This window comes from Pogoniulus pusillus, chromosome 6 (assembly GCF_015220805.1).
Source record: "Pogoniulus pusillus isolate bPogPus1 chromosome 6, bPogPus1.pri, whole genome shotgun sequence".
Taxonomy (NCBI): domain Eukaryota; kingdom Metazoa; phylum Chordata; class Aves; order Piciformes; family Lybiidae; genus Pogoniulus; species Pogoniulus pusillus.
Window position 1 is genome coordinate 19,494,634 of NC_087269.1, and position 144,179 is coordinate 19,638,812.

General features: G+C 41.3%; 4 protein-coding genes across 7 annotated transcripts; 3 read left to right on the forward strand and 1 right to left on the reverse strand.

Moving 5' to 3' along the window:
• Window positions 1-25,282: 25,282 nt before the first annotated feature.
• Window positions 25,283-75,297, forward strand: ERCC6 (ERCC excision repair 6, chromatin remodeling factor). 2 transcript variants are annotated; one of them, XM_064144757.1, is made up of 21 exons: window positions 25,283-25,530; window positions 26,047-26,480; window positions 29,158-29,278; window positions 31,155-31,263; window positions 33,169-33,892; window positions 42,925-43,050; window positions 46,724-46,882; window positions 51,979-52,114; window positions 58,406-58,576; window positions 59,138-59,314; window positions 60,706-60,822; window positions 62,204-62,299; window positions 64,694-64,912; window positions 65,601-65,711; window positions 66,138-66,257; window positions 67,317-67,411; window positions 70,187-70,332; window positions 70,415-71,137; window positions 71,751-71,952; window positions 72,270-72,348; window positions 72,786-75,297. In XM_064144757.1, exons 2-21 carry the CDS (start codon window positions 26,050-26,052, stop codon window positions 73,212-73,214), a joined length of 4,491 nt encoding a protein of 1,496 aa, XP_064000827.1. In that variant the 5' UTR covers window positions 25,283-25,530; window positions 26,047-26,049; the 3' UTR covers window positions 73,215-75,297. The 2 variants fall into 2 exon arrangements, with proteins under 2 accessions (XP_064000827.1, XP_064000826.1); XM_064144756.1 differs by lacking the exon at window positions 25,283-25,530 and having other exon boundaries at window positions 25,984-26,480.
• Window positions 75,298-82,169: 6,872 nt separating this feature from the next.
• Window positions 82,170-87,977, forward strand: LOC135176108 (bone morphogenetic protein 7-like). 2 transcript variants are annotated; one of them, XM_064144758.1, is made up of 5 exons: window positions 82,170-82,621; window positions 82,834-82,988; window positions 83,685-83,801; window positions 84,880-85,081; window positions 86,648-87,977. In XM_064144758.1, the coding sequence occupies exons 1-5, from the start codon at window positions 82,327-82,329 to the stop codon at window positions 87,073-87,075; spliced, it is 1,197 nt and encodes a 398-aa protein (XP_064000828.1). In that variant the 5' UTR covers window positions 82,170-82,326; the 3' UTR covers window positions 87,076-87,977. The 2 variants fall into 2 exon arrangements, with proteins under 2 accessions (XP_064000828.1, XP_064000829.1); XM_064144759.1 differs by having other exon boundaries at window positions 82,849-82,988.
• Window positions 87,978-103,776: 15,799 nt separating this feature from the next.
• Window positions 103,777-122,013, forward strand: DRGX (dorsal root ganglia homeobox). Of its 2 annotated transcripts, XM_064144760.1 has the most exons (6): window positions 103,777-103,810; window positions 106,649-106,746; window positions 106,952-107,053; window positions 109,639-109,811; window positions 110,093-110,205; window positions 120,904-122,013. In XM_064144760.1, exons 1-6 carry the CDS (start codon window positions 103,777-103,779, stop codon window positions 121,167-121,169), a joined length of 786 nt encoding a protein of 261 aa, XP_064000830.1. In that variant the 3' UTR covers window positions 121,170-122,013. The 2 variants fall into 2 exon arrangements, 1 of the variants encoding a protein (XP_064000830.1); XR_010302560.1 differs by lacking the exons at window positions 103,777-103,810; window positions 106,649-106,746; window positions 106,952-107,053; window positions 109,639-109,811; window positions 110,093-110,205 and adding an exon at window positions 111,409-111,553 and having other exon boundaries at window positions 120,904-120,991.
• A 14,549-nt stretch (window positions 122,014-136,562) lies between these two features.
• Window positions 136,563-142,364, reverse strand: C6H10orf71 (chromosome 6 C10orf71 homolog). The gene has a single exon (XM_064144762.1). It carries the CDS (start codon window positions 142,287-142,289, stop codon window positions 137,652-137,654), a length of 4,638 nt encoding a protein of 1,545 aa, XP_064000832.1. The 5' UTR covers window positions 142,290-142,364; the 3' UTR covers window positions 136,563-137,651.
• Window positions 142,365-144,179: the final 1,815 nt, after the last annotated feature.

The following is a 144,179-nucleotide window of genomic DNA, read 5'->3' on the forward strand; positions in this document are numbered from 1 at the left end:
GTTTTCACTGCATTTCCTTCACTTCCAGTTCAGACACTAGACTTAGTAAACAGTCTCAAATCTTCCCGAATACAATAAGGCTGGGTCACAGCTGACCACCTCTGCATTTAGGAAATGGAAGATTAAACAGCTCTCTGGTTCCCCCAGCAACAAAATTGCAGAGCGTTTCCTTTAGCCCTATGCTTTAGTTTCACAGAGGATGTTTACCCACACGCTGCCTGAGATAATGATGTACTGCAGGTCTGGGGACTTGTCATGAACCAACTGTGGTATAAATTTGAGGAGCAGACTGCAACTGTATGGTGTTTCCTAAGGTAAGGAATGCATCAGTGAAAAGGAGAAAAAGGCATCAATTACTCTTACTGAAAAATTACATAGCTTACTTGTCTCTATAGGACATTTTTGTTGTAGCAGAGAAACTGCACTTTGAAGCATGTGAGACATCATGCTCTATATTTTAAAATGTCTCTACATTATTCTCTCTCACTCTCCATGGGGTTAGATGCAGCTATGCTTTCCATGGGTGCTGAACTGAATGTAAAAAGTCAGGGTTGGTGACCTAGCCAACTATCTCCTGAACAATGACCCATTTCCCTTTCAGAAAAGAAAGTAAAAAGCTGAACTTGAGCTCTAGTGGGTCAAGCAGTAGGGTCAGCAGGGACACTCTGGTACCTATTCAGTACTGAGCTGTTGGAAAATAGAGTTTTCTTGAACTTTAGATTTTCCATTGGAAAAATGTCAGTAGAACTGACCCTGGGAAGAGCTGGGAAGCATGAAATGAGTCAAGAGGAAACGTCTCACTTCAAAAATTCCCGGCATCCACTCAGCTCCTCATATGCCCATATCCTCCAATGGGCACTAACATCCCAGCTGTCTCTTAATATACCTGCTATCAGAAGCAGTGTGGACTGCACCTTCCCTTGTTTTGCACTATTGAAATAACTTCTTTATCACAAAGTAAGGAAGTATGACTATTTCTTTTTACCTCCCAGATGGTTTATGTATATAGCACTAGTCTGAGTTACCATACTGAAGAGGAGGAGCACAACCTCTCCCATCAGTTCAAGGCACTGCATAGTCTGCCTGTGTCACTGATGTCAGTATTGGAAATCTTTCCCTGGACACAGCTCTTGTCCCAGTTCACTTTTGATTGCAGTTCTCTTGTGGTTTTTTCTGCTTTCAACTCTACATTAAACATGAACTTACATACAAAATGTTTTGCAAACAACTGTGAAGCAAAACTGCAGAAAAGGCTACTGAGTGAATGAGCTTGGTTGTTCAGCTGTTCAGAGTGCCCCAGCCAAGCCAAAACACAGGAAAGAAAGAATAACAATTTCATCAAATGAGCCACACAGAATAACCACATCTCTATAAGCAGGGTCATCCTTATCACAACAGACAAGTTCCACTAATAGATTTAATTTCTTGTCCATGAGCAGCTTCTCAACAATATTAGAAAACTTTTGGTTTTCTTCCCAAAAAGTGGGTGGATGAAATAGGGAAAATATAATTTCAGGGAACAAATCTTCAGGACCACAGCAAAATCTGTGATCTTTGAAGCTTTCAGAAAAGAACCACTTCCATTGCATGCATCATTCCCTAGCCATTAGATGCACTCTGCAGAGCAAGTCTCTCCCATCTTGCGAAACACCCACAGATAAAGGCCCTGCCTCCTTCACTTCCCACTCTCTCTGTCTTTGCATTCAAACTTTGCAGTGCAGGAAGCAGGGAGAAGAGCCACTATGTGCATGAAAGAGTTGCACTTCTACTTAGGGCCTTGCCTGGAGCATTTGGGGTTTTTCAGGATCTGAGGAGCAGTCAGTTCCTTCTGCTTGATACGTATTTCTTGAGGCACTTCTTTACCCAAGTGTTCAATAGAAGGTGGCATTACTGTAAAGCTGTTTTTCCATAGCATTTCTAAAGCTCCTCTGCCTAGATTTATGTTTCTTCTGATAAATAAATGTAACAGCCTACACCTCTAATGGTTAACTAAGCCCTGGTTGTTTTGTGTTTCAGTAAAGGCTTAGCTCTTGACAAATGGAGATGGTCAGTTATTATATATCTTACGCGAGCAGGAGAGTAATGCAATGCTAAATGGCTTAATAAGCTGGAAGAAGGCAAGCTCTGCTTAAACACTTTTCTTTCAGTCCTGCTAATACCCATAATTCATCCAAATAATTGGCAGATAGATGATCTATAGCAGCCAAGTAATTCTGGCCATTCCCACCTGGATAGTAAAAAATCTTGATGATTAAACAAAATGCCTGAATCTTTTGGTGGCAACAAATCCTTGTGTGCTGACACAAGATCTGAGCCAGCAGAGTCCATGGAGACCAGGGATTCTCTGTGCTAGCTGGATCACACCAGGGCAAGCTGTGGTTGGGCTAGCAAGGTAAGTATGTACAACATTACCCTGAGTGATGAGGAGGTGGCAGAAAATAAAATCATAGTCTTCAAAGCATTACTGCTATTGCTTAGATACAACTTTCTGGAAGGTAGAGTTCTGTGTCCTCCTTGGCCTGACTGTCAGCCACCTTGTGAAGTTCTGTCATGACTGGGGTTTATAGAAAGACCAATGCACCCCTATGTTTTCTAACTATCTTCCAGTGGAAGAAGCTTTTAGACTCTGTTAAGAGACAGATATACGTCAGAGACAAATAAAACCACTCTGATTTTAGCAAAGCCTCCTTCCTACGGTTGCCACCCACTCAGTTTCAGAAAACTAAACACTGTAAAGTGGGGACACAGCCTCCAGTACCCAGACACCGATTGGGTGCTCTGGGATGTATTAAACTTTCTGACAAAGAACAGAAGCACCAATGAACTTGTAAGGTAACAGCAAAAATATACAGAGATAAGCAGTGGTCATATATAGCTGCTAAGACAACAAGAGCTGGGGTTCCCTTTCTGGCACAGATCCAATACTTTGCAAATCGCTGCTGTTAGATGCAACTCCAAGTTAGCTGTCAACACCATACAGCTTCTGGATCTATACACTGTTGCTAACATCTGTCTCTGAACAGATGATCTGAGCCTCCATAAACTCTGTCAAATCTAGATAATGACCAAACTCGTGTCTCAGGCCAATCCACACTGACAGTTAACAGAACCACTAATGTGCCAGTTGTGCTAAGAGCAGGATTTGTCATTAGCAAGTCTCTGTGCTTTAGATTCTTTCAAGACATGTGACTGATGCTCCCATATATGGAAATAATAGCATAAGCAAGACTTGACAGCATAGCGAATTTCCCCTTTTCATCTCAACAAACTTGTATTCTTGGTCTTTGAATCATTCCAATTGCTTCCAATTTCATGGTGACCTATTAGTTTTGCAGACAGATGAAAACTAAGGTATAAATTTACATGCCTCCACTGAGTTTATCAGTTCACAGTATCACAGTATCACAGTATCATCAGGGTTGGAAGAGACCTCACAGATCATCAAGTCCAACCCTTTACCACACAGCTCAAGGCCAGACCATGGCACCAAGTGCCACGTCCAACCTTGCCTTGAAGTGCCCCAGGGACAGCGACTCCACCACCTCCCCGGGCAGCCCATTCCAGTGTCCAATGACTCTCTCAGTGAAGAACTTTCTCCTCACCTCAAGCCTAAATCTCCCCTGGCACAGCCTGAGGCTGTGTCCTCTTGTTCTGGCGCTGGCCACCTGAGAGAAGACATAGGCCACAAGAACCAGAAATAAAGTCTTCCAAAACCCAAGATAGTCTTGCTAAGAACATATTCACCATTAAGTTAAATAAACAACAAACACACACAAAAAGCAAAACAAACAAACAAACAAATAAAAAAAGAGCAACAGTCTGTGCTCATCTGACAAACTCAAAACAGCCACTTGATAAGCCTATTCCAGAGTTACAAAAGCGCAATCTAACCAGCTCCATTTGCACCCACACATAACGTTGAAAGCAAGACTTTTCTGTTCTCAGCAGCACCTGTGCTGTCACAGTGGAAGAACAAAGCAGTGTGATGTGCACTCTCAATATAATATTTGTTTTGGAGAAAAATGTGCACAAGGAATGACAAGCACTTCTTCAACGGACTGCAATTCTGCTCTTTCTGCATCTGGTTTACACTCCCTTTCATTCTGACTTATTTCAAGTTAGGTCCCCAGTTATTAACCTGAACAAACTGCTCTCATGTTCCCCTCAGCTCAGTAATCAGGGGAAGATTTTGTAGCCATAAAAATGCATTAGATCGTTGTGATAACACTTTGGGGGGAAGGGGAGTTAATAAAAAACTCCTGCCAGTTTGAACACACTGGATACTTTCTCTTGAGTTAAGAAGAATGTGCTCCCCACCTCCAATAAAGTGACTCAGGCTAGTGATCTCCACATAAACCACCAGCAAAGCATAAAGAAATGATCCTGTCATACTTCCCAGCTTTGCATTAAACAGGTTCTTTTGACAGGGAAGAGTAAGGGAAGGAAGCTGCAGCTCACATGCCCTTGATTATGAGTAAGTCAAGAGACAGCTGGAAAGTTAATCTCAGATGTAGCATTTGCAGAGCATTGTCTTTAATGCAACACATCTCTCCCCTGTGATATACTACCTTCCTGTAAGCAGCTGTGAGTCCTTTAAAATATCGCTTTCCTAAAGGCGATATATGCAGACAACAGGTAGCTATTTGAGGCATATATTGGTATGCTTAACCCCACAGAGGCACACAACCTATGCTCGGCCTGATCCATGTAACCTCGTGTAACACTGGAGCTCAGAGACTGCTCCTGCAGCATCCATGTCAGGTGGAATTTTACTACCAACCTCACTGTAAGCAAGATCAGATTCCTGAAGGCTCTGGCTACAGTCCTCTCAGCAGACTAAACCAATATCCAGGCTCACTGTTGCTGAAAGGCTGAAAGGGTCTTGCTGATCCTCTCCACTGGAAATGATCTCAATCAGGTCACAGATGAATCCAACAAGCATCAGCATTAGCATGTGGTGGTTTGGGTGTTACCTGGCCCCCACACACATACACTTTGAAAATCACCCAGACTAGACTCAGCCAGCTCTGGAAATTTGAATGAAGCTTATATTTACAGCTAGCACAATATACAATATATGCACTTATATACAGAAACGTACAAGCTAAAAGGTAATACAGAAACACAACTCCCCTCCCAGAAACCTGAGTCCCCAAGAGGGGCTCCCAACCACCCTTCCACCTTCTCACACACCCCTACCTTACCCCAGACATTGCCTTGTGCCCCAAGGAAGAATGGAGGGTCAGCCAGGGGAGTTAGGAAGCAGGTGGATTAACCAGAGAGATGGAGGGTGAGGTTAGAGAGAAAATTCCTACAGCCCAGACAAACAGTGACTCCCTTATCTATGTTTGGATTCTTGCTCTTATATCTCTCAGCAAGCCTATGAGTGAAGTAGACATCACCACTGTTTCTCTTTCACAGCCTGTAATCTAGTTCTTCTCACCAAAACATTCTAGCTAGCTTCAAACTAGCACATAGAAGAAGAAAGGGGATGAGATGACATAGTCAGGAGCAAGAAGGGAAGACACATATACAACCTCTCAGCAAATGTGAATTGACCAAAATACTGTTAGCAAAGACTTCATAAAATGAGGTAAAACTGTGGAGCAGCTGCATAACAGCAGTGTAAGCCCAGGCTGCTGCTGGTAAACCCAGGAAGCTTCAGTAGCAAAATTCTCCTTTGGCCAGACAACTGAGTGGCTGTGAGACAGACTGGACAAGCTTCTGACCTACCTAGTTTACATTAGCTGATCCACCTCATCCAACAGCCAGAGCACCAGCACTGCTCACACAGGGAGGGCGAAAATGCCCAGTCAATATCAGTCAGGTGCACAACAGCACCCTGCTGAAGCACAGCACAGCTGTCAATTAGCTGAAATTAGCTGCAAAGGTGTCTCGAGTGCCAAAAAAGAACTATTCTGCTCAGCTTTACCTACCACCTAATTGTATTAGTTTGTCACAGTTTGACTATTCAGGGCTTCAGGGAGTTTAAAAGCACACTGTGCTCCAAGTTGAGAGTATATTTAAGAAGATGCTCTGTTCCTCTTTGGTACTAGGTCATCATTGTGTAATTTAAGAGGCACAAGCTTGTCAGGCTGCCAGCAACACACTGTACAGTGAGGGGGGACGATGTTTTTTGTTGTTTAACCATTGTTTAAGTTTAAACAAAATCTTAATTGCAAATGGGGAAATATCTGCCTAGTCAATCAGGTCATGTACGCTCTGAACAAAGTTTCTAATGCCTGTTCTGAGCTTAATAATTGGGTAGTTCAGAAAAAAAATCTGCTGGAGTTAAAAACAGGAAAGGGCTTGCTTCAAACTGTTACCAGACTCCCACTCAAGACAGAAAATCAGCTGCAGAGCACCATCTATCGGTCAGGAAAATTTGCTGTATTGCTTCCCTTCACTTGTCTTAAAGCCAGACGCACCTCCACGTTCTTTTTCTGCCGTTAGACAACCACTGACTCTCTCCAGACCTGTGAAACCAATGTCAAACTGGTACCCGGCCGTTGTGCCTGAGCAAATTCATCAGCCCCCTGGTCTCCTGCTCCCCATGCACACCACAGCAATTCTCAATAGATTGAGAATTGTGCCTCAATATATTGTGTGTGTCTCAGTATATTGTGAAGGTGATGAGGTACTGGAAAGGATTGCCTTGAGAGCTTGTGCATGTCCCTTCCTTGAAGTGCTCAAGGTCAGGCTGGATGGGGCTTTGAGCAGACTAGTCTAGTGGAAGATGTCCCTGCCCACAGCAAGGGGGTTAGAACTAGACAAGCTTTAAGGTGGTCCCTTCCAACCCAAACTATTCCACAGTTCTGGAATATACAGAAGGGGGAGGAAAGGGCTGGCCTATGTCAGTGGCTGTACTTTAGTGAAACTGTCAGTGGTCCTATAGATGGCTGATGACATAAAGCGTATTTTTGACTACAGATATCTGTTTCTGAGGATTTCTACTCCAAGCTGGTCTTATCTTTAGACTCTCTCTATTTAGATGCCTAAATCTAGATTTCAAAGGGTTGGCCTATGAATCCTACTTTTAACTACAATGCACAATTGTCTGGGGAACACTTTTATTAAAGCTAGCTAGCATTTTTGGCCAGAGGAACAGGGAAGAAATATAAGCAGCTTTTCACTAATTTTTGCCTAATTGCCATTTACATTTATCAGAAACACCAGGAAGGCAGAAAGATAAAGTTAATGCCATCCTTGCACCCAGTGAGTCTAAGCCAGGCTGGGTTCAGTGCTCTGCGGCACTGGTGCTCCCCTGGAAGAGCCTTTAGAAGTCAAATAGGTTGAAAGGTCTTGCTCAGTATCCACCTAAAGCAAGGGTAGAGGGACCTGGCTGTGGTACAAATATAAGAGAGAAGTAGAACCCTGCAGCAAAGGCACTGCTGTAGGTAACCCAAATTCAATTTCCCAAAGCAACACCAGCAGTTCAGATCCTGACTGTCTGTGAGGCAGGCTCTGAACTACCTGAGCAGGGCATCACAGACTGACTGGCTGCATCACATGAAAGTCTTCAAAGTATTTCCAGCTCCAGTATGTCTGTTTGTTTGTTTGTTTGTTTCAGAAGCTGTGCAGAGTAGAGCTGGATATATAAAAATCATCAGCAATAACTATAAGCTAAACTTGTGGTGATATCGATGAATTAGACAGCACAGGCTATGTTTTGAGTTGAACTAAAATGGAAGTTTTTTGGGAAACAGAAAAGCTGCTCTGGTCAAACCTGGGTTTGGGGAAAAAATATGTATGGGATATAGTTTTTAACAGAAGGAAATCTGTTAGTGGCTTGTTGCTCTTTTGTTGTTTGGTTTGGGTTTTTTTGTTTGATGCTTGTTTGGGTTTTTTTTGTAGGGGGAGCAGTTAATAGCTAAACACTGAGTGGATGCAAACATCAAACTCCAAAGCAACCATAGCAGGGATGTCAGTCAAAACATCTCAACTCAAAGAAAACACTGTCTGGGAAAGTAAATTTAGCAGTGGCAACAACTGCAGCCTAACATCTCTGTCAAGGTGTGCCCAGCACAGCAAATTTCCTTATCTAAAAATGCAAGATGAAACAACCCAAAACTGTCATGGGAGGGAGGGTGGGGCCTCTTCTGTCAGAGTATTTCTTCAAGATCTCCATTCAAATCAGCCCAGGATAGAGTAGGGGATGCAGCAGCACAGAAACAGTAAGGCAGGCTGTGGTAAACCGCAACAAGTGCTCAAATAAATCAGCACCAATAAGCTATGTTCTATGGCAAATTCCTCCTGTGGAGCAGAGTGGAGACAATTAAATCAGAATCAAAAATTATGGCTGACAAATAGCTTGATACAATTAAGAGAAAGACGGTATCAGCCTGTGAATTATTCCAAAAGAGGCAAGCAAGGGAATCTCCAGCAGACAGCACCCTGTCTGAGCTGCTTAAGTGGAGCTCTCCTGGGAGCAGGCCATCAGCCTCCATTTCAGCCTGGAGCACAAATTGGAAAATAATGAAGCGGGGCTGCTGTGATTGCTACAGAGGTGACAGCGCTGCAAAACAAAGGGATTCTGGAGCCCGAATTAGGGCAGTGGGAGAGATCAGCTTGCACATACGGCAAGGGGTTGGGTTGCATGTAATTGCTCCTGTGAAGAGTGGGTGGTTTGCAAGTGTTATGACAGCTGCAGAGCAGAGGATGTCTCTGATATGAGACAATACAAAGCTGGATCAGAAGACAGAAAGGCCGAAGTCATCAAAGTCTCTAACACAGGGCAAGTGCTTTATCCCAAGACACTTGCACTGTGTGGGGACTCCAGAAGCAGATATGTTTATCAGCACCTACACTCATCTATTCATTCCCTCCCTGCATCCAAGGAACACAGAGCATCTGTATGCAAAGAAATAAACTGCATGGTAGCTAACAGGTCACTGCACAAATCCATGTATTAACCACATGAACTGGGCTTTCTTCTCACAACTTGCAAGGCAGGGCTGAGGCACAGCCATTTTTCAGTCTAAATTATTCATCTTTATTGGGTTTACATCCTTATGACTTGAAGGTAAAACTTGTATGTTCTTAACATGACAATTTGTCTTGCCCATATAATCTGTATTCAGAAGTTCCTAGAACTGCACAGCTAATTACAATGTGATTTTAACCTTGAAATGACTGATATGCAGCCTGACTTTTAGCTCCATCTTTACATCTTTTATCTAGAAATGCATTTGGCAACTAGTCCTGTCTGCACTTTCTGTTTAAGACACTTAGTATGAATGAGCCAGCAGCAGGACAGCTAGCACATTCCTATGCTAACATCTCCCCCACACACAAGAGCTAGCTTAAGTCATGACACTTAAAAAGCTCTGTAGCTGCATGCTGGTTTGGGCACAGTGCTCACAAAACATTCCAATAAACTGGATGCTGGAGCCTTGTAAATGCACACTTGGGGAGCTGAAACGTGAGCAGGCACCCAGGTCCAGCAGGCCAGCTGGCCAGGGCTGCCCAGCCTGCTGGCACTGCCTCTACCACCATCTCATCAGCCAGCCTCACTACACCTTCCCTCTGTGCCCCACTAGAAGCTGATGGTTTCTTCTCTACTGGCATTCAACACTCAAACCCCTTTTGGATGCTTCACAACAGATGAGTTGGTGGTAGAGCAGGGCATGTTTTTAAGAGTTGCTAAATGAATTAAAGATAAAAGAGAGAGTGTATCACCTTTGGAAAAAAGGGGATATTTCCTGGGAAGAGTTCAAGGATGTTGCTAGGTCTTGTAGGAAAAAAAATTAGAGAGGCAAAAGCTCATTTAGAACAGAGGCTGGCCACTGCTGTTAAGGAGAATAAACAATGTTTCTATAAATATATTACTGACAACCTCCAGTCCCTATTAGAGAGGGGAATATAGTGACAAAGGATGAGGAAAGGCAGAGGTGCTTAACACCTCCTTTGCCTTCTTTGCCTCAATCTTGAATAGTGTCTCCAGGACAACTGGACTCCTGAACTGGCAGGTGGAGTCAGGGACCAGTATAGTCCCCCTGTAACCCACAAGGAACAAGTAAGGGACCTGCTGAACCACTTGGATCCCCCTTCTGATTTTATTCTACTGAGTTCTACTGTGTCTGAACAGATCTCCTAAACTGTGTTAGGTTACCACTTGGATTTCCTGTCTGGGGAAACGGGTAAGTGTAAAATAGACTTTTAACAAGAGGGTAAAAGTTGTCCTGAAGAGCAGGCTAGCTGTTAGCTAGCCTTCCCTCTGCCAAAGGGGAGTAACACAGCATTTTTAACAAAGAAAGCAAGATGAAACTCAAGCTTAACAGCTCAGCGTTGAAACTGCAGCAACAAATGTTCTTCCGCAGTGCTTTCCATACCAATTTCTGCCACAGAAATGAAATGTGGACCCCTGTCTGCCACCTTCCTGACCTGATGTCCAGAATTCCCCAATACTTGACACCTGTGTGGCCATTTCCTACATGCCACTGTCTGTCTGGCCTTTGTTCACCTCCTCACCAAGCCCTGCAGTCATTTCCCCAAGGATATAAGCCCATTACAGCGCCCACTTTAGCTTAGTCTGGACAGATCCAAGTGTTTGCAGCACAAAAGGGCTCCCATTTCATTCCTGGGGGAACCTGCCTAGCCAACAACTAGAATAAGAACGTGTCTTCATGTCTTGGGACCATGTGGGCCCATCACTGAGCTACAAAACCTGCAAAGCTCAAAATGTGATTCTCCAGGAGGTGTAGTCCTTCTGTCAACTGACGGTCATCTCTGCTATGCTGAAAGCATTGTTCCTTTCCCTTACTAACAGTGAGGGTGGCTTCTGCCTAACATGTCCACTGAGCTCTGAAAGTAAGATCCAGAAAACTCATGGTAAGGGAAAAGTAAGTAAAGAGCAGCACGCAGATAATGAATCCCTGTATTTGTCACTTTTAACACACTTCTCTTTAAAAAAAAAAAAAAAAAAAAAAAAAAAAACCAAGATGAGGTATATCTGCCCCAGGTACTGAAAGAGTATATTTTGATTCTGCTGATATGCTTTCTCCAGGAGCCTGTCAAGAGCTGTGTGTGATGCAGAGCAAAAGCATATCTAGTGAAACAGAAAATGATGCTGCAGAAGCCCAGTAATTTCTCCTTTCACAACTCCTCATCCCTGCAGAGAGGGCAGACAGACAGAAGAGTGGTTTGCTGCAAAGGGAGACAAAGCAGCACACACCAAGCAGTCTCTCTTCACTTCATAACAGAAGAAGCCCTTCTTGCATCAGGCCACTCCTGCACATGCATGGAATGGAAGGTGAGCAGGGACCTGCAGCTCAAGAAACAAAGCTGTGCATTCTGCCAAACACTTATTTTTCCCTGGTCCTTTCGTTATTCAGTTATTCAGTTGCACTATGGTGGTTCATAAAAGTACAGGAAAAGCCTATTTGACCCTCACTGAGATAAAATTCCCTTGCCTGTTCCTTAACAGATCTAGCATTTTCAGCAGAGAGAATCAAGCTCTTTGGCCAGTTGTTGCTCCCACTTCACTCTCTGAGAGCTTCCCTGAGAAATTCAGCCACTCTACTACAACCCAGTATGTACAAACTATAGGCAGCACACAGTCCCACTAAGAGTCACAGGAGCACTGCCACAAGTTTTGCTTGAGCCATGATTCCATACTTAATTTTCCACTGAGAAAGGAAAGAGAAGGCCCTTTCCTTCCTACCCTGCCCCTGTTCTTACTGCTGCTTGCATGTCCTCCAAATCTACAGCACAACTTGCACAAGAGATTCTTTGATTTTTTTTTCCTTTCCTATGGTAGCACAACTTTAACATGCAACAACCTTGGACTGTGACTCATGAGATAGACACTGGCTTTACTGATTAATCTTACTTATGCACATGTCTTATTTCTCCCCTATGACTTGCCAAGAGCATTTATTTCTTGCTACACTAGGAACAAAATCTCAGCTATGTCTCTGGAGCATTACATATTGCAGACTCTGTCTCTTTGGCCCTCTGCATTAATTTTCTTCAAATGACACCATGGGGCCAATATGTTAAGTTTGCACTATTGGTCTGACAAAATTTTGGCTTCTATTTATAATCATTCGGGTAAAAAACATCAGTTTGGGTTAGCTTAAACCTATTGTAGAGGGAATTGCTCCAGTACAGATCATTCCAAAATTGCTTTCACTTTCAGTACTTGCTGAGGTTTGTGGTTTTTATGCAGTGCAAATTGTATCAGGGATACTGACAACTCTCTGACGTGCAATTGAAGGTGTACGCTGGAAGGCTCTATTAATCCCAGCTCTGTTCTCCTGTCTTTTTAAAGAAGATTTCTTTTTAAAACTAGATATTGATCCTACCTTAGTTATTGGAGTTGATTCACAGTTGCATGGCTCCATGGCTTGCTGGCATAAACAGTCTAAAATCAGATTAATAGTACGACCAGCAACATGTAACATGCAACATGGGCAATTCCAATCACATACTAGAGGAGATTTCTGAGACCCTCTGGAGCTCTCTCCCAGAGTTTTATTTTTCTTGCTATTCTTTTTCTTCATCATCCAGATGCAACAATCCAAGATTTTTTCTTACATGATATTCTCCCAGGTTTGGGACAGGGATCTGCTGGAGAGGGTCCAACTGAGGGCTACAAGGATGATTAGGGGACTGGAGGGCATAGCTTATGGGGTGAGGCTGAGGGACCTGGGGCTTTTTAGTCTGGAGAAAAGAAGACTTAGAGGGGATTTGATCAATGTTTATAAGTATCTGAAGGCTGGCCAGGAGGCGGGGGACAGGCTCTTCTCACTTGTTCCCTGTGATACGACAAGGAGCAATGGGTGTAAATTGCAGCTAAAGAGGTTCTGCCTCAACACAAGGGGGAACTTCTTTACTGTAAGGGTCCCAGAGCACTAGACTAGGCTTCCCAGAGAGGTCGTGGAGTCTCCTTCTCTGGAGACTTTCAAGGAGTCTCCTTCTCTGGAGACTTTAAAGACTGGATGAGGCACTCAGTGCCATGGTCTAGTTGACTAGATAGGGCTAGGTGATAGGTTGGACTCGATGATCTTGGAGGTCTCTTCCAACCTGGTTGATTCTATGATTCTATGATTCTATGATTCTGAGGCCTGTCTGGATGTGTTCCTCTGTGATCTGTGTTAGTATTGTCCTGCTCTGGCAGGGGGGTTGGACTTGATGATCTCCTTGGGTCCCTTCCAACCCCTAATATCCTGTGATGCTGTGATCCTGTGATCTTAGTTGTGTGTGACCCATGCTACAGGGCTTCTGATGTTTCTATAGGGGACTTAGCTATAATAAATTTAGTTGTCACAAAGTTCTTTGACATTTAGTTAGCCAAAAAGATGTGATATTGATATGCAGTTAGACAAAACACTTCCAGGAGAGTCAACCAGGCTACCTGATGGCAGGGTGAAAGCTGCACCATGCCACCACTAGGTTAGACAGAAAGGATGCAAATAGCCCGTCAGATAAACTTCTTGGGCTCACTAAACCAATCCTAGATCTACTTTACATTATTCTTATAACAGAGGTGTGCTGACATCCTGAATAGACTCAGCAAAGACATATTTTAATGCAGAACTTAGTACTTCACAGCTCCCACCATCTGCCCTGAAGGAAAGCATAGCAATACATTTTGTATATACCTAAACAAAGATATTGCTCTGTTTCGCCATACTTAACCACATGGCAATATATAAACCAGAGCTCCTACATCCTGGAAGAATATATCATATAACCTACCATGTGGCAAGCATTAAACTCATGAAGTTAAAAAAGTAGGACTATTAAAAAATTATTCTTGATCTGAATTTTTGGCTTCTGATCACTTCAGAAGTAACTGATTGATCCATTTTTGGGGAGAAAAAAAGTGTGTTGATCTCTACAGCAAGAGAATACAGCTAGCCAGAACTATTCCTTGCAAACACAGACCAGCATGGACAAAGTCCCAAACAATTCATCTCTTCCTCTTTTTAGCTACATTGTAATAATATTTGGCAGCTTCTGGAATTTCGGAGCTAGAAGGGGGTTTATGCATGCTTATGACAAGCTCGACAAATTTTTGAAATGTGAGCTGCATCTTGCTGTAATGAAAAGCCTCTTAGCAGAGGCTCCAGAGACTGGAGCTGTTCCAGGGAAGTCTATGCAAGGTTACTTACGGATTTCAACCTTTTGGGCTCAAATCTAAAAAGATTCCTTCACACAAAGAGTCTCTGTGAAGCCAAATAACTAGGCTTAGCCTAAGCTGCCCTGAGATACTTCATTACAGTTGAAACCAATTCCCTCTGAAGATAAGAAAATGCTTTAGTTGATGGACCCTATTTTACTTTTGGCTAGGTCTGTGTAAATCTGGAGTAATGCCACCAACTTCATAGGAACATCACCCAAGATTTACAGCGATGTCACCAGAAGCAGCATACAAGCCCTGGTTGATTGAAAATGAGTACCAAACTCTTTAATTGAAACGAAGTCATAAAGTAAGTGCTGTGAAGATTATTTTCTCCATTGCACTTGTGATTATTTTTAATTTGTAGTTAATTATTAACGTAGCCATTAAAGTCTAAGAATTCACATAAATCAGCATGATTTATGTGAGGAATTGACCATACCTAATTAGCTCCAGTTGCTGGTTATTAATTTAAGTGGGGTGCAGGAAGAATTATGCTTTTTCTTAGGTAGACTCTTTTGCTTCCAAAATCTTTTCATTTTGGCCAAAATAAGACAAAAACATAAATGGAAAGAGAAAACTTCATTCATAAAACCTCCATATTCTACTAAAGTCTTTTCTCCTGCAAGAAATGCATTTTTGAGATACCTTTTTTCCCCCACATCATTCATACTGCCAAAGCACTAATTCAGTGGCAAATAGGTAAGGGTTATGCCACAGCTTTAAATGTTATTTAAGGTAATATTAAGAAATCATTTGAGTAGTTGGCAATGTTTACTCCTTTATAAATGTTTAAGACTCAGAGGGGCCATAATCATGATCTAGTCTGGTCTTCCACTAAACAGACAGCCAAGCATTGAAAGGGAATATATTTTGTATATCATTAGCAATGAGGCTTCATGTACACCATCTGGACATGGGAGATTCCATGGTGCTACTTGGAAGTTGCATTGTTCTTCTAGTCTTAATCTACCAGGCTCAACTGGTACAAATTCTCAATATAAATTTATTTATTCAGCCATCTTAAAAAAATTGCAGGATATAGAGCAAGGATTATACAACAGCATAGCTATTTACCTCATAGATGATCTTCACCTTTTCACCCCACTCTAATTTGCATTCAGTGCTGCCTAGCATTAGATCATGGCCTCTAGAGGCATTTCTTGGAGGTATGGTACCTTTTAAACATCCCAAAGCATGCAGTTAGGGTTCCTCACTGATTTTCACCTCGTATCATTATGACACAGAAAGTAGGCTGTGGAGCATTACTATTTCATTGCTGATGTCAATAGCCATAACATTTATCCATATCCTATTTCATCCTCTAACAGGCTTTTTGCCTCAGAAGATGCCATAGGGTCAGGAGATCTGGGGGAAAGTCCATAGCTGAGGAGAAGGAGAATGTCACCCATGGTATAGGTTGCAGAAGGGTGTTATCAAACATTATACCACAGACACTAGCAAGCCAGTATAAAGCAGCAAGATGGAAGATGTTTTGCTATTACTCCTAAAAGTGATACTCTGGGTCTAATCCATAAACTCAAAATTTTGCAACAGTCTGACCAAGATGCTGGCCTCATCTTTCTAAATCCCACCTCATGTCCCCTGGATCTGTTTAAAACAGTCTAGCTGAAATTGTTTTCTTGACCTGTTAGCTTGCCATATACCAAACCCAAGCCAAACACAGATACAGTTGAGGCTGTGGTTAAGATTTGGGCTTAAATCAAAAGAATGCTTGTGCTTTGCGTAGACAGGACATTAACAAGTAAGAATAATGTAATAAGCTGAAATAACAGGTCTATTTTGCAAGAATACAGTCACAGATGAGTCAAAAGAAGAAATTAATCCCCTGAGTTATATGGCTTTATGAAAATGGTTAGATCTTCAGAGCTGTGCAAATGGATCCAAAATGCAGTAGGGTCTGATTGGCAGCAAGCTTCCAACTTTGACTCAATCTTAATAAAAATCAGAGTCATATATACTTTTCTACCTTTCCCTTAACTTACAGAAACTGATCTGAATCAATTTAAAGAGGAAAAATTCCCAAACTGCCAAAGTTCAGGGGCCTATATTTTTGCAGCTCAAACATTTTTACTAAGACATCTCCTACTTTGTGACATTTTAATTATTCATAGCACCAGCACTCTGCAAGTGGAACATGCTGTGTATTCTCCATTCACTCATTCATTAGTTTTAATTAAACCCTTTAATTTTATTTATGCTGTCACGGACTGATTAACAATCTGCAGCACAAACCAGGAAGTTTTAAACATCACCTTGAGAAATCTTCCCTGCTCTAAATGGAAATCTACTATAATAACTACAGATCTGCAGGATTATGTTCTGAAAGGCAAAAGGAACCACATCAGCAGCTTTCCCAATACAATTTTCTTGTAGCTGTTTAACAAAACATATCTCAAGGCCTTTTGTGAGAGTCACAGATGATGAGGTGTCCAAGGGATTCAACAGAATGAATCTGTAGACAGTGTGAAAGTTCCTTTATTAGAAGCAGTATATGGCTGAGCTGCAGCAGCATGATGCAGTACAAACAGTGGACCAAGTCCCACTTCGGTGGAGACTCAGGACATTTTAAATGTTGCCAGAAGGACAACAAGCACTGCCTAGATCTAGTTAAAGGACACATTCACAGAACAGCTTAAATGACTCCAAACAGGGTACTGATAGTGCTAGTTAAGCATGGTATTCTCCTTTTAAATTCCTGACATCCATTTGTAATTGTCTGTAACTTGCACCTTCTGGCAACAGACCTTCTATCTCCCAGGAACTTCATCACAATGATCTCAGAGCACAAAGACCCAGCAGTGTGTATGCTGTCTCTCACTTAAATTCAAAGATTTAAGTCCACTCAAAACAGCTATCCATATACTTCTTCACTACTCCAGTCCAATTAATTCTGGTCCCCAGATTTCATGATAGCCCTTCCCTCACTCTTCACATCTATCATTTCCTCTCCTGTCCTCCTCTACACATTTCCTTCTTGCATCTGCTTCCGTCCCCATCCTGCTTCTTGCTACTTCACCACTCTTTCATTATCTGCCCTACCTGACGGCTCGAAAAGACTTCCTCAAAGTACTTTTTTCCTCACTTCCCCTGCTAGGTATCTGTGCTTAGCAGCTCAGGCAAGACAGATACAGGTCTAGGAGAAGAATAAATAAGCAACTCCACTGAACAGAGTTCATTGAAAGATTTGGGCAGGATACCCAGAGTTCCTAGGCCCTTTCTCCTACCCCAGTTCTCTTTTTTGTGAACTACCTGTACTGCTGACAATGAGGAGCAGGGGAAAGAACAGCTAATCATACTCCCTCTCCCCTTTGCTGGAATTAATTTACAGTATTTTCAGCTACTTGGTCCCTACTTTAGAAATATAACTTCCAACTCTCTGCTCAGTATAATATATGCTTTACATAATTCTAGGTTACTGTTAGATGCTGTGGAGTCCTCAAGTAACTATTCACATTTTTCTATGGTCTTTTTGTGCAACTAGAAAAATGCAATTTACAGACATGGAAGCAGTCCATCCGTGAATGAGGGAGCTGTGCATTACTACCCTATACATGGCACAGGATCCACACTGCAACAGAAAGAGCTAATGGAGTAAAGGGGTCAAGGAAAAGCTTCCTCAGGGACCACAGCATCATTAAGTCAATCCCTATTATTTTGCTTATAGGTTGGCAATTAGGGAGAAATAAATACAGTAAGGCACTGACATTTCATTTTCCTGGTCTATCCTTTGAGTACAGAGGCCAGACAAGGAAATCTGTTCAGGAGTGTCAGTCTAAAGTGAACTAAACCAACACAACTCTCTATCCTTTGGCACAGCCTTCAAAACCTGCTGCACACAAGAATTCAGCAATGAGCTATTTATAGAGGCTGAACTACCTCCAGGCCATGCGCATAAGGTTGCCTCAGGAGAGCCCAGCTAAGACAAAGCAGACCAGTGCAAGCTGAATCTGCCTGCCTCATCAGGAAGGCTGAATTTCACTCTGGCCAAGAGAATGTGGGACAACAAATGAGGCTTCCCATAACGTATTCCAATAAAAACAGAGGCTTTAAAAAGAAATCAGTGTTTTATTCCCTTCCAAGACACAGAAATCTTTTTAAATAGTGCTATTTTAGAAGCTTTTGTGATTTCTTTTAGGCGATGCCTCCCTCTAGTGACAAAGCAGGTTAGGTGGCCTCTACCGGGTCTGTCTCTGTCAGGCCAGTTTTGAGTAGATGAAAGATTTTCAGGTACTTGAATACTTGTACGCTTCTTTCTGGCACTGCCTGTCTGTTCAAACGTGATCTTAGCATGTCTCCGCCAGCAAGCTTTAGGAATCATCACACATGCTAGGCACTGCAAGGAGACCTAGCACAGGTTGTCAGCAGGTGAGAAATTAGCAGCCTACTGATCCTGGTTCTGGGCTACCGGAGCCTGGTCAAAAGCTTCCCACGGACAGGCTATGAAGCACACAGAATGTGAAAGGCCAGTCTGCAAAGACTCAGTGAATGTCCAAGTTCAGCTTCTGTCTTTACCTGCATGAGACGGATGCAACTGCTCTGGCAACATCCTATTACATGTTTACTCAGTACTTAAAACTAATATTTGTCTATTTTATATACAGGGCCTTAAAAAGTGCTGTGCACACACAGCCATGAAAGACAGATAGCAAAGACACATGTGAAGCAATGATCTTGCTGCATTCTTGGGAACAATTCTCTACAAGCTGTAGCAGATTCAGCTAGAAAGTCACTTTTTAATTCCTCTGGAGAAACATGCAATGCAAATAAGCACAAACATGGAACCTTCCTAAAAATCTAGTATTGTCAAGAACTTCCATAATAATGAGGTTTGTCCAGCAATATTTGTTGTAAATACAAATGGTGAGCAATCCAACAATAAAGCAGTAGCAGAAATCTTCACTTCTGCAATTTGTTCCCATTTGCAGTCATCATTTTCCCAACCTAATAGTGCATTAGGATTAGATATCTGCATCTCATTTCTTAAATGCACCATGACAGGGAGAGGGGGAGAGAAAAAAAAAAACCCAGTTTTATTTCTTTGCAATATAAAGAGTAAAAGCTATTGCTTGCCAACTACACAATTATTTTTCCAAGAGTTTAGCATCTCCCTTAAGTTGATGTATTAGCTTTATTACACTGCCATGGCTCTGAGAGATACAGGGCACTCAACTCACACTGGTACAAAGAGATACAGATGCTTTATTGCCATGGATGGAATTCCCACTTCTGCCAATGCTGCCAGCGGTTCTGTGCCCTCCTGAGAAGTAATGCAGCTCCTACATCATTTATTATCTATTTTCATCACAACTTCACAGCTTTAGCATTTAGTTTTAAAAGTGTCAGCATGCCTGAGTGTATAGCCCTTTCATCAACAGCACAGAAACCTCCTAGGGTGTTGGCTCAGACCCACAGATGAAACTTCATCAGGAAAGGACTGAAAACTAGAAAAGCTAAACTGAGATGTGCTAAAATCTGCCACTGCTATGTTTGGGTTATTTTTAACAGATCACTGTTGCCAGTGGGCACTAGGAACTCCATATCTGACTAGTACTAGGAACTCCATACCTGACTAGCTGAGTTCTCCAACACAATGTTGAGACTTGCAACTTTGAAACTGCCCTCAGGCAGGACGACTGCACATCCAGCTGACCAGCTCAGTCAGAAAAGAAGCATTTCTAGCAACAGCCATAGCACACAAAAGCATTTGAGGCTTCTTCCAAAATTCCACTAGAGTCTTTCCCTCCTTTAACAGGCCAGACCCTTACTTAAGTACATGGGGTTTAAAAATACCAAAAAAAATAGTGTGTTTCAGGCTACTTAAAACATTTTTTCATAGCAAGGGGAATTAGTCCATAGAATAATCTGCCAAGTCATAGAATGGATTTTCTACTGCTCTATGAATTTAAGTCAAAATGTGATGTCTTGTCAAGCCATCTGTACTACCTCAGCTCCAAGAAACAGGCCTGATGTAATAGTTTCTGAGTGCTATTTTTTGTTGTGTGTCACACAGGAGGTCATTAAAAAATGGCCTAATGGTCCTGTTTGGCCTTAAGCTCGATGAATCTATGAAGAAATGAAAATCTTAAGACTTAAGCACTTTGGGACAAGGAGCATATTTAAATATTTATCAAAGAACTGCATCCACTGGGATTGCTTCATAAATAGTCACGTGCCTCAGGCTCAGTCATATCAGGTCACCATAATGTATTTAAGTAATTGTGTGATGAGAGTTTGAAGAAAATTTGAAGAAATCCTGGGGTCACTTAATTCTGAAAATGTAGTGTTGCAGACTACTTTTTTTCCTTAGCTGGTCAGACCGTGCTTTCCTGTGTGGTTGCTCCACTGCAATTAGTCATAGCTCATGTACAGGATTTCCTCAGAACAAAATCCATAAAGATGTTGTGTCACAAAGTCTTTCCTTAGCTTTCAATTTGGCAAAATGCATACTAAATTCTGTAGAAGAAAGGCCTAATTGAAAAAGCAAGACTGAAGATCTGGCCAGCCCTCAGCAGGGCACACCCTTAACAGCTGACCAGGCTTCTATGAGAGGATCATCTCCTGCTGTGAAATAGAAACATGCACATGGCAGGTTATTGCTGGGTACATTGGGTACATCACTGGGATGTATTTATCGTAGAATTTCCACACCATGACTCTTTGAATAACTTTTCAGAGTAGAAAACTAATACAAATGATGGGCTGAAAATTAAACCACTGCCCCTTCCTTTCCCCACCATCACTGACAACTTACAGAAACTGATTTTTCATTATTGTGCTAGTTTGAAGCAGGGTAGAATGTTTTAGTGAGAAAAACCAGATCATAGGCTGTGAAAGGAAAACAATGGTGATGTCTACTCCCTTCAGAGTCTTGCTGAATAAAGCTAAACATTAGATAACACTCTCGCCATTTTTGCTGCACTCTCTGGCTGGGCTCTGGCTGAGCTGCATCTCTCTAACCTCACCTTCCACTCACCTTTGCTTCTTAACCTCTTGGCTGAACCTCTATTCTTCCTTAGCACTGGGGTAAGGTTGAGAGGGGCAGGGGGAAGGTGGAGGGGTGGTTGAGAGCCCCTCCTGGGGACTCAGGTTTCTGGGAGGGGAGTTGTGTTTCTGTATTACTTTTACCTTGTATATTTCTGTGTATAACTGTATATACTGTAAATATCTGCTTGTATATTGTGCTAGCTGTAAATAAATAGCTTCATTTATATTCCCAGAGCCGGCTGAGTCTAGTCTGGGTGCTTTCTAAAGTCGGGGGTGGGGGGGCAGGGTACACCCAAACCATCACAATTATCCAATTCAGAGTCACAGAAACAAACTGCTTTCTTTCCAAGCTGTTACTCTATTTGAGATCCCTTGGAAGCCTGTTTGTGTTTCCTCACAGCCTTCAGAACCAACAGTTGAGCACTGAGCTGCTGCTTTACATGCTCTGCCAAGATCCTTCCCAGTAATCCTGAAAGGCTGATAGAAAGGGAAGAAATCCATGCAATTTCTCAGCCTCGCTAGTTCAAGTAAAAGAGCATACATACCACATGTTAAAAGTTGCCAGAGCCAGCTCCAGCAAGAATTAGGTGTCATCATTACTGCTTCCTTACAAGGGGAGTGAAAATTGTGCCTACACCAGCAACATTAAAAAAAACTAACCAAATAAGCAGAACTTGTCCTGCTCAGAAAACCACACTGACAATAGTTTATCCAAATAGGTGTACTGCAGCGAGCAGCCATTTCCAAGTAAGGGGGGGAAAAACTGAAGGTAAATGTAATTAAATCCGTCAGTAAAACATAGAGCAACACATATGCATGTATGCTATGTGAAAAGATCAGAAGCCATATATGTGTGTAGCTAACAGCAGAATGGAACTACCCATTTTGGCAACCTCTTAACCTACAGAAGTCTGTTAAGATATGGGAAAATCTCAATTCATTTTCCCCTTAAATTTGTGTGCTAGTTTGAGCCTAGCTAGAATGTTTTGGTGAGAAGAAGTAGATTACAGGCTGTGAAGGGAAAACACAGCTGATGTCTACCTCACTCATAGGCTTGCTGAGATGTATAAAAACAAAATATCAAAACATAGATAACACACTCACCACTTCTGCTGGGGAACTGGCTGAGCTGCATTTCTAACCTCACCCTCTGTTCCTTTGACTAATCCACTTTGCTTCCTAACCCCCTGACCGAACCTCCATTCTTCCTTGGGACTGGAGTAAGATTGAGAGGGATAGGGGGAAGGTGAAGGGGTGGTTGAGAGCCCCTCCTGGGGACTCAGGTTTCTGGGAGGGGAGTTGTGTTTCTGTATTACCTTTTACCTTGTATATTTCTGTATATAACTGTATATACTGCAAATATCTGCTTGTATATTATGCTAAACTGTAAATAATAACCTTCATTCAATTTCCAGAGACAGCTGAGTCTAGTCTGTGTGACTTCCAAAGTGTGTGGGGGGTGGGTAACACCCAAATCATCACAACTTGGGAAAGAAGCAGCCTTTGATTTGAAAACCTTTCTCCCAGCACATAACACAAAGCTCTTTTTTCCTTCTTCCAGAACAACTTATGTTTTCCCACCTATTAATCAGCTTCTGGAAAACTAGGCCTATCCTTCCATAGAGCAGTTCAGTTTTGACAACAGCTTGATGTTGTTCTGTCCTTAAATGTCCCTTTGTTGCTGCCTATCTCATTCTGCTGATAGGCTTTGCACTCCACATTTTCAATTGTTTCAGCAATTACAAAACATCATTCCTTGTACACAAAATGTGGCAACAAAGGTTAAAAATAAGCCTCCTCACTCTAGTCATTAAATATTATGTAAAAGGTATTTGTAATAATAGTATATTTCAGAGCAAAGGGAACAAAGAACACTATACTAACTAAGTACCATTCTATTTGCTCACTGTCCTTTCAAATGTTGGTCTTACAGAACTTAGAGTAACCATTCTTTATTTTCTTGAGACTCCTAGACATTGGGGGAAGAAAGGAATATGGGAATGGAAGAAAAAGCACAACTTCTGGCAAGGACCTGAAATTGTAATGAGTTATTCATTAATATTCACAACAGTAGGTACTAAAAGAAGTGGTACGCTCTGTCATTGACAGCTGGCAACATGGAGAGCTTGGTCAGATACAGCATTTTATGAAAACTATCAGTGGGAGTGCCCTATGACAAAAAGTAACAGAACTCCTAATGGAGCAAACATGCAGGGACTCTGTGAGTGTGTGAGAAAAAAGATGGCAAAAGAAAAATTTAATGGTGCTTGAAGTCCTTGAATCACTGAATACTTTCATTTATCAACCGTGCTTTACTACAGGAATGTGGGCCCCATCAATGCACCGTAGGAATACAGTTGAGAAAATGTCAGACAATTGATGTCTAAAGAGACTTTTCTAATACAAGAGAGATATGGGGCACCAGAGAGAGTCTGGCAAAGGGTCACTAAGGTGAGTCACGGCTGGGCCACCTCCCATTTAAGGAAAGGCTGAAAAGAGCTGGGACTGTATAAAGAAAGAGAAGATCACATCCATGTCTACACATTTTTAAAGGCAGGGAGTAAAGACAAAGACCCAAATCTGTTAGAAGTTATCTTCTCTCCCTACACACCCTCACTCATATCCTTAAACTTGCATGATTAAACACTACATCTACCTCCCTCTGCTATTCCTCTGTTAAACAACTGTGATATTTCCACATAGCTACAATCAGAGTCTTCTACACCCAGGGTGCCTTATCAGTAGTATCTCAGATTTCTTCAAATCAAAGGTGCACTATAAATGCACTGCTGGTCAGTTGCATTTTGCTAAAATTAAAGAGTGAGAAGCTTAAGGCATCATGTCCTTGTTGCTTACCTAAATATGCCTTGACTTCACCCCTACATAATTTACAAAATAGTTATTTTGGGTTTGTTGGTTTTTCTTTTTTTAATCTTCTTTCAAAACATTCACTAAGAGAAGATGGCATTAAAAATATAAAGAGTAGGACAACTGAAAGGCAGTCGAAGAGTTCTGTGGTCAAACTGAATTACCTCAAGCAGAGATTTAAACCCTATTTGCCTCATCATTTAATTAGCAAAACATTTCCAAACGTATTCTGCTATGTACTTAACCTCTTGCAGTTGGCTCAAGTCTGTCAGCCATTAAGTTCAGTTCTGCTACTCAGGTGTGTTCCGTGACTCTTCTGCCACTAGGATAGCAGGGGAAAAGATCGAGAAAGCAAAAGTACCCCTAGTGAAAATCTAGTTTTCTGCTTTTGTCACTACCACAGAATTCGGGACAAAGAAAGGATTGCAGAAAACAGTGCTGCCACAGATGCCAGCAGGCAGGAGACCTGTATTTTTGATCAGTTTGCTTGTCCCAGTTACTGCCTATAGTGCAGCCCTGCTGCTAAACCCCAAGCTCCAGAGCACCCTTCTTTTTTTCCTCTTAATAAACCTTCGCGCAAATTATGTGCTCAATAACCACTGCGTTCTTGACTCTTGGGCTAATTCTGCAAGCAGTACATCACGTTCTCCTCCCCCAGCCTTTCAAAGGACAGTCACTCGGCGTTGGAGCCTGGCAGGGCAGAAACCCCAACTTCTGAAGTGGTCCCCGTAAGCAGTTCCTCTGGTCTCTGGGCGTTTGTTCCACAAGCGTCAAGGCCTTGCAGCAGCGTGGCCGGACCGAGGTGACCAGCATGCTGTGGTAACCACCCACAGGTGACCCGCGCCCCGTGGCAACCAGCCTCCGCAGGTCCAAACGCCGGGTTTACGTCAGGTAAAAAGGCATTCACGGGCCAGCCTGACACGCTGACAGCAAACGCAGCGGCTGCCGGCGGCCTCAGAACATGCGGGCGCAGCTCCACCCGCACAGGGGCGGGAGAAGCGCCACGCAGGGCGCGCTGGACGCCACGGCACGGCCGCGCCTGCGCAGCCCGGACTGCCGCCGGCCCGGAGGAAGTGACGCTTGCGCGCTCGGCGTAGGGGGGCGGTGAGGCGCGTCGCGGCCTTCCGGGAGCCGAGCGGCCCGGTGTGTTTGGCGTCGGCGTCGGAGACGACTCGGTGGCCTCTCCCGCCCCCGACTGTAACCTGGGGCTGCCAGACAGAGGCTGTGGGTAGACGGTCCCTCGAGGGGAACTGTCCGGTGCGGGGTTGTCATAGTAATTGTTGCCTGGATACAGGGCCAAACCCGTTGCGTGCGGTTGGAGCCGATGGAGGAAACGCCTGAGCTAAAGCTGAGAACTGCGGGGTGCCATACTCGATGAGGTTGCTGATGAAGCCCACCTGCCTTCTTAAATTCCTCCTGCAATTTAATAACCCTTGTTTCTCCCTGAAACAGATTTTTAAAAAAAAGCCCTTTCAAAAGACGGTGCCAGTCTGAGAGCTCCAAGCAATACCAACTCTAGGCTTGCCTTGGTAAGTCACTCCAGTGTTCATTTACTGGCTGAGACGCTTTGTGTACTGCTTCAAAGCTGAGCTAACAAACCAAAGCCTCCAGCCCACTATTCTCATCAGTGCATTCCCTGATAATGCAGTACCCTGTTTCAAACACTTCTATTTTCGATGTTTGCATGTGTTACTTGTATATGTTTTTGTTACATGTAGTCTTCTATAGCTTGACTGCACACAGGACCAAGTTTATGCTTTGGCAAAAAGAGGAGTATTTACAGATTGTTTTGTTTGCCTTGACACCAGTATTCTCCAGGAGAATTGCATTTAGTTGCCTTTTGGAAGTTTTGGGCACTTTATCCTTTTGGTTGTGGAAATTAGTGTGGAGAAGCCTTTTGCGGGAGGACTCAAGGTCAGAAACAAGACCTTGTAAAGAAACATATTTACTGGTTTGGTTACTTTTATTTGGGCACATTCTTCATGAGGAGCTTTGTATATGTGAATGTTCTTAGGATGATGCGGTTCTTTGTTGCCTTTGAGCAGAAGATGTCATCAGACAACAGCCACCTGCCAGACAATATCCAAGAACAAGATCCTCCTACTACTCCAAGCAATAATTGTCTGCATGATGCTGAGGAATTGGAAAATGAACAGGAAAATTACATTTGTAACAGTGACCTGGATAACAGTAATGGAGTTCCCTGCTCTACCAGCCAGTCGTGCACTTCCATGGCTATCCCCTCAGAGATGCCCAGAAAAGGACAACCCCTTTTGCAGATCAACAGACAGCAGATTCAGTCCATCTCACATAGTGCACAGGCTGCTGAGCTGAAGGGTTTAGGAGTTGATGTCTATGATCAGGATGTATTAGAGCAAGGAGTTCTTCAGCAAGTAGATAACGCAATTAATGAAGCTCAAAAAGCAACAAGAACAGCAGAAGCAGAGAAAGAGTATCAGTCACTGCTGGATGACTTAAGGTAAATTGTGTCCTTTCTTACTGTGCCTTTCTGTTACTGACTATCTTATGAAGCTCAACATCTCATATTTTTGGAAGCTGGACGATGAAAAGATGTTTTGAAAGCACTGAATGATGTGTACTCTTCCAAGTCAGACACCTTTTTAAAACGGAAAAAATATTTTTCACGTTAGAGCGATGCTTCATTGCTCTTATTTGGTTAATTCAGTCATGCATCAAGGTAGTAGAGGACAGTGCCTCTCTTTTTTCTGCGTAGTCTCCTACTCTGCCAAGATGCGTGTCTGTTTAATGGGCAGTGGAAAACGGCATCATACTCTGTTATTCAAAGTTATAGTCAGAAGAAGTGCCCCTTCAATTCTCTTCCTTTCTGTTTCTGGTCTGATTGTAGTGTTACTGCGTGAACTACTGCAGATAAATGTTCTCACCTATGCCTCTTTCACTGTATTGCATTCATGCTGGTTTTTACTGCTCAAGTGCTGTGGGCTTCCATTACCAACTCCTGCATAGCTTTCTTGCTATGCATATGCTGAAATTTATGCATTTTATTAGTTTTTCAGTTTGAATGCGGAGAAGTGAAATTGAGTTTGCAAAACTAGAAGCTAATTTCAGCTGTTTTGCAGCAGAAGGATATAATGAGTAAGATGGTCATTGTAAAGAGGAATGGAGAAGTGTAACCGCTGCAATTAAATTATGTGGTTACCAAAGAGTGGTGCACAGCACTGGCAATTAATTGATATTTTCCTGGTTGTCTTTAAGAAGCATCATATAATTTTTCATACCCCTGTGTTTTCACCTTCCACTTAAAGCTGTAAAATTATATTTGTCCGAGGGGATCCAAATGGCTTATGTGGACCAATAGAACCTCATCCATATAAGCTATAATGTGCAAATTTGAAAGTTGGAGTCTGAAAAAATTAGCAGAGATATAGCTGGGTTGTTAAGAAGGACTAGTGAAGTAGAAATACAAGTAGAGTTGATAGCAGAGTAACTTAAAGTTTTGTGAGTACATGACTAGAGGAAAAATTAGGCAAGAAGTGGTGGGTTTTTAACAGAATCCATAGTAGAAGCTGCATGGTTCTGTAATAGACATGCAGATTTGAACAGAAGGAGAATAAAAAATGGTTCAAGTTTTAAGTTACACTGTTGTTAAACAAAGCATTGTAGAAAGAGGCAGTAGCAATTTGTGTCAGAAACTTCCAGAGCCGAGGAAACGAACCAAAAAGTAGGTAACATGTGAGAAGATATGTTTCAAAGTGACAAAACTGAAGACTAAGAAAGTTGGAACAGGTGGTTCAAAAGCATTGACACAGAATGAATTAAGGTGTCAGTGGTAACTGGAGAGCTGGTAGAATAAGTCTTGTAGAAGAACAGTGGTAGAATCCATATCAGAGCTGGAGGGAAACATGGCACAACTGAGGAGACTTACATAGTGCATTTCTTTGCAGAGAAGGGGAATAATGGCTGCTTTGCAGGTGTTATGAAGAGTTTCTTTGACATTTTTTGTAGTGTTTTGGGATACTTATTTGCATACCCTGTGAAATATTCTGCTATCAGAATTAACAAACATAGATTTGTTTTTTTCTGATGGTGGGGCAGAACCTTCATCCTTGCAAACAAATCCAACAGCAGAAACATTGTATTAGGTTGCAGTATGTGTTTCAAACTGAATTCCGTATTGTATGTGAAAACAAGAAAAATGGTAGTGCATTACTAAGGAGAGTTTAGTGTTACAGTATCACAGTATCAACAGGGTTGGAAGAGACCTCATAGATCATCAAGTCCAACCCTTTACTACAATTCTCAAGGCTAGACCATGGCACCAAGGGCCACGTCCAATCTTGCCTTGAACTGCCCCAGGGGCAGTGACTCCACCACCTCCCTGTGCAGCCCATTCCAGTGTCCAATGACTCTCTCAGTGAAGAACTTTCTCCTCACCTCAAGCCAAAATTTCCCCTGACGTAGCTTGAGGCTGTGTCCTCTCATTCTGGTGCTGGCCACCTGAGAGAAGAGAGCAACCTCCCCCTGGCCACAACCATCCCTCAGGTAGTTGTAGACAACAATAAGGTCTCCCCTGAGCCTCCTCTTCTCCAGGATAAACAATCCCAGCTCCCTCAGCCTCTCCTCTTAGGGCCTGTGCTCGAGGCCTCTCACCAGCCTCGTCGCCCTTCTCTGGACACGCTCAAGCAATGTGTTGATGCTCCATTGTCTAGTCTGTCTTCCTGGAATTATATTCAGGTCCTGTAGTCTGTTATTTTTGTAAAAGGTATTGTAAATGTAAAAGGAATAGGCATCCTTATATAATGGCATCAAGCAGCTTTAGAAAATGAAAACAGATTTTTTCATTTCTGTGTGTTTTGTCTACCTTGAGCAATAAAAGCAGCCACTACCACTTGCTCATTATAACTATCAGACTTATAGCTTAAGTACTGAATATTGCAGTGTTTGTTCAGTTTCCTTGTCTTTGGAATTTTAGCATTGGCAAAATTTGTTTACAAATATCTTACGATGTAAAGCTTTTTTAAGTGTTTAGTATTTCAGTGCTGTTTAAATGTAAGTTGCTTATTTAAAAACTTACTTTAGACCTTTTTTATCTTAATTAAATCCCTTGGAATCTCAAAATTGTCAAGAATGTCTTATTTTGCTTCACAGAATTGACTAGTGTCTTTTTGTTTTTTCAGATCATGTACAACTTCTCTGAAACAAATAAACAAAATCATTGAGCAACTTTCACCTCAAGCTGCCAACAACAAAGACATAAACAGAAAACTAGATTCTGTAAAACGGCAGAAATATAACAAGGTGAATATGTTAATATTCTGCTGACAATGGGTGGCTTGTACTTTGGCTTAAGGTTTGGATTATGTAATTCTTGTTTAATTATATAGTTCAGAGTTAGTCTACAGTTGTTATTCCTTCCATTTTAAATGCTTTCATTTTCTGACAAAAATTCTAAATGACTTAAAGATGTGAAAGTGAGTGATTATTTTTTTAATTATTATTTAAATGTCATAAGCTGTTAACCAGAAGTTCCAGAACCTGCTCAGAAGACTGATTTGCATTAATTTAATTTGATCCCTCCCAGTAGTATTGGGAGAATTAGCAAGCATTGTTAGTGTAGGATTCAATAGCTGACCTAAATCTCAGCTCTCATGATCTTCATTCCTTACCTTCCTTTCCTTACTCTTACGTTGTCTGTATCTTTCTTGTACCAGTATATGCCATTAATTTCTGTGAGCCATTTTAACTCATTGATGTGTCAGAATTGAGTTAAAAAGGCACAGAATCTGCTCTGGCTTTTTTTTTTTCTCTGCCTTAGTAGTAATCTGGAGGAATAGAGCGATCTAGCAGGCATCAGGCAATGCAATCAACAGACCTATACAGCTGTGAATGGAACAGAAAAGGCTGGAGAAAATGAAAACTTCTGCTGGTCAGGATTGTAGTGCTTTGATCAGCTCTGTGTCTGGTGGAAGTTCACCTGAACATTTTCTCTAATGGCTAACCTGAGTGAAAATTTACTGCCCTTTGCCCTCAGACACTTCTTCCCAATCTCAGGCCATTTGACACTGACTCATTCAATTGTTTTTTAACCTTGAAATGTAAGAATAAAATCCCTATATGAAAACTGCAGTCTGTAAAAGTGGTCCTACTAACCTCAAGTGTTTTGGAGGCTGTTTGGAGAAAGACAGTCCTGGACTTGAGCCACTTTCTGTCTTGAGGTGTACCTTTAGATATTCTTTGTTTTGTAGTGTTTAAAAAGAAAAGTGGTCAAAGATGACAGAATTCTTCCAGTATTGAGACAATTGGGCAGCTGATGACTGGTACAAGACAGGTATTTCCTTCGAGGTGCAATACAAGGAGTGTTTTATGATGTAAAATTCTCTGAGAGCAAGGATAATACTGCATAAATGGGAAATAATATATTGCACCACACATGAATACGGTTACCTTTTGTGGTTTGAAAAGTGCTACATGAAGACATTGGCAGGCAAATGAAACCTTCTTCACCAAAAGGGGGAAAATATTATATTGCACATTCTGGCATGAACTAATTTTTTACCAAAGTGCTTACATCTCTAAGTAAGGAAGTTCTTTCAATTATAAATATGGAACATTACATTGCCTGTGCCTTTGCTTTACTGTTTGGAATTTTTCATTTCATAAATGAAAGTTAGCAATACCAAAGAATCACATCACAGCTGACTATATAACAATCCGATAAAAGATGTAACGGATGAGCCAGCTATGAATTATTTTTGTATCAATAATTAACTATACTTGTTAGACCATCTGTAAAGTTGATAAGTTGATTTTTTAAAAAACTTTTTTTTTACTTTAAGTCATTTCACTTTATATTTTTTGTGGTTAAACTGTCTGTGATCACTCTTGAATTAAGTGTATTAGAAAGATGGACTGATTTGCAATTTCAGTTTCTTTCTAACAAAAACATTCCAAAACTTGTATTGTGGTGACCTTTTTTGCACTTTCTAAGAATAGTTGTGGTTGGAAAAGGCCTTTATCAAGTCCCACCATTTCTGGTTTCAAGTGTCATGCTGTAAGCGTTTGAATATGTGATACCTGGTAAAAGATACTGCACACATCCTATAGTAATTAAGCCTTTTAAAAGAATAGCAAGTGTACAAACCAAATTCAATTATGTGTCTACTTGTCATTCAAGGAACAACAGCTAAAGAAGATCAAAGCAAAGCAAAAGCGTCTCCAGTCATTTCTTGGTGGAACAGAGATTCTTGACAAAGTAAATGAGATTGAATTTGAGGAAGATGAAGGTATGGGAGAAGGCTGAAACTTCTGTTGTGCTTTGATGTAATGCCTTTTCTCGTTCAAAGCTAGTTTGCAAAATCTTTGCCAATAAGGAAATTAATTTCAGTGGTTTGTTTTCAAAAAGAGAGTGAAAAACATTTATTCTCTGCACCTGCAGAATGTCAGCTCTTGGCATATTCACGTGGGAAGTTTTAGAAAATGGATATTAATCCATGTTCAGCTCAATGGGGATAGCTGAGGCACATTAGAGTGTTGGGCTTAATAAATTGGAAATCCTAGCATTTTTTTTCACAGCTAATTTGATAAAGATTGCTAACATCTGATTGAATTACATTTTATATGCTGGATGCTATCAATCAGCATTAACAAAATTGGTTTTCTTGCTATTGGGAAGTATCACTAGACATGAAAGAGGGAACTACTTCTCTTTTTTCAGGCTGCAATGCAATTTAAAAAAAACAAGCCTTCCTCCAAAACAGGATATTTATTCCTTCAGTGTTTCCCTAGGTGTTCTTTCTCACTGCTGCCTGCAAACTGAGCTTGGATTTTGTAACTCTAGCTCAGCTGTCTTTGCCAGGGTCACTAATCTGTGGTATTCTGCAGAGCACAAATTTGGACCTTATTGACAATCTGCATGTCACTTTTGGGTTGTATTGTTTGCAGAGGTTTAAACTCCTTGTGCTATTTAGTCATTGCAGATGTGGCTGGAGTAGATTCCAGATCTCACAGAGCTCATGCTTCTGTCCTGATCCAACAAAAATAATAGGAGTCAAAATCTCAGTAAACTCGTAGTAGAAGAGTGCCTTTCATGTTATTTTCTTTTGAATGGGTTCATGCAGAAACACTCAGGTACCTAGTGTGATGAAATCTAACTGTGAGGTGAGTGGAGCCCAAGACAGAAGAAACAGTGTTGAGTACTTTCAGTAGTTTGAGAAACTGAGAGTGTTAAGAGGGAGGAGTTTTGTGCTTGATACATGATCAATACTCATTACAATATGTTTTGTTGATAAAAACATTTCTTTAAATAGGACCATACACAGTTATGTGCCATGCTGGCAATTCTGGTACCACTATTGTGAAATTTTGGACCTTAATAGATTTCAGGTTGAAAGTCACCTTTGGCTTCCTGAATTCAAGAGCTTTTGTCTCCCTCTTTGGTGTTAAACACCAATTGTAATTTGTATTAATAAGCATAGTAACGTTGTGCACAGTTTACCCAAAGTGCATTTTTACAGCAAGGTGATGTGCAGCTAATCTGGTTCTTAAAGTCATAATCCTATTTGGTGTTTTAGAGTATGAAGATGGATTTTGTTTGTTTTGTTGGATTGGGTTTGTTTGGGTTTTTCTATGTGGAAAAACAATCTTTTATGTGTTCTGTAATCTTTGTGTCTGTCCTGGTAGTGGAAATGTCAAATTTCATATTTATAAGTAGGATGAAAAAATCAATAGTAACATAGAAATAGACATTGTTGCTGCACATGGGAATGCAGTGGTTTCTTGCACCAAATGTGGTGGCACAGCTTGAACTGGCAACATAGGGAGCACATTAGAGTTCTTAAGCCGTGAGGCTCTGTGTGTGTGTAATTTTATAGTTGCTATTGCTACTTTGTGTTTTTTCAGAAGTTTTTTCATTTTAATAGTATTTGTAATGTTTCATATATGAAGTTGGAGGAGTAGTTAGAAGACCAAAAAAGTCAGGCTGCAACTTTCACTTCAGTTTTGCAGAATTTTGCCTTTTTTGAACTTCAGGTGTTGTGTGTAATGATAATTTGGGCTTTTAAGTTGTATGTGCAAACTGAACTGAATGCATATAAATCTTAGAAGAGGGACTGCAAAACATTCTTGTTCCTCTGTTTTGAGTTATTCTGGAGGTTTTAAAGGCATGCTGGATGCTTTGTTTTTTCTTGTAGAACCTGGTCCATCATGTCTTGGCAGCATGCTTATGCCTGTTCAGGAAACAGAGTGGGAAGAGCTTATTCGCACTGGCCAGATGACACCATTTGGAACTAAAATACCTCAGAAGCCAGAGAGGAAGGTACGACAATTGATGCTAAATGAAGCATCTGATTTTGAGAAGTACTTAGCAGACCAAGCTAAGCTGTCATCTGAAAGAAAAAAGTTATCCCTTCGTAAAGGAGCAAAGAAGAAAGCACAAGCTAAAAATGTTAAGTGTGCAGCTCCTGCGTCTACGAAAAAGGAAAAAGAGGGTAAAGCCTTGTCAAAAACAGATAAGCGCCTAAGAAAACACATGAGAAAGCTTCAGAAGCATGCCCTGCAGATTAAAGCAAAGGCTGAGATTCCAAAAGAAAAGAAATTGTTTGAGGTCAAGAAGTTCAGGAGTCAACAGGAAGATGATAATGAAGAATCTGAGTATGTACCTGATGAAGAGCTCTTTGATCCAGAAGCAGCAGAAGAAGAGGAACAAGCATCTTCTCATGCTGAGAGTGATTCTGATTATGAACTCGTGAATTTGTCAAGAAAAACAAAGCACTCAGTGAAGAGAGATTTTAAAGAAGCCGAAGATGATGGTGACTTCTGTCCAAGCTCTGAGGAAGAAGAGCATACACTGGGGAAGCGCAAAGTAAAGAGATGGCGAGATGATGGAGACGAAGGCTATTATAAACAGAGACTAAGGTTAGTCCTAGACATTATTATCAACATTAACAAATGATGTTGAACATGCAAAGGGCAGTGTTCTGTAATCTTTCTGTCTGTCCTGGTAGTGGAAATGTCAAATTTCGTATTTATAAGTAGGATGAAAAAATCAATAGTAACATAGAAACAGACCTTGTTGCTGCACATGGGAATGTGGTGGTTTCTTGCACCAAATGTGGTGGCATGGCTTGAACTGGCAGCATAGGGAGCACGTTAGAGTTCTTATGCCATGGGGCTGGGGGGGTGTGTGTGTAATTTTATAGTCAGTATAAGCTGTGTGTTGGGAGGTATTTTTTTTTCCTACTGGTAGTATAGCTGTTGAGCTCCTAGCAATAAGACTGAGCAATGTTTCCATTTTCACACCTGCCTGGAAAACATTTTGAAGGGGCAAAAGTGACATAGAATCATAGAATCAACCAGGTTGGAAGAGACCTCAAATATCATCCAGTCCAACCTATCCCCCAGCCCTATCCAGTCAACTAAACAATGGCACCGAGTGCCTCATCCAGTCTTCTCTAGAAGACCTCCAGGGACTCCACCACCTCCCTGGGCAGCCCATTCCAATGGCAAATCACTCTCTGTGGGAAGAACTTCCTCCTAACATCCAGCCTATACTTTCCCTGGCACAACTTGAGACTGTGTGGTTGCCTGGGAGAAGAGGCCACCCCCCACCTGGCTACAATGTCCCTTCAGGTAGTTGTAGACAGCAATGAGGTCAACCCTGAGCCTCCTCTTCTCTAGGCTAAACAACTCCAGCTCCCTCAGCCTCTCATAGGGTTTGTGTTCCAGGCCTTTCACCAGCTTTGTTGCCCTTCTCTGGACACATTCCAGCACCTCAACATCTCTCTTGAATTGAGAAGCCCAGAACTGAACACAGTACTGAAGGTGTGGCCTGACCAGTGTTGAGTACAGGGGAAGAATAACCTCCCTTATCCTACTGGCCACATTGTTCCCGATGCAGGCCAGGATGCCATTGGCTCTCTTGGCCACCTGGGCACACTGCTGCCTCATCTTCAGCCTACTATCAGTACCCCCAGGTCCCTTTCCTCCTGGCTGCTTTCCAGCCACTCTGTCCCCAGCCTGTAGTGCTGCTTGGGGTTGTTGTGGCCAAAGTGCAGAACCCTGCACTTGGCCTTGTTAAATCTCATCTCGTTGGCCTCTGCCCACCTATCCAGCCTGTCTAGGTCCCTCTGCAGGGCTCTCCTACCTTCCAACAGATCAACACCTGCTCCTAGCTTGGTGTCATCTGCAAACTTACTGATGCTGGACTCAATCCCCTCGTCCAGATCATCAATAAAGACATTGAACAGGACTGGGCCCAGCACTGATCCTTGGGGAACACCACTAGTGACTGGCTGCCAACTGGATGTGGCACCATTCACCACCACTCTCTGGGCTCTGCCATCCAGCCAGTTCTTGATCCAGCACAGAGTGAATCTGTCCAAGCCATGAGCTGCCAGCTTGGCTAGGAGCTTCTTGTGGCAGACAGTGTCAAAGGCTTTGCTGAAGTCCAGGTAGACTACATCCACAGCCTGCCCCATATTCACCAGGTGGGTAACCTGATCATAGGAGATCAGGTTGGTGAGGCAGGACCTGCCCTTCCTAAACCCATGCTGGCTGGGCCTGATCCCTTGGCCATCCTGTAGGTGCTTTGTGATGGCATTCAAGATGACCTGTTCCATGACCTTGCCTGGCACTGAGGTCAGGCTGACAGGTCTGTAGTTTTCTGGCTCCTCCTTACAACCCTTCTTGTGGATGGGTATCACATTGGCCAGCTTCCAGTCTTTGGGGACCTCTCCAGTGAGCCAGGACTGCTGATAAATGATGGAGAGTGGCTTGGCCAGCTCACCTGCCAGCTCTCTCAGAACCCTAGGATGGATACCATCCGGTCCCATGGACTTGTGAGGATCCAAATGTTTCAGGAGGTCCCTTACTTCTTACTTACATGTAACTTGTCAAACTGTTAAAATGCTAACTAGACATACCAGTAAAGAAACACTTCTGCACATGCTGGGAATCAAAAGATCAAGATCACTAAAATGGTTGTTTTGTTTTAATCATTCTCTAACCCTGGCATATTGTCTTTCATCTAGTATAAGGACTGAGCTCTCTTTAGCTTGCTAATACTATGCTTGCTTTTTAATTAGTTACCTTTAGTGAATGTCCTTCAAGTAGTTCTATAGTCCTGTAGAAAATCATGGATTCCACCTTGAAAATAGCTGCCCTAGAATGGAAGGAAGAATATATATTAGGGCAGTCAGTGGAATATGGCTTATGTAGTTATAAGGCCTAGCACAGGAACTTGATTAATACTTGGGAGAGTCAAATCTTACACTTATCTGAAAATATATAACCTTACAGATTTAAATGAAATTATCGGAGAAAGGGTCAGGTAAAGGTATAAACACTGTTTCTATCTGTGGTGAGAGCCTGAGTTGCTGTGGATGAAGAGCTATCTCCTGATAGGAGGTGCTCACAGTTGTAGAATTACTGGTGGTAATAACAAAAACTTAGGTAGGAAGAGTCCAGCTTCACTTTCACATTCCAGATTACAAAGGCAGATCGGTAGCCAATGTAAGCAATAGGTTTGCAGTTTTCATAGTGAAAATGTGCTTGAATAGAAGATCTCAGCAAGAGGCTAATCAGAGCAATGTCCAAAGGGTCAAAAAGAAGTATGTTTTTTATTGGGTGCATTAACAAAAATAATTGTACTTAATGGGTAAAATATTTACTTTTATATTGAATAAAACTATGCTTTTCACATTTAAATTAGACCAATATTAAATCATTTTTAATTCAGTGTTTTCATCAAGAGTAATTTATTTTGATTGAAAGTTTTAATATGACTCACAGTTTAAATTCATTCAAACACGTTTTTTAATAATGTTAAGATTGTGACAATTTATCCTTAGCAAAGTCATATCAGAGACTACATTTCTTTTTGGTTACTAAAGTTACAATAAAAGCCTAAATGAATTTCAGAAGTATCAGTAACTGTAATTGCTACCAAAACACTACATCTCTTAAAAATTTCATAGCTACAGTTATTGTGACTGTTAAGCTGCAGCTGTCCACATTGACGTTTTTATGCTGGTACCCCCAGGTAATCTTCATTATGGGAAATACCATAAGAAAATAAAATGTAGTGAATTAAGAAACATATTAAGAATGCTATAGAAATGCTGTAATTTGCTTACATTGATGTCTTATTTCATGTCAGTTTTACTTGTGAATGCAAACAAATGGGTGAGATTATGGTATATTTTACCTCAGAGAGAAGCAGAGGAAAATCCTTTAGGATTACTTTAGTCTTCTGAACATCTAGTCTTGTGCTTGGCACCAAATACAGTCCTATATTCTTAAAGACTGAAAATTAGTTTCCCTAACATTAAAACTTTTCAGAGATGGGACTTGGAGAGATTGGTCTGTGTCAAGGGGAAACTACAATGGTGGTGTTAAAGCATGATAATTTTAGCTAACTGCAGGGCTGCAAAGCATCTCTGGAACAAGAAACTGTTTTCAGAACAGGAGCTGGTGTTATCTGCAGTAAACAGGGCAGGCAGAAGAGTACCTGACTGTCTTTCTAAAGATGACTTTCAGCGATCAGCCTGGTCACTCCAAGCAAGATGTGATCAGGAGAACATGAAAAAGCACCAGTTAGATACACATAATTCACCTCATGCTCATAGTAGCTTCACTTCTTTTTCCCTTGCATGGGTCTTTCCTTTCTCATCTCAGGGCTGAGCTAGTTTCTTTGAGATCTGTGGAATGAGTCAAAATGCACCTGTTTTCAGGGGGTTTTTATGTAAAAATAAACATGTATGCAAATTAAATGCATAGGAAATTAACCTTTTTCTTTGTTCTCAACAAGAAAACTGCTGCATAGTTTTCTTGTATTATTCTCAAGACTTTGCAGATGTGGAAGCTGCAGTTTATCAGGGCTAATTTTGTTTAGCGTGTTCATGAAAGTTTTCATTTGCATGTGTTAAAATGCAACACATAAGTATATCCAAGTCATTTTTACTGCTTATAATGTACGTACTTAATGTGTGACATGATTTTCATCACAAAAAAAGTTAACACTCTTACGGTCACTATTCCTATAGCAGCTGTCAGTTTGCATCTGCCTGCTGCTTCAAGGAAGGAATTACGTGTCACGCTGTAGGAGAGAAGTGCCATATCGGTGTTCTCTTGTGTGTTCTGCATAGTTTGTGGAGTACGGTTGTTTGAGTTCTTCAATTGTTGTCAAGTGCTCAGAGGGGAGGCTAGGAAAGCTGCTTCTATTCATGTCTCCCAAGTGACACCCAAGCAGCTGAGTAGCTGGAAATCATGGCTATCAGTGCATAAAGCAGCAGATAGAAAGACTCAAGGAAAAAAAAAGAAATTTCACTTACAAGTAAGTTGTTTTTCTCAGATCAGATTTCATGGGCTAGCTCTGTTTGAAGTATCTGTCACTGAATCTCTTGATGTTTCAGAGTTACAAATTAAAAAAGGATTAAATATTACCTTTTCCTGAAAGATACTTTCTTAGAGCATCCTAACTGCTCTTTAAAATGACAAAGCCAAGACACAAATGAAGATATATTTTGGCTCACTCGCTGAGTACACCTTTCATTCTAAACTCAAGTGTGTAATTATCTACATCAGTCTTAATTTACTTATGGAGACTTGTGGTACTAACTGCATGTATTTCATCTGTTAGGATGTACCAATTAAATTCACCCATATAGACCATAAAAAGTTAAATCAGAAAAGTAATGCTGAATGCTTCAATTTAGCAAATTAGAATAATCTGTAAGGGATTCTTAGCTATATCAAATAGAAAACATAGTGTGCTTCTCAAATGCAAACTATATTAAGTACTCAGCTTGCTTCATGACTGGTTTGTTGGTTGAATTTTTGTTGTTTGCTGTTTTTTAAATCAAATTGTGCTCATTACAGTTTTGGATGCAGAATTTCTTTCTAGGGTATTGCAACGAGTGGGAAATGGGCTTAGCATCTGAATGCATCCTTATATTAAGGAAGATTTAATTGTATGATATATGGCTTTCATATTGTGCTTTCAGGATAAAATTGTATTCATGTCAGTGACCATGAACAGCATTAAATAGAATTCTCAAAGGTCAGGCTTTTATTTTCAAGGTGCTTTGCTGGTATAGTAAAACTTGTATTTTCTGATTGTTTGGGCACATGAGTGGTGGTCACCTGAAGTGGAAAAGGAATATATTGACCAAATGGTCAATATGCTACATGTGTAGTTGAGTCAACTTTTAACTACTGTTTCTCCTTCCAAAGTTTAACTTCTGGGGAAAGGTACAAGACCAAACTAATAATTGGTAGATCTGATGTAGCAAATAGTGATTGTCTTCCCATTGCTTTAGCTATGTACATCTTTACACTTTATAAAAGAAAACAATGAAGTTTTAATGCAGAATATCTTAATGCAATGTCTTACATTGAATTCACAGTCTTTCAGAAACTGAATACTGTCTTCAGACTTTAAAAGTGGGTAGTGGTAACCACAAAGTGCTACTTTTTATTTAAATTTGTAATTGAGGGGAAAAGACCCTCCAGATCTTTCAAAGAGATGTAGTTCTAGAGTCTTGTGTAATTAGACTTCAGTGAAGGAACAGATGCAGTGTTTATTTTATAAACTTTTCTTTAAGTGTGAGATTTATTAGTTAAAATTCTAGATACACATGTACGGATCTAATAATTTTCTTACGGAAAATACAGTAGTTATATTAGGGTGAGGAGCCTAAACTCCTAGGTAGCTACAAGTTAACGTGAGAAATGTTTCTTGGTTGGTTTTGGATCACTTTTTCTCATGTACACTAGAGGGCAATCTATTTCTTCCCAGGGGAGCCTGAAGCTCCAGTGTTGGCTACTGTCAATTGATGTTGGAATGTCAAATTAGAAGCAGACTCCTACACAAATTATTGTCCTGCTCGAATTTAATACGAACTCTTTACCAAGCTGCCAGTTCTGATGCTTTGTTATGTACAACTATTTTTATTTTAGTGTGACAAGTAGGAGTTTTCTTCCTTGGTTTGAGTCTTCTCATAATCTAATCAGATAAAATAATCAAGTTCTGACCTGTTACAGTTCCAGTAATGGTAGAATCTGAAGCACTGACTGTCAGCATTTGTCAATTTGAATTGTTGATCTTTTTCTGGAACTCAGAAGAATAATTTCCTATCTGTGGCAGATAGCACAACAATGTAGTACTGAACAAAAATAAATGCATTTCCATGCTTTGCCTCTAGAATGTATCATCTGCCTCACAAACTTCAGAACAGGAATATTATTTCCCTAAATGCTTGATTTAACAAGACTATAGGCTATGACAGAAATTTCTGTGTCTGTACTAGGAGAGGTATATAAAAATATCTGTGGAGAAAACTTTGGCACTTAATATATTTGTAATAATTTCTTTTTACTGCTTGATGCATAATTTTGTATAATGGAGTGAGAACAGTCTAATAATGAACATTGGCAACATGACAGTTTTAATCAGAAAACTTTACTATCTTTGTCCTCCGTGTTTTTTTTCTCTGCATATGCTGCTTTTTCTCTTCATCATCATTTTTCCTTCCAAAGACTACCTGACTTAACAGATCAGAATTTCTCAGTGAATATCTTCTGAACCTATCTATTACTGTATTCTCTTAGTCAGTGCCATAATTTTTTGGAAGCTATTATAACTTGGGTGTATTAGAGATGGTGGTGTTCATTTTCACTTAATAAAACAGTACCAAATTGCAAGTTTGTGACTGGTTCCATAAAGGCAGACTGTATTTTCTCAAAAAAATACTAGTGAAAAGCTGATCTGGAAACCTGAAGTAATTATCTTTCTCTTATGAGAAAGGTGATGTGGTTGGATGAACAGGTATGAACTAAATAAAGTGTAGAACTTTTTCCCTGTAATTCCTAAGCAAACTTTTATTAAACAAACTTTCCAGAGACCAAGAAACCTTTTAAGTCTAAGTTCCTACAAGTTTTACTGAAATCAGTAGTCAGAAAGACCAGAGAAACTCTTACTGATGTTGCCACTAGAGAAAATAAAGCTTCAGCTTGAGTCATGTTACGAGTTTGCAGATCCCATGGAAGATGATTTTGAATGACCTAACAGCAAGATGAGTCTCTTTCAAGTGTTCTCACTTTATATTGTACCAGAGAATACAAAGTAGCATCTTTAGGGAGGTAGGCATCATTGGTTTAATTTCCTCCCAGAACTGCTTATGTAATTAAAACATACAAGAGGAATGCAGGAACTTCATTGTCTGTTTGTGGTGTTTTTGGGGTTTTTTTCTGTTTTTTTTTTTTTCATTCACTAATATGTGCAAGATAGAAATTTTGAATTAAATTTTATTTTTAGATGGTGTCCGCCAAAAGGATTTTTCTCTGGTGGAGAAGGCTGGGAGGACTTATACTGTGTCTGTCATGTCTGTCTGCCCTTGACGTGATGTTATTCCCCTAGGTGGCATCGTGGCTGGAGTCTTTAAAGACTTGAAGAGCACTTGAGACGTGTTTTAGTGTCCTCTGGTTTGTTTGCCAGGTGGGAAGTGCAGAATGTCAAGGATGGTAGCTGTCTTATGGGCAGTTGTTTGAGGGAAAAAAAAAAGAATAACAGTTTTTTTAACTCGCTCTGTTGGACCAATGTAAATCAAGGTAATGAAACCTGTGTTTCCATAGCTGACACTGTCAACTTTAAGCCAGATTTAAACAACATTTATTATGATTATGCTTCTTTTTCCTGACCTGGACAGAATTGGGCTAGTAGTTTTGAAAACATAAAGCGCTCAGCCCATAAACCTACAGCACACTGGACTGTGAATAGCAAAGCTGGGAATAAAATATAAAAACATGTTTCCTTCCTTTTTAAATAGTTCAGAAATCCTTTTTTTGGTTTGTTTTTGTTTTTAGAATACAGACTGTTAAGCCATTATCTGGCCCTTTGGTTTTGTGTGGAGGGGTGTTTGGGTTTGTTTGTTGGTTTCTATTTGTGGTGCTTTGTGTACTGCTAAAAAGGCAACCTTAGACAAGGATGGATAAATGACTATTCACTCACCTGTAATCTTTTTCATTCAGAAAATGAAGGAGTACTGGAAAGCTGTTGTGTCCTGCTCATTTTTTCCCCCATCCATGACTGTTCTAGAGCTTCTTCCATGTAGAGTTAAAAGATTGGACAGATGAGTTTCCTAGCATCTTGCTTAAGAGGCCATTTGTCAATTAATACAGTAGACTGCAGTGATAGGCAGTATAACTTTTTTTCCTTTGGTCTGAATTTCCCAATTGCTTCTTTTCATTTTACTGCATATATTTATATATGGCATACCTAAACATTATTGATAGCTTTATGATTTTTAATGGAGATTTAGAAATTTAATGAATCCTTTTCTTTTTTGTGATGTTAATTGTTAATTCCATTATATTTTGTCTACAGAAAGCTGTAGCTATCTGTAACTCTGAAAGCTCATAACCAGATAATCAGGAGTACCTGTACCTTCTAGTATGTCAGGTATTTTGACCATTTGTCTGCATAACTTTCTTCTCCAAAGGCTTATTGTTTAAATGAGGTTTTCACCGGATCATGAGGCTCAGGGGTGACCTCATTGCTGTCTACAACTACCTGAAGGGACATTGTAGCCAGGTGGGAGGTGGCCTCTTCTCCCAGGCAACCAGCAATAGAACAAGGGGACACAGTCTCAAGTTGTGCTGGGGAAAGTATAGACTGGATGTTAGGAGGAAGTTCTTCACAGAGAGAGTGATTTCCCGTTGGAATGGGCTGCCCAGGGAGGGGGTGGAGACACCGTCCCTGGAGGTCTTCAAGAAAAGACTGGATGAGGCACTTAGTGCCATGGTCTAGTTGGCTGGATAGGGCTGGGTGCTAGGTTGGACTGGATGATCTTGGAGGTCTCTTCCAACCTGGTTGATTCTATGATTCTATGACAGAAGGGTGTATAGTGTCTTTCTTATGCAGTAATTGAATGCTGACTTTGTCACTCTAGGAGGTGGCAAAAAGAACGTCTGAAGGACAAAGAGCATCAATCCCCTGAGGAACATTCTGAAGAAAGTGACACTGAATTTGAAGAGGGTTTCAAAGTACCAGGGTTTCTCTTCAAAAAGCTTTTTAAGTATGTATTCTGTACTTAATATTACATTGTTGTATGCTGGTAATAACATTAGTAGTAATAGCAATAGTTTTCTGGATGCCCTTTGTGGTAACTCTTAGTTCAGTGAGTGATGCTTCAGCTTGTCCTTCAGTTGTTTCTACAGGATTGTTTCTTCAAAAAAGGCTCCAGGATCAAACTTTAAAGAAAATTAATTTATTACAAATACAAAAGGCAGTTACATGAAAACACAGGTGATAACTGGTCGATGTGTATATTGCAAATGTGTATTTAGCTAAACTACAAATTAAAAAGGTCTGCTTATCTGTTTTTATAAGTGCTTTCATTTATTAATAAGGGCTTGCTTTTAATTCATATGTGGAGTAGTTGAATGACAGTAGTTTGAAGAAGTTTTACTGGCAAGTTGTGATAAATGGGAACAGGAAATGTAGGTGTTTCTGTGATAGGGTAAAGTAAAAAAAACTTCTACCAGTAAAACAAATTAGGCAACTTTTTTATTGAAATAGCTACTCAAAGTCTGCTCAAAGTAACTATTTATAATACATATTATAAACCAGTATTGAACATTTTGCTTGGTAGAGTTTTGAAATATACAGAGCGAATTAATTCTTCATTCCTTTAGTAGAACTCATGATTTAGTTATTTAGTGCTGGATTGCAGATTTGGACATGACTGCTTTCTATTTCTTTTTTTTTGGTGGGGGGGACTATGGCTCCCAGTCACATATTCAAAAAGCCATTTCCAAAAAAACAGACAAAACAAGCTAGCAGCTAAGTTACCTTCCTCCCTAATCTCTCCCTTAAGGTCCTTGCGTAACAGGGCTGAGTTTTTGTCAGCAACATTTCAAGCAACAGGAAAAATATCTTCTTAAATGCTTTAACTCTATAAAATTGTATGATTAGCGAGTAGGAAGCCCTGGTTGGTAATGGATGTGCATGGTATCCTTTCCAACTAAACCACTTAGTCTTAACCTCAAAAGAAACTGTTACTGTTGGTCTGCAGTTCCTCAGAAGGAAAACACTAGCTCTAAAATGGACATTTAATGACTTGGTTGCCAGGACAATACGCAGCCAATATGTGGTCTCCAGTTGTTTATGCAAAGGTACTGCAGCAGTAATCATCCAGAGGATGGATATGTGGTCTGAGCAACTCAAAGGGAATTGAAATAAAGCAGATGACTAAAAATTAATCTTAAGAGATACGAGCCTCACTAATGAAGGGTATCCCTGCAAGCATGAGTCAGTTGACAAAACTTAAGTGGTTAGAAAGATCAATTGACTTGAATGATTCATCTTGTAACTTTAAATGCTGAAATCTCCAATGCAGGAAAGCCCACAGTCAATAGGCATTAAACTTTGAGGTCTGAGCAAGTTCAGTGCAAAACATGGAAGTGTATTGACCCAAAATGCATAGCAGTATGCTGTAAGTGATCTTTTGCATGGTCGAATTGGATTCCAAGGAAGTTAGCTCACACTAGAAAATAGTAGACTTTTACATTTGTCCTTCATTAAGCCTGTTTAAGTGAACCACCTGTTTCTTCCCTGTAATACTTGTCTGCTTCAAGGAACATCCAGCAAGAACAGCAGTGATGCTTCCATGGAACAAAACCAAACAGTGGGAAAGACTGAATTTCAAACATTAATTACACTGTATGCACTTAGCCTGTAAGAACACTGCCTGTATAAACAAGAAACCAGGTTCCTTCATGATTTGTTTTCAGTCTGTGACTTCTCTGATACATGGGAATGTCCTGTTTTCTCAGCCACAATGCAGCTAAACTCTGAATTTTGAGGGATGGATCAAAGTATCATTGCTCATGTGAAATACAACCCAAATATAACTATTCTGGAAGACCAGGCAACATTTTAATTTTACTTCTACAGTATTTTTTGGGGAAAAATATCAGTGCAATGAAAGGATAAGATTAAAGAGAATTTATCTCTTCATATAACCATAAAAAATTATTGCTACAGTATTTTTTTTGCTATTTCATAGTTGCAATAATTTCTTGTTTGTATTATACAAAGAAACCACCTGCATCTTTCATTTTTAGATAACCTTTGAGCAAAATATTTCACATTTAATTCTGTCTTATGAAGCTTGCTCAGGAGAAAGGGGGAGAGGGAGAAAGATGCTTATAAATGCATCTAGCTTTTAAGCACAGGATGTAATCCCAAGAAATAATATAAAATAATACCTTGAAGTTATTGAATGGTTGTCTTCTGAGAGACATGCGTGGACTTAAGTGTGGGGTAGCCACTTCTGATACTGGAGTATCTCCAATTCTTTAATATTTCCATCAGAATATGTTTCATCTTCATAAAATGTAGTAATGGTAGCATCTTAAGCCAATTATAACTAATCCTGCAAGCTATGTTATAGTTGGTTTTATATTGCTACATTTTTAAAGTGAATTAATTTCTAATAAAAGGAGGATTTTAAGGGTTTCTTGGTATAATGCATTTGAGACACCAGCAGATAATGTCTGAACATTAGATGTGTTCTTTAATCATCATTTTCTGAGTACTGAAATGATTTGTTTGTCTCTGTTTAGCATTTTTAATAGTTTCTTGTAGTACTGGTGCTGGCTGTCAGTAGTCCTAAATGTTATTTATTCAAAGAATGGTTTTGGAGTATACACAAGCTAATGCCCTAAAATGGCCAACCCCTGTTCACCAAAAAATAGTACTTATGTTTTGCTCCTGTCTATGCTCTGCACTCCAGGAATTCACATCAACCATAAAATTACATATGCTAAGTTAAAAGTGCTCAAATCTGTATTCTGTTGATTTTTTAAAAAATATAGTAGTTCAAATACTCTGTTTCTTCATTTATTTCTGTACTGTTTGCAATTCAAGCCACTCACATGGTGTGTTACTCTCAGTGATCTCACTGTTTCATATTATTATAAAAAACGCATGCTATAGCTGTTGGAAAGTTCAGCATCTTATCTCCACATTTTTTAGCTTGCCATTATAAATCTTGCTCTCTAGTCCACTTTCCTTAACTGGAACATATTTTGCATTGTTGCTTAAAATTTCCACTGAATGACCGGGAGTAGAAACTGCCCTGATCCAATCATGTAATAATGCTCTGCTGCACCCCTTTCACTGGGATAGTTTCCATTGTTTTGCCTTCCAAAACATTTTGCCTTGCTGGCTTCTTTTTTTTTCATTGAAAAAGGCTGAATGTTATTAAATGAATTTATGTGAAGAGAAAGCATGCTTTGGTAGATGTGATCAGTTTTCATAGTGGAGTGTAAAGGCTGTACCCCTTACAAGTCTAGCTTTTCCTTCAGTTCAAGGTATGTATTCTAAACAATGCAACTTACTGCAGGTAGTCTACTCTGAAAAGATAATGCTTCATTAAGTAGCCTTCCAAGTTGCTTGTAACACTTAAAATATACATGAAATAAAATACTCTCTAATTACTATGACTATCAGTTTAATTAGAAATGTCTTAGTGTTGCATAAAGAGTGTAAGTCACATGTAATGTGTGAGCGCATCAAAAATGTATGATGTATAAAATACAGCACTCATGTAAAACACACATCCAGCATGTTACTGTAACCAGTATAATGTCCTGGTTTGTCCTTGCCAAATGATTAATTCATGAGTACTTTCTGTTATGATCTGTATTATCAAACATTTGCCATCTTCTTTTTCCTTGTTTTAGGTACCAGCAGACAGGTGTTAGGTGGCTCTGGGAATTGCATTGCCAGCAGGCAGGAGGAATTCTGGGAGATGAGATGGGATTGGGCAAGACCATCCAGATAATTGCCTTCTTGGCAGGTCTGAGCTACAGCAAGATCAGGACTCGTGGTTCAAATTACAGGCAAGTGCTCCTCTGCAGACTGTCAGTCTGTGGAGCTCAATTAATATTTCATCAGATGTATTGCTGGTGGAGGAGGGTCCTGTGAATTATTAATGACATTTCAATTACAATATTCCTTTAATTCTTTTAGTGGAGGACATCAAAGGAAAAATTTTACGAGACAATGGAGCTGTAGGGCAGGAAAAATTAAACATGTAACACTTTTAATGAATTCCAGGCATTGATGCCTCATTTTGCAGATGAGCCACACTAGATATTTTGGGTCAATACGGTGTCTAAGGTTAGCTTCCACAAATGGATTGTTTACAAACTCAATTACATTAATATCAATAGTTTACACAATATGGAATTTTAAATCGGATACAATACCTTCAGTTCCATTTATTAAATTTTACATTAAAATACTTGTTCTGGCAAGCCACCAGGTAAATGCTTTACAGAAAGTAGCGAGCTGATTTGCAATGAAAGTTAGAGTTTCTGATTAGCAGAGAATTACACAGGGCAAAAAATAGCAGTAATAGTAAAACCAGTAATTTACAGAAAGTATTTCCATCTGCTTTTTTTGTTGTGCTGTTGTTGCTTGTCAAAACTGTCAGAGTTATGACCTTTCTTACAAGATCTTCTGTCCTTTATTGTTACTGAACAGTGCTTTAGAATTCTTTCTTCACAGGTGAAGTACCTGGAAAAGGTATTTTTGGTGTCCTTGGATTTACAAATGCACACATGAATAATGTTTGATTTTTCTAATTTTGTTGGTCTGTTTACCTGATGTCAGTTACTACATTCAGTTAAGCAAATATCAAATATAATTAACTTTCATATAAATATATGTTTAAGATACCTAAAAATACAAATTGGATGTGAGGAGGAGGTTCTTCACCATGGGAGTGGTGAGACCCTGGAATGGGTTGCCCAGGGAGGTGGTTGAGGCTCCATCCCTGGAGGTGTTTAAACCAGGCTGGATGAGGCTCTGGCCGTCCTCATCTAGGGTAGGATGTCCCTGCCCATGGCAGGGGATTTGGAATTAGATGATCTTTGTGGTCCCTTCCAACCCTGATTGATTCTATGACTCTAAATTATGTTCAGCGTGTAATTTTCACAGTATCAACAAGGGTGGAAAAGATCATCAAGTCCAACCCTTTACCACAGAGCTCAAGGCTAGACTATGGCACCAAGTGCCATGTCCAATCTTGCCTTGAACAGCCCCAGGGACGGCGACTCCACCACCTCCCTGTGCAGCCCATTCCAGTGTCCAATGACTCTCTCAGTGAAGAACTTTCTCCTCACCTCAAGCCTAAATTTCCCCTGACGTAGCTTGAGGCTGTGTCCTGTCGTTCTGGTGCTGGCCACCTGAGAGAAGAGAGCAACCTCCCCCTGGCCACAACCACCCCTCAGGTAGTTGTAGACAGCAATAAGGTCACCCCTGAGCCTCCTCTTCTCCAGGATAAACAATCCCAGCTCCCTCAGCCTCTCTTTGTAGGGCTTGTGCTCAAGGCCTCTCACCAGCCTCGTCGCCCTTCTCTGGACACGCTCAAGCATCTCGATGTCCTTCCTAAACTGGGGGGCCCAGAACTGAACACAGTACTCAAGGTGAGGTCTAACCAGTGCAGAGTACAGGAGCAGAATGACCTCCCTGCTCCTGCTGACCACACCATTCCTGATACAGGCTGGGGTCGAAGTGGCTGGAGAGCAGCCAGACAGAGAGGGATCTGGGGGTGCTGATTGATACCCACCTGAACATGAGCCAGCAGTGTGCCCAGGTGGCCAAGAGAGCCAGTGGCATCCTGGCCTGCATCAGGAATGTACATGGGTTGTAAAAGTAATGTTTCAAAGAGAAAAGACTAAAGTGTTTTCTTCAGTTGCTTCTTACTATAGCATTTTTGTAAAAGAAAAAAAAAATCCAGGTCCTCCATCACTGAGAGCAGTTGATTGACTTTTGATGTGGCTCCCTGATTTAAGTGCGCTACTTTAAATCTGTATTTTGTGTAGGTCTATTCCCTGCCTCAGTTGGAAGACCACTGAGTTGATGGAAATCCTTCATGAGCATCTCTTGACATTATTGCACAATTACAGCTTAAGAGCTAAGATACTGTAGTGAAACTACAATAAACCTTTGAAAAGTTCGAAGTCTAATCGCATGCCTAAGTTGCAGAGTCCTTTCTGTATATAAAATAACATGCCCAGTTTCTTTTTTTTGACTGCTGCATGTCATTAAGGCCATCATTATCATAATTCCATGGGAGGAAACAATTTCTACTTGCCTTACTTTAAAGAATACTTTTGCAGAAAAATTCAGTGATAGAAAATAAAGCTAAATATTTTGAGTATTAACAAAATAGAAAATTCATCTTGTAAGCTGCTTGAGATTCCAGTGTTCTGCTGTGTTTAAAAGAGCCTGAAGACTAGCTAAAGAACTATTTGTTACATGTAGCTATTAAAAAGATTAAACTGTCTTATTTCTAATGGTTACTGAGTCATACAGCTGGGGAAAACCAACTGTCATGCTGAGGAATCAGAAATGTTGCAACTATAGCGATGTGACAATCTAAGGAACGCGAGATTGCAGAGAAGTCTTGTTTCAGACAAGCTGAGGTAGTTGGAACAAGCAACAGCTTTCAGACTAGTGGTTCCTTCACAATTAAAAAGCACATCAAGAGCAAACTTCAAGTAACCCATCTCTAATCTAGACTGAATCTAGGTTGAAATCTGTTGACCTTCTCCTTTGAGAGCTGACAAGTTTTTTCTTGCTTCCAAATACACGATTTTGTTTAACAAAGCTGTTACCTTTTACTACAGACTTTGTACATCTGAAAGATTGGATGAGAAACTGCGCTGTAAAGTTTATACGCTGGTTATTTACTCATTCATGTTCTTCAAGATGTTGAGATATAATCATATACATTAAACATCAAGGCTCAGTCACTACTATGACTGGCAGAGAGATTAATTTCCACAGTGCTTACATAAATAACAGTCCATTGCCCCAGAAAATTTGTATTGCTCTTGCTGCCATGTTCTTTTATTTTCACTAGGATTTAGTTTCATTTCGAAGGCATAATTTCCCTGGTCTTGGAAATAGAGTTGATTTTAATCCAACATGTTTTACTCTCCTAATTTTTGTAGTACTTGAAGATTATAAATGCAGTATGACTGCAGCTTCCTTGGTAGTAAGTTGCAGGAATAGATCTTATTTGCAATTCTAATCACATCCAATTAAATAGGAACTAATAAAGGATGCCTGCTGTGAGTTTGGGTTTTATAAACCAGGAGCACAGAAGAAAGAGATTTGGGCATATTGATCATGTATGATATTAACCATAAGCTATTAGTATAATGTGAAAAAGGGACAGAACACATTATGACAATTACTTAGTGTAGAAGTAGGACAGTACTAGTATCCTGGTACAAGACACCAGTAGATCTTTGGTTTGGAAAGTTATTTGTGTCACTTTTTTTTCCAAGGAAAACAGATACAGATTGGATGAGCAGCAGAGCAAATCTGTTGCAGTGATTAGGAGAATGAAGGATGTCTCCTAAGAGCAGCAACCAGAAGCGTGTGATTTGTCTGGTTTTGTAAAACACCACAGACTGGAAGAAGTTAGATTACTCTTTTATATAAATAAATAAAAACTCTCAAGAGAAGAATAAAATGTTGGCTAGCAGAAAGTGGATAGACACAGAAGAGGCTTCACACAACTGAGTGGTGGGGGAGTTGAATTTTCTGGAAACCGATCAAAGGAAATGTGAACTCTTTCTGCAAGCTCAGGGGGGAAAAGCAAACAGGATAAACCTAATATGTGAGCTTGTTTGATACAGACCAGGGGAAAAAACAGGTAATTTATCACTGCCCATGAAGAATGAGAAACAGGTTATGTTCTGGGAAAGTTGGCATTCTTGCTATAAGTATTTTTAAGAGCAGTAGCAATAGTTATTTTGATTTCTAGCAGAGTTGAACTTATTTCTTGCATCTCCAACTTCCTCTTGGATTGCTGGGAGCTTTTTAATTGATCTGTGTAAGATTGTTTTATAATACTTCCTTCTAATGAAGGAGATAAGCACCATCCAGGTTGTTGTTTTGCGCATGTATAAGCTTTTAATGAAGAATATTATTTCTTAATGTTAGAAAGAAAGGCAGTGCTGGTGTCTGGGAAATCATTTATTGCTATATGCATATGTCTACTATGGCTTTTTGAATTGTTTATTACCACTTGAATAGTGCATAGTTAACCAGACACAGACCACTATGTGAAAACTGTAGTTACTGCTTTTCTTTGCAAAGTCATTTTCCTTTGTTTTTTAGAGAGGAGACATATTACAAAAATACCTACTAGTAACCACTATGTAGTAAGTTTCCCATATGATTGTGTGTGTTTGTGATGGTAATATTTCTTGTTTAACTGCTGTATCAGAGATAGGGTTTTTTTGTCTCTTTTTAACCTTAAGAGTAGCTCTGAACTCAAGATAGAGAAGACTTTGTTTCAAACATCCTCAGTAAGTCTGGGAAACAATCATATGATTAAGAAACTTATGAGACGGTTTAAGCCCAGCTCAGACCTTAGCTTGCATGGATGATATATTCTGCTGCTTTAGAGCCCTTGTTTTATCTGTAAATTATGGTGGTAATTGTGCAGTATATTACCAATAAGAAGCAGAACACCTGTGTGAAAATCCATTTGTGAGACTCTAGCTACACATTCTTTTTAATAGAAGTAATAAAGTAGTTGTTGGTTAATGATTTCTGTTCTCTCATAGAAGTAGCAGTCACCCAAACCTGATTTGTATTACCACAGGAGGAAGTTCCCTTTTGCCTTATTGTTTGCAGCTTTTCTATTTTTGTGTTTGTCTTGATAGATGCATCCATTAAGTGTTCAGTGGATAGGTTCTCATAGCAATACCTTTTTCGTCTTTCTTTATAAAACAGACTTCCAGAAAAACAAAGTTCCAATTAATTTCCATAGTTCTCATATTCCACTTGAACTATAAAGTATGTCATTTAAGTATGTGTGTAATTTAACAAGCTACTTTATTATATAGAGAGTTATTTTGTGTTAAAAGTTTGGGGTTTGTTTTTTTTTTTCTGAAATTCTTCATTTTAGGTACCAGGGATTGGGTCCAACAGTGATAGTTTGTCCAGCTACTGTGATGCATCAGTGGGTAAAAGAATTCCACACTTGGTGGCCTCCATTTAGAGTCGCCATTCTCCATGAAACTGGTTCTTATACCAACAAAAAGGTAATGGTTGACATCTGTTTAGTAATTCCAGAAGCATCTCTTTCTGTTGGGTTTTTTTTTGGTGGTGGTAGTGGGTTTTTTTGGGTTTTTTTATTGATTGGTTGGTTTTGGGGGGGTTAGGTTGGTTGTTTTTTTTCCTTTTATTTTTTCATTTCTTTTTCAGTGTGCTAACCAAAAATAATAATCTTCTGTTACTGAATGTTTCTGTGGAAGATTATGCTCTTTTTCTGGTTGTTTTAAAAGAGCAAAAAGTTCAGTGTCTTCTATGGATTTGTTAGGGAACTGGACAAGAAAGGGATGATATGGATTACCTTTGCCTTATGATATAAGCTGAAATTGCTGGAACACATTAAACATAACATGCTTCTTGCTTGAGCTTTGCTTGTACTGTAGTCCATGCTAGAAGTTAATTGCTAGATTGCTTGTACACCTGATAATATGGTTCTAGCATAGTGCATTCTTCCCTTATGCTTCTGTGCATCAGTGTCGTTGATCTGATATTTAGTATCTCCTCAGTTGATCAGCATGTCAGTGGATACCACCTAGTCCCAACTTCTTCCATTGACAGTGTTACTTTGTTAATGTTCTTCTTTTTTTTTCCAGTCAATGCCTTTCTTGTCTTAATGTTCTCAGCCAGTATCTTAACATTTGTGTTCTTATTCCATTTCGTAAGTTGACAAGTCTGACTTGTGAAGATTCAATCCTTAGTACCTTGCAGGAAGAAAGCAAGGAAAACTTAGGTTTATGTTTTCCCTTGACCTCATATTTCAGGTGCTTAAATGGATTTTCAGGATTCAGCAGAGAATTTTTAATTTTCTCTTTAAATATTTATTGAATTTCTTGTAATAACATTACAATAATATAGTGCTTAATTGCACTTGATTAAACGTATTCAGAGGTAATTGATGCAGTCACAGTACATGGCGAAAAACACATAGCAGGCTCTAATGTGCTAATAGCTTCCTGTTGTTCAATTAACTTGGTATGTTTTCAACCCCTATAAGTCTGTTGCCCTCAATAACATGTGATTTAATTTAGGAAGACGTAAGAACATGTGCTTATTTTGGGGTATTTCTTAATGCACTTGCCAGACTGGCTGAAATTTTTTCATCTGCAGGAACAGTCAGGTTTTCAGGACTTCACCTTTCTATTGTCCTCCCACAAATGCCTACTCAACAACTTAAAAATAAGCAATTTGGATACCATATGATTACTTTGGTAGGTTTGACTGTCTACCTCTGTCCTAATGCATCATCCTTTTGAGAGCTACAGCACGATGCTTTAAACATGTCACTGCTAAGGTAGTCTTCACCTCATGCACGTTTTTTTTCCTGAATTAGAAAACAGCATGCTTATGATTAAAGTAAAAGCAAAAGCAAACACAGAACTTTCCCATTCTTCTTGTCCTTATGCCCGCAAGAAAAGTTTACTACTAATTTATTAGCTTAAATAACATTCGTACACTGAATAGATCATATGAAGTATAGGCCAGATGATTTATTCCTGCTGAGAATTAATTTTCATTATACATTCTTTCTACAAATATGTTAGTGCTGATCTAATGACAATTCTATGTTCTGAAAACCTGTGGCATTACAGGAGACTGCTTTTGCTTTATATTAGTCATTGAGGGACCATACTACCCATATGCTCCAGCACAAGGCATAAACTTCAAGAAATAAGAAAATTGGCATTAGATTGCGTAAGAGCATACATTTGTTCTTTGAGAATAATGTTATATGGCAAAAAGCCAAGTTGCTGTGCACCTGTGATCTCAGTATTGCACAGACCTGTTTGGAATTGAACTGAGAATTACAGGGTTCGCCTGTCGTTCTGTTAGTATATCACAGTTTAGCATAAAGTAAATGAGAATCATTTGGGCGATATGTAAAACACAGGGGAGGTTGTTGTTGTTGTTGTTATTATTTGCTTATTCTGTGGCAATAAATGTGCTTAAATTTGAAGCAGTAGGGAAAAAAAACAGTTTTAAGTGGTAGTCGTCCGCTTAAAAGTCAGCTTTCAGTTTGCACAAGGTACAGCATTTGTGGTTGAATATGTCCTGAGGTGCTGTCTTGTGCTATTAACATAAAATCAAAAGATGTTAGAATCGTTTTGGTTGGAAAAGACCTTTAAGATCATCAAGTCCAACCATTATCTAAATCTACTAAGCATATGATGCTAAACCGTGTCTCTTAGCACCACATCTATGAGTCTTTTAAAGACCTCCTGGGGTGGGTGATTCAGCCACCTCTTTGGGGACCCTGTTTCAGTGTTTGATAACCATACTATGGTTTACACTAATCTGATGTAGCTTAAAGTGATTTGTAAAGATCAAATGCTCCGAGACTTCCAAGCATGAGAGAAAATAAGTAAATCTAATATAGTTTATCAAATACTGATTTGCTTATGATATAGAACAGAAGATAAGGGGCAAAAGAAATCTCTGTAACAGTAAGAAAAAAGCCTTCATTAGAAAGAGTTTGTTCTGTACTTTGAAAAGATGGCACTTGAACATTTTTAAGTCACACAATGTGAAATGCAACATGAACTTTGATTTTCCTGGTTTACAATACTATATATGGAAGGCAGGTCTATATTTTTTGAGATCAAGACAGGACTTTTAATTTCTTGATGTTTAGAGCAGGTGTCTTTATGCTTAACAATCTATTCTGGTGGTAATAATATGTAATTTTTAAAGCTGTAACTACGTTCTCTTTTTCTGGTCAAATGCTGGACACAGTGCAGCCCTCAGAAGTAATACTCAGTTCATGGTACTTGCACCTGTGGAATCATCTATTAGAAGATGGCTTTGTACACTAAAGCTCTTAGACCTTTTATCCTTACAGCAGAATATTCAATCTACGTGTAAAGAAAATAAGATGCAGAGGTTGCAGTTATTGGCATGAGTGTATATGGAACCTGTGTTTTAGCCAAAAGCACTATTTCTGACTTAAGGACCCAACTCAGTATCATGCCACAAGAAGTAGCATTCTTGTTAAATATGTAGTAAGTGCTTTAGCTCTTTTTATTGCAACTTTTACATTATTAAACATTGTAATGTGTTCTTTTGAAGCCTCTTCATGGTGCCATTTATATTGTTTTGTTGGGGGTGGGGAAATAATAAAGAGGTTTTATAGGTTGGATTTATGGATCTCTGGGCTTAATGGAGAAGTGATAAGCTTGCTGAAGAATGCATTTTAGATTCACAAGTGATATGTGTTGTGTGACTAGATATTATTTTTCAAGTTCACACTTGCCTTAAAGGTGTTTAGAGAATTTTGTAGTTCTCACTAGTCTAGTTCTTTAAGTTGGGTCTTAACACACATTTCTGTTTCAGAAAATCGCCATTTTTCATACACATACATTTTCATAATAATCCAGGTCCTCTTAAATACTTTTTTTTCCAGTCTCCTTTATCCTAAAAAAAGAGAAACCTCATTTCTGTAATCATCAGTCAAAAAACCGTCCTATTTTTGTACCTTTAGGAAAAAAAATGTCCTAAAGCAAGGTACTAACAGGAAAGAAACTTTCATTTAGAGGTGTGTCCTTAGAATAAATCATAAATATTCTAGCCTTCAGGTAGACTACTTGCCAAAAATCTTCCAGTCTTTATATAGTGCTGTGTTCCAGTGAAAACAAGGCAACACAAATCAACTTACCGCTCTTAAGTGAAAATACTGTCCTTGAATTATAAAGACCTGAAATACTGTGCTGAACAGAGCTACATGATCAGAGTTACTCAGTCTACTCATATATTCTTCTATTCATTACTGTATTTTAAGGACCTGAGTTTCAAATTTCAAAGCCAGATAACCACTGTGCAATCTTTTGTTATTATTAGGATTTGTCTTTCTTAACCAGCCTGGAGTTGGGTTTGCTTTGCTTTGCCTTTCTTTTCAGTTTAATAGTGCATGCCCTGAAATACTTCATTAAAGTGTATTTCCTGAGGGGAGAAAGAGACCAACAAACATACAAACAAAGAAATCCATGCCTGGGTCTAATCAGAAATAATGACTTAAAGAATATATGATAAAATACCATAAATTCAGGAACACCACAGCCTCAAAAGAGTGTGCATCCAATATTAACACTGCTATCATATTTTAAAATATTTACAGTATTCTAAGAGCTGCAACCAAAGCAAAGGCAACACCGAGAAAGTACCCAATGCAGTAAAATGAGAGTTAATATCTGTTGTGTGAGTTGATAAAATTGTGGTGTTGTATTTCTTCATTGTCAGCACAAATCCTTTTTATTAAAAATTTAGCTTGAAGGAAACTTTAATTAATTACAGGTTCAGTAAATCCTGACTAGGATTCTGCTATGGTGTGTTTACAGTGAATGGCCTTCATGTGCCTGTGTTTCACTTCTGTTCTCTCTGCTACCTGACAACGTGATTTATGGCTGTTGTTTTCTACTAGTCCACTATTTGCCCTCTAGGAGGGATTGGTCTCTTGAGCCTCTATAATAACAGCAGCACTTTCACAAAACATCTTTTAATGACAACAGTGTAACATTCTGTAAGTCAGGCTAATTGCAGACATACCCTATTAATTGCAAAAACTAGGAGAGGTTACATATTTTACAAGCTTTTAATTTGAAATCGCCCGAGATGATTTGTCTTAAGTGTTTGGGTAGTGATGTCTACAATATTCTAGGATAGGCCATTGCTGACACTCTAGGACAGGGCTGTAGACTATGTGCAATGTACCAGGTAAAATTAAGGTTTGGACGTCCACACCTGCCTAGACATACTACTTTGTAATACAAATTGTACATATTAGATTCTTGAGAATCATGACGTCAACATTAAATAATGTGTCATGGTTTTATCAAATGATAGTAATCAGAAAGTATAAATTCTTGAGTGCAGAAGAGCTTTTTGAATCTTGGGCTGTGTGTAAAAAAAAATTATAGTAAGAAATTTTAGACTTTAACAATATATGAGTCTTTGAGATGGATTTTTCCATTTTGTTTTTGCAAGCTTTGTTTTGCTTTGTTGGGGGTTTTATCATTGGGTTTTTGGTTTTTTTTTACCTAAAGGCCCTTTGAGTAACAAGAGTTTTGTCTAACAAATTCTGGGAGGGTCCTCCATTTGTTTCTTTCACATTGGATGTGCTTTTTTTATCCAGAATTGCTTCCCAGCCATCATCTTCTGTTTAAGCCTTCTACATTTATGTGTATGATAAATGCAATCTTACATACTATGATACTGTGGAATGTGTATATAGACTACCTCTGCCCTACATGATATACAGCTACAAAGGCAAGTGAAAACTTGGGAAAGTACATAGCTTGCAAGAGAAGCACAACATTTGAAGATTAATAAGAAATATATTAATCCTGTTAAGGAGAAAGGTTGGCCAGAATTTAAGATAAACCAAGTAGATTTTTGTGGTTTGGTTGTTTTTTTTTTCCCCCTGCCCCCAGTTTCTAATTTGCTTAATTTTTGTCTAATGGTCTAGGTCTTGCCTGTAGTACAGAAAGCTGAGTTTGGTGAATATAGGAAAACTTGAAGACAGTGGATACTGTAATCAAATTCTATATTTCATCATTCTTTTAAAAAATCAACCACATAAACTAAACAAAACAAAAAACAAAACAACAACAACAAACATCAGGGGGGCTGAGAAGACCACCCAAATAAAGACCACAAAAAAACCCTAACAAACCCTACCCTAGCTTTTTCTTAGCCTGGAGAAGAGGAGGCTAAGAGGAGACCTTATTGCTTTCTACAACTACCTAAAAGGGGGTTGTAGCCAAGCAGGAGTTGGTCTCTTCTTCCAGGCACCCAGTGACAGAACAAGAGGACACAGTCTCAAACTGTGCCAGGGCAGGTTCAAGGTGGATGTTAAGAAGAAGTTTTTCACAGAATGACTGATTGGCCATTGGAATGGGCTGCCTGGGGAAGTGGTGGAGTCACCATCCCTGGAGATGTTTAAGAGGAGGCTGGGTGAGGCACTTTAGTGCCACGGTTTAGTTGATTACAAGGATTAGTGATGGGTTGGACTCGATGATCTTAAGAGTTCTTTTCCAGCCTGGTTAATTCTGTGATTCTGTGAATTAGTGTTTCCTTATGATGAGGCTTCTATTGTAACACAGTATTCAAGTGCTTTGCTCTTTTACAGGTGAGCTAAGAATCATCTAATGAACGCTTTGCCTGTACTTACATTTCTTTTGCAAAGTAAAATATATCTGCTTTTTCAAAACATTTTCTATGTACCTTGGGCAGCAAGCCTGTACCTCAGCAGGTCTCCATGCTTACTGACAACATGCATTTCTTCCTTTTAGGCAAAACTAATTCATGAAATTGCTTCATGCCACGGAATTTTAATTACGTCTTATTCATACATTCGACTGATGCAGGATAACATCCACAGCTATGACTGGCATTATGTGATTCTGGATGAGGGTCACAAAATCCGAAATCCAAATGCTGCAGTGACACTTGCATGCAAGCAGGTACTTTAAAAAAACATATAGCCACTCTAGGCAGAGGTTCCAAGATCTAACAGATTTATTTGCCCATTAATGGATGTTTTTAAGGCCAGGCTGGATGCGGCTCTGAGCAACCTGATCTAGTGGAGGGGTGTCCCTGCCCATGGCAGGGGGGTTGGAACTAGATGATCCTTGGCATCCCTTCCAACCCTGACAACTCTGTGATTAACAAAAAATAAAAGCATAAATCACAATGGTCTGTAGCTATTTCATTTATTAAACATTTTTAATGGGTTTACAGCAGTGAATTTACAGAGATAGGGTAGAGCAAAAAATCAGAAATTCTAAATTGTGTAGTAACTAACCATTGTGGATGAGTGTTAGTTTGCTGGTGTTCATTTTCTTTTAGCAGTGTCTGGATGATAGGTTGCAGAAAGCTGTTTATTTCAGGAATATGAGGCCATGTATTTTAAAAGGAGGATTCATTGGTGGCGAAATTGAGTATCCCCTGAGGCAGAAGACAAGTTACACCATGAACCATGAAAATAACTTTCTTTTGGTTTTGTGGTTTATTTTTATGAATAGTTCCGTACACCCCATCGAATCATCTTGTCTGGCTCCCCCATGCAAAATAACCTAAAGGAGCTCTGGTCCCTCTTTGACTTCATATTCCCCGGGAAACTGGGAACACTACCTGTGTTCATGGAGCAATTTTCTGTTCCAATAACCATGGGAGGATATGCCAATGCCTCTCCTGTCCAGGTAAATGCCTCAAAAATATCACTTTGCTTGAATGAATACTGTTATATTGTTTCTAAACTGACTTTCAACATACTTCGTGCTGTATGCTCTAGGCAATAACCCCAAAAACCATTACCTGTGTACTTTACTGCTCTGTGTGTGGAAAAAAAACTTTTTGACTAAATTAGAGTGTTTCATTTATACAGGGGTATAGCTTAAATACAAGGTTTCCTTCTCGTAAGCCCTGACCTTTAAATAATTACAAGTATTGTTTCATATAAAGATAAGGAAATTGAGGTAGGAGGTGACTGATCTTGTATTTTTCTCTTTGATATCAAGCCTCAGCAAATTATTCAGTAGAGGAATCCTTCAAATGAAGCTGAAAACTGTTGTCCTTTTACAAAGCTAACAGCAAATTATTCAGTAGAGGAATCCTTAAAATGAAGCTGAAAACTGTTGTCCTTTTATAAAGCTAAAGTAGATATTGGAAGTCTGAAAGTAAATAATTTAATTTTGAAAGCAACAATTATTTGAATATGACTTCAAATTTCCGTTAGTCTTTACAGTTGTGGTTTTCAGTATTTTTAAATATCTTTTAAATTACCTGATAGATAAATGATCTGCATAATCTGCAGATGAGGTTTTACATAAGTGCTACTAAGTTTATGTCTTTATAAATATTCTTTGTAATGTTTTATCCACATATACGTCTAAAGTTTATTTTTTCTTTTAGAATATTAAGTTCTTCCATTGTCCAAAGCTTAGTAAGTTACTAAATTGGACAGGCAATTTGTTTTTTACATATCAATAATTTATTATATGCCTTGCTTTAAGAGAAATTAAGGTATTTTTAGCCATTATCTGCAGTTAATACCCATCTCACACATCCATTACCCATTATAGAACCATATGCTCCACTTAAGGCCAGAGTGACCTTTAGTTTCTGTGATCATGAGGATTTTCTTGTACTGACTTTTTTCTTTTTAATAGTCTCAAGTGGGCGCTAATCTTCACTTATTGTCTAGTATCCACCATTGCTGCAGGCTCCTTTTTTGATCTTCAGTGTATGTGTTAGTCTTGCCGTGAAGATTTTGGTTCTGTGCAAATTTATATTCACTTCCTGGATTGCCTTCTAAAAGAACTGTCTCATTTTCGGTCTCTTTTTAAGTCCACTAAATTAGGAAAGATAAATAATGGTATCTGAGGAAGATTTACTTATTCAATATTGCTGTTGCTAACGTGAATCTTACCGCATTTCATATGATGTTGCATATGTAACTGTAGGTCCACGTATAACATAAGCCACCTAATTTTAGTAGGCTTTTCCTATTGCTAATTATGGAACTCTGCTTGTTGTTAAAATTAATATCAAGAACCAAAATACCCCTTTTGCTTTTTTGTTCCTTTTTCAGGTAAAAACTGCATACAAATGTGCCTGTGTGTTACGGGACACTATAAACCCCTATTTGCTGAGACGAATGAAGGCTGATGTGAAAATGAGCCTTTCACTTCCAGATAAAAATGAACAGGTTTGTTTATCTTTACTATTAAATCTGAACCTTCTCTCTCCCCAAAATCCAGACTTCATGGAAATTATTTGTGCTAATAGCAGATGAAATGCTGTTTTAACTAAAGAAAATATGTAGAGTTTTCAGGTCGCATGTTCTTTTCCCCTGAGTTCTGAGTATTAAATAGTCATATTCTTTCAGGGTCTATACAATTAAACTCTCATCTAAAGAACAAAGGATCAGTGAAGTGTAGTCAGGTCTGCTTAATACTACCTTCCTAGATCACAAGTGCATACAAATGATTTGTCAATCGAATGTTTCCTGCAGTGCATCTCTTAAACATTGTTGCATTAGTTCCTGCTTTAGAAAGGTTAATTTGGGCAGCAAATAGTAGAGAAATTCTTGATGAGTGTTGTTTATATTGCAAGCCACCTGAGCCTGTACATTATTAGAATTCCCAAAATACTACCCTTTGATCTAAAGCCTGTTTGTTCTAAAAAGAGGTGAAAATTTAGGAAATACTTTGTTTCAAAGTACAGGAGGTTGAAAAGATGATGTAAACTGAAATTCCTTGTAGTAATTATTAGATTTTTTTCCTACTCAGCTTTCAGTGCTTCAGGTTTTCTAGTCTTCTCTTTTCCTTCTTGTCTCCTCTCTCTGAACAAGAAGTGGACACCCTAGATTTTTTTAAGACCATGCTGAAAAGTACTCAGTAGCATACTCAGTTTCTGCTTTGCACTCTGTTTTTATTTTAATCAGATTTTTTATCTCTTTATACTTGAGAGAATCTGGGCTACTTACTCTAAAAAATGCAATCATAAACAGATTAAACTTCATTTTTGTTCTTGTCAGTCATAAGACACCACATAAGTTTGACTTATGGCATAATGTTGACTGCCTGGCAGGGTGCAAGGAAGTGAGTTTGTTCCATTTAAGCCCAAAGGACCATCTGAAAAATCATATGCCCACACTCAAAGGCTAAGGAGAGAACAGAATGCTTGTGCTAACCTTCCCATGAAGTAATAAGAATTTGCAAGCTTTAAGGGACATAGCAGACACACAATGAAAGTGCTTCCTATAAACATAGCTTTAAGAGGATGCTAACATTGCACAGTTACCTCATTAAAACTGAAAAATGGCAGCACTTCCAAAACTAAAGCAATCTGAGGGGAAAAAATAACTGGGAAGGAACACATTAAAACTCATGAAAACCCAACTTAATGATTAGATGCATTCTATAAAACTTCTGAGCTTTTTTGTTTCCTAATAATTTCTGTGCAGTATCTTTTAACTTAGTATTTCAGTTTGTCAGACATCTCTGAAGCTTCATTATAGCACACTGTAAAACCTACTTGGAGTTTACAGCTTGGGCTTAAGCAGTTTGTTTTGTTTGTTTTGGTAGGTCCTCTTTTGCCGTTTGACAGATGAGCAGCGTCAAGTCTATCAAAATTTCATCGGCTCTAAAGAAGTTTACCAGATTCTCAATGGAGAGATGCAGGTTGGCATTATTTAAGGTTAATGACAAGCAGAGTTTGATGGATAAATCAGACTGATCTTTGCATTCTTCTAGCTGGATTCTGAGCAGAAAGGGAAGCAAACAAGATAATCTCAGTTTTGTACTTACGGATGTCTGCCTCTTTTTTTTCTTTTCCCCTCAGAAAACTTCCATGGAATATGTAAAGTTAGTGTTCCATATGTAGTGGCATGGCCACATAAAAGTAGTAATGAAATCAAATTTGAAATGTGTTTGTGTTCTTGGTAACAAATTATGGCATGTTGGATAACCTACTGTAGATAACTATGCATGCTTTTAACCTGTTGCAGAAATAAAGCAAAGGGAAAGAGTCATTTGTCCTAAGAGTGCAGTTAAGGTATGAGAAGAGTTGATGATTTCACACAATCTTTACATAGAGCAAAGCAAACAGCAAGCATCCTTGGTGTTGTCTTACTAGGCACTTCAACTGTTTTGCCTCTGTCCTCACAATGTGTGAGAAGGTCTATTCTCTGTGACTCTACAGCGTATACATACAAAAGTCAAATGGACATTCTTCACCCGTGTATTAGGTGCAGGGTATAGACCTACTGTTTGTAAGAACAAAAGCAATATGCCTTAGTCATAATGTGTAATTTTACCATGTTTCCTTGTCTTTGTGAACTGTAAAAATCCCTTCTTCCCTTACTCCCAGTAGCTCCAGTTAAATAGTCAGCAGGGCCATGTGTATTGCAGTACCATAGGAAACAGGTACTGACTTTATCACTGTTTTGACTTTGTATTTATCTAGATCTTACAGTGGTATAATGTCCAAGATCTTTCAAGTGCCTAGCCATTTTTGTTTTCCCAAAGAAAATTATTCTAAGGAGGTTGATCTTCAAGAGAAGCTTGTACAAGGCCACTTGCACAGATTGATATGACAAGATGGGCTATGGTATTTGCTAGAATTTGGAAAATTCTGAACATATCTATGCTCTTATTAGATGCTTTGTGATTGCAGCAATGAACCCCAGCTGATAAACAAAAACCAATTATGAGCAGGCTTATCTTGTAATGATAAAAGATTTGCTGATTCAAGCGAGTTCATTTGTATGAGTGTGATGGTTTGGGTGTTCCCCGCCCCCCCACACTTTGGAAATCACCCAGGCTAGACTCAGCCAGCTCTGGAAATTTGAATGAAGCTTATATTTACAGCTAACACAATATACAAGCAGATATTTGCAGTATATACAATTATATACAGAAATATACAAGATAAAAGGTAATACAGAAACACAACAGCCCTCCTGAAACCTGAGTTCCCAGGAGAGGCTCCCAACCGCCCCTTCGCCTTCCCCCTACCCTTCTCAACCTTACCCCAGTCCCAAGGAAGAATGGAGTTTCGGTCAGGGGTTAGGAAGCAAAGTGGATTAGTCAAAGGAACAGAGGGTGAGGTTAGAGATGCAGCTCAGTCAGTTCCCCAGCAGAAGTGATGAGTGTGTTATCTGTGTTTTGATATTTTGTTTTTATACATCTCAGCAAGCCTATGAGTGAGGTAGACATCAGCCTTGTTTTCCTTCCACAGCCTGTAATCTAGTTCTTCTCACCAAAACATTCTAGCTAGGCTCAAACTAGCACAATGAGTGGCCATTACATCAGAACAATAAGTAACAGTTGTAATAGTTTTGAAATTAAAAACTGAACAGAATCCTTCTAACCTGGCATCCAAAGTGGTCAATTTCAGCTTCGTAAAGTTGTTCAAATTTATTTGCTCATCTGTTCTTTGTTGCCACACATTCTGCTGAGTGTACTTCCTATTGTCAGGGTCCCTCTAAAGTTCCTACAAACATGGCAGAGTTGGAAGGAAGGACACTATAATGTAATTTTAAATAGGAAAAAATTGACAGTGCATTACATCTAGGAACTGTTTTTGATAGCATGAAAATTACTCCAGAACTCTGTTAATACTGTCATCAGAACAGGCTCACAAAAACATAAAATTTCATTGACCTTCTCTTGCACCAGTTTTTCCTAAAGCTTCACATGAAATGAGTATTAGCATACACTGGCTTTACTAAAGAGCAAAACACTATTACACATTGACTTCTTATTGATGACTGGATCATAGAATCATAGAATGGTTTAGTTTGGAAGGGACCTCAAAGATCATCCAGTTCCAACACCCCATCATAGGCAGGGACACCCCACAGTAGAACAGGTTACCTAAGGCCTCATCTTTGAACACTCCAGGGAGGGAGCATCCACAACCTCCCTGGGCAACCTGTTCCAGGGTCTCGCCACCCTCCCTGTAAAGAACTTCTTCCTAACATCTAGTCTAAATCTCCCCTTTGCCAGTTTAAACTGCATAGATCCAAGTATTTGTTGAAGAAAATTAAAATCGTTGTCTTCTGTATTCTTTAGATTTTCTCAGGACTGGTAGCTTTGAGAAAGATTTGCAACCACCCTGATCTCTTCTCTGGTGGTCCCAAGATTTTGAAAGGTGTACCAGATGCTGAGGTGGAGGAAACAGATCACTTTGGGTATTGGAAACGTTCTGGGAAAATGATAGTGGTAGAATCCTTGCTCAAAATATGGCACAAGCAAGGTCACAGAGTGCTGTTTTTCACTCAGTCAAGACAGGTAAGATGAGCTAATTGCTTTTAGGTTTAGTTGTCATTAAAACTAGAAATGTGTGCCTATGTCCCAGAAAAACTTGTAATTAAACCACTTTTTGTGTAGTCCTCCTCAGAAAACTAACATCATCTTGAAAACAAGTAAATCTTTAAAAATTATTGTTTTGGGAATAATTGGAGACCTGTTCTCAGGTTCAGTAAGCTGTACTAGCGTGGCATGATGTTGTGACAGTGTTGTCCAAATTCACTCTACTGGATGAAGGGCTGCACCAGTTGTATCTATATAATACCATGCTGCATCAGTGATGATACGTATATTGTCCCTAATGTGTAGTTTCAGGGTAGAATGGGTAGTCAGTTGCTTGCTCTGTTTGGTGTGCTTTGCATCTGTATCACAGACTGTGACCTCCATTTGTTTTCCTTAAGTATTCACAGTTTTATCTTGTTTCTGTGGATTCCCTTGGAATGCTGCACCATTTACTTGGTTAATCATCTGGAGATCATGGCTCTAGATTTCCAAAACCAGCACAAACGTTCCACTCATGCATTCAGCAGTAAAATAATGAATTTTCTACTCATTTAAGCTTAAGTTTTTGGTCATCATCTTGTTTGCTTGATCGGCACTGCAGTTAGTATCAAATTCTTGTGACTTGATCAGACAGTTACTCGGTCTTCATGTCTGGATTTCACAACAGATGCTGCAGATACTGGAAGTCTTTGTGAGAGACAGAAACTATTCCTACCTCAGGATGGATGGGACCACAACAATATCTTCCAGACAACCCCTTATTACAAGATATAATGAGGTGAGGTGTTGCATCCTACACACTAACAACTATTAGTGAGTATGGTTGAGTTCTTGCATTCCTTTTTGGTCTATTTTTAAGGATACTTGTTCAGATCTGAGAGGCAAAACTGGGAAGTAGAGTCAAAAGAAACTACTTCCTTTGTGAGAGAGAGATAAAAAGGTCATCACTTCTGCCACACTTTAGTGTGAGAAAGAAAAACTTGTTTGAACAGGGGAAAAGAAATTCTGTGGGACAAAAGTATATGAAATTTAGATCAAGCTACTTTATTTGTCAAAAGATGTATTAGTCATATGAGGAAATGTACTTTACATGGTTCCCTTTGCATCTTTGCTGATAAAAGAATCCAGGAAATTTAAAAAGAAAACCAAAAGGTATCTTGTACTTTGGTAATCCTTGCTTTTTAAATACTCTTTTATGTTGTAGGACAAATCCATATTTATTTTTCTTCTAACGACTCGTGTTGGTGGCATTGGGGTTAACTTGACTGGTGCTGACCGGGTAATTATTTATGATCCTGACTGGAACCCCAGTACTGACACACAGGTGAGTTTGGTTCACTATATTCTTTTTACCAGCTAAGTTGAAAGAGAGCTGAAGAGAGAGTGACATTTATCACCTCAAACAGTGTTCAACCACTATGTTGCTCTTCCCTAAGTTGCTGTTCCCAGCAATAGCTGCTGAGGGTGCGGTTCCACATAATGATTACTGTTGTGGTGAAGCCAATCTAAAGAGGCTCACACCACATCCCCTTTATGCTGTTACACCTTACCACTGCAATATCATTGATTCATATAGCCTGTTTAGAGCGTAGCCCAGCAAACAGATGGAATGGCCTGGACTTTGTAAAATAAATTACCAAGACATTTCTGAAGAGAGAGCAGAGTTGTGCAAGCTCTTGAACAGACATGACTGTTCATGATAGCAGTGCAGGGTAGGAAAAGGAGAGCAAGCATTGCTTCACTTGGTTTTGTCACTAAATAATGATACACAGCTAGAAGCACCTTAGAAACTGCTATTAAGTCAGTACCTAAACGAAGTTATGCTTTATCTGGTGATGCAGTGAGTCTCTTTGTTTTTCAGATCTCCAAACAGTATTTGTGACTTACATGTTTGAGAGCTCAAAACTGTTTTGGAAGTCTAGTATGATGTAAAGTGGTCTGGTTTTTAACAATTGCTTCAGGATGTTTGTAGGAAGATTTTCAGTTAAGAAAAGTCCAAAGAAAATTTGTGTATTAAACATCTTTTGTGAAGTCCAAAGGAAATTCATGTATTAAACATATTTTGTGAAATAGATCTCTTTTGAACTAGGTCTGTATGAAGTACATCTTCTGGATAGGAGTTCTAATTTTAACCATTTTAATTTTATTCCAAGAAAATCTTTAAGTTGTTAGATTTCTTGGTACAATTGGAGACTTGTCTTTTTGCACATGTAAACGTTGTAAATTGTCTCCCTCACCAGCTAACTTATCCAAGTGCTGTAGAAATACCACAGCTAGGTAACTGTTTGAACTACTTTTTCAATGTCCAAACAAGGTTAGAAACAACAGTATTGATACCTCTGTTAAACATATGTCTAAGGTAACCAAACCGTCTGCATTCCAGGCTCGAGAACGTGCTTGGAGAATAGGACAAAAGAAGCAGGTGACTGTGTATAGACTTCTCACTGCAGGTACTATTGAAGAGAAGATCTACCACAGGTCAGTCAGAACAATTGCTTGAATAGAACGAATCACAGAATGGTTAAGGTTGGAAGGGACCTCAAAGATCATCCAGTTCCAACACCCCATCATAGGCAGGGACACCCCACAGTAGAACAGGTTACCTAAGGCCTCATCTTTGAACACTCCAGGGAGGGAGCATCCACAACCTCCCTGGGCAACCTGTTCCAGGGTCTCGCCACCCTCCCTGTAAAGAACTTCTTCCTAACATCTAGTCTAAATCTCCCCTTTGCCAGTTTAAACTCATTACTCCTCATCCTGTCATTACAAGGCCTTTAAATAGTCCCTCCCCAGCCTTCTTGTAGGCCCCTTTCAGATACTGGAAGGCCACTACAAGGTCTCCTCAAAGCCTTCTCTCCTTCAGGCTCCAGAGCCCCAACTCTCATAGCCTATCCTCATAGCAGAGGTGCTCCAGCCCTCTGATCATCTTTCTGGCCCTCCTCTGGATTCGCTCCAACAGTTTGATGTCCTTCTTGTGCTGGGGGGCTCCAGAACTGTACACAGTACTCCAGGTGGGCTCTGAAGAGATCCCCTCCCTTGCCCTGATGGCCATGCTTCTCTTGATGCAGCCCAGCATACAGTTGCTGTCTGGGCTGCACGTGCACACTGCTGGCTCATGTTGAGCTTTTCATCAACCCAGTCCCCCAGGTCCTTTTCCTCAGGGCTGCTCTCCAGCCATTCACCACCCAGCCTGTGTCTGTGATTGGGATTGTACCGACCCAGGTGCAAGACCTTACACTTGGACTTGTTGAATGTCATGACGTTGGCCTAGGCCCACCTCTCCAGCCTGTCTAGGTCCCTCTGGATGGCATCCCTGCCCTCTAGCAAGTTGACTGTGCCACACAGCTTGGTGTCACCTGCAAACTAGCTGAGGGCGCACTTGATTCCTTTGTCCATATCACTGACAAAGATGTTAAACAGTAGTGACCCCTGGGGGACACCACTTGTGACTGGTCTCCAGGTGGACATTGTGCCGTTGATCACAACTCTGTGTGCAACCATCCAGCCCATTCCTTATCCAGAGTGTGGTCTGCCCATCAAGTCCATGTTTTTTCCAATTTGGTGACCAGAATATACTTGGAATACAAGCAAGAAAATTTTTATAGCCAATGTGCAGTGATGTAACAGTGACACAGCTGTGCCTGTGCCTGCATGACCTGTAACTCTCAACCTTGGCCATGATGGGCACATCACGTAAAACTTCTTCAAAATTTCTGCTGAGAAACAGGCCTTCAGGTATTAGATTCCCAGCTGCAAGGCTGTGCTGCTGCCTTTCTAGCTTGAAGATACAGGTACTAAGTATATGTAAATGAGAGAGTATAAGCTATATAGATAGGAAAACACCTTACTCAGAAGACTCAACAAATCTGAAATGAAAACTGAAATCAGCAAGTTCTGTACATTGTCTTTAGGATCTATAAATATGTATGTGGTACATACATCCATGTACTACTTTGCAAACCCAAGTTGACTTTATTCCCAAGTCATTGCAAAGCGAATATGAAATCCCCAAAACTACCAATCATACTCATGTTGTTTATTCCAAAATGTAGCTAAAGTCTTAAAGTGCTTATGTTTTGAAACCATTTATTTTTGGTTTGCTTTCTCTGTCATTTTTCTCAGTAGTTAGCTTCACTCACCTGAATTCCTAATGAAAGTACATGGGAATGCTCTCTCTGGGCATTACTTTTTGGAACTGGGGTATCCTCTTTGAAAAGGCAGATGAATGAAAACCTCTAAATAATGAAATACCCACACTTATTGAGTGCCTTTGTTTAATCTGTTTTACCACAGGGACACAAAGCATCCGATGCTGGTTGGCTTGTGTCCCTCTGGCGTACTTGAGTGTTTAAATTGCACTGACCACATCAAGGAAGTGGGTTTTGAGGGTCAGGACAGCCATCAGAAATTCATTTATTTCTAGAACAGTGCCACTGCACTTTGAACTTGAACTCTCTTCTCTATTTTCTTCCCTGCAAATATGTGATCACCTTTGCAGGAAGCTATGAAGCTCAGTTAATTCCTACATTTTTTAAAGTCTTTCTGTGTGTATACTACAGTAGCTGGGACCTATGTTTAAAGTTAGTTTTTGCCAGTTGGATTTAAAAATAGGTTCCCTGCTTAATTAATGTCTGCAGAGCCAAAAGCATGATAAAAGTACTTCTTGAGAACTGATTTCCAGCATAATATAGGGATGTGGGTTTTGTACAGGAATACAGCACCTAGGACTTACAGTCAAGAGCTCTGTAGTACAAACACAGCACAGAAGCAGATGTACCAATATTAGAAGACTTTTTTTCAGTGTAGCACTCCCCCAGATCTGTTCTTCAATCCTCTGCAAAGGGGCACTTCTTTTCCTCCTTCTCAGCCACAAGTCACATTTTCTTTTTCACTGGTTGTCATTCAGTCATCACCATAAGACTGAGCTACTCCACTGCTTTTGATTCCTACAACTAAACTAACTTTAAATGTTAGCAGTTTGACATGAATTGTGCTTTTCTTTCATGAGCTTTCCAATAGTTTCATTGAATATATCACCAAAAAAAAATTCTAGCTGTGAAGTTATTTATTGCTTAGGTAATTGTGTTACGGGGTTGTCTTTTGGAATCTAACATCATCTTCCCCCTGCTTAATTGTTTGGCAGGGTAACACTTGTACTTAAACATTTTTCAGTTGAAGTACTGCATTCATCAGTTTAACATAGGTAGACTTTTGTTGCATGTACAAAGTACTACCTTTTTTTTTCCATTTTAGACAAATCTTCAAACAGTTTTTAACGAACAGAGTACTGAAAGACCCTAAGCAGAGGCGCTTTTTCAAGTCCAATGATCTTTATGAGCTTTTTACTCTGAGCAGCCCAGATGTATCTCAGGGGACAGAAACAAGTGCAATTTTTGCAGGTACACATTTTTCTCTTTGCTTAAAAGAAGAAAAAAGATTGGAGTGTTTGATAAATGAATACTAATTTCATTCATCCCTCAGGTACTGGTTCAGATGTTCAAGTCCCAAAACGCCAATTGAAACAAAAACTTGAAAAGCCACCTGAAAATGGCACTTCTGATGATCTCCATCTTACAGAAAGCAGCCCACCTAAGTGCAGCAAGTCATCCAGTTCCTACTCAACAACCCACGTGACAAATTCTTCTACTAAAGAAAGAGAGGCAAGTGAGGAAACCAAAGTAAATTTGGAAGCCTTTGACCAAAATAGGTATGCAAAAGATAATACACAAGTTGCTAGCGATACAAACTCATTGAATAAAAGCAATGAGGAGAGCTTAGTAGGTGCTGGGAAATCTACAGCCCAGTCATTGCCAGATGATGCAGGGTCTTCAGAGAATACCAAATGTGTCAATGCCATGGTGGCTGATGAAGTACATGAAGCAGCTAATGCAAATGTGAAGGGAGATTTTAGCCTTACATGTGGTGCAACTGGCTCTTGGGAAAATGAGGCTGCTAAAACTGAAGATGGGCAATTAGATAACCATTATAAATGTACCTCAAAAACAAAGCACAGGGTAGATACACTGTCACACGGGAGACACAAAGATAAATCTAAGAAGAAACATCACAAAGATGCCAGATTTGAAGGAGAGCGCATTCCTCATCTCGTGAAACAAAAGAGATACCAAAAGGAGAATAGCGAAGAAGAGGAAGACTCTAAGCAAAATGATGATTATGTCTTGGAGAAGCTTTTCAAAAAATCAGGTAACCATTGATATTTTGCTGCTCAACAGTGTCAGGCATTTAAACAAAGCTGTATCAAACTTCAGCAAGTGTGGGAAGGAGCAGTTCTGTTATTCTGGTCCTGCAATACAAAATGTGTTTTATCTGTTCTGTGTTGAAACATTAAAATGAAACTTCAGTGAAATGCTTCAGTTATGAAATGTGCTGATTACCTTGGCACAAACATTTCAGAGAAACCTGCAGCCTTCCAGAAACACTTCTGGATATAGAAGCAGTGCAGTGTTTCTTCTAGAAATACGGATGTAAGAAAACTTTAATTTATACAGGGGTTTCACATCTGTCTACCCTGTCTGTAGCAATAGAAGTGATCAATTTACATACGTAATTGCCAAGTCTGTTGTGAATAATGACCCAGTGAGCACACCAGAAGTGGTTTGCTATCAAATTGATTGCTTGCTAGAAGGAGATTCTCTTATTAGAAATTAGGGTACTGAAGTACTGAATGTAATCAACCTGAATAGGGAAAAATGTGATGGTGGCATTCACTTTAAACGGTGAATATTTAATTGTACAGATAACCATGTACATAAACAGATGTCTTCTGTCACCTTTGCTTGTATCTTCTGGTTTTTAGGGGTGCACAGTGTTATGAAGCATGATGTCATTATGGAAGCTTCCAGTTCAGATCACGTGCTGGTGGAAGCAGAAGCAAGCAGAGTGGCCCAGGATGCCTTAAGAGCCTTAAAAGTCTCTCGACAGCGGTGTTTAGGAGCTGCTTCCGGTGTGCCGACGTGGACAGGTGTGAGTGGCCTTTCAGGTGCACCATCAGGGATAAAGTAAGTTCAGTCCTCACACTGCTTTTCCAAAACCAAGAGTTGCTTAGGATGCTATGGATATAATAGATTTTGGTGCTTGATATTTGCAGTAACATATGTCAAAGTTGAATTTCATGGTTTATATTTAATAAAGAAGTGAAGACATATTACAAAGTCCATTCTGAAATACAAAGAAAGCTTTATTGCTGCATAGTAGAGGAGGGAGAGTTTGGCAGAGTGCTCTTGAGAACCCTAAAATGCAAATGTTTTTGGCAAAACTATCCTAATCATTTTGAGAAGGGTGTTTTATGGTGCCAATTCTTTTTGTGGGTTTTTAGGAGTCGATTTGGTCAAAAAAGAAACTCGAGGCTGCTTTCTTCACCTTCTACTTGTGTATCACCTGCAAAGAAGTACAAGGTAGGAGGCACAAGCTGACGTTTCTCTTGTAATAGCTGATGTGTGAAATTATCTGATTTATGCAAAAAATCCACTTTATATTGTAGATGTCTCATGCTCATTTGTTATACAGTTGTGTAGAATTTCAGAATTTTTACTCAGCCAGTTTTTATTTGACTTTTCATGTTTTGATAGAGCAGTCGATGAAGTTTAATCAGATAACAGCCACAAACTGCAACGTGGTCTAATTATCTGTCTCAAAATAACAAAGCTTTTCTTTTGCTTCTGAAGTTCCAAAGTTGAGACCAGAAGAAGTTACCTATTTATTTTGTATTAGCAATCACTAACTTCGGAGTGTTCTTATTTGTCGTTTAAGTCTCAACAGCAGACATATTTTGTTTAAGAGATTCTGTGGATCACAAAATCCAACTTTTTCCCTAATCTGTTTTTATTTGCAGGATGCAGATACAGTAAAGAAAGAAAATATAAAGAAGTGTAGTTCCAGTGATCACTTTGATGGAAAATCTGGAGAATCATTATCCAGTGCACTAGACTCTTCGTCTTTGTTAGCTAAGATGAGAGCAAGAAACCACCTTCTTTTACCACAGCAGACAAGGAATGAGGGAGATGAGAATCATCAGCAAGCACCAACCCTAGCCCCGTGTTCAACAGAATACGATGAGCTGCTTGTGAGCGTGCGTAACTTCATCGCGTTCCAGGCCCGTGGGAACGGCGAAGCAAGCACTCAGGAGCTGCTGCAGGAATTTGAGTCCAAACTGCCTGCAACGCACTCCTGCGTCTTTAGAGAACTGCTCCGGAATCTTTGCACCTTCCACAGGAGCCCAAATGGTGAAGGTGTCTGGAGGCTAAAGCCAGAATTCCGCTGACCTTTGTCAAGGGAAGACACCTGTCCGTGTGCTCAGCCACTACTCTCCTTTCAAAGACTTGCTGTTTCCCTTTTAAAATGAGGAATTATTCATAACTTCCTAATTGACTTGAGCAGTCAGTGGTGCAATGCATGTTGCAGGCTCAGAGCTAACTTAATTTCTGATTTACACTATTTATATGAAAGTGCCATCTACCTCACAGATGAAACAACCCAAAATATCAGCACCTTTTCTTTAAAAGAAAATTTAATATAAATGGGATGAAGAGTACATTCTGACTTTTTTATTGTAATAAGAACCATGGATGTTGCTGTGGGTTGTAAGATCTTTATTTGATTTCTATGAAATTACAAGAACTTTTCCCTCTTTTTTTTTATGTGTTACTTGAATAGTCATGGGGCACACAGTGTACCATCAGGAAAAACAAAAGGTTAATGGTCAGTATTTGCTTGTACCCACAAGTACAGCAAAATCATTCTGTGATGCTTCCCTCAGTAGTGAGCATTTTTTTTTAAAGGTGGTGCTTTCATTGTTGCTAGTATCTAGCATATATACTGTACCTTAGATCACTAATTAACTTGGAAAATAGCTCTGCTGCCATAGAGGCTTAATAACAAAAAAGGGGAAGTCTGGCAGGATATTGAGATGATTGACAGTTGATTATTATGGAAAACTTATTATATTACTGGAAAAAATACATTTACACTTTAATCATCAATTCAATTACAGTCCCATACACCACTGACAATTTTGTGGTAAAATATTTCTTACTACTGAGGTGACAGTAACTTATGTTTGTCACAGAGTGTAGACTGATAATTAAAATCCCATGAAACATTCATGGCTCTCACTGTAATTTATGTCAAAAACTTTCCAGTTCCCTGTTAGCACTTAAATACCTTGGCAAAGACTGAGGTGTGTGTTGGTCAGAGTGGGGAATGGTTTCACTGTATTTTACTAAGCATAATCACTTTTGGCCAGAGACATAATTGGAACATATACAGAAGTTACAAGTTGTACTTATTCTGTAGATAGGGAAAACCTTGGTCTTCCTGACAGACAAGTTGTAATACCTATTTTCTTGCAAGGAAGGACTGGACTGTTTGTAGCAAACCCAAGTAGTACACTGAGTCTCTCTTCAAGGTGTATTACATATCGGAATGTTAAGGGAGTAAAAATTGATAGATTTTGAGAAAAAACACATTCATGCACATTCTTGCAGCATCATTAAATTACCATATGGCTTAAACTGAGAACAGTTCAATGTTAATGCCTAATGTCTTTCCTATCTCTAAGCTGTAGAGAAAATGGAAAGCTGAGCTACTTGTATTTTTTCAGTTGAAAGTATTTTGTTTACTTCAGGTGACAGTACAAATATTGACATGTGTATGGTGGAGCAAGAATACACAATTTATTCTCATAAAGAAAAGCTTCTAAGATCCTTCCTTGGCTTTGCTCACCACTAAAGAATCTAGAGACATTCAAAAAAGAGTGTGCCATTGTTTTACTAGTGGTCAGCTGGCTTTTCACAGGCTGGAGTTGGAGAGGGCATCCAGTCCAAGAACCTGGGTTTTTTTCATCATGGCATTTTAAAGTGGGACCATTGCATCTCTTCCTGACATCTCTTTTTTTTTCTAATCCCATTTATATTCACTTACATTCCTTCTTTCAGGAGATAGATGAAACCAAGAATATGGGCTGTAATTGCAAACCACACAAACTGTAGATAAGTTGGTATGACTTAAAATGGATTAGTAAAAAAATAAAAATTAAAAAACCCACACTTTTTTTGCTTTGCTTTCCAAAGCTACAGGGAAATCTTAATTGGTTTTGGATGTCATGCTCCTATGCATCCCTATGTCTCAGGAACAAACCAGGAACTCAGCTGTCAGCAAAGCTGCTGTGCCACTTTAGCTGTCAGTTCTGGTGCCCTGTTTTATTTACTGCTTGCAACCTTAAAGACAGAGGTCCTGTACTAAGGAAAGTTTACAGCTTCTTGCTGCTGTATTTATATAAAGAGACTTGCATGTGCTTTTTATAAATCCTTGGCTTTTGTGGACTTATTAAAAAAGCAAACTCTAAAGTCTGTTCTAGAAGTCTTCTTTGAGAACGGGAAGGAAAATGGGTTGGGGAGGGACATCTTTTCCTGTGTAGCATGGCTATTATTGAACAATTCATATTAGTATTTAAGTACATTTCCATTTTCCATGCAACTTCAAATTCTGCAACTTCAAATCCTAGCAATTCGATGTTTTCCATTACTGGCTTTTGTTTACAGTGTTTGAAAGACTGAATCCACATTAGGTTAATATTCAAAAGAATCTTTTTAAGCATTTAATCTCAAAAGTGTATGTGATTAAACATCTACAGCCTGATTTCTAGGTAAAAGTTGTTCTGTAATATAATTCAGCTCCTACGCATTTCAAAGTAGAGGAGTTATTTCAGAATAAGCTCATTTTTATTCCATGAAGCATGATTTGGTTTTATTTCATTTTTTGGCATTACTTGTGTAAAGTGAAATCTTCAAAGAATATCTGAAACAATTCCTGACTTCATGTAGTCAAACATGGTTACCGTTTGTTTAATGGTAATGGTGGATAAGGTTAAGGGCAACTGTCATCATCTACCTGGACCTGAGTAAGGCATTGGGACTCCTTCCCACATGACATCCTGGTCACCAAACTGGAAAAACACAGACTTGATGGGTGGAGCACTCGCTGAATAAGGAACTGGCTGGATGATTGCACGCAGAGAGTGGTGACAACCTGCAGACCAGTGACAAGTGGCGTCCCTCAGGGGTCAGTGCTGGGACCATTGCTGTTCAACATCTTTGTCAGTGATACGGACAGAAGAATCAAGTGCACCCTCAACAAGTTTGCAGATGACACCAAGCTGTGTGGCACAGTCAACTTGCTAGAGGGCAGGGATGCCATCCAGTAGGGCCTGGCCAGGCTGGTGAGGTGCGCCCACATAACCTTATGAAGTTCAACAAGGCCAAGTGTAAGGTCCTGCACCTGGGTTGGTGCAATCCCAAGCACAGACACAGGCTGGGTGGCAAATGGCTGGAGAGCAGCCCTGAGGAAGAGGACCTGGGGGTCTGGGTTGATGAAAACCTCAACATGAGCCAGCAGTGTGCATGTGCAGCTCAGACAGGCAACCGTGTCCTGGGCTGCATCAAGAGAAGTGTAGCCAGCATGGCAAGGCGGAGGATTCTCCCCCTTCACTCTGCTCTCAGCAGATCCCACCTGGAGTACTGTGTACAGTTCTAGAGCTCCCAACACAAGAACATCAAACTGTTGGAGCAAGTCCAGAGAAGGGACAGAAAGTTGATCAGAGGGCTGGAGCACCTCTGCTGTGAGGATAGTGCATGAGAGTTGGGGCTCAGCAGCCTGGAGGAGAGAAGGCTTGTAATGGCCTTCCAGTATCTGAAAGGGGCCTACAAGAAGGCTGGGGAGGGACTATTTACAAGGTCTGGTAGTGACAGGACAAGGAGTAATGGGTTTAAACTGGCAGAGAGAAGATTTAGACTACATATTAGGAAGAAGTTCTTTACAGGGGGGGTGGTGAGACACTGGAACAGGTTGCCCAGGGAGGTTGTGGATGCTTCCTCCCTGGAGGTGTTCAAGGCTAGGCTGGATGAGGCCTTAGGCGACCTGTTCTAGTGGGAGGTGTCTCTGCCTATGGCAGGGGCTTGGAACTAGATGGTCTTTGAGATCACTTCCAACCTAAACCATTCTGTGAAACTATATATAATAGTAATATGTGCATGGTTCCAAAAATCACTTGCATGAAATGCATGTGTTTCTATAATTTGTTTTCTTAGCTCAGTAAAAAAGAATGATCAAAATACAGATGTTAAATTAGGAATCAAAGTGAAAAAAAAATTGCTAAATCTCACTAAGGAAAGACATTTCAGCATGAAACAGTGAGTATAAGCTTTACATTAAAAAAAAAAATAGTAATATTCCACAGGGAACTACTGAAAATTTCTTTCCTGTAAAGAAAGGTCATCTTCTAGTATTGCAATTCTCTGTCTTTCAAGAAGGTGTGAAAGAAGGCTGAAGATTTTCAAATGGACTTGAAGGGATTTTTTTATTCATAAAATCTTCCCTATTTTTGAGCTATTAGGACTAAGAAGTTTCCAACTCTTCATCTGTTGTAAATACTCACTGACATGGATGGGCCAGTACTGTTCCTCAAGGACCTTCTGATACTAGCCTTCATCAGAGCCAACAAGTGTGTTATCTGGGCTGCTGCACTGTATAGGGTTAACACTCCTGGGGGAGTGACCCTGAACCTGACCCTAGGGGTCTTGGCCCCTCCTCAGGGGTGGGCCACACTCCAGGTGATGGTTAGCCCACTCCCCCCACTTCCTGCGGTATAAAAGAGGAGCACTTCCTGCTCCTCGCTCTCTTTTCTCTTGCTCGTTTCTCCTCTACCTGCGTTCATGACCGCACACACACACTGATACTGCATACCAGCCACGAGGCAGAGACACCATCACACTACTCGGGTTGTATCCATCCCTGTTTTGTATTTTTGCTGTTTTCCCTTCCTTATCCTTTGTAAACTCCCCTACCTCCAATCCTTTTTTCTAAGTTATTGTTAAACTTTTCCTTTTTAACTTCCAAATCGAGTGAGATTGATTTATTGGGGTGTCCCTACCTTTTATCTCTCTCCCTGTCTTTTGGGGAAAGGAGAGGGAGGAGGGGAGGGCACTCTATAAACTCTATAAATTCTATAAATTGTCATTGGGTCTACCAAATTTATAAGAGTCTCTGGGAACTTGCATTTGAACCCAAGACATGCACATACATGATTGAAACAGCCACAGAACATGTGCCTTTCTCCAGTTCATGTGTGCTTATTGATACTGCTGTATGAAAGCACAGTTAGAGGTGAGTTGCCTCCCTGAAAGGAGATAGCCTGTTGCATGGGGTTTTGGTTGATTTTTCACAAAGAATGATCTTGTAGGCTCCATTTTTGACTGAATGTCTGATACAGTTTGAGATATGCTTTTCAAAAATTATGGAGATAGATGATGGCAATGATTTTAGTAGCCACCTTTGTGCCTCATTTCCCCAGTTGAAGTTACATATGAAATGTGCTTAAGGTTAATTATATTATTGTATCAGGATTTTTTTCCCCACATCTACCAGTCAACTCAGTTTGGTAGTGAATGAATATTGCCAGGACCTGTAACATCCTGTCACTAGTATGTAAGCAAAAAGCTCCTCTCAGAGGGACTTCTGTGTAAAGACTGAGGGAGGTAAGACAAAGTCTGTTCAGTAAACATTGATACTACTGTGTAACTGGGAATCCTCTGGGGAAGGAACTTTCCAGTAGCTTTTAAAATGTTGTACATTGAGATGTACCCAAAAAACCCACAAACAAACAAACAAAACAACAACAACAACAAAAACCTACCTATACTGATACACCATACAAAGCTATCCAGGCAGGCATCACAGAACTAGAAATAGCAGTACTGAAGTAGGATATATCCTTCAGGGAAAGCTGCCACAGGAAGCAGTAACTGAAGCAATTAATTTGACAAAACAGTCTTAGAGAAATCAGCAACTTGACTGATGTTCTTTGGAACTGGAAATGCTTTTCTCCAACAAAGCATTTATTTCTACAAGAAGAAGATGGGTAGATTATTAATAAAATCAGTGGGACCTTGTATTCTTTTTATGTACTGCTGTGATTACTATGTCAGAGCTAATAATAACAGTTTAAGTTGTTGAGAGCCGCTGAGGTGTTGAGAAACAGCCATATCTCAGTGGTTCCACAAGGAAGGACAATGCAGTGTCTCTTGTGCTGGTGGTGGCTGTGTTTTCTCTAATTATGCATAAAGATGATGAAAAGATTAGATGTGAAGAGACTCCATGGCAACTTTATCTAAATTTGACTTACTCACAATGTTTGGGCCAAGAAATTACTTAAACCATGAGGAATCATTGGGAAGGAATTAAGTTAAATAGCACAGTTAATGAGATAGTTTAGGGTGATCTGCCTGTTTGGTCTTTCAGGAGCAGGGAAAATTGGATTCTCCTGCTATAAATCTCTGTGTGACTTTGGATGCCGTACTATATTTCTTGCTGCATTGGTTTCTCTGTCTGTCAAGGAAGGCATGAAATCTTTCAGGTCATTCAGGAAATGACAGCACAGTACTAGCTGGTAAAACAAATAATCTGGCATCTTATTGTCTAGATGATTAATTCAGCAAGTGCAGTTTATACAAAACTATCATTAAAATAGTGCTGAGAGCCCAGGTTTTCAAGGGCTTGAGTAGGGCACAAGCTGGGACATGCTGCAAGCCTGCACTTGGGAGTCTATCTCCTCTGGGGCAGGTATTTATATCTTAAGATACATGGTAAAAACACTCTCTGCTACTTAAGACCATTTATAGTTTCCTTGCTCCAACGTTCAAGCTAAATGCTGAATATATGTTTACAAACTCAATGCCTCTCTCCATCTACCCAGTTCTCAAGGGATTGTTATTCCAGGGTGATGTGAGCACTCCTATTTCACATGCTATCACTGATGTCTGATTTTTTTTTCAGATGAGATCGAGAAGATTAAGCTTTCCTTAGTAATGATTATCTTTCATTAGTGACTCTCGTTTTGCTGCCTCTACTATCATTAGAAGTGCTCCCTGCCTGCAAAAGCCGTAGTAAAGACTGCAATGCATCATTGTTGGGTTCAGGGAGCAGAAAACCTCACTTTTCTTTCTCGCAAGGTTCCGAAATGCACAATGAAAGCTCCCAAGTAAATTTTTATTTGTCTTCTCTAATGATACCATGTCACAATCTTGTTTGTTCAGTTTCGCTGTCCCTTATTAATTATAAGGGAATCAAAGATGATGTATCAGGCCATATAATAAATCCCACTGTTAACACCCATAAGCTATACTTGAAAGCCAGCTGATTTTGAACACTTCAGATGCTCCAAACTGTATATCCAGTCATTTAAGAGGAGAAAAGAAAAGCAATGCCAATGCTAAACTCTTTAGAGAATCCACCTACAATTTTAAGTTGTTAACCAACTGTCCCTACAGATTCCCTGCTTTTTCTGGGCTCCCAAAGCCACATTTCTCACAACATATAAGTTGAGAGAACTTATTTTTATTGTACAGAACAGGGAGGTTGAAGCCTTGCAATAATTGCAAACCAGTAGATAGTATCATCAGTGGAGCTATGACCAGCTCCTGCATAAGGCTTACATAAGTGATGAGTCACAGTCTTACAAAAGAATAGGGAGCGAGGTTTTCATTATGTTGTTTGTCTAATCAGAAATATGAAAATAAAAGAACACAGCACTCAGTGGGTTATGTTTGGCTAACTGTAGGCTAGAATTTCTGCAGTTGCACTAATATGATTGAGGCATTTCGTTGTTTGTGGTCCCAGCTTATATTAAATAGAGAGGATTTTTCATAAGTCTTGCCTCTAGGGCAGAGTTAAGGCTGTTTGGGAGCCCTAGCTATGTGTTTCCAGACATTAATGTCTGAAAGCAGCACCATGAGAGTAAAAATTGAGGTAAATGCTTAGGGAGGATACCAGGAGAAAATGAAGAGGCCCAAGGGCAGGGTGGGGTTTGTGAGAATAAGCACGTGAAGAAGCATTGCAGTGGAAGCAAAGCTTTTAGGATGACTGAGAAAGTCTCTTTCAATGCTCTCGGGCAGAGATAGTTGAATGGGCAGCATCTGTTGTTAGCCATAAACCGAGATACCTACAGCCCTAAGAAGACAACTGGAGAGTTCTGAGCATAAAAAGCAGCTGTAGCTTTATGTGAAGCAATAGTGCTCTTTATACTGGTCAGATTAATCCATCATTGCTTCTCATTTTCATCCATCAGTTCTCTGCGTCTCATGTGGCAAACCGGATCAGCAGCCTTTGTCTCCTGGGAGCCTCCTTGTCACTAGTTTGTCTCCTGGTGAAAAAAAAAATGACAACTAATAATAACGATCCAAAGTTTGTTAGTTTCCAAACATCACTACAACAGCTGAAGGGCGGAACTGTGATAGCAGGAGGGGTTCTGGAGCTAAAGAGACACATGACCAAATGCGCCAGAACTGAAGCTAAAAGTGAGTGCTTCCAGGTTAAGAGCTGTCTGAACAATTGACATGAAACCTCGGGATTTTCTTTCCTCTCTTCAAATGGCTAATTTGGGATTGTATGGAGCTGTAGTCTTTCACCACTCTGCCCCCTAATCCACCTCCTTTGCTTTCCTGCCTGGAAAGGGAACAGGAGGCTGTGGCACATGCACAATAGGCACTAATGCATGAACCATCAGGAACTTGTAATTGCCTCTCATTAAGTCGTCAGACTGCCTTAAAAAGGACAAGTATGCAGGATGCTTCGATTCTGGGTTTGGTTTAGGTTTGCGTTTTTGGAGAGGAGGTGGAACTCGATCAAAGGAGGTGAAAGAAGCACACTGCAGAAAGCTGGTTCCACTTGGGAATTGTTTAAGCCTTAAACCAGCTTTGTCAGACCGCGTGTGCCTCCCTCCATCTCTAATTACTTTGAAGCTCGACTGCTCTTCCTACACTGCAGTAGCAGACACTCGGACTCTGTCTCTAAACCCTAGCTCTGGGCAGCTGCAGCGCCGCAATTAGAGGCTTGTGTAACCGCAGGCTCTGTCCTGCAGTATTCTGGTACCTGGGCCCACACCGGGCCACATTCTGTGGGCCGTTAAACTGGAAGATGCAGAGAGGCTCATGCGCATGCTTTAAAAAGTAAATTTAACAACTAGGGTTTTCAGATGGGCTGTTACTTTGCACACACTTGGCTTCCTCTGAAACCAACAGCCGTTTCCCCGGGCCCCGGCCGCCGGTCCTCTGATGTCAACTAGCGAACAGCGATGCTCCATTGAAGCCTTTAAGGGGCCTTAATGGCCCGGGCGAGGCGCGGCCGCCCACGCCCTGGGGCAGCGGCTGCCCGCGCTGAGTGAGCACCCTGTCAGGGTACGTAGTCATGCACTCGCTTCGCCACCGTCAGCGTCGGCGGGCCGGGGCCCGCGGAAGGGCCGCTGCCCCCTCGCCCTGCCAGTGTCAGAGCCGCGGAGCGGCGCGGGGCACTCAGGTGGTCTAACTAAGCCAGCCTCGCCGCCCATGGAAGCCCGCCGGTTCTGGCTGTGGCTCTGGCTGGGTCTGGCCAGGCTGCTGAGCCTTCCGGTGGTGAGCGGCCTGCCCCTACTCCCCGGCCCTCGGGACGAGGTCCTGGCGGCGGCCTTGCAGCGGCTGCGGGAGGTCTTCGACGTCGAGGAGCTGCCGCCCGACTTCCTGCCCCACAAGAAGCCGCCTCAGTTCATGGTCGACCTCTTCAACAAGGTGGCCTACGCCAACGGCATCACCCGCGCCCCGGGGCTGCTGGAGGGAGACGTAGTGCGCAGCTTCGAGGACCGAGGTGGGCCCGGGCCCCGGTCGGTGGCCTTGCTGGGGGCTAGTTGAGCGGTGGAGGCCGAGCCGCGAGGTGAATTCGCTGCAGCGACGCTTTCCGAGCCGGGGAGCGGCCGCGGAGCCCTTTCACCTCCCGTCTTGCGTCCTCGCCGCCAGATTGGCGCAATGGAAAACGCGAGTTTGCAGCTCATTTTGCGGGGTGCTGCGTTGTTCGTAAAGATGCCTCTTTTCCAGTTCACGTGGACCAGTACCACTTCTACTTCGATATCAGTGCGATGGAGAAGGGCGAACAGATGCTGAAAGCTGAGTTCAGGGTCTTCAAGCTGAAGAAGGCACATGTGTCTAGCGGGTCTGATGTGAAACACTTTTGCAAAGTAAGTCTGCTAGTTAAACACTTACTGTTCCGTTGTTGTTAGCAGTGAAAGTGAGGAGTAGAACCACTTACGCATAAACCTGGTTTATTTTTGGTTTTATTTGAGAGATGTTCTCACTTCGCCTCCTGTATGCAAGGAACTAGATGCAAGGCTTTGACAGTATGCTGGCCTTTGTGCATCATGGCAGTGAGGTATCCCTAGGGATACCTGTGTCAGGTCTATCTTACACCATGCTTTTCTGGGGTTTGAAAGGCTTTAAAATTTGAATCGAAATTTATCTGCTTGAGCTGCTCGAAAGAAAGAAAGAAAAGAAACCAGCAGAATGGTGAGGATTCTGATGCTGAGTGTATCAGTTCTTTTGGAACAATGCAGGATTGGACTTTCTGTAAACATGCAGACAAAGATGTGGAGCATCTTTCACAGTATCAGATGTTAAAACCAGATAGAAAAGGGCTGATGAGGATATTTTTCTGTAGTATCAAGCTGTGCAATATTCTGCCTCTGAAGACATCTAGAAATAAATGTATACTTGTTTTTCTGTGAAGCTGTCCAAAATACTTTTCGCCTGGACTAGAATGATAGTACAGTTTTACAGTTGTGAAGTGACAGAAATGTGCATAATGTTCATAGAACTTTTTTTTTTTTTCTGGAAGAACAGTTGGTTTATTTTTTTTGTTTTGTGCTGCTTTCATCAAGGTGGAAGTGTACGAGATCTTGGAGAGTGGAAGTACGCCACAAAAGCAGCACCTCGTTGCATCAAGATTATTGTCCTTGTACACAGAAGGCTGGGAAGTATTCAATGTCACACAGACAGTAAGCAGAGAATTCTGACGATTGTAAATCTCCTAAAATGACAGCTCATAACTACAGCAGTGACCTTATGCTGGGTTTTGTGGTCAGTTCAAACTTGAGGGACAGCAGAGGGAAAAGCTTTCTCTCTACACTTAAGAGTACACCTGATGCTGCCTGAATTAAAGAGGAAGCATTTATATGCTGCTAGCAGCACGGGCATGATAAGAATTGAATAACCCAAACCTAGTGGATAGAAGGGGACATCATGACAAATATGTCACTGTGACTAAAATGTGTTAGTCCTTCAGGCTGCTAAAGGAGATGGTGTTAATTGTGTTCTAAATCTATTTTTTTTTTTGTTTCTCCTTTTTATTCTAGTGACATTACTATGGAGCAGATGTGCAGTGTATTTTAACGTCGTGTTTTTGGAATTTGTTCTGATAGGATATTTTCTTATTTAACTTCCTTCATGGGTCTCTTTCTTTGGTTTCTAGATTTGTTTTGAAGATGTCCTTAAACTGTTACGTATGTGAATGCCTTTCCATAGCAAAAAAGCCATATGTCGTTTCAAACAATTTCTTTGGTTTAAATATGTACTCTCAGTGTTTCTCATTGTCTATAAATTTTATGATCAGACTGAGTGGCATGCTTGGTTGATTGGTTGAGCTATCTTAAGTCAGGATAGCCTGGCCTTATCTGTAATTATAACAATTAGATAAATTAAATTTGCTTAATTCTGAGTTAGTGTCTTCAGATGCCATGTTTGGTAGATTCCAATGCACTCTAATAGTATGGAAAGTCTGGAAAGTTCCCATTATTGTATGATTGCTGTGGAACTAGTAAATTATCTGAAGCAAATTGTCTTCATGAAAATATATCTTTGGGGCATGTGTATGATATTTTTCATTTTTAAATGTTGATTTACTGTTTTAAGTAAAATCAAATTGACTCTCAGTTATACAGCCATCTCTTTTATGTGTTAATATTTATGTTCTTACGCTGTCATAGTTTGCTACTTTCCTGATGAAAACATTATTTAATCATAATGCTGTAACAAGAATATTGAAAGAGTAGTTTTCCATTTCCTTGTCGTTAACAGGTTTCCAAGTGGGTCAGAAACAACAGCTCAAATCATGGCTTTTTGATAACTACAACACACGTATTCAACAACAGAGTTGAGCACAACCTGATAAAGTTTGCTAAGAGCCAGGGTCCTTTGCAGGAGAGCAGAAATGCTCTCCTTGTCCTCTTCACCAACAGTAACAAACGGAGGTCTTCCAGTTTTGTACTCTCTTCCACAAGTAAGTTCACATGAGAGCAGGAGCAAGAGCTCCATGTTTAGAATATGAGCTCCCTGTTCATCTTCTGTTACCTTCTGCTGCCTTATATATGTCTAATGTGAGCATTTACTTGCATTTGTCGAACAGGTTTGAAATTCAGCTTCGTCACTGATCAGAGCTTGGGTTGGTAGTGCTTGCTAGGAGGTCACCCAACACCTTAAATTGCCTCTTCCTTCAGAAAAATGGTGTTTACGGGAAATACTCATGGATCTTAGGAAGAATCTGGTTTGTTTTGCTTGTAAAGGATTGAGAGATATTTTTAATTACTATTTATATTATTTTGTGGTGGTGAAGTTTTCATGAAAATTGTAGATCAGGTTTAGGCTGAAAGAAAACCTCAGTCACCTGGAAAACCTTGTGAAAGTGCTGGTAAAGCAACTGTAAGAGTTAAGTGTAGTTTTCAAGAATGGAAGAGGTTGTTAAATAAGATGATTAAACCTCTCTGTCTTTGGATTGTTTTTCAAGCACCTGTTTAACTTCAGTGACTAATTAGCATTGTGACTAAGGGCTGCTTCCATCACAGACAACGCCCTCGTCCCTTAAATTACAAAACGCAGTGTCTTCACCTCTCACTGGTCTTTTAGTAAAACCAACTGGGGTTGGACTTTAGAGGCTGATAAATATAAGCAGCAAACGCTGGGGAAAAATTGCTTTGGATTTGCATGTTAGAAAGAAAGGTAGGTCTTGAGTCAAGAACTAGGTGTTGAAAATTAATTTTAAAAAAATAGGGTAGCCTGTTTATTTTTGTTTTCCAAAGGAAAAAATACATAGTGGAATATGAAATCCCAATGCAATGAGCATCAGTCTTTAGGATGCTGTAGCAAGACTGAGAAATTGATACTCATTCTCGGTGAAGAAACTCCCTAGACCTGCCTGCTGTCTGTGGTCAGTGATTGTTCTACCAGCCTGTGTATCAGTGGTTTTCAGCCTCTGCCATGGATCATGTGGTCTCAGTGGACATTTATCAAGGCTTCTCAGAAGATATTGTCAGTAAGCTTTGCTCTGGCAGAGTTCTGTAAACCTGGTGGATTTTTTTAATAGAATTATTAAAACTTTTTACAAATATTACTTGACAGTAACTTGCTCTGATTTGCAAACATGGATAGAGCTTCTGAGAGGAAAATACTGGAGAGGGAAAGAGACTCTGATCTTCACCTTGTGTTAGCACTGTTCAGTGTGATGTGTGTTATACAAGTGGCCATATAGAGATTTTTCATACCATTCTGGTCAGATTCAGCCCTGAAAAGGGCCTGTGAATGGAATGTGGTTTGTATCTTTGAGCTATTGGTTCATATTTCAACTGAATTGGGGCCTTTCAAGCCACAAAGTGAAACAGTGTAAAACATGGCTGAAATGGCAATTGAATATACACACCCCTCCCATCACTTTCACACTTTAAGTGCCATTTTAAAGTCTACTCTGAAGATAGGGATGTAGGTGTATGGAATAATCTTTCAGACAGAATACTCTACTTTAAAAAAGAATTTCTTTTGAGAAATATTAACATGCAACTTTCTTTCATACCAGAGATGAACCCTGCAAAAAATGGTGCTGAAACTCAGATCATAGGAAGCAGCAATGCAAGCATGAGCAGGAGACCTCGAGCTGCTGCAGTCCCTTTTGCCAAAAGCCAGGTAACAGCATGCCATCGAAGGGAGCTCTATGTTGATTTCCGTGCTATTGGCTGGTCAGGATGGATTATTCACCCCAGTGGATACAATGCATTTTATTGCAGAGGATCCTGCCTTTTCCCTTTGGGAGAAAACCTAAATGCAACAAACCATGCTACAGTTCAATCTATAGTCCATACACTTAAACTGTCCCAAGATGTCAGCACTCCCTGCTGTGTGCCAGATGAATTGAAGTCCCTCAATCTTCTCTACTTTGATGACAAAGAGAACGTGGTACTTAAAAATTATAAAGACATGGTGGCAACAAGATGTGGTTGCCATTAGCAAGACCTGGTTTTCATCTGTGTTTGACACGTGCTTGGATTCAGTTCTCCATTCGCCACTGAAGATACAAAGGAAGATGTCCTTTTAGTTTATCAGGCAGGAGAGCCAGAAAATCAGCTCTGCATTGTATCCTTCTGTCCTCACCATGGCTATGTTGAAAGGTGTTCAAGGCTGGCTTTCTAAGAATTATGAACTTCTGGAGAGTACGCTGCCTGCATGGAGAGCTGCTTGACTACCTTTACAGCAGAGGAAATCATTAAAAACAGGAGCGTTGAGTGTTCACATTAAGGCATAATTCTGTATATCGAGGCTCAGAAGTTCAGTATTTAACATTCATGGTAATCCTGCCTCAATCCAGGATGTGATGCAGGTCTCTTAGCAACACAACCTTACTTAATTTTGACTGCATAATCCAATGAGGACATACACTCCTACCTTTCAGGAGAAGAGTTTGCCTAGAGCTAATCTCAGAGGCGTCTACCAGCTACAGCTCATATATTACTTGGGAGTATTCTTTCCCTGTATTTTTATGTAGCCCTGCCAAATGCAGGGACAGCCTTTAGGTCTCCTTAGGACTTGCTAACCAATCCAGGTGAACACATAGGTCAGTATTTGGGAATCAACACATTTTATTTCCAACTCAGGGCCTCAGCTCTATGTGGTGAAGGGTCAGCTGCTCACTCTGGTTACAAAATCAGTCTCTTTCACCGTGGTCTGCTGTGGCTGTTAGGCTGTGTGGCAGCAGATGCTGTCTGTGTATCTATACAATAGCTGTACAATGAGATTCTAAACTTTGGTCAAAATCCCCATAGTTTAGCAAGAAGAAAGAAGACCATTAAGCTTTGGAGGTCCATCAGAAGATGCTGGATGCTGGCCTGGTCTTGTGTCTGATGCAGATTTCATGGAACATACTCACTGATTCCCTTCCATTCTTCCTTGAAGAATAGGATATGGACTTGGAAGGAATACCATGAGGTCTTACACTCTTGCTACAATCTAATGCATGTAACCAGCCTGTTGCATTTCCTCAGTTAACTCACTGAATTAGAACTTGAGCCTGGCTAGGTTTGTCTCCAATAATCCTTGAAAGAAGCTAACTTTCTCACAGAACACGATACCTCCTGTGGGTAGAAACTCCATGGAGAACTTTTTTACTCCAGTGAGATTAAAAAAAGAAAATTGCATATGTAAGTACTGTTCTTTCTGTAAATACTACTATCTGTAATAAATTTATTTTATTTAAAATACAAACTCCTGAAGTATATTAACTTAATCTGTAATATAAAAAGTTAGTTTTGGAACAAATGTAATATTAGTCTGTGTTTTTTTTATGTTGTGTTTGAACCTATTTCCTTAGGGAAATGCTTCTCCAGAAGAGGACATTCCAGTGACTTCAGTAGACACTGTATCAAGTCCTTTGACTCTTTGTGGACTACGGTGGATAAGCAAAACAGATGTGTCCTGTTCAGGGGTGATTCAGTGATGATTTATTAAGTGAAACTTGCATTGATTCAATTCTTTTAGCTCTTGTTTGAGTTAGGTATCGAAAGACCTCAAAGTCAGTTATGTGGTGCTTGTAGCAAAGCCTACCTTGTGGGGGTCCTGTGCTTAATGTGCCTGTGAGTTTCCATTTTCCTGGTGTGCAAGGCCTTGTTTCCATGTTGTAATATCTTGGGATGTTCTGTGTTGTGATATCTTGGGATGCTTTCATAAAACTTAGACTGAGTTAGGAAGCCAAAGGAAATGCTGTTGTCTCTCCATAGGTATAATGTGTGGATGAGGAAGCAATACCTCTGCATGTAGGCCATGCGCGTGCTTTGTGCTCCCACAGAAGCGTAGCGTGGGATGGGTGAAGTAGAGCAGCCTGAGTGCAAGTATTTGGAAACATGGCATGCATGGGTCAGTATACAGGAAGAGGATTCTCCTGTCTGGTTGTTTCTCTGGAAGGCTGCAGTGGTTGTTTTTAAGCATCAACAGAGCTGTGGCAATTCACTGTTAGAACAGCTTCAAGATCAGGTCTTGTTTCTGGGAGTAGCAGTTAAGACAAAGGGCTTGGTGCTTAGACCAAGCTGGAAGAGATAGGAAGCTCCTTTATGTTAGGGGCAAAAATCTTAACTCCCCACAAGGAAACAGGCTCCAGGGCTTCTGTATTTCTTTTCACCAGACCACATGTTGAACTGGTGGAGCATGAATTCTGATCCAGGCACAGAGACTGCAGTATGAATGAATGTTTTAAACCTGTATGTACCCAGTACGGCAGAACAGAAGTGTTCCTTCTTCAGAACAGGTCCTTGTGACCACACTGCCTCATGTTCAGAATTCCCAGACAAATGGCCAAAATCATATTCTGCTTACGTAAAACTTCCATCTGCAGGGGTGGGGTCACCCTGTTAAAATGGAATATGAATCTGGTAGCAAAATGGTGCTAATTGTTGTATCAGCCACACACAGCCATTGGATTCAATGTCATTGGCAGTGGAGCCCTGGGAAGTGTCAAGAGCCATAATCTCACTTTGCTGATTTATTTTCTAAAATGCTAGTTTGCATCTTTACCTTTCCTCCACAGAGCATCTGTGGTATTTTAATTTGTAGGACCACACCTTTGGAATGGGAAAGTGTATCTACAGTGAGAGTCCAGGCAAGGTAATTTCCAAATGGTGACTTCAGTTGATGTTATCTGTGCATATTTTGGTAGGGGCCCTAAGAACTGAGGACTTCACTGCCAAGTAATGCTGAGAGAAGAACTGCAACTGGGATAAACTGGCTGAGGCAGGTTTTGTGTCCAGCACACTCCAGTCTTCTGTCCATGACATAACAAATGCTTCCAGCACCATCAGCTGTTTATCAACTGCGTCCTTCACTGCTCAGCTTGGAGAAACATTCATTTTTCCAGGGTATCTTAATGACTTTTTTTTTCCCTGGCATCTAAAACAGGAAAATTTTCAGTTGAAAAGCAAGTATGATTAATAAATAAATGATGGGCATGCTGAATATAGTGCTGCCCTACAATAGGTGAAATGCACAGTCAGGCTTGGAGCACTCAGTAGTTTTGCACACATTAAATTATTTTTTTTCTGCACCACTCAACATAGTCTCATTATGCCCCATTAAACTCTGATAATTAAAACAAAATATATTGAAATTGTTTATCCTGGACTTTGTAAAGAAATGAGGTTCTAAATAATGCCAAGGGAAAAAAAATCACCAGAACTTGTAATTAGAATAACAACTAAGCACAATATCTTTCCCCCCTACTTCTTTTGGATAAAGGTATGTGTTCCTTTTTATTCATGAACTAAGAGTCCCAAAATAAGTAATGTGACACTTTGGAATCTTGTTTTAATCACACCATCATATGTTTAGGTTGCATAGCAAAAAGCAACAGGAAGAAATAGGGGTAGACTTTACCAAGAATGGTCTGGAGAAGCATTGGTGACTCCACTTGTGCATCATTGTGCCATGCTGCATCACGACAGCAGCAAGAGAAAGCAAGGCTGGTAGCAAACCCCATTGTGATAAACTGTGAAGACCTGACCCTGAAGAGCTGCCCACCCCCTGCCTCTTATGAAATCACTCAGACGACTGGAGGTTAAGGAATGAAGCTTTATATTTAGCACAATAGACAAGTAGATATTTACAATATATACAGCTATATGCAGAAATATACAAGCTAAAGGTAATACAGAAACACAGCACCCCTCCCTGAAATCAAAGTCCCCAGGAGGGGCTCCCAACCACCCTTCCACCTCCTTTCCACCCCTCTACCTTATCCCAGAGTTTGTCTTTTGTGCAAGGTGAGGTCGGAGGATCAGTAAGGGGGTTTAGAAAGCAGAAGGAATAGTTACACAGAAGCTGCCCAGGGAGAAAGCACAGGCTCCAACAGAGACCCACACACACTGTCTTATCTATGTTTTGTGCTCTTATTTTTATACATCTCAGCAAGCCTATGAGTGAAGTAGACATCATTGTTTTCATAGCCTATGATCTAATTTCTCTCATTAAATTATTCAGATTTGCCTCAAACTAGCACAAGAGCTGAAACGAAAAAGGATCGACTGCAGATTTTATATGCAGTATGCCACCAAGTCTATGAACAGCCTCTCTGAGTGGAATTTGGACTGAGAGCCTTGCAGTTACCTCTTACCTGCCTCCAGCTTCAAGCCTCACTGAGGGCACAGCTACAGCAGACGGGACTGTCTGAGCCCCCTGAGCTGGTGCCTGAAAGCAGAGTGCCCTGCTAATCGTTCTTGGTGGTGTATCTGTACCTTCCTCAGCTTTGCAACTTACAGTCTGCTGGATCTCTGACAGGTCACAAGTCTCTACATAGAATCACAGAATGTTAGGGATTGGAAGAAACTTTCAAAGATGATCTAGAACAACCACCCAAGGTCAAATATCCTCTCCCTAGCATAGGATCAGTATGATTCTCCTCTGGTAAATAACACACCTTGCATTTTATATCCAAAGATGCATGGAAAGCAGGATTTCAGAGTCGGAACTATTCAGAAAATGCCTAGGAAGAGAATCTACCACCATGGTAAAGCTGAAAGATTATGCTCAACCCAACAATAAAGAATTTGCCCTGGAGTTTCAAGGTACTGTAAACAAAAACATTTTATTTATGGGCTTTCTCTTGAGGGTGATACACGAATAGAAATAATTCCTGTGAACCTTTTCACTAAAAACTGTAAATTGGATCTATAGCAGTTGTTAACTTTACTGGTTTATCTCAAATCCTTCTAGATACATGAGATATGTGCAGTCACACTCGTTAGTGTGTGAGGTGAAGAGAGCCCTAAATGTGGCCCTGATAACACTGCAGTGGGATGGTAGTGGGGTCTGAGTATGTTAGAAGGAAGAGCTAATGGTAAAGAGCTCAAGTCCACTAGAGATCATATTCCATGGTGTCCTGTTTGTAGAAAAATTTAGGTGTTTTCTGTGGTCCTTCTGTTGCAAGGTACAGATGATGGTAAAATGCTTCTCGGCAGTGAAGCAGCGAGAGGGATATGCTAGGGAAATCTTGGGTGGATAAGCCAGGTAAGGGATGGGCTTGTGAAAATTGCTCTGGTATGTTTCTCTTTGTGAGGGGAGAAGATAACTTCAGTGTGTCCACCCTGAGGAAGCTAGAACACAGCAGTGCTGCAAGCAGTTGGAAAACCTCCGCTCTATTCTGTCTGCTCTGCAAGCTTCAGATGCTTTTTTTAGTATGAGGCATCCAGTTAAGAATGTTGATTCCAGACTGCCTTAGGTAGTTACAGTGGTTCCTGTTCTGTGTAGGAAATGGGCATTTATGTACTTTACTTCAAAGACCCATGGGGGGTAGTATTTGACTCATAGCCCTGGAGCTTGTTTCCTGAAAGAGGAGAGAAGCCGAGTACCTATCCTAAGTTCCAGAGCTTTTTTGCTGATAACGAATCCTCCGGATTGTCTCAGTCCTTTGAAGCGCAAATATATACGTGCAGATGTGTCTGTACGTGCAGATTTTGTCTTATTTACATCCATGGGCACACATACTCATGTTCAGAGACAGTGTCCCACACAGTTCATTCCAAATTGCTTCCAAAGCATGACGTTATTTACCTGTAACTGAGGTGGAGTGTTCGGAGCTCATTTGAGAACATTGCAACATCCAGAGGGTGCTTTTCAATGGTTTTGTGCAAAAGTATGTCACACCTAGGCTTTTTTTTCCTTCCTGGCATTGGACTTAGCTCACCTGCAGCGTGAGAGAGGAGAGTAGTTAGCAGGTGTGAAGTGCCTTTGGTGAACGAGACAATTGCACCTTAAAGCGACTAATTAAATGGTTTTCAGTTCTTCTTGGTGTATTTGTTGCTAGAAGCTGTTCACAGAGTAAAAGGGACTGCTAATTTTCTGTTGTCACAAGGATATGTGCAACTAGAAATGCATGCCAATACTAACTGCCCTGGAAAACAAATGCATGCCTGTAAGTGGGAAAATGACCTGTTACTGGGAAGCGATTGTCCTTTAACTGAAACCGTAGTTTGGTGATGCTGTAAATGACACATGACACAAAGCAGCATTATGTCATAAATCCCAGTGCATTGGTTCAAATCTGCTCACAAAAGTCTTGCTTAACTATCAGGTGAAATGGAGTTGTCAGGCAGCACAAAGCCAGTGTGTATACTTAAAAATCACTAAAGACTATGTACTAGATCCGTGTAGGAATTAACTATTTATGCCAAATCTTCTGCTGAATGTGCTGAGCCAGTGTGGTGGCCAGGGAACTGCGCCCTCAAAAGCTGCAAACAAAAAGGAAAACACCCTCAAAATATGTCTAAAATTCCCTGGGGCTAAATCAAGCTAAGAATTGGACCTTGTTTCCTGACAGTGAAATCCGCGTAGACCAAAATGCTGCTCAGAATAAAGAGTGAATTCTGGATCTCCATTGCTGCTCCCAGATTTCCCACTTTACTTCTGGAATCCAGGAATCCACTTATAAGTGGAAGATGCCAGGGGAAACCAGAATTAGAACAGATGATTTTGCAAGAAAAAGGCTTGGTCAGTAGGATTTTTTTTAAAACTCTGATTTCACGGGATCACAGGATGTTAGGGGTTGGAAGGGACCTCTGCAGATCTTCCAGTCCAACCCCCCTGCCAGAGCAGGATCACCTAGGGAAGGTCATACAGGAACACATCCAGACAGGCCTGGAAAGACTGCAGAGAAGGAGACTCCACAACCTCTCTGTGCAGCCTGTGCCAGTGCTCTGGGACCTTTAGAGTAAAGAAGTTGTTCCTCATGTTGAGATGGAACTTCCTGTGCTGCAGCTTCCATCCACTGGTGCTTGTCCTATCCCAAGGAGCAAGTGAGCAGAGTTTGTCCCCTCCCTTTTGACCCCCAGCCCTGAGATATTTCTTGACTGGAGAGACAGACATTTGCTGTTAGAGCTAAGTCATCGTCACTATTTAAAAATACCAACCAAACATAAGCATGTTAGATAATCCAGGTGATGTCTAACATAAGTAGATCAGCCAGTACCTTCTAGGAGTTATTTCAGATTATTTAGTAAGATATATGCTTTCTGTACCATAAACAAAGAGGACCCTGTTGGAAGAATGTTAGAAGTGATTTAGTTTGTCATTACAAATGAAAGTTATTCAGGATAGGAACCAATAAGAATCACACAGAGTTCATCAAATACAAAGCCTTGCATCTGGAAGGGAATAACTTCATATACTGCCACAAGCCAGGGGATGACTACTGAGGTTATCTGGAGATCCTTGTGGGTGAGGACTTGATCATATACCCTTAGTACTGAACCCCTAATCCCTTTTTGGGTTGTATTAGCAAGAGCACAGTCATGAGGTCAAGGGAAATATGTTGAAAATGAGTGTGCACTGGTGCAGGTGTCAAGAGGCGAGTTCGGAGCTCCACCTTTTGAGATATACATAAGTCACTTAGGACAGACCATCCTCCTCTGACTTTGAAGTCAACGCTGCTTAGATCAGAAAGTTGTGCAAAGATGATATCCAGAGGCCCTTTCCATCCTATTTCATGCTGTAATTCTGTATGAGAGCAATTATATAAATCAATCTGCTTTGTATTTGATGAACTCTGTGTGATTCTTGTTGGTTCCTATCCTGAATAACTTTCCATTTCCTAAGTGTGGTATTTAGTTTTATCACTGGATTGTAGTGCTTTTCTGCTTCTTTTGTCATAAAAAAAAAAAAAAATCACATTTATTTTAAGGTTACAACAATACAAAATTATTTCAGAATTCTCCAGTGTGTCTCTGGAAATTCACAGTTTCTGAATGAGTCTGTTTACATTTACCTGTAACCCTGGAAAGTCCAGGTAAGCTTGCTCAATAACTGCATAGATTAAATCATTAAAATAATTGATTTATTTTCACGGTATTGTAAAACTGCAGAAAACTTTGTTCTCTATTTTTCTTGAGGAAAGTGGGTCAGCAGATAGCTAACACATACTTATTATTTCTGAGTTAGCTTGAGACCTCCTAGGCCTAGTGGAGGCCAGTGACAAGTGGAGTCCTCCAGGGAGGAGTCCTGGGACCAGTCTTGTTTAACGTCTTTGTCGGCAACATAGACAGGGGCATTGAGTGCACCCTCAGCAAGTTTGTCAATGACACCAAGCTGTGTGCTGTGGCTGACACACTGGAGGGAAGGGATACCATCCAGAGGGACCTTGAGAGGCTGGAGATGTGGGCCCAAGCGAACCTGATTCAGCAAGACCAATTGCAAGGTCCTGCATCTGGGCTGAGGCAATCCCAAGCACCAGTATAGGCTGGGCTTGAGAGCAGCCCTGAGGAGAGGAACTTGGGGGTGCTGGTGGATGAGAAGCTCTATATGAGTTGTCAGTGTGCTTTTGCTGCCCAGAAAGATTGGAGTGATGTTTGCCCTCCTCCAGTCCCCAAGCACCTCTCCTGTCCACCATAACTTACTGAAGGTGATAGAGGGTGGTCTGGCAATGACCTCCACCAGCTCCCTCAGCACTCGCAGGGGCCCATGGACTTGTGGATGTTCAGTTTACTTAACTGTTCCTTAACCCAGTTCTCACTAAGCCAGTCCTTATCAACCAAAGAAGCCTCCTCCTTCACCTCGTCTTCCTCTATGGCCTCAGAGGTGTGGGGCTCCTGAGTACAAATGGAGACAAGACATTCAGCAACTCTGCCTCATCTGCGTCCTCCTTCACCAGGACACCCATCCCATTCAGCAGTGGACCTATATTGCCTCTAGTGTTGGTTTTGCCTGCAGTATATATGAAGAAGCCCTTTCTGTTGTGTTTGGCCTGCCTTGCAAGACTGAATTTCAAGGAGGCCTTAACCTTCGTAGTAGCCTCAGCTAACCAGAGCTCTATCCTCCTCAAGACCACACAACCTTTTCTCCTTCACTACATGCTGTCATGAGATCAGCAATTTATCATGACCTATGTGTGCTTTGTCTAAATGACATGTAAAGGCAGAGTACCCCTTACTTGATAGGTAAGTGACTTTGCATGTTTTGTGATGTGTTCCTGTGCCATGTCTTGTCTCAGGCCTTCTGGAGATTTCACCAAACGCTCCATCCTACCTTTGAAAGTGATAGTATCTGTATTTTAAGGAAAGAAAATGGGACAGAGAGCACAGGAAAAGGTGAAGGAAGGACTTTGTGGTCCTGGTTTAAGAAAATGTGTTAGGGAAGATAAGGTTCATGAAGCTGGAGGAGAAAGGCTGAAAGACTATATGGATAATCTCTAATGTGGATTTTTTTTTAGAAAGCTTTTGGACTCCTGTCTCTAAATTTTGCATGACTTTGCACTACCTTGTTCTTAAGATCAAGGAATGAATTGTGACTTCCTTCTTCATTCATGTAATATTCAGTTTGTTTAAATGGTTCCATCTCATTCTCTGAATCAACAAATCTCTGAACATCAGTGAACACCATTATCAGTGTTTCAGTAGTGCCTTTAATTAGCACAGAGCATCCAGATCCTTGGAAATAACTCTAGAGGGATTTGGATGGAGAAAGGCCTAGTTGTAGTTTCCTGCTGAATCACATATTAAGAGGTAGAGCAGGAATCATCTTAAACTTAGATGTGTTTAGAAGGATGAGCTGAAAGACTGAGGATGTGTTACAAACCATGTCACCACCCATCGTGAGAAGAGGGAAAAAGGATTCAATCCCTTCTTTGTGCTGCTTCACAAAATAAGCATATGAGTTTGCCTTGTTGATACTAAAATAAAATTTTGTCTGCATCCTACTTGTCAAAGAACAAGGCCATGGTAATATGAAAATACCTATCCAGCTAACATAATGTTGGGCCACCTCTGTGCCCAGCTGAAGATCTGAGACATTCTACCAGAAAGCCAGTTGCCCTGTCTCGTTAACACAGTTAGTTGCAGAGAAGTCAAGAGACCATGTCTCTGGAAACATTGGGCTGTACTCAGGATTTCTAGTGTCTCAAGCAACATGCAACATCTTTGAAAAGCAGGCCCTTGTTTCAGTGGATCTACATGGATCAGAAATCTCAAACTGGACAGCTGTTTTTTGAGAACCCAATATTGTTCCCAAATACATGTAGGAATAAACAGTAATACAAATTGTGTATATTCCAAGGTTCAGTTCCTGCATCCTTCCAAGCATCTGATTTTTTTTAAATAAACTGGTAAGTCCCTGGCAGAGTAAGGACCACCCAAAGAATGTGCAAACCTAAATCTGAGATATGTCTTCCCATGTTTAACTGACACTTTCACAACTCTTGAACTCTAGTAGCTCTGGGTACCTCTTACACAAGTAACTTTCCTGCCTTTGACCAGCATAAGTAATGTCAATATTCATATAATCTATATTCATGAGAGATCTGTTGAATTTTCAAAACCAATAGCTTCTACTAAGGCAGCGTAGCTGCTTCTGGGGAAAAACAAACAAACAAACAAAACAAACCCACACCAAAACAACAACAAACCAAAACCACAAAAAACCCCAACAAACTACTTTTCTCCAAAGGCAAGGCACTCTCAGTCATTTTGAATGGTAAACAGTGCAGGGACCAGGCATAAATTTGGTAAAGGCATAGCTCCAGATAAAGAACTTTTGCTGTTTACTAAGGTTTCTGTCAGTCTGACCCTCTGTGCCACTAGAGGTGTCACAAGGTACCACCTTGTTCTCCGTGGAAAGAGAGGTGGAGTATGATTTATGCACTGTCTTTTCTCCATTCCCAAAGTTCTAGCCAAATGACTGTATTTGTGGCCAGCTCTGAAACACATAGCTTAGACACAATACTGTATGGAACAGAAGATGGATGCGTGCTTACTTGAAGTTTTTTGTGACTGGGGTTGAAGGGATATAATACCTGGGAGGACATAAACCCTAGATGCCACGGAATCAGCCCTGGCACACCGAATGACTTCATAGTGATATGTAATGTGGACTAAGAAAAGACTGGATGGGGCACTTTGTGCCATGGTCTAGTTGACTGGATAGGGCTGGGGGATAGATTGGACTGGATGATCTTGGAGGGCTCTTCCAACCTGGGTGATTCTGTGATTCTATTAATACGCTTTCTTTCTCACGTGTTTCCTTTTATGTATCATTAAATTTCTGTCCACATCTATTGGTTGCTTGGCCCTGGTTCAGCCTTTGATTAGAGACTTTGTCCTTCAGTGTTCCATGTTCCTTTATCTAAGGATCATATGGTTAGAGTCCAGACAGAAGCTCTCAAATGAGAAAAAAATATATCCAGTATATGCAGAGGGAAAAGGAAAAGAAAAAAAGGGGGGAAGCCACAATCACATGCACAAACAAACAAACAAGGTTAAAAAAAAAGGGGGGGAGAGAAAACAAAACAACAACAACAACAAAAACCAGGCTTACTTTCATTACAAGTGGGACCAGAAATGTAGAAGTTAAATTACCAAAATGCATTTGTTTTGTGCATTTTACATTTATGCTGTAGCTAGCATAACTGGTAAATGAAGTTGAGTCTACTTGCTGCTTTCCAGCTTGACCTAATTAATGCTCTGATTTGCAGTCACCTACCTCTACAAACCTGTGTTTCATTACATCTTACCCTTGCTCCCAAAATCCTGAAATCCCTGTGGAGAGAGATAGATTACAGTGACCCAGTGCTTTTGTGCATGAACTAGCAGTACTTTTTCCTCTATAATATTCTTAATACACATGCCAAAAAATGAATAAACAGTAGGTTGGTGAAGAGATGTGTCAGTTACCCCAAAATACTTCTTATGAAGGAGACATAACTCCTTTTAACTCTCCAGGAGTTTTACTTTGAATGAAAACTATGGTGGCATAAAATCAGCTCAGAGATAATTTTATAACCTAATAGGGATTCTTATATTACAAAACTGTGTTATTCTCAGTCTCTGCTCACAATTATGAAGAGAAGCTTCTTTGCTGAAGAACGTGTCAGTGTTCTCCATGGAAAATAAGAAAAGCTTTCAAAATATAGAAACCTCATAGTTTTAGCTTTAAATAAGCATTTCAGTCATCATAAAAACCCCCAACTCTCTAATGTCTCCTGCAGCTTTGATTTCAAACACGTCACATTCTTCATTAAAGCAATCATTGTTAAAACAGAGGGACATAAAGCAACATAGGATTTATTCCTTCATTAAACTGATGATCCGTATATGAAGCCAATTAACATTATGAGTCTGGTGAACATCAAGTGTAAAGAGGTTACAGAAAATTAAAAGCAGTCACCTTGGTCTTTAGATAAAGAAAGAACACTTTTACATTATAAATTATAGGAGTGTCCAAGCGGGACAAATCGGCAAATTTGGTTAATTGGAAAATACATTTTACTGCACATGAATTAGGGTAAAATAACCTTTAGCTGCCAGGCTTTCATATGTGTGTGCGTGTATATATGGTTAGGTATTGAGAGTCATGGGAAAAGAAGTGTTTAGATGTGGAAAGGCAACAGAGCCACTTCATCAAATTTCAGCCATTAGACTTTCTGATAAATGGTCTCCTTAAAGCTGATCACTCTCAAGGAAAGCATCCATTCAGTAGTTTTGCTCATCAGTTCAGTCTTGGGTTTTATTGTCATGAGAGGAAGGTGTATTTGTGTGTGCAGCTTTAAAACAAATACAATCAGCAAAACTTCTATCTCAAATTATATTTACTTGAACTTTTCCTTGCAGCCTGAGTAACTAATACTCATGGCAATAGCAATATAATTAGAGAGACTTCAAAGAATTTTCATTAAAAGCGATTTTTTGTCTGAAATATTGAAGCTCAATTATGTATGTTATTTCATACTACAGCTTATTTTTAGTGCATGTCTTTGGTAGCTAGACGAGAGGAACTACCAGAGACATACTAGCCACGCTCCAAAGCAGTTTACTGGTTGGGTTTGTTTTTTTTTTTTCCCTATGGTCCCGGTTCCTCAGGAAGATGCCTGCTGAAAGTGGGATACGCAGACACACAGAAACAGCCCTGACAACCGCCTTCCATCGCGGAAGGGACTTACCGGATGATACCCATTAGCGGACTGGGCTGGGCCGGGCAGCTGTGCGTGGGGGCTCAGAGCTGTGCTAGTTCGTCTGGGGGAGTGTAAAGTGGCGCGGGGTAGCTTGGTGTGATTCCGGGCGGTGAAGTACCGAGTGGTGTGGCAGGTCCCGGAGAGATGTGGTGTCGGGCACTGCAGGATAAGTCGGAGAGGTGCCGGTGGTCTTGGGGACCTGGGAGCGGAGCGGTGCCAGGCGTGCCGGAGACTCGGAGGACAGCGGTGCCAGGCGCTCTCCGCGGTGCTGAAACACGCCGCTGCCGCCGCCCTGAGGCTCCGGTCGCCCGAGAAGGGCACTCAAGACTCCGAAGCGCTAACTTTTAATGATGCCAACCCCGTGTTTCGTGCACTAAAATGAAACAGACGCGGAACCGCCGAGTGTGGGGAATTATATATCGCTTAGTTATCTCCTTGTTTTGTAGCTGCTGCTGTTTGGGAGAAAGTAGAGCCTCATCCAGCTCAGGGTCTGCCTGCTTCTGTTTAAAGAGCAGTTATTTGGAGCACTTTCCCCTGCTTCATTCCACCCTCTCTACCTCCTGCAATATACTGAACTTGCAGACTTCAAACTGCTGGGTAAAGTGAGTCTTGGAGTCAAAGCAGCAATGCAGCCCCCTCACTAGAGCAAGGCCTGAGAGCGCCATAATGAAGTTATTATTATTTTATTAGGGGTTCTTATAATAAAACACTCTCACTCCACTCTTTCCGATGTCAGAGAAAAAGGAAAAGTCACACCTGAATCTATTTGAAGGGATGCTGCAGTATTTGCCTTGCATGGATTTTAAACTTCATAGTGGAAAGGCTGGTGAAGGAGATCTAGACAGCACCTCCAGGTGATGTTCTTCTTTTTAAGGTTAATTGACCTCAAGCCTATGCTGCTATTTGAAGCAGTGCAATTGGATTCAAAACATTGGTCTTGCATCTTGCATGGCCCTGTAAAAGCCATCGGAATTCATATGTATGTACAGGAAGTATACTTTGCTGTTCAGAGGCTTGCCTGGATGGTAAGTCAATGTCTATTATATCTCAAAGTGTTTATGTATGTAAATATGTGCATATGTATGTGTGTAAATATAGACACGTATGTATATGAATATGTTGTAGGCTTAAACAGTGTTTGAATGCGGCCTTCTAAATCTGTTGCTAGTATTCTAAATTTATAGATGGATGAGTAAGATAAGATCAAAAAATCAATTTGAATCTCAGGTCCAATTAATTTTTGCCTTGCTTTGCTAAAATAATGTTTTACAGGACAGAAACAAAACTTTGAGTTGAATATATGTTAGGGAAATTTCCACATTTATGCTTAGTGTGAAAGGCAGATAGAGCAGATGATATTTCTGAGGCTTATTAGTGTTTATTTAATGAGATCGTATATGAGGAATAACTTTCCAATGACGTTATCTCTTCAGAATTTCTATTTCTGCACCTGTATTATCTGTATCCATCTCCTTCACTCTGATATGATTGTGCTATGTCTTTAAACCCCCATCAGACCTGAGAGAGCCTGTGTAGATTTGCTCACCCTTCCTGCACAGAACATTACAATGTTTATAAAATATTAAATTTGTGTAGTCTGCTGGAGAAGCAATTGTTCCAAAATAAAATCAGCAGTCTAGACGAAACATAGACACCAGAACTTATCAACAGTTGTCTGACTTACATCTTCTGATGCATCTTGAGTGGGTCATAATACCAACTTTATTTTCAGTGGTGCATAAATTAATTACACGCATTTAATAACCAAAATATCATTATATTCCCCCTTTAATATCATAAAGGCTTTACGCCAGGGAAGCACTTAATGTGCAGGGGGCCATAACAGGCTATTATCCTTGTGTAATGCTATTACAGAACCAATTATGCGCCATTATACTTGCTTTTTTTGCAGTTTATGTGATTTGATCCAATCCCACGTCCCTGACTTGAAAATTTCATCTGGGTACTTTAAAGTCTAATTTTCACCCGGGCTGAGGCAAGGGCCATCTCTCTCCGCTGAGCCTGTGTCTCGGATGCATTTTAAAAGTAATTGCAAAGGGTCCCGCCGCATATCATTTGCAGACGGGAAGCGAGCATAAATCCAGAGACCCCTTGCTGTGAACAAAATCAAACTTTGCTGTAGTACGATCGCTTGGAAAGGCAAGGCGTGTGCAGCGCAGCCCCCCAAAACCCATCCGGCGGCAATTACCCGGCACTTTGTGAGCGCCGGGGTCCAGGCGGCGGGGCACGGCTGGCACGACTGTCACGGCAGGGCACAGCGCGGCACGGAGGCCCCCCCCCCCCTTCCTGGTCCTGCAGCCCGGGGCACCCTGCGGGGGAGGGGTGGAAAGGGGGTGGCACCGGGGGCCACTGAGCCCCGGAGCGCCAACGCGCAGAAAATAATGGGATTTTGCCGCTGCTGTTCACATTCCTGGTGTTTGCTGAGAAATGACGGGTTTTTTCTTTTCATCTTGCCCCCCCCCCCCGCCCCGCTCTGCGCACCACGTGGGCCATTTGTAGGGCCCAATAGACCTATCCAAGTTACTCACTGTAGACAGCGCTGGAAATAATCAGATTAAGGCCAATTATGCGTGAGATTATAAAGGCAAGTGCTGAGAGGCAGAGCATGCTGTAGACAGATATAAAGACATCTGGCCACTTCCAGAACTCCACAGAGCCCTTCTGTCTCTGCAGCCAACAACTCACAGCGTCTTAGTCCAGTGCAAAATACCCCCAAACCTTACCGGTGATTTTTACTTCAGTTTAGGTATGGATTGCTATTTTTATTTGCCTCTTGGATTGTTTTTTATATGACTGCATATAAATTTTAATATTTTTTTCATGCCGAGGACGTTGGTTTCCAACCTGAACACAGTGCACAGCTTTTTGGCTTTATTTCCTTTAGGCAGAGTACTTCCCATGTTTGGGCTTGGTTGTTTTGGAATTTTTTTTTTTTTTTTGTTTGGTTGGTTGTTTTGGTTTGTGTTGTTTTGTGTTGATGTTGTTGTTAGTTTGCTGGATTTTAAACACGGTCCGTTCTTTGCTATTAGTTTGCCTTTTTTTTTCTTTTTTCTTTTTTTTTTTCTATAAGCATTTAATTTTCTTCCTGTAGTTATTCGCTCTAGATAGGATGGCTGGCTGGCTGGATTAGAGAGATAGATAGATTAATGAATGCATATATGTATATATGTGAGAAGCAAGACGGAGAAAGAAGAGCAAAAGATTGATAGTTTGCTATTTGGGAAGGGGAAACAGAAAAAGAACAACAACAAAAAGAACAACGAAAAACTCAACAACCAACCAAACACACACACACACACCAAAAAAACACACCAAAAAAAAAACCACACCAAACAACCCAATGAAACCAAGAGAGGCAGCAAAGTTTTGTCGATTCTGATTACTATGCACCTGCGCCACGGAGTTTCTGTCTTTGGCTTTCTCGGTTTGCTGCACAGGGTTAGACACCACTTTCTCTGCTTCCTCTGGGATGGGAACTAGGATTATCAGTAAGTTTCTCTAGATGCTTTCTGCTGATTATTCACCTATTCTATTATTTCCCTCTGTCTTCAGGTCGGCAGGAGACACCTCGTCTGTGCGTGGCGGTGCCTAGCAGAGTTGGTGCCGGTGTTTGGGTGCGGGGAGTGAGCGGAAACCCCACACCCCGCGGGCTGGCCTCAGCTGCGGCCGCCGTCCGGCTCGCAGCGGCGGGCAGCGGGCGCCCGCTCAGCCGCAGGGCCATGTTCTACTTCCACTGCCCACCGCAGCTAGAGGGTGAGTGTTGTCGCACGGAGACGAGTGACTACAAGAGCTCAACTTCGAGGTGCGGGGTGTGTGTGCGTGCACTGGCGGGTGGAGGGAGAAAATGTGCTCTGACTTGCTCCCGGACTGTCGGGGTACGCATGTGTGCTGAGATAAGATGGAGACCTATAGAGACAGCAAAATACATAAATCGGTGTGATTTTTATTCTCTGAGAAAACACAGTGCGATTCCCCCCTCCCTGTGCCAAACTTTCCCCCGTTGTAACAGGATGGAAAGAAAGAGTGCATGCTATTTTTTATTTTCTTTTTTTCCCCCGGTTGTTTTTGTTTTTAAATCTATTCCTGCTGGAAAGGCCTTGTTTTTACACCCCCACCCCAGTAATTTTGCCACCTGCCTCCCCTCTGTGGATAGCTATCCCGCAGTTGAGCCTCAGGCTATGAAAGAGATGCTTTTCTCCCCTCCCAGCACAGATGTTGGTGTCATGGTTGTAATCGGGACACTTTCAGGACGTAGTCACGCCTCCTCCCTCTAGCCAAAGCGACCACATAAATCTTTAATGCTCTTTTACAAACATTCTATGGGAGGATGGGGAAACACGAGGCACGACTGGGAAAAAAAAGTCGAAAAATTAATATTTAGGAGGATTTTTTTCCCCTTCGTGTTATTGATCAAAGGAGTTTGGGTTTTTTCGGTTGGTTGGTTAGTTTGATTTTTTTTAATATAAATTTCTTTTCTCTTTTAAAATTACGGCATCCTTCAGGATTTCCCTATGTCACTCCTGCATGCGCCCAGCGCCCTCTGCACCTGCTTCCTCCGGCCAGTGCTACCAGTGCCGGGGACATCCCTGGAGCCTTGGCCGCGCAACTTCAGCCTCGGGCGGGCTGTCCGGCCGCGCCCGTGCGTTGCCGGTACTCGTCGCGGCTGTACGGTGTGGGAAGCAGTCCGTACCCGTAAAATGCCACTGCCCGCCCACCTCGCTTCTTGCATAGGCATCGCCTGGCGAGCAAGAAGGGGCTTTCCCAGCCGTAGAGCTGCTGAGGAAGAGGTGGTCTGGCGATTTCATTCTCCTCTGGGGAAGGGTCATCTCACCTTCAAGCACGGCTGTCCCAGAGGCTGAGCATCACTGGCTGGAAAATTCGCCCCCCAACGTTATCTCGGCCCCGTCCTGAGTGGCAAAAGATCCCCATTGCACGCCGCTAGCCTGACCTGTCACCCCCGCCTGAGCCACCGAGCCCTAAGGCTTTGTAGATTGTTGCACCACAGCTTTGGAAACGTGCTCGTGGGTGGATTTGTTTTGGTTTTGGTTTATTTATTTATTTATTTATTTCAATTCTTATTTCTTCGGTGACAGTTTGGGGCTAATCCCTGGTTTTGGCGGCTCGAACCGGGGCCAGCTCCTTGTTCTCCCGGCGTGGGCAGCAGCAGGGTGGGGGAGAGTGCCGGTCTGACCAGCTGAAAGCTGAAAACAGTGTTGAGCGTCCTAAATAAATACCCCCACACATGCCCTAAACCCAAACCGAAAGTACACTCCCCTGTCCAAAAACCCTCCGTTACCCATAGAAAAGCCCCTTAGGGCCAGCGTTTTCGGTGGCTCTGAACATCTCGGAAGGCCTGTTTGTGCCAGAAAGAAGCGATCGGGCTCTGTGGGGCTACCAGTATAGTATATTTTTCTCTCATGAGCATCTCCTGACCCTGCCAAGACCTGTCCATCCTTGCGAGGAAGCATTCGAGTGTGTACTTATCCACCAAATGATGCTTCAAGATAGTGATCAACTTCCCTCTAGCTCCTGTGCCCCGGGCTCTCCACCGGGCAGACTGCAAGCAGGGTCCTGGGTACACTCAGCAAGGCTTTTGTGCTTTTGGGTACTTTTCTGCTCCATGTGGGTTTTTTGCTTGTGGTTTCGGGGTTTTGGTACGGGTTTGTTTTTTTGTTACCGTTTTGTCAGAGAGACATTTCAGTCAGGGCACTGGTGATGAGTATCTGCTCCAGTAAAGGTGGTTTGTACCCCGGGCGGAGCGCCTGGCCTCTCCTGGCCTCGCATCAGAGACAAACCCGCAGTGATCCAATCTTCCCCTCAGGCCCTTCGAACACCCACGTCGGGAATGGACAGGGGCTTCCAGCCCAGGTCCATTCTATGATTATAGATATGATTCTATGATTCCTCCTCTAGCCCCATTTCCAAGTGTCGACAGTTCAGCCACGGCCTTACCCCTGTGTAACTCTCGCCGCCCACGGTGCCCAGTATTGTGCCCGTGGGTCACCTCCAGGCCTGAGGTTGAGCACATACACAGTGAGGGGACAACGCTGTCAACAGCCCAGTCGCGCTCGGTGCGGGCACCGAGGACTTCCCATCGCTCCTCGGCAGATGGGCAGCGCTTTTACGAGCTCGAGCTGCTTTCACCGCGCCTAGGTCAAGCCCTCGTCTTTTCATCCTTTTAAAACACAAATGGTCCGAAAAAGACCGTTACCGGGGCGGGCTACCCCTCATCCGCATCAGGATGGCCTCAGGTTGTCAGGATCCCCAGGTGCTGGCAGGATCCCTCAGCCTGGCGGGCCTCCCGCAGACCGGACGACCTCAGGTTGTCAGGATCCCCAGGTGCTGGCAAGATCCCTCAGCCTGGCGGGGCACCCGCAGACCGCACGGCTGCCGCAGTGTCTCCCTGGCTGGCCGAGGTACTCGGAGGTGGGAAAGCACTTCCGAACTCCTGAGGCCGGTTCTCGAATGGCTCCGAGCCAGCGGCCCCACGAGGATGGCCCCGGCTCTCGGCCCTCTGTCTCCCTACCCCGGGGCGCGGAGGAGCTGTGACTCCTCTCCCTGCCACCCCTAATCGCGGCTGTCCACCCACAGGAGCGGCCCCTTTCGGAGGTCACTCTGCCGGCGACTTCGACGACGGGTTCCTGCGAAGAAAGCAGCGCCGCAACCGCACCACTTTCACCCTGCAGCAGGTAGGAGCCTGCTTTCCTCTCTCTGCCCCTTCATCCCCGGCCGCCTGCCCTCTGCGCGCCCTGCCCCGCTGCCTGGGGCGGCCCCGCTTTTCCCCTCACTGGGGCAGCTGGACCTACACTCCCGGAGGCGGCAGCTCCCCGGCCCGCACCGCGCCTCAGGCCGTGCCTTGCCCCTGACAGATGTTTACTCTCCTCCCTCCACCAGCTAGAGGCACTGGAAGCCGTTTTTGCACAAACCCACTACCCCGATGTCTTCACTAGGGAAGAGCTGGCGATGAAAATCAACCTCACGGAAGCCAGGGTGCAGGTAAACATTGTGGGGAATTATTTAGCTTTCGAGTATTCAAACTGGCAAACTTTTTTTCTTTTTATTTTTTTTTTTTTTTGACATCATGACTGCAGAGTGCACATTTGGCCAAAGAACGCAAATGAAGACGATCTGTCATTTTCATGATGCACTTTAATAACATCAACATAATGTGGAATATTAGATTAGGTTGATTAATCGGTCATTCATAATTAACTAGTGATAATGTTCTACACTAATTTGTCCGCGTCTCCAAGGTACTAAATTACATCAATGCACATCCATTTCCTTGCTTTTGGAGGGGGTGTGTGTGGAGAAAAGAGCTGAGATGTGATTCTACAAAGCAACTATGACCACTGTCAAGCAATGAGGTTAGTCAACTGCAGGCAGCCCAGATGCCAGGAAGAAATCTTCCACACCTCTTCAACTTTTCTCTCTTTCACTTTCTTTCTAAACACTTTATTTAGATAGCTAAGAGCCTGTGAAGCAATTCCCAAACCTTTAATATGATCCAATAAGCACCATTGGCCATTACTCTCTGCACCCCCACTCTTTTCCATGACTTCATTTCTTCCTTCTTTTTCTCCTCTTCCCCCTCCTCCCCTTTTTTTTTTCATCCAGGTGTTTGGTTTTTGAGGGATTCATTTTGTGTGTCTGCAAGCTCTAATAAGAACAACAGTCCTGCAGTTGTCATAGATAGATTCCCATAACTGCAGATAGCCACCACAGAGTTACAAACCATTTTTTGAACATGATTATGAATTAATTTTATTTATGGGACTCTTCTGCATGCTGTATTTTTTTCTTTTTAATAAAAAAAAAAACATATTTAGGTGCTTGGGGTTAAGACTATGCAAAGATCTAATTGTAGGAAATATAATAGCTTGCCTTTTGTTCCCTAGGGTCATGTTAGTATCTCTTAAAACCCAATGGCTGAAGAGAGATAATGGAATTCACCGCAGTAAATTGGGGATTGTAAACAAATTATTTCTCCTATAATCAGATTATGCAATCCTGATTATTAAATCTGAGCATGAATCATTGGTCATATGCGGGCAAATTAAACTGATTATTATTTGGAAATGAAAATCTCCTTTTGCCACTGCATTGTAGGTACTGGCTTAAAAAAAAAAATTAAAAATGCCATTTTGGCTATTGGTGCCTAAAGACTGAACTGCAAATTGAGATAAATGGGACAATTATTGAGCATTCAGAAGTGGAAGATCATAACTTCTTACTGAAAGGTGCAAGGGTGAGATAGGGGTGGTGACAATTAGATTGCTGAGGACTGGTGTTTAGCCTTGTTGTTGGCTATTATGCAAACAGACAATAGATGCAAGCATTTGTTTAGCTTGCTTTCATGCAGGGACATGGGGAAATACATAGGATGGGAGATATGTTTACATTTATACCCCTTGCTCATTCAAATATGATTAATGTGCTATAAAGCAGAGTCTTAATCGAAGATGATGTTGTCAAACAATAACTAAATAGGGAAATAAACGACTTCATCATGGTCTTTCCTCAGAAGCAGGCGAACTGTCAGTGCAAAGTCATTAAAATATGATAATGAAAAATAGCTCAATTAAATGTTGTTATAGCTGTGACCTTCATTCAATTAAGACACAAGAAAGTGTCTGCATTTTGCTTTGCATTTAACTGCTCTAAATTTAGAATATAGATAAAATCATTATTCAACGTTTGCTGATACATGCAATTAAAAGGCAGCTAACTAAAATGGAGTTGTAGGAGGAGAATAATAACAATCTCCCTCTACTTGAAATCACATATTAAAATGTGGATTTCCTGACCTCAAGAGGAGCTTGGCACTTTCCACCTCAAATAAGGTGCTTTCAGAGAATGAGCTTCAAGGCAGATGTTAAAAACCCCCAGATAACTCTTTGGACTAGAAGTCAGGGGATAAAATCAAGAACATGAATATTTGTATTGCATTACAGGAAAAAGCAACTTTTGAAAATTGCTGTGTGTTAAACTGCAGAATGAACTCCCAAAATTAGTATCTACCACCTTTTGAGTCCTTTAAATGCAAACTGGACAAATACATCAGAGGAATAAAAGGAACCCAGGAAATGGGCTGGATAAGACGGCCTAATACAGACCTTTCTACTTCTGACCTTGCTGATTCTAACAGAGGCTCATTTAACAACTTATATATGGTTTTGTCAGAGTGCTAAGATATGTATTCAAGTATACCCTAACAGAAAAGACTTTTAGACATGTTGAAACATAGAAATCAGTGAAAAGTAACTGCGTACATAAAGGCAAACACACACTTAAATGCTTTGCCAACTGGTATTGTGACATCAAAATGCTATTTATGTATTTATTTTTAACATGCTTTTTGAATGTCTTTAGACATTTCTGGCTTCTTTTCCAGACACAGAAATATTACAGATAGAAATGTAATCCTTAAGATCAGCTAGAATAACACTGGTGACACAAAATAAGAGCAAGCTTTAGCTAAGCTTCTAAATTACTGATTTCACTAGAGTAAAAATCTACTATTTACTTGCTTTGCATGTGGCTAAACACAGTATTCAACCTGGATTGCTATCCTGCTTCAGGTGTGGTTCCAAAATCGAAGAGCTAAATGGAGGAAAACAGAGAGGGGTGCATCTGATCAAGAGGGTCCTAAGGAAACGATGACTGAGGTGGCTCCTCCTGCAAGGAATTTAAACTCTCCTTCTCCAGCAGATCAAACCAGGAACAAAAAAGAGGGTCTGGAGATCCAGCAGAGGTAAGAGTAATACATGTCATCAACTACCTCTCTTTGAGGCAAGCATGCATCATATGTACGTACGTATGCACAGACTTGCCCACTGCTAAGCCTTGGCCTACACAGTATCATCTTCTGGTATAGACCAAAGCACGAGAAGGTGAGCTGTCTCTCATGCAGCTCATGGCTTCTTCTTGAGGTGCTGACAAACTGCTGGCTGTTAGAAGCTAATATTATGCAAAAATGACATCTTTGGAATCAGTTCTAGTTTTGTAAGGAAGTTATTTTCTTTTCTCCATTAGTCTGAGTCGAACAGTGGGTCCTACAGGACCTTTCTTCCCTTCCTGCCTTCCGGGGACTCTTCTCAACACAGCCACCTATGCACAAGCATTATCCCATGTCGCCTCTCTAAAAGGTAAGTGACTTTGTTTAACTTCAGGGATAAGATCAAAGAGTGGCTTTTTGAAGCTATGCACCATGGTCCCACTTGAGGCGGTGGAGAAACCTTTGGGAAATGATGGGTCCTTCTTTATTCTTCTTTCTTTTATGTTTGGCAGTAATTGCACTGATGCTGCAGGTAGAGGAGTGAGTCTCCTGTTATAACTTGTAGCATCAAGTTGTAGTGAAGTTCCTTCATTTTACTCAGTTTTAGTGAAATCAAAGTCTCAAGGGGCAAGGCAGGTAGAGTTTGCTCCTTTAGAATTTTCTTTGCATATGTGGGGTTTTTTGTTTGTTTGGTGTGGTGTTTTGTTTGTTTGTTTGTTTTTTGTTAAAGAACAAAATTTATACTAATAAATTAGTTATACACATCCTTTTGCATTATACATTTCCTGGCACCGTTACTGATGCCTCATCCGCTCTTTGTGTGCGGTTTCCTTTGCAGTACATCTCTGCACAATGCCAAACCTTTCTCAAATAGTGGCATCCCTTTGTGAACTTGAATAAAGTGTGTGCATAGGGACAGGGAGAATACAAAGTAATTTCTCATTACCTGGGACCCAGGTTTCTGGAAGGGTACATTCAGTGTCCATATCCTTTTTGGTTCCCAAAAAGCAGCAGTATGCATCTTTTAAAAATAAATTACCAGCTGATCCATTAGCTGTTCCTAGTCTAACAATTTATAAGACTAAGGGTATAAGCAGAATGAATTCAATTTATGGATTTATAGGATGTAAAGCTTCATAGCACTGCCAAGCACAAAGTAGCACATACATTTACTCCATGCCCCAATGTGGTGCAATGATTTGCGAGGAAAGTTGCCCAGTTTAAGACCCTCCACTACGAACACAAATGGCCTCTAATACCTCCCCCTATGCAGTCTGGCTTACCTCATCTTCTCTAGCATACCTCATTCCAGTTAAATCAGCATTGCCAAGGGTATATTCCTGAAGCAAATGCTTGGGATTGCTGAGTTTTGCATTAAATAGAGCATGCTGCCCATGTTCCCCCTTTCCTCCTGCTTTTCCAAAGAAGCTGAAATCAGACATACAACACAGTTACTGTGATTTTGATAGGTGTAGGACCTGTGACTTTAAATCAAGAGAAGTCACACAGGTGTGACCTGACTCTAAAGCTAAAGGATGACTGTCAACATAAATCCTGTTAAGTGAGCAGCAGCTGTTGGACTGCTTGAGTCCTCTTGATCTCTGCCCCTGTGACTGTAAGATCTTGGGGCAGATTTTCATTTCCATTGGGCAGGAAGGGCCACTCTGGAGTGAAATTCTTTAGGAGTAAAGATTCATCATTGAAAAATTTTGTCTCAGGTAGATTGAAAAGTGTGGAAATGATGTTGTGTTCAATTAATAATTTTGGATGAAGGGGATTTTTTTTCTTAAAATTTGCATGCAAGCATTCTCAAAATTAAATGCATCAATGCATTGCTCTCAATTGTTTCATGTTTAAATTTTGGGGAAAAACAACCCAAATAAACAAAAGCCAAGCAAAATGAAACAAAAATGAATGAAGAAAAAGTGTAATGAGAGTTTGGTTTTGTTTGCTTGATGTTTTATTTGTTACAGTTTTTATCTATTTGGAGTACTTCCAGATAGCCTTTTCTGTGATTTTATAGCTTAGCTACTAAACCAAAATTAACAATTTGCTTCTTTTTGTTTAATATAATTTTTAAAGCCTAGGGGCAGAAAAAAAGTCCTATTTTTGAATCTCTTGCAAAGATACTTACTGGATAGCCAGTTGCCCAGGCTAAGAGGCAGTGGTTCCAAGTGTAAAGAAAGATTTTTTAAAAATAATTTGTATAGGAATGGTCAGTTACCAGACACAAAGTTGTTCTCTCAATGAATGTCAGCTACATGTGCAGTTTATTACTAAGATGCTTGATTTATATTTCCTGCCTGGCAGTAAAAATCTCCAAACACATGAAAGGGGACTGGGATATTTTAATTTATTTTCATTTTAAGAAATCCAGTTACAGATTTGAATGTCTGTATATCCACCTATCAGGAGTTTTGTGGAGCTATCTATGCCTGTCCTTGTAAGGAACTGGTAGACAGAATTGCTGCTTTGAGGGGAGATCTTTTTGTTCTGCTTTTAGGTTTCAGTAATGTCAAATTTTGTCTTTCAGGTTTAGGGGAAAGAATTTGTTGTTCTATAGAGTGGCAAATCTGCTTTATATAAGCACAGAATGCTTTTGATATCTTTCTTCTGGAATTTACATTCGGAATATTGCCTCCATTTTCTTTGGCTCATTTCCACAAGTTCTTCTTTTTCTCTTTCTGCAAAAGAAATTAACGACTACTGAGAGAGGGACCATGCACAGCAGACCTTGAGCTTCAGTGTCATTAATTTGCAATGATGGACAGGGCAATCTCTAGGAATTTTGAGTTGACCAAACCTATCATGGCCGTGATTTGCATTTTGTTTTCCTTTGCTATGGGAATACCAGGTGAATACTGGTTCATCTGAACCAATGTATCTGAGAGCGCAACCACATGTCAGTCTGTACGGAGAGAATGGTTGCTCAATTCAGTTTGTTTGACTTTCCCATGTCATTTTCTGCTTTGAGGTACAAGCTCACTGTGATGGTTTGGGTGTTCCCCGCCCCCCCAACTGTAGAAATCACCCAGACTAGACTCAGCCAGCTCTGGAGATATGAATGAAGCTTATTATTTACAGCTAGCACAATATACAAGCAGATATTTACAGTATATACAGTTATATACAGAGATATACAAGTTAAAAAAAAGTAATACAGAAACACAGCTCCCCTCCCAGAAACCTGAGTCCCCAGGAGGGTCTCTCTACTGCCCCTTCACCTTCCCCCTACCCCTCTCAAACTTACCCCAGTCCCAGGGCAGAATGGAGGTTCAGCCAGGGGGTTAGGAAGCAAAGTGGATTAGTCCAAAATGGAGGGTGAGGTTAGAGAGTAAGATGCAGCTCAGCCAGCAGCCCCAGTGAGAGTGGTTATCTATATTTTTATTTCTTGTTCCCATACATCTCAGCAAGCCTATGAGTGGACAGGGCCATTGTTTTCCTTTTACAGCCTGTAATCTAGTTCTTCTCACCAAAATATTCTAGCCTGCTTCAAACTAGCACACTGATTTAAACACTTCAGACCTGTGACAGGACAACCAACTTATGTGCCTTAATGAAGTGACCTAAGCCACTGTCTTGAGAAGCTTGTCGCATTTTGGAGCAAAAATGATCACAGGACTCTGCCGCAGTGGTTCTGAGGATGTAGGATGTTATGCCACACAAAATCCCATCAAACTCAGCACATGATGTACAGTTTTGAACTGGTTTTTAGATTTCCTGAATGAGGAGAAATTCAGCAAGTAAGATTTTTATTGAAGAGTCAAATGGTCAGGAGGTCTTCCCGGTATCTCTCTTGTACTGTCCATGCCTTGAAGCTACCAGGAATTTTATATGCTTTTGAAAACAAAATAGTCTAGAATCAAAGTATCATTTCATTATCAATGGATGCATGACCTCACTTTCTTCTGTGGAACTGTCAAATTAAACACAGCTCATCTATATGTATCTTGTAAATAGTTATATATATTCCCACCATTGAAGAATAATCTTAGTCAGTAAAAGGAATCATATTCTTTAGTAAGGCCATAAAAACTGCCTGCAGACAAACAGTACATTAGTACTCAGTACATCAGTACTCAGTACATCAGATACTACTGGGAAGTCTAGGTTCTTTTATTCTTCTGAGAACATGAACTGTGCTTTGTTGGTCTTGTGAGCCAACATTTTGTTGGTGTCAGGGAGTAATATTTGACTGATGCTTTAGAAGGAGACAGTTAAAATCAATACAGTGAATAACAAGTGATGATGATGATGTAACTAATTAATAATTATTTTATGCTCTCAGGGACCATTTTCATTCTGCCACCTGAGAGTTGTCTGTCTTCTGCAAAGAAACTAATACCTTGCTATCTCCTCTGACTTCAATTGCTTGGCTCCAGACCCAGATTTCCAAGGCTGCAGAAAGTATCTAGGGTACATAGCTCCTTCTGGGATCTAATTTGCAGTATAAGGATATAATAGTTGATAATGAAGATGGACTAAAGGATGTAATAGTTGATGATGAAATTGGTCTAGTAGAGGCAAGAAATCTCAGGACAGCCTAGCATGAGGCAGGGACTATCTGAAACTTTACCTTCAGAAAGACTATGTGGTGCGCTGTGGGCTTGTCTCTTGCTTTGTGTGGCTCTGCAACTCTTCAACAGGCAGCGCTCACCTGAATCCCACCTGAATGTGCCACTTCTAAGTAAACAGAGGATATTGTTCATCTGTTGTGATGAATGAGAGGACAGCTGTTCTCCCTAGGCACTATACTCCTGCTGTCTCTGAAACAGATTTGTTTTAACCCTCAAAGGATTGGTATTATCACGGTAGGATGTTATGTGAAGAAAGCAGCCTGTCTCTATAATAGCAATTCAGATCATAGAAGAGTACATTACTGCTGGACATTTTTTCTCTGTTTCTATCAAATATTTTTTATTCAGTAACACAACAAATGTTTTTCTTTCCTTCGGTGAGTCCTCTGCCCTTCTGAAGTTTAGCACATCAGAGGCTGTACTTAGTAGCAAGCATTTCTTAACTATCATATCACCTGAGTGTGTACTATTCTTTCAGGAAATACAATTTCTCGTTTGAAAAATTAGCATAAGATCATAATTCTTGTGCTATACAGGGTTTCCTATTTTAGAGTTTTAGCTCTTTACTACTGTCCATAGGTAGGAGGTTGGCTCGCACACACTTTGTTACTCTCTGAAATTGTCCTAATTTGACAACTATGCTACTTTACTGCGGTGACTTCGACATTTCTATGATCTTCCAAGATGAATCACTTACTGTAAACCATGCATCTGCAGTCCATTTAGTAGATTTAATTGCAGACCTCAAATATGAAAGGAAAATACTTGTTTTATTTATGGGCTGTATAACAATAGAGTGATCAGGAGAAGCTAGTGTTCTGTGCAGAGAGAGACCTCAAAGTACTTTCTTAATGGATGACAGCATGAATGCAATTCATTAATGTAGAAAATGTTATTAATGGGTGTAAACAAAAATCTCAGGGTTTTTATCAGAAGTATTCTACTGTTCTGGTGGCAGAGGCCAAAAGTGTGTCTGCTTCATTCTGCTGAAATTTCCCCAGACCCAGTGATGAGTGCAGTGTATGAGGAGAGAAATAATTACACTTGCCAGGGAATTACTTCCATAATTCACTCACAGCTCTGCTCTGTGCAAGTTATAGCTCAGTTGGTTTTCACAGCACCTCTGCACCACTGATAGAGAAGCAGGGCTGCATTATGCACATCAAAGTAGATATTCCAGGGCACCATTGATTAGGCTCTTTTATGTGTTGCTGCTGTGGTTGCTGTTGTTCATATTATGGAGCTTTAATTGCAGTATTCATGAAAACAAACAAAAACATACCAAGTTGAACTGTCCATCCATTGCATTTCAGTTTCTGTTATGGAAAGACAAAGAGAATTTGGCCAATTCCATTTGGAAATTCCCCATGATAAGGCTGAGAAAGAAGTGTCCAAGGACCTAACTTAGCCTTAACCTGGCATTTACTGAGTTGAAGCACTTCTGCTTACCAAAAGATTGGGGAAGGGGAATCAAAACTCTTGGGGTCCTTTATTTTCTGTCATTCTTGATCATGGACTTACTGACCTTTGTGATGTAATACAGCAAATATATCAAGTGGGTTCTGTTAGGCATTTCTCATAGTTTACTGCCATTATGACTTCACAGAATTCTAAAAATTTCTTTAGTTTGCTGCAGATGCATAGACTTTGAGCAAATTATTTTAATTCTCTCACTACTGGTCTCTGACTATAGCACTACTCTGCCTCACAAGTAATTATTTTTGTTATCACAAGTATTAGGGGATATGCATATACTATGGAGCCCCAGGAGCCACGGGAAGGAAATGGGTGCTGATTTGTTCATGCAGGACAAATCTTGGTTACGTTAGTGGACCTTAGCTGGGCAGGGATTCCTACTGTCACTTTTGGAGTGACGAGTCAGCAGGATTTATGCTCAGATCATGTTTTGCATGTGGAAGGGAAAAGCTGTAAACATTTCCTGAGCTGACAGTATTAAATGGACAGGTTTTATTCTGCCACCTTTAAGGGTTTTGCTACCACCTTTTGTGTCCAAACAGACAAGATCTTGGCTTTGTTTGTTTGTTTGTTTTGTAACAGTACTAAAAGCGCGAATAAAAGAGGATGAAATCCTTCAGTTCCACTGTCAAGTTGTTTACGCAAAAAGGCTCCTGCTAGAGGAACTGAGACAGATTATCAGTTCTTTGTTGTTTGTATTGGGCATATAAGGTTCACAAACCAAAGAGATGCGAAATTATAATATTTGGACTTCTCTGTCAGCTCTGACGTGCTCTTTCAGCCTTTGGGTACCACTGGTGCCTTCCACACCTAACCCGATTAGGCACCAAAAAGAGGAACTTAGTATAAGTTTAGCAGCCTTGAAAGCTACCCTATGTTATACTAGGAACATCTGGTGCCTCTCCGTTTCAGACTTTTATTTCATGCCTTTTTACCTTCTGAACCTCCAAGTTCAGAGGACAAGAAGATTTGGATAAAGCCACTTTTGTTTTACCTGCTTGTGCCTCAGTCTTTAATAGTGCACGAGCTGTGGTAAAAGCCACAATATCTACAGCTACCTGAAAGGATGATGTGGAGAGGTTGCTGCTGGTCTCTTCTCACAGATAAATAGTGATAGAACAAGAGGAAATGGCCTCAAGCTGAGACTGGGGAGGTTTAGAGTGAACATTAGGAAACCTTTTCTCACAGAAATAGTGATCAGGCATTGGAATGAGCTGCCCAGGGATGTGGTTGAATCATCAACCCTGGGTATGTTTAAAAGTAATTTGGATGTGGTGCTTGAGGATATGGTATAAGGGTGAACTTTGCAGAGTAGGGATGATGGTTGGACTTGATAATCCTGGGGGTCTTTTTCAAATGGAAGTTTCTGTGTTTCTGTGAATTTGAGGTTGTGTTGACCCTCCAGCCCTTGTGAGAGTGACTTCAAAATTTATAAGGACTTAAAGCTCAAGCAAACCAATATGACTTCGATCAAAATGAAACAATACTTAAGCATAATATTTTCTCTTAAAGATAAGAGAAACAGCAGGTATTGACAGATGATGATTTTAAATGGGAAGTTTTATTCATGTTCCTCCATGACAGGCTGCTGAACAGCTCTCTACATCAATTGCTGATATAGGAAAGGAGTTGGGATTTTGTCTTTTGGAAAGGCTATCTGTTAAATTCTGTTAAATTAAATGTTGAGCTGAGATATGAAATATACATTTGAAATACTTATATATCAATATGGGCCCTGTTCCCACCCCACTCTTCTCAGACAAAACTGAACCTTGGAACTGCACAAAAGGGTCTGCAACCGAAATTGTAGATCAAATATCATTACAATTGAAATGTGAAGTTGGCAAAGACAAGACAGAACTAATTCAATTTTTCTTGTCAGTCTCTGTAGTACATCAATTAAACTGCCAAGGAGATCAAATATTTCAGACTGTATTTATTACATTAAGTATTTATGTTCAGACTGAGCATTTAAGTATGATCTCATATAGGAATACAAGGAGGTTCAGATCAGTTCAGCAGAATTTGATAGAAGTTAATGGAAATCTATTTGTATATTTTAATTTTGTGTACAGGAGGCAGTAAGTCCCTGAAAGAAAGAAAACAATGCCCTGTACATATTGTAGCAACTTTATTCAAATCCCATTAAAGTAATATCAGACTGTCATAGATGTTAGTGGAATCTCCATCAAGATCTAGGACTAACAGCTTAAGCTGAGTTTGATGTGATGTAGGTGACTAAACTCCTAAGGATCTGAAGTAAGTAGGAATAATTCTTTCTTTCCCCACTGTGGATTCAGGGTTACTGCAATAAGATGTAAAAAACATTTATGTCTGCTATATGTGAATGCCTTTTTCTTGCTGAAAGTCATGTCCCTGTCCATTGTGGGCTGACTGATGGGCAGGCAGAGACCTCTTGTTCATTTATGTTGGCTGCTGTACAAGTAGATTTAACTTGACCTACTATCTGCAGACCCAGGCAACTGTAAGGTAAATTCAACCTTCCTTACAAAAAACAGGGCTAAGTCCTACCCTCCTGTATTTCAGTTGTACCCTGGAGCAAATGACACCTGTTACTTTTTTTTTTTTTTTTATGAATTGTTGTTTGAAAGTCTTTTAACCTCAGTCAAAATGAAAGGAATGAGTTTTAGGTGAATTATTGCTACAGATAGTCTAGTTTCCACCACAGGTAACTACACCCTCAGGTTGCAGAGCCAATATCAGGTCTAATTATTAAGCAAAGAGCTTAGATTGGTACTGAAGACTGATAAATATTTTATCCCTCTCTAACAAGGAATGAAAATCATTCTTAGGGGATGGAGCTGATTCCTGTTCTTTTGAAACAGGGAAGAGTCTTCTCCACTTCTCCTCATCTTCCACTAAGCAGACAGTGTCTGCTCAATCCTGCGTTAGGTACCATAGATAGGTCAGCATTCCCATCAACCTGGGAGCTGAACAGATGCATTCAGAAGTTTCATTCTGTGTTAGAAAGCAGCACTGCAAAGGCATCTGATACACAGGTATGCTCTTCCATTTTAGAGCTGAACCTTAAGATAGTAGGGCTTAATAGTATTCCACTTAATTTCTCTTAATAGTGAAACACCAGACTTCTATGTATCTCCTGCTGCTAAAGTTCTGCTGCAAACTGTAGGCATTCTGAAGTGCTGATTTCCCTCTCCTCTGCCTTGTGAAACCAGTGGCCATCCAGCATCCCTGAAGTGTCTGTGATTTAACAGACCAAAGAAAAGACTTTATGAGTGTGGTTGTTGGTGGCAAAAACTGTAAGCCGTGTCACGGAGTGGATCTTGTTATAAACTCTTCTGGCCTGCTCACATCAGTTACAGAATTAAAGACTGAGTTTCCTAGTGCTAAAAGCCAAAATCAGAATATTTCAGTCAAGTGCTGAAACTTGCTTTTTCAGTTTATTTGAATGTTGGTCTACTGATCATGGTCTCTATCACAGCAGAACTACAAGAAAGCTTCCCAGTTACATTAATAACTTGGCCCCTGTAGATTCTGTCTTCTAAAATGCAAAGACCACTTTTTCCTGAGTGTTACCTGCTAACTTCTGACAAATACCAACACTCTGAGGTTCCTTCCATAGTCATTCCATGATTCTAAAAGCAAACAACTGTCTGCCCTCATCTTGATAGGGTAGATGGCTGCTGCTAACCCATTGCTATCAAGAGGAGAAGTAAAAGAAAGACTGCAGGTTATTAGTTTCAATGACACTTATTCATGAGCCATTTAATATTAACTGCAGAAAATAAAGGTAAGTCCTTGGCTTGGAAAGACCAGAGGAAGACATTGTATTGTGTCAGGTTGTGTGTGACCGGGATGCTGTTTTTGAGAGGTAGGGTGTCAACAAAGGATGGGATATAGAATAGGATGTGGGATGTAGTGGCCTCTGAGCCCTCTGTAAAAGTGGTGTTACCCAGTGTTTCTCACCAGAGAGCTTATTAAAATAGTAACTCAGCCATTCCACTTTGCCTCTCTTCTCCTCTGACAGTTTCTCCTTCATTGAATACATACTAGGGTGACTTTTTGGATGAACTGCATGTCCTGCCCAGTGTTTAGCTTAAACTTCCAGGTGTGCTTGTTTGGGAACTGGCTCAAGTCTCAGTATTATGAAAGATAAACTGAAGAAAGAGCCCACAGTAGTCCAGCTCAGAAAGGCAGCAGGTGGAGTGAGAACTGCCTCTTTGAGTGGGTTACAGCTTAAAGGGAGAGGAATACCATTTCACCCTCTCTCTGGTGTTTTATTGCCTGCTTAGAACAGTCCATGTGTCTTTCATGACTGGGTAGAGGTGGTCTGGCCTGTCTCTCCTGATGAGACTCTTAAGCTGTGTCAGCAGCAGCAGCTTTAGATGGCTTTGCCTGGAGACTGTTCTCTTTGACGTGTTGTACTTAAGCATCACTGACACTGGGCTGATGAGGGTAGGACATGATTCAAAGAGCTGCCAGGGGACTGGTCAAGGAAAAGCCTATCTCAACTTACAGTGGGGTAGGAAAAGGTAATTAATTCCTGTGTAATAAGCAGAATATGTTCACCTTTGTCTCTGCAGTAAAGTGTAGGTATGTGATGAGACCTCCACACTCACCAAAGAAATACAGCTGTGCAAACTGATCAAGCTTCAGTACGCAGGTGGAGGGCAGGGCATACTTGCAGTAGCAGCTCTTTTGTATGTGAGCAGGGGACAAGCTCAGCCACACTTGCAGGGAAGTGTCATGTGTGATCTAACGCTGCTCCTGACTCTGCTCACTCTTACTGTCACACCGAACAAGTGCCACTGTAAGATCTTTCACAGTGGGACTCAGCAGAACAGGGTCTGGCTTTCCTAGCCCTGACCCAGAGAACATCTGTGTACCCCCTCAAGGTCAGCAGGGCAGGGGGTTGTTGCCGCTCCAGGCTCCAAGCCCACTTCTGCCCTCTCCAGACTGGCTGTGGAGGGAGCAGCTGGACTGGTTCCCTGACACTGCCCATCGGTAACAGTGCTTGTCTCTTTCCTTCGCAGGGAGCCCGCTGTGCTCATGCTGCGTTCCGGACCCCATGGGGCTCTCCTTCCTGCCCACCTATGGCTGCCAAAGCAACCGTACCGCCAGCGTGGCTGCGCTGCGCATGAAGGCCCGGGAGCACTCCGAGGCTGTGCTCCAGTCTGCCAACCTCCTTCCCGCCACCAGCAGCAGCCCCACTCCTCCCGCCAAACCCAGCCCCGAGGGCAGCCAGGACAAGCAGCCCTCTCTGGCCAAGGAGCACATGGAAGGGGAAAAGAATGTATGAGACCGGGCAGGTGCTGGCCCCTCAGCTGAGGGCAGGGGCCCGTGGCTGGGGCTCTGCTGCGGGGTGAACTGCAGTGTAACTGTGCCCCAGCAGAAAACCATGGAGCCACCAGGAACTTGGAAAGTCTGAGTGGCCTTTGTGGCTGCCTTTCAAGCTTTCTTGCTTTTCTTGCGCTGCTGTGGGTTCATTCACCTCACTTCTTGGCATTATCTGTGTTTGGAAACTTGTATGAAACTGTTTTTAGCCTTTCCTCCACTTCCTAACAATACCAAAATGCCTAGAATCCTGGCTGGCAGCAGAGTAGCACTTCCAGATATGAGGTCCAGGGCAGGAAGGCATCCAGGCATCATTTACTGCACCATACACAGCAGAGGTGAAGGAATATGCAGATATATACCAATTTAGCTTGCTGTTTTCTGATGGCATTTAACTTCAACCAGATCTATCCCAGGGAAGCTAGGTGTAAGAGAAGCAGAAAACAGAATGAAAGACTTAAACATGGAGGTTAGTGGAAGAATTCCTGTCATCCTGTCATCCTGCAATGTGTTGAGCTTTTACAATGGGTTCGTGTTCAGCTTGCAGCATCTGAGCTTGGGATGCACTTGGAGAGGCAGTCCTGAGTAAGCCTGGCAGCAAAAATTCTTTCTCTCTACCCAAGTGATCTTTGCCCATGAATTTCACAAAACCTGGCATTCCTCTAGGGCTCACAGGACCCTCCCAAACTCCTTGGTTCACACCTTCCCTTCCCCGAGACAGGGTTTGCTGCCAGTGCCTATTCAAAGACAGAAAGCCTTGGTCTTCAAAAGGTGGCTTTGCAGCACCTAACACCTTCATTGCTCCAGGAGGGGATTGCAGGCATTCCCACAAGGGAAGGCTTGTGTCTGATGGACAGAAGCCATCAGAGAGGGCATTGCTGGATCTCTCTGATCAAGTACAAAGAAAAGTCTGACAGGGCCCACATTCATCAGATGGAATGATTTTGCTTTGCTTTAGCCACACTGTTTCTTTCAGCAGTCCTGGACTATCCTAATTGCAGTCTGTGATTTTCCTTTGCATTTTGTCTTCAGGAGCTGCTCTACTGAGTTGTCGGTACATGTGGCTTCCCTGGCTGCAAATTATGGCTCAGTTTAACAACCTGTTATTTTTCCAGACAAAATAAATTTTATCACTGTATGCTTTGTTATGAGGAGTGGTTTGAGGAGCAAGAGCCACTGTTTTCTTAGTGATCCTCCCAACAACTTTCTGTGCTTCCCCCTCAAAAAGACTTTAAAAAAAACAAAACAAAACTCACAAAGAAAATCCACTCCAAAGAGGCAGGACCAATTTCATTTCAACATAATTACCTAGCATTCAGTTGAACTTCAGCCCTTCTGTACACTAACTCTTCAATCTAATTGTTTGATTAAACTCGTATTTCCTCCAGAAAGGTACATAAATAAGTGAATTGTTGAGCAAATTAAGAATACTTAACAGCATTGCATCTGAAAAGTAGTTACGCTGATTAAATTTTCTGTCCTTGAGGATTTTCAGGAAATTACTTTTGATCGTCAATAACACAATTAAGTAAACTACACGCACATTAGCATGAATAATTGATAAGAAATTATGTATTACCACGAAGCACTGATTTAATAATTCATGATGCGACACTCTAGTGACTGTGCAAAACTGGGTAACATCGACAAGTCTGCCTGATGTTGCTGGAAATGCTGCAATTACAAACAGTCCATAGTTTTGTTGTAAAATAAAGGAAAGTATCTGATGCATGCTGTAGTTTCTGTTTGTTTAATACTTGAATAAATTTAGAAGACCCTGGAAAGTTCCTGTACTGTTTTCATTCAGATCAGTTTCTCTGTCCAAGCATCTGCTCATACATTGATGGCTGTCCGGTTCCGCTTAGACCACGAAAAATGTTGCAGAGTGGAGGAGGCTCTCATCACAACTGGAACCTGTTTGGTGTCTCAGAATGGACAACATTAAGGGCATCAAGGTTTTGCAGAACCTTCTGTTAAGAGCAGAGGCATTAGTTCCTGTTAAGCCTGAGCCCAAATTCTTTTAGCCCTGTCAGTATCTGATGTGTCTGTGGTTGTAATTATTTGTTGTGATTTTATAAGTGGTTACTCTGAGTCATAAATGAAGCTTTCAGATTTGTATGTTTTGAGCCTGCATAATGCCAAGTGAAAAACTCTAGGCCAGTTTGTAAACAATTCTTGTGACTTCCTTAGAGGAGACTGATACATACTTGCATTCTTGTTAGCATGTTGGGGAATCCAAGGCATGGCCCACATTTTCCTCTCCAGTTTTGGTCTGAGTAAGACCTGTCTGCTCAGGATGGCACAGCCTAAGGGTACGTGCTTGAGGTAACTGAGCAGTAGCACAAGGACAAGAACAAAACTCAGGAGATCTGTGTCTCAGTCATGCCTGCTACTAGCTACCAGACCCTGCTCCCTTCAAGACAGACTGCCCACCATGGCTGAGCCACCTGTGCTATCATATATCAGGGCTATGCCACTTAAACCACTCTTGTAATGACCATCTCAGTGGCTTTGATTAAGTCTGGCATTTAAAAGTTTATAACTCAGCTATAAAAAATCACTCAGGCTGAACCCCTAGCATGAGAGGCTCAAGCCCAAGGGGATGATTTACATGAAAGCTATTCCAAAACCAGCCTGTGTGATTTTTTTTCCACTTCCATGAAGGAAAAATGGAAGCCCAGGTTTGAGGGTCGGATGTAAGACAGTTATTTTGTTTAACCATTACTGCATTGTCACTAGGTCTGTGAGTTCCCATGCTCGCATGAGCCACATGTAGCATCAATGACCTCTGTGCAAGATTTCGGCAAAGACCTCCAGTCTTGGGCTCATTTCTGAAAGAATCACAGACATCCCTGATGCTCAAATTTCTCTTTATCCCACACCTCTGCTAGAGTCATCCCTCAACGTTGTTACCCACTACTCTGTGCAAAGCCTGGGGTCCTGCCTTCAAATCTGATGCTGATGCTCAGCTTGTGCCACCTCTGTGCCACAGTCCCTCTTGTCCTGTACAGAGTCCTCCTCCAAAGCTGAGGCCAGCATAGCAGAAGCTATGGCAGTGCTAGCTGGGGAATGAGTGCTCAGGGTGTGTGTGAGGGGTTATTGCAGCATGTTGGTCTGGGGTTTAAGGGGATTGATGCAAAGCACCAGGTCACAGGACTTTCTTTACAAAGGGTGCATATCTCTTGCACGTCTACCTAGGCCTCCTAAAACATGCGTGACAGCAGGAAATGTGGAACTGAGAATGCACCTTCATCCAGTTATGCTGTAGGCTAGTCCTTCCTACACTGCATGCTGGATAGTAATGAGATTGTTCAGCTAATTTGCTCTTTATTAAGAGTATTATTTGCAATGATGCTGAAGGCCATGTGCCAGAAAAAGATCTTGATATGCTATTAAACTTTTCTCTCATGCAGTCATTGCTCCCTGCTTTGTGTTCCCCAGAAGATGCTGCTCTTGGTGAGTTCAACCTGACCTTCTCTGAAGCACTCAGAGGACTCTTCAATTCTGTTTCAAGGCTAGGGTGAGAAGTCTGCTGGTAGGGCTGCATCCCTGGGAAGTTTGGATTTCTGTAGCACACTATGCTTTCTGCTTCCCTGCAGCAGAGAAGCCAACACAGTGTGGAAGGAAGTCGTTTGTTGCCGGGCAGACCACAAGAGAGCAGAGGATGGAGATGAAATGCTTGTGGTGTGCTGCTGTGGCACATTCTCCCTCTAAAAGGGCTGTTATTCGATAAAGATCCTGTTGTGCCTGGGTGTTTGTGTGGTGGAAGCAGTGTGTGAAGCAGAGGAAGTGAGAAGCCCTGAACTGATACCTGAGCACTGAGTACATAATTCAGACCTCTCTGCTGAAGACTTTGACACCCTTGCCATAAATAAAAGAGCACCAGAGTACAATAAACAACATTTTATTAGTTCCAGTTAAAAACTTCCTCTGCAATATAGTAAAATATTGACTTCAAGTGACCATATTACCACAAAATATGATCTTTTCCTTATAGCCTTTACATAGAATGGGCCTGTGAGAATGAGAATTTCATTGCCTTATAGCAAATGCAGCCTTATTTGAGAATAATGTGTCAACAACATTTTAATAATTCAACCACAGCATCCTTGTTGCCTGCCCTAAGCTCTCTGCCACAAGGCATGTAGATCACAGTATCACAGTATCATCAGGGTTGGAAGAGACCTCACAGATCATCAAGTCCAACCCTTTACCACAGAGCTCAAGGCTAGACCATGGCACCAAGTGCCACGTCCAATTTTGCCTTGAACTGCCCCAGGGGCAGCGACTCCACCACCTCCCTGGGCAGCCCATTCCAGTGTCCAATGACTCTCTCAGTGAAGAACTTTCTCCTCACCTCAAGCCTAAATCTCCCCTGGCGCAGCCTGAGGCTGTGTCCTCTTGTTCTGGTGCTGGCCACCTGAGAGAAGAGAGCAACCTCCTCCTGGCCACAACCACCCCTCAGGTAGTTGTAGACAGCAATAAGGTCACCCCTGAGCCTGCTGCCTCAGAAATGTGAGCATCATTTTTTTAGAGCTATGACAGCTCTTCTGTGGCAAACTCCTACTAGTTGCAAGTTACCAAGATTTAAATGACTCTTCCAGTATTTAACCTTGATAGTTTCTTCTGTAGTCAGTGCTTTTGTAACACTGCTGTAACTAACCCATAATATGAATCACAGAAGGAAAAGATGACCAGCACTCATGCCATTTTAGAGAAAAGAAATGCAGCATTTTTGTGCAGGCTGAATCATTTCCAGGTCCAGTGTCCACCCCGAATGTGTTTTGACAGGCCTGAAAGTTACCTTGTGCTTATATTTTCTCATAAAAGATGACAGCAACATTGAAGCTGTTTCTGATCTTCTAAGCTTAATAGTTTAGCTAAATCACCCTACAGCACCTGAGACTGTGGCAGATGTTTGTACAGAGGAACCAGGCACTTCTCTGGGCTGGTCTAATGGCAGAGTGGTTGTTACTGCCCCACTTTCTAAGCCCCAGTAAAAGCCAGGATGCTATGACATTAATGCTGCATACCAGTGAATATCTGGAATTATGTCATTATTGACAGACTTAGCCATGTTCTGCTGCATGAATGGTCTGGATACATATGACTCATTAGCTGCCATGGTCTGTTCTGGTATGCAAGTTTTTGTGTGCTCTGAGCAGTGCCTTCTGATAGTATGATCACAAAATGTACCTCAGGAGCAGCCATATGTCCCAAGGCAGCTCGGATACTGTTCCTTGAGACTGGCCAAGGCCAGAAGAAAACTTGATTTCCAATTAAATTGTGTTTGCTTTGTCAGCTGAACTGGTTTACCTTTCAGTTATGCTTTAGAATTTTTGTTTATTAAACTCCAGGATTCAGTACTTGCCTCAGAGACGAGCACTTGCTGTAGTGGCAAATTTATTAGGACTCCCTTAGGTGTTGAATAGGCTGAGGGTTTTTATTATACACACACAGAGCTTCTTTACACCCGCACTGTACATGAGCTGATGTGTTAAATAAGATCCAAAGCCCATTAAATGAAGAAGCCCATCTCTGCAAAGAAGACTCCCCAGGAACCTAAACTCTGTCTGTTATATCACAGCTGGCTCACTCTTGCTCCATCATGCTGACTGAAGCCATCAAGTTTTGGCAGATGCTTGAGAACCAAGATGCTGATGTGATCACCAGTCCCTGGCACAGCAAGGAATGTGAGCATCCCTGGGAGTTGTTTGGTTTTATTAGAAATATTTCTGTAGCAATGTGCAAGAAATTGGCTGTGGGCAGGGAAGAAAGATGTAGAGGAGAAAAAAAGCTGATCCTATTTCTCTTCTGAACCACTACTTATATTTTGGCTCTAAACCTAACTGGGTCTCAGCCAGAGGTTCTCCAGGGAGGACTTCACAATCACCATTCAGCAGGGGTCAGAAAGTAAAGTTTAAAAATCCCACACTGAAAGCCAAATACCTGAATACTTCGAACATAGGAGTAATCCAGATTGATGCTGCAGCTTGCTGTGCAGAGAAATAACACAGACAACAAGCAGCCAGGAATTCATTTGTGTGTGTGTGTGCAAACTGAGGTTTCATCTCATTTTGGTGTGGTTTCCCTCCATGGGAGTCAGGACCTGCATTTAACTGAGTCAGCATCATGCACTCCACAGAGACATTTCTCTGTCAGCAGAGCCCAGGACTTGCTGCACAATGTTTATCTCTACTTCCAGTATAAGGCTGTGAGATCGAGCTCGCAACCTTGGCCCATGCTGGAAGGAAGGAGGAGGGTTTCTTTTTTGGTGATTTCTTATTCGTGATCCTTTTGCACTGTGCCTAGCCATCTTGTTCTCTACATAACTCTTGGTTTCCCATTGCACGCATACCAAAGTGAGGTATTTCTTGCATAGAGCTCCCTTTTAAAAGCAATTGAACCAGCCTCCATACCTTTTGCCATTGGAATGGGCTGCCCAGGGAGGTGGTGGAGTCACCGTCCCTGGAGGTGTTCAAGGAAAGACTGGATGAGGCACTTAGTGCCATGGTCTAGGTGACAATGACTGGATAGGGCTGGGTGCTAGGTTGGACTGGATGATCTTGGAGGTCTCTTCCAACCTGGTTGATTCTTTGATTCTATGGGAGGGTTGTTCTCCCCTCAGTAAGAGTTCACGAACTATCTAAGGCCTCTCTATGCCACCCTACTGTTCAAAGCCACACTGCCTGAGCTGCATCACATCATCAACAAAGGTGAGTGAGGAGCAGTGCAGCAGTAGCAGTGCCACACTTTTCCCCCCCACAAAGAAATCACTAGATCTGGGTTGGAATTTTCTTTTAAGGCAGCACAGGTTGGATTCAATTTATTTTGTTAAAATATCATAGGTACAAATGTCAAGTATATGGAGAGATGCTGAGGCTGGGATGCCTCCTATTTATGGGAAACTCTGGAAACTTTCCAACTTCTACCCAGGTCAGATCGAATCACAGATCTTAAATAATAATCTAGTGAATAAGATACATATTAAAATTACTTTAGAGATACTGGTTCTCTTGTTCTGCAATACACCATTGTGAAAACACTAAAGGAGTGAATAAATGAGAGTTGTTGTTACTAATTACATTTTAGAATTACATTAATAAGCTAGTAACAGAGGAGCCAAGGCACTATAGATTCCTTGTTCTTACTGCCACTGGGCAAGTGAGTTAGCCTTAATTTCATAGTCTTTGTTTCTGGGACTGAAATGTGCCAAACTGAAGTAGCTCTTGCATGTTGGGATGGATATATCTGGGCTAGAGTTTAACAAGACCCATGGAGAAACAAACCTTAGCACCTGTCACAAAGGAGATGTGTTGGCCAGATGTTGCAAATGACAACACCTTTTAACACTTTGCTCCCATTTCCCCCTGCTTCCTGACTGGGATCTGTCTCTTTTTGAGCTCATCATAATTCTGGCAGTGAGAAGGAGCTTTTTAGGCTGCCTTGTGAAGTGCTTCTGCTGGCAGAGACAGCAGAGATAGCAAAAAGCAGCAAGGGGCAGAAAAGTCTTCAAACAGCCCAGCATGATATGGAAGATGATGTCTGCTCTGTGCAATGTTAGTTAACATCCTGTACAGAGCATTGTGAGCATTCATTTGGGGGAATTGGGGATAAATGAAGTTTTAGATTTGGGATTATCTAGAATAAAAAACATATGTTGAGATCCTTGTAGTTTTATCTGTAGCATATGAGCATCACAGGCTTCCTCTTGCTCAGACCTGTTAGGTGTACGTGATCTTGGCTGACGATGCCTTTCCAGCAAAAGACCATAGTAAAGATGCAGTCACATGTATAAAACCTTTGTTTTACTGTTTGGGTTAAGTGCATTTAAAGGATGGACTTACTGCTATGGCACAAAGCTCAATTTTACAGAGAAAGCTGTGCCCCCTGAAAGAGAGCTTCAAGTGCAGTACGAATATACTATCGCTCTTACATTAGTGCCACTCTGACAGCCCAAATGTGTCTGGAAGCTTGTCAAAGACCAGACTGTTGTTTGGCTTTTTCAGATGAGAAGAGTAAAAATTGACAACTGTAAACCACATGGCCAGTGTCCTACTGAGCAAGAGCAGATGACCTCTCTTAGCGTACTCCAGGGATGCAGCTATATTGCAACACCATTAAACACATCTTGGGTGCCCAGAAAGACATAAAACTACCATCAGGTTCCTCTAGCACTTGAAAACACAGTTAGTTAGCAGTGGGAATGGCCCCTACTAAAGTATTAATAACAAGAATGGCAGTTTGGAGCTGGTCGTGTGATGGCTGTATTCAGACATACCCATCACAAGAGGGAGCTCCACAGTGGCTCAGACCACGTTGGCACTGGGAGCACTTGCCTGTTACTGGACTGGACACTCTTTGTGTTCACACAGCCCTTTTGGCGGCCTAAACAACCCACTCTAGAGCCAAAACCCTGGAAGAACAAAACAAAACAAAACAAAAAAATTCCAAACAATATTCAGTCCAACTAACTGCAAAGTAATAAACCACTTTGGAATATCTGAAACATTGTGAGAGATTTGAAAAGCTTTGCTTCAGTTTCAACTCCTAAACCTTATAGAAGTTGTTCCACTTTGCTTCAGTTTCAACTTCTAAACCTTATAGAAGTTGTTCCACTTTGCTTTAGTTTCAACTTCTAAACCTTATAAAAGGTGTTCCACTTTGCTTCAGTTTCAACTTTTAAACCTTATAAAAGTTGTTGGAATCCAAAAGAGAAGACATAGAATCATAGAATCGTAGAATCAACCAGGTTGGAAGAGACCTCCAAGATCATCCAGTCCAACCTAGCACCCAGCCCTATCCAGCCAACTAGACCATGGCACTAAGTGCCTCATCCAGTCTTTTCTTGAACACCTCCAGGGTCGGTGCCTCCACCACCTCCCTGGGCAGCCCGTTCCAATGGGAAATCACTCTCTCTGTGAAGAACTTCTTCCTAACATCCAGCCTATACCTACCCTGGCACAACTTGAGACTGTGTCCCCTTGTTCTATTGCTGGTTACCTGGGAGAAGAGGCCACCCCCCACCTGGCTACAATGTCCCTTCAGGTAGTTGTAGACAGCAGTGAGGTCACCCTTGAGCCTCCTCTTCTCTAGGCTAAACAACCCCAGCTCCCTCAGCCTCTTACTTATATATAAAAGTAAGGAAATCAGGATTTTTTAAATCAATTTTTCAGACAATTTCCAGCTATCAAGATAACAAAACAAACCAACAACCCATCCCAGATATGCATTTTTGCATTCAATTTCAGTGTTTGCAAAGCAGCCTTGGGGTTGGGTTGGTGTTTTTTGTTTTGTTTTGTGGTTTTGTTTTGTTTCGCAGTGGAGAAGCTGAAATAAGGGTTTTTTTTTAAACCACTTGCTAAGGTGTAGTCGTGTGACTTGGCTGTGTGTCAGTAGGTTTTTGGGACAGTACTCCAGCTGGTATTTGATCCTGCTAGGTTTATGTTAGGGGTCATCTGGTTGCTAAGGTAAGAGGTTTACTGTTAGCAAGATCAGTGCTAGGGTCAGTTATGCTGCTGGGTCGGACTCTTGGGCCTGATCCTGTTGCCAGGAGAAGTGTTTGTTGTCATAGGGTTGATAACACAGTGGTTTCATGAAGGGGGTGTACTAAGCCAAATGGCTTCTTCTTCTCCCTTTACAGTTCCCCCTGGCCCGCCTGGAAGACTGCCTAGGACTCAGCAAATGAACTACCTTTAGCAAGAGGAGTCTATGTGAGAGTGACCACTTACTCCTCCAGCACAAGAGATGAAGGTATGAGGGCATCCCAGGTACATCCTGGCAAGAATGTGGAAAAAGGTGAACATTCATCCCCCCGTGCTAGTGGCTCAGGGAAAACTGGAGCTTCCTTGATACAGACCCTGCAAGTAATGGACAGGTGGGAGATGCAAAGGACATTTCAAGGGTACTATTTAGGTCATGTTCAGACACTTCAGTGGAACATTACTACTCCATATATAATTATGTAGACATATAGACATACCTCTCTACAGCTCTATATAGGCATAAATCTGTGTCAGGATGTATTACCAAAAATAACACAGTCTTATATGACATTCTTTCTTAATTTCTTTCTGACTTTTCCTGTTGGAAAGTTCACCAGGCCACAGCCAGCTCTGGCATAGAATAATTATGAAATGCTGTTATCCACATTCCTTGGGAAAGAATGCAGTTTGAGGAGACCTGATCCAGGTGGGCTGTGCTTGCCAGAAGAAACCAGTTCTGCCAACAGGCTTTCATCAATCTCAGTGCAATCACAGAATGAATGAGTCTCTCCTGGGTTAGATCCAGGTTTCATCCTCTGCAGTTTATCAGCACTGGGAATAGAAATAAGGGTTGCTCTTTATCTCAGAGTCTGTCTGCCATGTGTTGTCTGCAAATGTAAGGAATGTCCTGAAGAAGGCCACCTTAGCTCACCTAAAATGCTTCATATTGTTGTTGACAGCACTGTTATTCGTGACATAGCAGCAAGCATGGGAGGAACTTTTTAATGTGCTTTTTGTGTTGACATTCACTATGACAGCTTTAAACAACTGGAAGGGTAGTTGTGAGAGGAGTAGGTTCTCACACTGAATGGCAGCAGGCAGGAGTGTGAACACACTGGGGAGCTCCAGGACAAGGGACTCCAAGCCAGCGCAGGGAAGAATTAATCTGTGAGGCAGTTTGACTTTGAGAAGCCCTGGCTTTTGAAAGCTTATCTCCAGCTTTGAATATTTTTTACTTTTTGCTGGAATCCAACTTCTTTCTGTTTCTAGAAGGATTCCAAAGATCATCCCTGCTTCTGACAGTTTCCCCCTCTCTCTTTCTTTCAAACTACCCCAAATCTGACTTTATTTGACATGGACTTTGACATGGGAAAGTGTTTACTTTCTAGCACTGCCAGCTGCCACCCCAGACACCTGAGTTAAACCTGCTTTAGTGGAAATATGGAGCTTTAGGCAGTTGGGACAGAAATTGTTTCCCTTCTGCACTATTGAAATGCTGCTTTCTGAGTGTGTTCAATAACATATTAGAAGCAAGTCTCTAACTGGCCACAGAGTACCAAAGACCTGACTGTTTAATGCAAAAAAAATCACCATCATGAAAACTCTGAGAATAACAAAAAGAAGCAAGGGAAGACCACAGGTCATTTTCAGCCATTCCCTATCAATTTAAACCACATAATTATAACATTATTTTTAATATCAGAGGACAAGGGTGAACGTAAGGTCATTATAAGACCACGACAATCATCCCAAAGACAAAATAAATTAATTACTGGCCTCTGTTGTTGTAATGAGCGTTTCACAAAGAAAACCCAACAAAGCTCACACTGAGGCTCAATTTACTCAAGTGTTCCATGTTCTTTCTATCTCCTAAAAGGCTCTGAAGCAGAGTTCCTTTAATTAAAATGACTGATGTACACCAATTGCTCCAAATCACACATTTGTATGTATTCACTAGAGCCCATGCAACCTGTTATGTACACTGTCAGCAGCTTCTGTTGCTGCTTTTTCAGTGAGAGAGGATAAAACTGAGAGTCCTTTATTTACTCAGAAAGGAAACATAGTATATCTTCCAAGCACATATATGCAAATCTGTCAATGTATTTGTGGTAAAAAACATAACTATCTAACTTTTGTGTTTAGTCCCTGTCATATTCAAACCACAGTACCACTTTTGTTCTCAGGAAGGACTGATTGGCTAGTCAGGGATCAAAGCAGAGCAGATGTAAATAAAATTGCCAGTCTGGACAAAGAGTGAGCCAAAATCCCTTTGCAAAGAGTCACCATTGTGCTTCATAATGCATCAGGAATGGTGTGGTCAGCAGGAGCAGGGAGGTCATTCTGCCCCTGTACTCTGCACTGGTTAGACCACACCTTGAGTACTGTGTTCAGTTCTGGGCCCCCCAGTTTAAAAGGGACGTTGAGATGCTTGAGCGTGTCCAGAGAAGGGCGATGAGGCTGGTGAGAGGCCTTGAGCACAGCCCTATGAGGAGAGGCTGAGGGAGCTGGGATTGGTTAGCCTGGAGAAGAGGAGGCTCAGGGGTGACCTTATTGCTGTCTACAACTACCTGAGGGGTGGTTGTGGCCAGGAGGAGGTTGCTCTCTTCTCTCAGGTGGCCAGCGCCAGAACGAGAGGACACAGCCTCAGGCTGCGCCAGGGGAAATTTAGGCTTGAGGTGAGGAGAAAGTTCTTCCCTGAGAGAGTCATTGGACACTGGAATGGGCTGCCCGGGGAGGTGGTGGAGTCGCCGTCCCTGGGGCTGTTCAAGGCAAGGTTGGACGTGGCACTTGGTGCCATGGTCTAGCCTTGAGCTCTGTGGTAAAGGGTTGGACTTGATGATCTGTGAGGTCTCTTCCAACCCTGATGATACTGTGATACTATGATAATGCAACAAACAATAAGATAAACTGAAGAAAAATGTTAAACCATCACTGACAAGATTTTGGAGACCAGAATAAATCTGCAGGACTGATTAGCAATGAAATGGCACTTAACCAAGCAAGAAGGATTTATTAAAAATTGTAGTTGTATATTTTGCTTATCAAATATAATTGAATTTATATCTGTGTACACATTGCCTTCTATCCACAGTCTCCCCATGGAAAGTAAGCTTTTACCCTGTCCTCTGAGAGTCTGCCTACTTTTTGACTTCTGTGCTAGTTTGAAGCAGGCTGAAATGTTTTGGTGAAAAGAACTAGATAATTGGATATGAAAGGAAAATAATGGTTGTGTCTCCTTCCCTCATCAGTCTCGCTGAGAGGTCTGGGAACAAGAAGTAAACATTAGATAACTTTCTCTATTTTGTTTCTCACTCTGCCTTTGCCTTCAGACCGAGCCACATCTCCTTAACCTCACTGCCACTAACCTTCCTTCTTAACCTCTTCGCTGCACCTCTATTCTTTCTCAGGATTTGGGGTAAGGTTGAGAGGGGCAGGGGGAGGTGTTGGGGTGGCTTGAGAACCCCTCCTGGGGACTCAGGTTTCTGGGAGGGGAGTTGTGCTTCTGTATTACTTTTCCTTTGTATATTTCTGTATATAACTGTATATACTGTAAATAGCTGCTTGTATATTGTGCTGCTGTAAATAAATAGCTTCATTTATATTCCCAGAGCCCTTCTGAGTTAGCTGGGGCAAATTCAAAAAGTGTAGGGGGGCGAGTAACAGCCTAAACCACCACAAATACCAAACAAACCAGATTATGTAGGTTCTGTCTAAATGTAGCACTGACAAAATTAGAAGGTTTATTAATCTGTATTTTAACATGTAGATTACATTCTGCTCTGTGATGGAGAGACATTATGCAGTATACAGCGGCAGCAACTGAGAAATGCAACATGAACGGCATCCATATCAGAAGCTATTTACCTTAATCTAACAACTTGAAAATTGAACCTTATTCCTGAAACACTCTTGGTTTTGAAATTCTCTTTTTTACTTCTTTCAAAGTGAGCTCCTCCCCAGAAAGACTGTATTTTCTGAGTTCCAAGGCAAAGTTGGCTCAAAAATTTCAGTGCTTGCAGAGTTAAGATTATGCAACACTTCAGACCGTAAGAGATCTCAGGCCTGTTCAAGGAGGGTTAGCTCTGAGGCCAGCACAAGCTGTTCAGGGCTTTATCCAGTCAGGTGTTGCAAACTTTCAAGGGTGGAGACTGAACAATAAATGTTTATTCAAGTGTGGGCACTGTTGTGGAGGGCCTGTAGGCCCAAAAGCAGGCTTATTTATGCCTGCTCTGCCTGGACATGTCTCTCTGCCTGCACCAGGGGTAAACGAGCACAAAGGGGCACAACAGACCGGGGCCATAAAGTCAGTTGCCCAGGACACAGATTGTGTGAGTCCCCACACGCCCAGCTCGTGCCTGCCTGGTGCTAGGCCCACGCGATTCCTGTATTTGGAGTCCAGGCCTGTGGGTTTAGCCTAGTATGGTAAGGTTTGGCTGACTGCCAACCTGATGGCTCATTCGAGTGGCCAATGAGGCCATTAACTCACATTTAATAAATAGGGGTGCACAGGCTCACGTGCAGCTTTCCCCACATTACTTGCATCTCCGCCACGTTGCTTGCTTGCCTGCCTGTGTACTGCCTTGCAGCTTTATGCCTGCCTTTAGTCAGTGTTAGACCCATGCTCAGACTGCACAGAATCCTACTTCTGCACCTGGAGATCCTTCCTGTGTACCCCTGGAGAGGGCAGCCAGCAGGATCCAGCAGCACAAGGTCAGAGACTGCCATTTCCCCTGAAACCAGAGGACTCCAGCCTCAAAGTCCACAGGCAGAGACCCTGAAGAATTGGACACTTGCAATAGGCTGTGACATAGCTCTGGAGGGTGATTATTGATCAATCCGAATTGTGAGTAAATACTTGGATGCCTCTGTAATTTCTGTTACCTCTGCCACAAAGCAGAAAGCAGATTATAGTGTAAGACCCCAAGCGACATTAAGCCGTGGGGAAAACTCTCTCTGTTAATAGTTTCAATGTTTGCTAGTTATTAATAAGTTTCTGTAGATATATTAAAGTATCTGTAGATATATTAAAGTTCAGCGGTTGGGGGTGGTGAGAGTTGGAATATTGGAAGTTAATAAATATATATATTTATAAAATATCCTCTCGCATGAATTAATTTCTCCCCTCCGCCACAACCGGCGCACGGGCAGGATCCCCCTCCCCAACAGCATCTGGATCAAAACACAAACCAAACTAGCATGAGCTTCTTCATTTCCACCCTGCGCCTCTGCTGCAACTGTCCGCTGTCAAATCACAAAATGGCAAACCTGACACAGCTCTGCACAGCAGGTGAAATGAGCCTCAGAAAATCATCAAAGGCTAAATCCAACCCCCCACTGAAATCATTGAAGAGATACCCTTAGAGTTTCTCTAGTCATCATTTAGCAAATGCCACTGATGAAAGGAAGTGTCTGATGGGATCAGGGCTTTTGTACGGGAGGAAGGCTGGGAGCTGAGTTCAGGTTAAGGAGTCAAACCACCAAGTGTTGGTCTGTGTCCTGAGAGCAGCCTCAGTCCTGCAAAATTAAGAATTTGCTCCAGAAAACCTCTACCACATATATTGACACTGGAAGAGTGGCGCAGGGCCTGTGTCCCATCTCCTTGTTGTACTTATGAACAAAAGGACTGATTTCTCTTCCTTTCTCTCCAGGAAGCCAAGAGTCAGTTGGCTGAAAACAGTCCTGCAAAAATAGCCTAAGATGTGAATTGGGCTGAAAAATCATTGGTATAATCTGCCCTTGGAGCTCCTGCATTTCAAGCTGAATTGGGGAAAGCAGTATCAAAATGAGACAAGGTAACACAATATTCCAAATATAGATATTTATAAGTAGACACAATACAGTCAAATTTTCCATCTGTCCACCAAGGTTCTCTCATTATCTATGATGATAAAAAAGAGTTTATGTGAGGACGAGTGATACTTTGATACAGATCTTTCAAAGAAAAGTGATAGACCAAATCACTTTTCCTAGAACGTCAGACTTTTATCTTTTTATTTTATTTTTTGTTTTAGTCACAGAGTTTACAAGACCAAACTTAGGTATCTTTTTCACATTTTAAAAGTTAATGCTGTGTTTCAGTGGGTGCCTGAAAACAAAACAAAACAGAAAGCATTTCAGTTATAATAAGCAAAGGTTTTCTCATCCTAACAAAAAATTGAACGCTGTTGGATTTCACCTGACCTCGCTCCTTATCAAAATATTTCAGCCTAAGGATCAAGATAAGTTGAAGTTTTAAACTGCATTATAAACAACCTCTGACTCTAGGGGAACATACTTGGAGATTATCAAGAAATAGAAAGAATCCAGCAGCATGTTAGTGGACACTGCAAAAGTATATGAGAGGTCTAGAGCAGCTGCAGCTGTACTTTGTTTGTGTAAAGGTTTTTTGACGTGGCTGTTGCATTGTGCATCCAGTATACAATCTTGTCAATAACAGCTGGGCAATCAATGTGTGCAAAAAAGGAATCTTGGGTTCATGGCATGCTTGTAGCCATACACTTTCTATCTGTCAATACAGTTTGAAGGCAGTGAGTGAGGAAAGTTCAGCAGATGTGGCATCTATCCTAGTTCCCATAGGGCTGACAAGATGGTCTCAAAGGTTTTACTTTGTGTGATATATCATGCAACACATCTGGGCAAAAGGGTCCTTGCTTTGGCAGTGCCAGCCACCATAATGGTAAAGCAACAGTAGCAGCAAGTGGTGGCTTCATACTGTTGCATTTATTTTTTCAGGTGGTGTTGCCCCTTCATCTCACTGATAATTGAGTGCTTACTCAAACTCACTCTTCTTCAGTGATCATCACCTTGCATCATTCAGCATGGTCAGATCATTTTCCTTCCCACCCAAACCAGATTCAGACATACAGTGTTGTACAAACATCAAATCTGTGTGTGTTTTCATGTGCTCATCTGTCCAAATAGTTCTTTAAAACTCTCGTTGGCATATTTTGTTACTTCAGTTTTCAAGATACTCCTTCAGCAGCAAAATCATCTAAATCACTGAGGGACACTATACCTGTATTTGGGATTGGGCTCATGTCTTTTCCTAAGTGAACTTGAGTGTCTTCAGTGCCTTGCCTGTAGGAGTAAGAGGCTGGTTCAATGTAGGGCTGACTATCCACAGCTTCAATGTATCTGTAGTCTTGATGACCATCTTTGGGTAGTTCAGCTAGTTCTCCTGGTACAGCTGGCACTAACCAGGTAGGTTCAGAGGGCTGAGAAGGTGGCTTCAGCACTGCTACAGATGAAGCTGGTAAAGGCATGACTCTAGGGTAGGAGGCATAGGGAGAATTAATAATTCCTGAAGAGGGGGGCTTGTGTATGTTCCCTTCTGAGGAAGGGACTGACACTTGAACATATTTTCCAGTTTCTGGATCATAAAATGTTTTTAAATTAACTTCAGCTGGTAAATCAATGACATAGTATTGACCAGAGTCAGGGTCTTGGAGGAGTTTACGCTGGGTCAAAGAGGGTGAAGGGCTTGCTGCTGATACACCACTGTCTATTCCAGCACCGATTTCCATGGCAGTAATGGTGGAGTGGGGGGGAGGATGGGGAGGAGAATAACCCAAGGGTGAATGAGATGCTTGTGTCTGTCCAGAATGAGAAGCCTTTCTATCTACAGCATCTGTACATTCAGTCTGATGTTTTCTCTGCTGCTCTTGCATTTTCCTTCTCCTGCTTGCCAGTTTTTTGGCTCGCCGCAGAGCCTTTTCTGTTTTTGGTGGCACAGCAGGAGGCTTTCCTGCTGCTCTCTCCCCAAGTCCCCTGAGCTCCAGTCTCTCAGCTTCCCCAGTAGAATCAGAAAGCAGATTCCTCCTTGTTGAATCAAGTATCTCTTCTGCAGACATACCAGGTTGGTTCTTTAGTACCATGTGCAGCACACCAGGGTTTATAGCATCCTCTGTCTCTCTAAGGCCAGAAATTTTTGGTTTGTCTGATGACAAACTGGCAGCAAGAGAGTGCGTCGTGGGGCTTGGAACAGTAGAGCATGCAAGACTGTCTAGCAAAACTGGTTCACCTTCTGTATGTAGGATGTCCTCTAAGGCTTCATGAGATACTGGAGAACATATGTGGTTCTCTGGTATGGAAGCACTCACAGGGGAAATTGTGTCCCTGGTAATTATTTTTTTTGCACAAGAGCCACCCTTGCGATTAGATAAATGATGATTCTTAAAGTAATTTGCCTTTCTTTCTGTGGGATAGTTGGGGTTATTTTGTGCTTGGTCACTTTCCAGGCCTAAATTAGGCTGTGTTAAGCTATGCCTTGCCTTCCTGGCCTGGGACTTCTCTTTCCATCTGCAGACATTTTCCTCATTCGTTTTCCCAACTTTATTTAACAAAGCACAAGTCTCTTTGTTCTCTTCCATCAGCTTTCCTGATGAAAAACTCCCTGCATCTTCCAAAATACTAGGATCCAGTGTTGCTGAAGTAGATCCAGACTCACTGGCCTCTTTCCCTCTGTCAGCTACACCATCCTTCACATCCTGCTGCCCTCTGCACCTTGATGCCAACCAGCCTATCTCCTGGGCACGCAACATATTTCGGTGCCGCTTGTTGCACTCTGCTGGGGTCATAAACCTACTTTCCATTTCCTTATAACTGCTGCTCACTGTATCATCCAGAGAAAAGGACCTAAACAGGGGCAGCTTGACAGCCCTTATGACTTGAGGTGACCTGAATGTGTTATCTTTAATCATAAACAGACTGGGTTTTGTTGAGCTTGAAGGTGGTGGTGGTTGTGGTTCCTCAGACCTAGGGAGAGACATGTCCCTTGCAGTGTCAGAAGCAGAATCCATGCTCTTGACCTCTTCCATTTTCTCTCTTACTTTCTCTGTCAGCAAGTTCCTCTGTTCATTTTCAGCAGCTTCCCCCTCTCTCGTCTCTGCTGCACTAGTACTAGAACTGGTACAAGCATAATACTGTGGTTCATCTTCCTCAATATCTTTTCCTCTCTCTTTGTGGTTTTTCTTATTATCTGTACCCATTTCACTCTTAGTCCCCTGGCTTTCTTGAAGGTGTGCCTTCTGCATCAGGGGCACTGGTGGAGATAGCTCCTCCTGAAGTGGCTGCTCTACTGTGGAGACAAACGATTGCTCTGAAGAACTAGTGCTTCTTTTGCCTTGTGCTTCATGGCCAGGTACTGCCATACTGGTTTGGGTGCCACGATAAGGCACATCCTCTGCTGGTGAAAGTTGGTTTGGGAGTGCTTTGAAACTGAAAATATCATTCTGAATAGCAGTCTGTGCCTCATTTTCCTCAGCCTGGACACTGGGACTTTGCATAGACTGCTCAGTTGTTGTAGCTGTATTGTCATTATTGAATGGCTTTGGTGATGGATACTGCTGATGCTTTCTTAAATCAAGTTCATTTGATTCATGTCTGAACAAGGGGAGGTTTTCATTATCCCCTGCATTTTTAACCAGATCTTGATGTTTTGAATTATCTTGCTGCAAGTTGTCTCCAGTCTGGTAAAATAAAAGGTCTGCTGTTGTCTGGGGTGAACTCAAAGTCAGGTAATTGTCTGTGAAGTGCCCAGTTAAATCAGTTTTATTGTCCTTTTCATGGACACTGCCAGACAACATGGAGGCTATATCACTCAATTCATCTTTCTCTACAATATTTTTGTTGCTTACTTCTTGTGAAGTCAGAAGTGAGGCATTCATTTCTGTGCTACTTTTTATACTTCCCCTAGTTCTGTTTTTCTCCTCCAAGGCCCTTAAGAGGGGAGAAGGAGTATAAATGCTTTTAACGCGTTTGCGCACATCCTTCAAGTTGAATAACAAACTTGAAGCTTTCGATTTGTAACTATCCCGAGACCTGTAATCAGTAAATGTGCTTCCATGCTGGTCTCTCAATGCCATGCTCTCTGCTGGAGGAGGGGTTAATGGTATCAGCTCACTTTCTACAGGTTCCATCTCCTGCTTTGGTGGTATGATGGGTGTTAGGAGTTCAGTGATGTTGAAAGAGGAACTGATTGATCCATGGGAATTTACCTGTTTAGCTAGAGGAGTCACATCCAGACCAGGTTCAGCACCAGTCACCTGTTCAGACAATGTCCACGTGTCATCGCTGACTGTGAATGTCTCCTTTGAAGCTTGCCTCCTCTCTGCTCCCCCTTTTGTAGCCCTCTGTCTCCTCCAGGGAGGACAGGTATTACTGAGTTGAGAACTGAGGACCTCCTCTTTGGCTAAGGGGGCCTGGGTTCTTGGTGCAGGTGGACTGGGTGCCTGGGACATAGGTGAGGGTGAAACCATCCTGTAGGACACAGACTGAGGTGACACAGAGGCCTGAGACAAGGCAAGGGGGGAAAGCTGAACTGACATTGGGTGTGGTGGCACAGGAGGCGGTTCAGGTGTAGGAGGTGTTGGGGAACGGCTCTGATGGGTAGGGGGTAGAAGAGGAAGTGCATGTGGGACAGGGGGTGGTTGAGGAGGATGCTGGTGCACATGGGTCCTTGGAGGTGGTGTGGGAGGAAGAGCAGCAGGAAATTTGGTGTCTGAAGGGAGGGTTTCCTGAGGTACATGTACAGCTGAGAGAGGAATGCTGAAAGCAGTTTCTGGTGGAGTTGGCTTCTCTTGAAAATCTTTCTTCTGTTTTTTAGCAACAGTACTCTTGAGAGGCGGCAATTTGTGATCCTGTGTTTGAGATCCTTTAATAAAGGGTGCTTCTTCCAGGTATGTAAGGTCTTCTTTTTCCACATTTATATTGACAGGTTCCTCCTTTTCGGTCAGTTTTTTGTGATGAACATTCCATGACTCAAAAGCACTGTTTTCACTGTGAAGAAAATTACCTTTTTTTGCTGGTTCATTAATTTTAACACTTCTGTTTTTCAAAGTTTTTTTAGATGAACGGGAAAAATTTGACTTGGCTACTTTTGACATCTCAATCAGCACAGGATAGTAACTTTCAGAGTCACAATAACTCAGGTCTATTTCATTAGGTCTTTCTAGTGGCTCATGTTTGCCACTGAGACAGTGGCTATCTTGGCTAGCCTCAGAAAGTTGAGAAAGTTCCTTATGGTTGCTTAAAATGTCCGTGTCATCCAAGCAAGCCTTATAATTTCCATGGTTTAGTTTCCATTTTTGAAAGCTGTTCTTACTGGGCTGCTTAATGGCTATTGGGGAACCTCCTGGCCCTTGGTCTGCAGTCTTATCAAATGTTCTAATCAGTGAGGACACTTTGGAAGCATGTTTATTGTTCCTTGGACCAGTGACTGGCAAACTCAGATTTTTCCTTTCCGTGGAAGAGGTGTTATTTTTGGCAATCCTGTTCTCCTCTGGAGCACACTTTGGTAACTGCTGGAATGTGGAAGCCGATATGGTATGTTCGTTGTTTCTTGCTGTTAGTTTGTTACAGATGTTGCTCTTCTTGATGGCATAGCTCAGCGTTCCTGGGTGAAATTTAGCAGAGAACTGGAGGGCAAAGTCAGGTGAAATGGCAAGATCTGGTTCATTGTAGGAGTCTTCAAGTTCTGCCACACACAAACTTTTGAAAGCCCGGTCCGTGAGGCTGCTTACCTCTCTGTCTGTGTCATCCAGGAGACTCCCAATACTCGAGGAGTCACTGTGTCCTTCTGTATGTTTCTTATTTCCCTGCATTGTTCATGGGAGTCACGAACAAAGTATCCAAAGGATTAATTTCAGTGTCAAACGGGCAGATGACTGTGTGGGGTGGCTCCAGCTACTTGCAATTCACAAACACGAAGCGATTCCTCTAGACGATGCTGCTGCACATCAATTCATCTCACAGAATAGCTGAAGGAGGCTGCCTTCTCTGCAAAGCCAAACATTGTACGTTACTTTTTGGATCAAACAGAGAGCATTTTTCCAGATATATCAGTCACTGACTAATTTTCTTCAACATTCATTCTGAACAAGATGGTAGCAACACAATAAATACCACAAAAAATAGTTGTTGTTTTGGCCATATCAAGTAGGTAGTAGCTAAACTGGTAGATTAATTTCTTGAAAGTGCCATTAAAAAAAGTGGGCTTATCTCAGTTTCTTTACTTAGTTTCTTAAACAAGGATATAAGTGTCAAATTCCAACCATAAACCCTTCCAAGTGATGTGCACAGATTTAGCTAAGAAAGTCAGCCTTTAAAAAGTAATAATTAGGGAGCAAATTCAAAAAAGAGCATCACTTTGTGCATCATTGTACACTACCTTCAAAAGGAAGGAACAGCTGACAAAACTCATGGAAAGACATCATTATTATGAACTATTTTGTTAAAAATAAAGTTATTATAGGAGATTGTATTCTCAGTCATTGTGATGTTTTGGGTGTTCCCTGCCCCCCCACACTTTAGAATTCACCCAGACTAGACTCAGCTGGCTCTGGAAATATGAATGAAGCTTATATTTAGAGCTAGCACAATATACAAGCAGATATTTACAGCATATACAGTTATACACAGAAATATACAAGGTAAAAAGGTAAAACAGAAACACAACTCCCCTCCCAGAAACCTGAGTCCCCAGGACAGGCTCTCTACCACCCCTTCACCTTCCCCCTATCCCTCTCAACCCTACCCCAGTCCCAAGGAAGAATGGAGGTTCGGCCAGAGGGTTAGGAAGCAAAGTGGATTAGTCCAAAAATGGAGGGTGAGGTTAGAGAGTAAGATGCAGCTCAGCCAGCAGCCCCAGTGAGAGTGGTGATCTATGTTTTTATTTCTTGTTCCTGTACATCTCAGCAAGCCTAGGCGTGGAGTAGACATCACCACTGTTTTCCTTTTACAGCCTGTAATCTAGTTCTTCTCACCAAAACGTTCTAGCCTGCTTCAAACTAGCACAGTCATCTTTAGCTCATGACTGCAGAAAATGCGGTCATAGAGATGGCATGCTGGAGGTGTCCTGTGGCAACTACCCTGAGCAGAATCCTTCTAGGAGAAAGCAGAATGGCACCACAGGTAAAGAGGATGCTGTACTTTATTCCAAGCAAATATTGCTGGAGTAAAATCCTTTAGCCACCCATATGCAGGCATGATTGGCTTGGCATATTTTAAGTCGAGGAGGCTGCTAATATGATTTTAGCCAGCAGAAGGCAGGAGTGCCTAGGGGACTCTAGCAGACACACTAAAGGAGGGAACGTTTGGTTTCAGTTCCAGAACTGCTAAGTTCAAAATGCAACCCCTTCAACACTGTTATTAAATATCACAACCTTCCATTTGTCCCAGATTACAGTGCACAGTTAGGGTCCACAGCGTTGTGGGTTTTGTCTCACACACATCAGTCTGAAGATAGAATGGGAGAATGTCTGAATGGAACAAGTAAGCATGAAATAGTCTCTTAAGCCATACTTAAACTCTTTAAAAAGCCACACTAAAACTCTTTAAAGTTTACTCTGTAAACTCTTTTGTTACTTGTTCTTACTTTCAGGGCCTGAACAGGGTATTGAATAAACTACATTGAGACTCAGTTTAAAGTCATATTGAAGAGCTAGCTAACCCCCCACTCCTTATGGGAAGTCTGACCATTATCCCCATTTCCT

Bases quoted from the DNA above. Each gene is read 5' to 3' on its own strand.
- ERCC6 (XM_064144756.1), top strand. From the start codon at position 25,984: ATGAGGAGCTTTGTATATGTGAATGTTCTTAGGATGATGCGGTTCTTT. The intron at 60,823-62,203 runs GTTTGTTTATCT...TTGTTTTGGTAG, and splicing joins TTCCAGATAAAAATGAACAG to GTCCTCTTTTGCCGTTTGAC. The intron at 71,138-71,750 runs GTAACCATTGAT...TCTGGTTTTTAG, and splicing joins GAAGCTTTTCAAAAAATCAG to GGGTGCACAGTGTTATGAAG.
- LOC135176108 (XM_064144758.1), top strand. From the start codon at position 82,327: ATGGAAGCCCGCCGGTTCTGGCTGTGGCTCTGGCTGGGTCTGGCCAGG. The intron at 83,802-84,879 runs GTAAGCAGAGAA...TGTCGTTAACAG, and splicing joins TATTCAATGTCACACAGACA to GTTTCCAAGTGGGTCAGAAA. The intron at 85,082-86,647 runs GTAAGTTCACAT...CTTTCATACCAG, and splicing joins TTTTGTACTCTCTTCCACAA to AGATGAACCCTGCAAAAAAT.
- DRGX (XM_064144760.1), top strand. From the start codon at position 103,777: ATGTTCTACTTCCACTGCCCACCGCAGCTAGAGG. The intron at 106,747-106,951 runs GTAGGAGCCTGC...TCCCTCCACCAG, and splicing joins CCACTTTCACCCTGCAGCAG to CTAGAGGCACTGGAAGCCGT. The intron at 107,054-109,638 runs GTAAACATTGTG...ATCCTGCTTCAG, and splicing joins TCACGGAAGCCAGGGTGCAG to GTGTGGTTCCAAAATCGAAG.
- C6H10orf71 (XM_064144762.1), bottom strand. From the start codon at position 142,289: ATGCAGGGAAATAAGAAACATACAGAAGGACACAGTGACTCCTCGAGT.